This window comes from Cajanus cajan, chromosome 2, assembly GCF_000230855.2.
Source record: "Cajanus cajan strain Asha chromosome 2, NIPB_CcT2T_4, whole genome shotgun sequence".
In the NCBI taxonomy this organism is placed as follows: Eukaryota; Viridiplantae; Streptophyta; class Magnoliopsida; order Fabales; family Fabaceae; genus Cajanus; species Cajanus cajan.
In genome coordinates, this window is record NC_138518.1 from 179,469 (window position 1) to 290,427 (window position 110,959).

The 110,959-nt window shown below is 33.7% G+C and overlaps 7 protein-coding genes across 15 annotated transcripts; 3 read left to right on the forward strand and 4 right to left on the reverse strand.

The window, feature by feature from the left end:
* Window positions 1-23,275: 23,275 nt before the first annotated feature.
* LOC109818537 (structural maintenance of chromosomes-like protein, putative (DUF3531)) lies at window positions 23,276-29,269 on the reverse strand. Of its 5 annotated transcripts, none has more exons than XM_029268872.2 (9): window positions 28,799-29,260; window positions 28,634-28,721; window positions 28,483-28,568; window positions 28,295-28,373; window positions 28,162-28,221; window positions 25,228-25,349; window positions 24,215-24,299; window positions 23,546-23,617; window positions 23,276-23,471 (listed from the first exon to the last, which is right to left on the reverse strand). In XM_029268872.2, the coding sequence occupies exons 1-8, from the start codon at window positions 29,059-29,061 to the stop codon at window positions 23,582-23,584; spliced, it is 819 nt and encodes a 272-aa protein (XP_029124705.2). In that variant the 5' UTR covers window positions 29,062-29,260; the 3' UTR covers window positions 23,276-23,471; window positions 23,546-23,581. The 5 variants fall into 5 exon arrangements, with proteins under 5 accessions (XP_029124705.2, XP_029124704.2, XP_029124703.2 ...); XM_029268871.2 differs by having other exon boundaries at window positions 23,276-23,468; window positions 28,799-29,258; XM_029268870.2 differs by lacking the exon at window positions 24,215-24,299 and having other exon boundaries at window positions 28,799-29,257.
* Window positions 29,270-29,819: 550 nt separating this feature from the next.
* LOC109818531 (pyruvate kinase, cytosolic isozyme) lies at window positions 29,820-34,027 on the reverse strand. 2 transcript variants are annotated; one of them, XM_020384021.3, is made up of 4 exons: window positions 33,882-34,027; window positions 33,402-33,690; window positions 31,397-31,858; window positions 29,820-31,023 (listed from the first exon to the last, which is right to left on the reverse strand). In XM_020384021.3, exons 2-4 carry the CDS (start codon window positions 33,657-33,659, stop codon window positions 30,211-30,213), a joined length of 1,533 nt encoding a protein of 510 aa, XP_020239610.1. In that variant the 5' UTR covers window positions 33,660-33,690; window positions 33,882-34,027; the 3' UTR covers window positions 29,820-30,210. The 2 variants fall into 2 exon arrangements, with proteins under 2 accessions (XP_020239610.1, XP_020239611.1); XM_020384022.3 differs by having other exon boundaries at window positions 33,790-33,949.
* An 18,872-nt stretch (window positions 34,028-52,899) lies between these two features.
* LOC109818536 (uncharacterized) lies at window positions 52,900-55,074 on the forward strand. Its single transcript, XM_020384030.3, has 4 exons — window positions 52,900-53,143; window positions 53,223-53,289; window positions 53,373-53,453; window positions 54,823-55,074. The coding sequence occupies exons 1-4, from the start codon at window positions 52,982-52,984 to the stop codon at window positions 54,885-54,887; spliced, it is 375 nt and encodes a 124-aa protein (XP_020239619.2). The 5' UTR covers window positions 52,900-52,981; the 3' UTR covers window positions 54,888-55,074.
* Window positions 55,075-56,677: 1,603 nt separating this feature from the next.
* Window positions 56,678-59,579, forward strand: LOC109818524 (actin-97). 2 transcript variants are annotated; one of them, XM_020384013.3, is made up of 5 exons: window positions 56,678-56,859; window positions 57,421-57,498; window positions 57,577-57,970; window positions 58,208-58,821; window positions 59,288-59,579. In XM_020384013.3, exons 2-5 carry the CDS (start codon window positions 57,439-57,441, stop codon window positions 59,351-59,353), a joined length of 1,134 nt encoding a protein of 377 aa, XP_020239602.1. In that variant the 5' UTR covers window positions 56,678-56,859; window positions 57,421-57,438; the 3' UTR covers window positions 59,354-59,579. The 2 variants fall into 2 exon arrangements, with proteins under 2 accessions (XP_020239602.1, XP_020239601.1); XM_020384012.3 differs by having other exon boundaries at window positions 56,679-56,859; window positions 57,424-57,498.
* Window positions 59,580-83,666: 24,087 nt separating this feature from the next.
* LOC109818545 (heavy metal-associated isoprenylated plant protein 21) lies at window positions 83,667-84,865 on the reverse strand. Its single transcript, XM_020384040.3, has 3 exons — window positions 84,728-84,865; window positions 84,212-84,287; window positions 83,667-84,127 (listed from the first exon to the last, which is right to left on the reverse strand). The coding sequence occupies exons 1-3, from the start codon at window positions 84,797-84,799 to the stop codon at window positions 83,826-83,828; spliced, it is 450 nt and encodes a 149-aa protein (XP_020239629.1). The 5' UTR covers window positions 84,800-84,865; the 3' UTR covers window positions 83,667-83,825.
* Window positions 84,866-99,327: 14,462 nt separating this feature from the next.
* PDE194 (formyltransferase) lies at window positions 99,328-105,489 on the reverse strand. Of its 3 annotated transcripts, none has more exons than XM_020384027.3 (12): window positions 105,203-105,489; window positions 105,062-105,124; window positions 104,846-104,980; window positions 104,658-104,760; window positions 104,025-104,095; window positions 103,815-103,919; window positions 103,342-103,375; window positions 103,118-103,218; window positions 102,033-102,092; window positions 101,779-101,979; window positions 99,946-100,038; window positions 99,328-99,388 (listed from the first exon to the last, which is right to left on the reverse strand). In XM_020384027.3, exons 1-11 carry the CDS (start codon window positions 105,305-105,307, stop codon window positions 99,949-99,951), a joined length of 1,068 nt encoding a protein of 355 aa, XP_020239616.1. In that variant the 5' UTR covers window positions 105,308-105,489; the 3' UTR covers window positions 99,328-99,388; window positions 99,946-99,948. The 3 variants fall into 3 exon arrangements, with proteins under 3 accessions (XP_020239616.1, XP_020239617.1, XP_020239615.1); XM_020384028.3 differs by having other exon boundaries at window positions 99,355-99,385; XM_020384026.3 differs by lacking the exon at window positions 99,328-99,388 and having other exon boundaries at window positions 99,686-100,038.
* A 127-nt stretch (window positions 105,490-105,616) lies between these two features.
* Window positions 105,617-108,052, forward strand: LOC109818532 (large ribosomal subunit protein uL22c). Its single transcript, XM_020384023.3, has 2 exons — window positions 105,617-105,903; window positions 107,514-108,052. The coding sequence occupies exons 1-2, from the start codon at window positions 105,681-105,683 to the stop codon at window positions 107,900-107,902; spliced, it is 612 nt and encodes a 203-aa protein (XP_020239612.1). The 5' UTR covers window positions 105,617-105,680; the 3' UTR covers window positions 107,903-108,052.
* The last annotated feature ends 2,907 nt before the right edge of the window (window positions 108,053-110,959 follow it).

Below are 110,959 nucleotides of genomic sequence, written 5' to 3' on the forward strand. Positions count from 1 at the left end.
AGGGCAGTTTATTAACCATTTGATAAATATACTTAACCATCAAATCATTCATATAAGAGGAATGTTAGGATACGTAATCTTAGGAGCTCTGTAAGGGTTTGAGAGTTGAAACACCTCATAGGACATTTGAGGCAAGAAGATTTGTTTCAAAGGAGCTAAAAGAATGTTATGACTGAGCTAGGAGCTCAAACAAATGATGAGACGAATGACTTTCTCGAGGAAGATACGAAGGATATAATCGACAACCAATTTAAAATATTTAACAACGTTTCAATATTCATTTTAAACTATTTTAAGATTATTTACAAAAAAATTTAAAAAGCAATTAATATATGGGTATAAATCTATTCTAAGATCCTTCCATCTTCTCTTATTAATCATCTTCATGTCAGCTGTTTAATTGTAAATGTTTTTTGTTTAAAAGAAATTTACTAAAATTTCAATCCAATTAACATGTGATTTCAGTCTTATGTAAAACTTATTATAAGCTTCGGCAAAAACAAGACAAATTATAAATATATTTGTATATTTTAATTTATTTATTCTCTTAATGGTATATTTTAAATTTTATTTGTTGCATTAATGAAAAATGAGACACTAGAAGATAAGTTTTAAATTGTAGATATTGAAATAAATAATGTTGTAGCACTTGAAAATAATTTACTCCCTAGCATAAAAGCCACAAGCGATTGTAGGCCTGTCTTTTGGGAACTGCTGCACACACAAAACACTAATTTGGAGGCAACCCCAACGCAGGACTTCTGATTCAATTCATGACTTTTCTATTCTGAGTCAATCAACTCTAAAGCCTCGCCCTTTTTATTTTGTTTGTCCATGCCTGAATGATACAAAAGAAAAAACATTTATTACTTGTGTTTTAATTTGACATGTATAAGCTGCAAATTTATTCAACATGTTACATAACCAACGAGGTTAAAGACTGTCATCTATATGGTAAAGTCCACTATTCCTCCTGCCACATAATAAAATGGCGAAGTTAAAGACATCAGATTTCACCACAAAATAACCCCTCACCATCATAATTTGCTGACATAAAGTGACTGTTAACACATGCTTATATCATTTGTAGAAAATATCTAGACACTTTCCTTAGGCGTGTTTTCCTGGCCAACATGAAATGTCAAAGTCTTAGACTCACTTCTCCTTAGCTAGTGCATAGTATATTCGCAGCAATTTCAAGCATACTCACACGAGTAGATGCTGCATTAATATTTATATTTATCTACCTTCTTTAAGCGGTAGTAATTCACACACATTTTTTATTACCTATACGGGTCCAAAATCACCTTCACCAATCTTATTGTGTATGAGCAAGGCATTAGTGGCATCACTAATTGTTTGAGGGCCAAGCAGATGACATCCAGATCATCCACATATGTTAAATTATGATGCAAATTCTAGAAAAGAAAAAGAAAATTCTAGAAACATAAGATAAGATGTATAAGAAAGAAAAAGAAAATTCTAGAAACATAAGATAAGATGTATAAGTCTCTAGAAAAAATTAAAAGAGTGTAGAGACTTGAAGAGTCTAGAAAATTCTAGATATTTCCACCATCATCTAGAGATGGAGCACCATGCATATAAATAGACAAATTAGAACTTCATTGTAACAAAAACAATTACCACCGCTACTACTACTCTCTAAATACAATAAGTTTATATTATTCCACCAACTATTCCCTTGACAACTATTATATACTAACAGTGGTACCATAGCTACGTTCAGTCATCTACTGAGCGTAGAAAAATCACCCAACTACTTCTAAAATTCCCTTATATATTTATAAACATTTTTCTTTGATCTATGGCCTCCAATACCATTAATTTTTCATCTGTCCCTTTACAAGTTTTTACTAGTGAAAATTTTGATCTTTGGAAGCTCAAACTAAAGACATATTTTATTTCACAAAACTGTGGGATATCGTTTAGTCTGGTTATACAAAACCAAATAATACTATCACTCTGTCTAAGGAGGAGCAGAAGAAGTTAGAAGATTGTGAACAAAAGGATGCCCAAGCCCTGTTTGTTATTCAACAAGTTGTGAGAGAAACTATCGCCAGACGGATCATGGATGCAAACACTACAAAAAAGGCATGGGATATTTTGGAAGAAGAATTTGAAGGCAATGAACAGGTACGCTCCGCCAAATTACACTATCTAAGAAGAGAATTTGAGACCATTAAAATGAAGGAATCCGAGACCGTTGAAGAATACTATGGAAGAATAAAAGAAATAGTTAATAAAATAAATTATATGAAAAGAAATTAAGGAGAAGAGAGTGGTAGAAAAAATTCTTATGACTCTCACGAAAAAATATGATTCCATTGTAGCTTCCATAGAAACTTCCTCGGATCCATCTTCTCTATCGGTGAATAAATCAATTGGTCTCCTCGGAGCGCACGAAACAAGATTAAATAGTTGTGTCAATACAAATTCAGTTGAAAATGCATTTCAATCAAAGCTTAAATTAGAGTTTTAAAATAAAGAAGATGGAGGAAAGAAAAATGCCAGAGAATATTCTAGAAACAAAGATTCTAGAAATTTCTCTAGAAACAAAAAGGATAAATATCCTGCGTGTGGTATTTGTAATAAGCTAGGACATGCAGAAAAAGATTGTTGGCATCGTGGGAAGCCAATATGTCATTACTACAATAAACCCAGTCATGTGGAGAAGTACTGTCGTAACAAAAATAAACATCAAGCAAATTTTTCTGAAGAGCATAATCGAGAGCAACATCTATTCTATGCTAACCAAACCTTGCATTGAAGAACATATGTGCTGCCAAAAACACTGAAAGGAATGAGGTAGTTTATTTTGAATGTAATTGAATTACTCAAGTTGTTAATGATGTTTCTTCTGTTAGGAATTTTATCATGAATCACTCAATGAGATTGGCAATTTTTAATCACTCCTCTCCTCTAAAATTGCTTGCTATAGCTGAAACACGCTTTGCATCTATTCTAATGATGTTAAAGAGATTTAAACTTTTGAAAGGTGCTTTGCAATTGATGGTTATTAGTGAAGAATGGAACTCTTATAAAGAAGATGATGTGGGTAAAGCCCAAGCTGCAAAAGAATTTATTTTGAATGATATGTGGTGGGACAAAATTACATATATTTTGAATTTCACTGAGCCTATTTATAGTATGCTTAGGGCTTGTGACACAGATAGTCCTACACTTCATTTGGTCTATGAGATGTGGGATAGTATGATAGAAAAAGTAAAGATATCTATATATAGATATGAAGGAAAAGAGCTAAATGATACATTAATTAACATTTTATGAAGTTGTTTATTCTATACTAATTGATAGGTGGGCTAAGAGTTGCACCCCTCTCCATTGCATGGCTCACTTGTTGAATCCTAGGTAAAATTAGCCTATTAAATATTTATTTATTTTTATTATTTATTTATAAATAATTTGATAGTTACTAAATTTTTTTATCTATTAACTTTTTTTATTTATTCACATGTACTACAATGATGAATGGCTTCAAGAGGCTCCAAATAAAATTTCCCCACATGAGGATGAAGAAATTTCTATGGAAAGAAATAAATGTTTAAAAAAGCTTTTCACAACAGTTGAAGAAAGAAGAAAGGTTTCTCTTGAATATGTTGATTTTTCATCAAAAGCCCGTAATTTTGTTTCTTTTGACTCAATTGAAGATAGATGGACATTAGATGCTAAATCCTGGTGGGTAATGCATGGTTCTTCTGCCTCTCTCCTTCAAAAGCTTTCTTTAAAGCTTCTTGTACAACCTAGTTCTTCAACTTGTTACGAAAGGAATTGAAGTACTTATTCCTTCTTTCACTACCTGAAAAGAAATAAGTTGAATCCTGAAAAAGCAAAAGACTTGGTTTACGTACATACTAATTTGTGACTCTTGTCTAGGAAAAGTGAATATATGCAAGGGAGTACTAGAATGTGGGACATTGGTAGAGATGCATGGGGTAGCTTTGATGGTGTTGAAAATCTTGAAGTGGCGTCATTATCTCTTGATGAACCTGAAATGGAAGTTGTCTTATTTACGGATGATGGTCAAGGAGGGGATGAAATTGATATTATTCCTATTTCTTAGCAATAAAATGATTTATAATTTTTTTAGTAATGTTTAAAAATTAAAAAGCAAGAAATGTATTCTTAATTTTGATTGTTGAACTTGCAATGTGATGGAGCGCTAACCAATAGACTCTGAAGCTTTCTAGCAATGTCGCTACAATCCGTGTTGTCCTCAAAGATGATGAGAGAAAACAAAATAACAAGCCATTTTGTGAAGGATTGAGTGCAGAAACTCACATATGCAACATATATGCTGGAGTATATCTAGGATGAATGTTCAATTCAATCCAAAAAGGTGCAAACTGATGGACAAAATTCAAGCTTAGCTTGTCACCATCCTAAGAACATTTTCTTTCGTTCTCGTATTGGCATGATGATGAAAAATATCACTCAAGATTTCATGACATTTATGAAGAAAGTGTTGGGATACAAACAAGTCCCACATCGATAAAATAAGAAAAGATATAATAACTTATAAAACACACATATTCCAACGATTAAGATTAAGAAGTTGTATGAAGAAAAGTATTCATAGAAGCCCAAACACTATAGCCCCTCACCTTTCTATAAAACAAAATACTAATGCTTTGCCGCCTCCATCACAAACTGTGAAATCTACTAGCCTTCGTCCTTTGCTCCCTACACCAACTAATTCCAATTTAAAACCTTCCAATGTTAAGCGTTTGTACCAACTGAGATTAAACTTCGAAGAGAGAAGGGGTTATGTTTTACTTGTGATGAGAAATTCTCACCTGTTCATAAATGTCCCTATAAACAGTACATATTTTTGCAGGTGGTTGAGGATGAGAATGTTATGGTTGAACCTGAGCCACCAGATTCGGGTGAACAGCTGGATATTGCAAACGCTCTAGACCACCATTTATCTTTCAATGCTTTGAAAGGATCCTTAGGTGTGGGCACAATGAGATTTAAAGAATCTTTAAATGGCATGATCATACAAATTCTACTTGATAGTCAAAGCTCTGATAATTTTCTCCAACCAAGATTGGCTCACTGCCTTAAATTGCCTATTGAACCAGTTTCTTATTTTCAAGTTTTGGTAGGCAATGGCAGCTCTTTAATTGTTGAAGGGTTAGTTAACAACTTGCAAGTTTGTATTTAGGGTCATGCACTACAATTGTCAGCCTATCTTTTGCCTATTATTGGTGCTGATTTAGTCTTGGGAGCGAAATTGGTTAGCTACTCTTGGTCCACACATCTTGGACTACAACACACTTACATTGAAATTCTACTTAGGCACAAATTTTATCACGTTACATGGTGAAAAAACAAGGATTGCCAGTCCTGCCCAGTTCAATCAGTTGCGTAGAATGTACAATACTCACGCTATTGCTAAGCTGTTCACATTACAAGCTGAACCCCCAATTTGCTCACAGGATAATTGGTTGGATTTACTTGTGAATATGGAGCCTGAAGTAGTCATTTTGTTGCACACATATAAAACAGTATTTGCTATTCCTAAAGGTCTTCCTCCCATAAGATCTCAAAATCATGCAATTCCATTGATGCATGGTATTGGTCCTGTCAAAGTGAGCCCTTATAGATATCCCTATAGTCAAAAGCAGCAAATTGAAAACATGATCCAGCACATGTTAGAGCAGGGCCTGATTACACCGAGCACCAATCCATTTTCTTCTCTAATTGTTTTGGTTAAGAAAAAAGATGGTACATGGAGATTTTGCACTGACTATCGAGCCTTGAATGCCATCACTGTTAAGGATAGTTTTCCTATACTTATAGTGGATGAGCTACTTGATGAATTACATGGAGCATGCTTTTTCTCTAAACTGGATCTCAGGTCAGGTTACCATCAAATTCTGATGAAAGAAAAGGATAAACATAAAACTGCTTTTCAGACCCACCAAGGCCATTATGAATGGTTGGTTATGCCCTTTGGATTGTCCAATGCGATTGCCACATTTCAATGTTTAATGAATGATGTTTTTAGTGGAGTCTTGAGGAAGTTTGTATTAGTTTTTTTTATATGATATCTTAGTATACAGCCTTTATTGGCAATCGCATTTACAGCATCTGGAAATTATTCTTCAATTACTGCTTAAGCATCAATTATATGCTAGACTTTCCAAGTGTTCTTTTGGAATGCATAATATTGAGTATCTGGGCCATTTCGTTTTTGGATCTGGGGTGTCCATGGATAAAGGGAAGGTCCAAGTTGTGTGGGAATGGCCTATTCCCAACAATATTAAACAACTCAGAGGATTTTTGGGGCTCACGGGGTACTATAGACTATTTATTAGAGGTTATGCTTCTATTGCAGCACATTTGACTGATATGTTAAAGAAAGACAGTTTTAATTGGAGCAATATAGCTTTAACAACATTTGAATCTCTTAAGACAACAATGACACAAGCCCTTGTCTTGGCATTGCCAAATTTCAGCAAGCCATTCACATTGGAGACGGATGCAATTGGTTTGGGCGTAGGGGTAGTTTTGAGCCAAGACAATCACCCCATTGTTTTTTTCTCGAACAAGCTGACTTCAAGTATGCAGAAGCAATCATTTTACACCATAGAATTTTGTGCAATCATAGAGGCCATTTCAAAACTCAAGCACTATTTATTAGGTCACAAGTTTGTAATTCAGACGGATCAAAAGAGTTTGAGAAGTTTGACGGGCCAAGCAATCCAAACTCCTAAACAGCAGAATTGGTTGCACAAATTGCTTGATTATGATTTTACCATTGAGTATAAGTCGGGTAGAGATAACGTTCCTGCTGATTGTTTGTCTAGATCTTCTCATATGGCTTGGTCTCAACCTCAATTCCATATAGTCACAAAATTGAAACAAGCTTTGCGGCATGATGAGAAATTGCAAAAACTCATTGAGTTATGTAGAACAAAAAAGCTTTCGGATCCTCATTACATGGTGCAGGATGAATTATTATATTGGAAAAGGAGATTGTTTATTCCTGATGATCTGAACCTCAAACAGAAAATTTTATATGAATGTCATAATTCATTACTTGGTGGTCATGCTAGATGTCGTAACCGGGATCACGACGGGATGACGCTAATATTTATTTTTCAATGGAGCTGCCACCAATATTTTATTTTAAGAGAAAAACATTTGAAAACCCTTTAAAAGATAATCTTTAAAATTAAAGTTGGGTTCGGGAGTCGATTACGTGTAGGGAAGGTATTAGCACCCTACAACGCCGGTAAAAACAGTACCTTTAATTAATTGCGCAAAATTATATAAATTTATAAACATTTATTTTATTCCTCGAAAATGTGTATACATACATATATCTTCTTTTTTTTAATATGAGAGATGTTTCTTTTGTATTTTTTTTATTAAAAAAAAATCATGAGGATTTAGGTTAGCAAATGGCTAATCAATAAACCCTCCCAATAACATGAAAGATAGAATTGTTATTCAATCAATGTTATTGATTTTTATTTGTTGATAATAAAATAGGCTTAAAGGTTAGAACAACAAATAATTATTCTATTAACTTTTATGATTTACATGATATTAAGGGGTAGAAATGCTACGCAATTAATATCATTAAAGCAACATTATGTTTATATTTTTATATTTTTATCTAAAGAAATAGATTTTGCATAAGGATTCAAGTTAGTAAATGACTAAACAATAAATCCCTCTAATAACGTTAAAAATAGAAGTGCTACTTAATTAACGTTATTGGTTGCAACATATCTTTATTTAAAAAAAAAAAACAAATTTGTTAAGGAGAGTTTAAGCTAGCTAATGACTAGTCATTAAACTCTCAGGACCTAATAATGTTAAAGATAAAAATGTTATTCAATTAACATTATTATTGGTTGCATATTAAATATTTTTATAAATAATAATATTAAAGGCAACAAATCATATTTACTATGTACAAACAATAAATAAAAATAAATAAATAAACAAAAAATAAATAAACAAATAAATAAAATAAACAAATAAATAAAAGAAAAAAAGAAGTTAAGAAAAGAACGATACCAAATGAATTGAATCTTCGAATATGATGATCAAGAAGGTGCTTTTTGGCTACCTTTTCACACTACAGAGGTGTCTCACAGATCTCAAGCAATACAGAAGAGAGGGGGAGAGAGAAAGAAAAAAAGTTTGAGCTCTGAAGAGTATTGGACGAAATTTTTTCGGGGGCCTGAAAACTGTGCCCCAGACGTCTATTTATAGGCGTCAGACCTGACTCGGAACGACCCGTTCCAAAATCGGAACGGCCCGTTCTGGATCATACCGTTACAAGCAAAATGTGACTCTGGAACGGCCCGTTCTAAACGTGCAGCGAGCAGTTCTGAAATTTGGAACGGCCCATTCCACGTAAGGAATTTTGGATCCTTTCAGTCACTTAGAACATCCCGTTCCAATATTGGAACGGCCCGTTCTAAACTAATAACTGCTCGTTCCCATCTTGGAACGGCCGTTCCAAATTAGGGTTGTTGTATTTTTTTCTAACGTGGAACGGCCCGTTCCGAATTTGGAACGGCCCGTTCCGAATTTGGAACGGCCCGTTCTGGGTTACATAACATTTTTTTTATTTAAAAAAAAACTTTTTTTTTTGAGTCCGGATAAAATTGATTATTCACAGTTGCCCCTCTTTATTTATTTCTTATTAAACAATCTAAATAAGGTAATTTAGATCATTTGTGATAAGAAATAAATAAAGATGTGAATTAATTTTATCCAGCTACTCAAGACATAGCTCCTAATGTTGATGGAATAAGTTCTTGGAAGATTCAATGCTTTTGCTTCAATAATCTGATGCTAGAATATTGTGTTGGGATCATCAAGTGCTAGTGTTAGATCAACCGAATGTTAATGTTGAATGCTTGTGCTGGAGGGGTTGAATGCTTGTGCTTGATCAACCGAAGGCCAATGCTGAAGTGGTTGAATGCTTGTGTTTGATCAACCGAATGCCAATGTTTGATAGAGTGATTGAATGCTTGTGCTGGATCGACCGAATGCTTATGCTAAAGTAGTTGAATGCTTGTGCTTGATCAACTGAATATTTGTGCTTGATGGAGTGGTCAAATGCTTGTGCTGTATCGACCGAATGCTTGTGCTGAAATGGTTGAATGCTTGTGCTTGATCAACCGAATATTAATGCTAAATGGTTGTGATGGAGTGGTCAAATGCTTGTGCTGTATCGACTGAATGTTGGTGCCAATTCAATCAAATGCTGGTGCTGGATTAATTGAATATTTATGAACTGAATGCTAATATTGGAGTGGTCGAATGCTTGTACTGGATCAACTAAATGCTGGTGCCAATTCAATCAAATGTTGGTGCTGGATTGATTGAATGTTGATGGACTGGATGCTAATGCTGGAGTGGTCGAATGCTTGTGTTGTATCGACCGATTGTTGGTGCCAATTCAATCAAATGTTGGTGCTGGATTGATTGAATGTTGATGGACTGGATGCTAATGCTGGAGTGGTCGAGTGCTTGTGTTGTATCGACCGAATGTTGGTGCCAATTCAATCAAATGCTGGTGCTGGATTGATTGAATGTTGATGGACTGGATGCTAATGCTGGAGTGGTCGAGTGCTTGTGTTGTATCGACCGATTGTTGGTGCCAATTCAATCAAATGTTGGTGCTGGGTTGATTGAATGTTGATATTGGATCGACCAAATGCTTGTGCTGGATAAGTCGATGGGTCGCGCCAGGTAAATATTGGGCTTATACAAAAGAAAAATGAAACTTGTGCCAGGTAGATACTGGGCTTATACAAAAGAAAAACATAGCTGGTACCAGGCAGATACTGGACTTTAAAAGAAAAATGTAACTGGTGCCAAGCAGATACTGGGCTTTAAAAGAAAAATATAACTGGTGTCAGGCAGATACTGGGCTTTAAAAGAAAAATGTGATTGGTGCCAGACAGATATTGGGCTTTAAAAAGAAAAATGTAATTGGTGCCAGACAGATACTGAGCTTTAAAAAGAAAAATATAATTGGTGCCAGGCAGATACTGGGCTTTAAAAAGAAAAATATAATTGGTGCCAGGCAGATACTGGGCTTAAAAAGAAAAATATAACTTGTGCCAGTTAAGTACTGAATTTATACAAAAGAAAAATGCAACTTGTGCCAGGTAGATACTGGGCTTTAAAAGAAAAATGTAATTTGGTGCCAGGCAGATACTGAGCTTTAAAAGAAAAATGTAATTGGTGCCAGACAGATACTGGGATTTAAAAGAAATTGTAACTTGTGTCAGGTAAGTACTGGACTTATACAAAAGAAAAATGCAACTTGTGCCAGGTAGATACTGGGCTTAAATAGAAAGTCAAATGTGAAGTAGGTGCTTAGTCTAAAAACTCTACGTCATAAGTTCTAGGAAGCAAGAGATGCAAATGAAATGTGATGTGATGCAAAAAGCATGTTATGAGACACATCTTTCAAGACTTAAACTTTTGTTTATTTTCGTTTTTGTTTTTGCTTTTGCTTTATTTTTCAGAAATTCCTCATCGTGACACACAGTCAAGGATCATGGATGAGTGAGGTCTTTGGATACTTTCGTCTTGAATGATAGTTGGCTACTTCCTATGGGTTACCCTTAAGCTGTTGTAAACACTTATGAGTTGAAACAAAATTATCCTGTTGGTTGCGCTTTGTAACATTTATCAAGAAATTATCAAGCATATTGTGGCTTTTAAAACTCATAAAAATAATTTGTAATGCCTTGAATTTTCCTTTTTTAGATGTAACATGCATTTTCTTTCAGTATATTATCATAAAATGCAAAAAGAATTGGCAACAAAGAGGTAGGATAATCTTATTTAAGAGAGCAAAAAATGTGTATACAAAGGAAATCATTGTATGACAAGAATGAAAAATATTTACAATGGTAGCATTGGGAGGTATTTATCATGCGAGTGACACTTTCCAGATGAACAATGCTAGTGCTGCAGTTCAAAAATCTTGATTGCTCGCCAATAAACTTTAGAGGATAATTCAATGCGTTTTGCCCCAGTTTTCAGCTCTTCCATGGCTTTTCCCAATTGATACCTCAAAAATTGGCATGATACTTATCTGCTAGATTGCTTTTTTGGGTTTTCAACCTAGCATGTCGCTCTGAATTTGCTTAGATCGCCTTTTCAGGTTTTCAATCTAACCAGCTCTTTTTTTTTGTTTTGTTTTTATTTTTTACCTAATTTTTTCCTAGATTGCTCTTTTGAGTTTTCAACCAAGCAAGTCGCTCTAACTTTTGCCTACATTGCCCTTTCGAGTTTTCAATCTAATGGGTTGCTCTAAATTTTGCCTAGATCGCCCTTTCGGGTTTTCAATCTAGCGAGCCTCCTTTTTTTTTGTTGTTGACCCTAATTTTTGCCTAGATTGCTCTTTCAAGTTTTCAATCTAGTGGGTCGCTCTAACTTTTGCCTAGATTTCCCTTTCAGGTTTTCAATCTAGCGAGCATTTTTTTTGTATAATTGGCAATGAAAATTCGCATTTAACCTTTTCTCCTCAATGAGATTTAATTTGATCCAAACTGGTTTGGACACGTTCTGCTTCTCCTAATTTGGCTTCTGTTAATACTTTCAAAGATGGAATTTCAACATCAATTGGAAGGACTGCTTCCATTCCATAAGCTAAGGAAAATGGGGTTGCCCCAATTGATGATCCTCTTGATATTCCTGTTTGCTGCTCATGTAAAACAAATGGAAGCATCTCATCCCAATCTTTGTATGTCACCACCATTTTCTGGATGATCCTCTTGATGTTCTTGTTTGCTACTTCAACTGCCCCGTTCATCTTTGGGCGATATGGGAAAGAGTTATGATGCTGAATTTTGAAGTCAACACATAAATCTGTCATCATCTTGTTGTTCAAGTTGGTTACATTGTCAGTAATGATTCTGTTTGGCACACCATAACGACAAATTAATTTCTTTTTGATAACTTTGCAACCACATTTTGAGTCACATGGGCATATGAAGCGGCTTCAACCAACCCATTTAGTGAAATAGTCAATTGTAACCAAAATGAAGCGATGTCCATTTGACGCTTTCGGCTCAATAGGGCCAATAACATCCATTCCCCACATTGAAAATGGCCAAGGTGGTGACAAAACATTAAGAAAAGCATTGATGTTATCAACATATATTTAGTATTTAAAGCAATCGTTTTCCATTTCCTCACAAGTCTGATTAACTGCACAATCAAAATTATTTGATGCAACACTAGCATTATCACTTTCAAGCACATTTTTTCGCATCCTTTAAAGTTAGGATAAGATTGAGATTAAGGAGAAAGGAAGAGGTAAGAGGTGAAAGATGAGTGAATGCATTTTTGAGATTAAGGAGAAAGGAAAGAGATGAAAGAAGAATGAATGCATTTTATTTAATAATTAAAAGGAAATACATGAGCCCTTATTCAAATAAATAAATCTTAAAGCCTTGGGCTGAGCAATAAGACTGACATTACAAGAAAATTATTTAAAATTTGAATTAAAAAAACACAGGCAGCTTGACAATCTCCCAATTATTAAGTTCCATGTTCAGTGGACAAGCGTGAACCAGACTAGCATATTTTTCCTCATGAGAGTCTTGCTTAACAACTGCCATTGAGTTTGGAAACTCAAACCCCTCACTTCAACAGATTTCTCGCAGATCACTGATAGGGACCCCATCTATTCCCCTCAACAGAATTAACTATCGACCCTCCATGACCTAGTAGAGGGTTGTTCCCAATATTAGGATTATCCTCTTTAAAGTTTAACCACCCAGCCTTAGTCAAACTTTGTACCTTAATTTTTAGTGCTCTGCAATTTTCAAGGGAATGACCAATAGCTCCTGAATGATAATCACATTTGGCATTAACGTCGTATCCCCTAGGATATGGTGGTTCTACGGGCTTCACCAGGCAAGGTACTACTAGTGAATTTTGTAGTAGGAGAGGGAACAACTCAGTATAGGACATAGGGAAAGGGTCAAACTCAAATGGTTTCCGATCTTGGGTATTTTGTGACCTCATATGGCTAGAGTTTTGGTTCCATGGCTGGGTAAATTGAGGTGGTTGTGCGGTAGGTGTTGCGGGTGAAACTTGCAGAGCTTGATGTATAGGTTGATGAGGATATGGTGAGATGGCAGTGCTATTTGGGTAGGCCATGTGAGGGGTATAAAAATAAGGAGGTTGGTTGGGAACTTGATGTTTATAAGAGGCAACATTCATGGGTGAAACCTCAGGTTGGGTAGGTTGCAACCATGTAGGTGGTTGATTCACCAATGGTTGGTGTTTATCCGGAGGGTCCATGATTGTTGGAGGTGTGTAGTTGGGTGGAAGGCCATATGGTGGCCATTGGACCTCTGGAGGAACAACTTGTTGGCCGGGTCTATTAAGATGTAGAGCCTGTGGTTGTGATGAGATTGGGGTAAAACCAGGTGGATACGCAGGAGAAGTTGATGATTCTCCTCTAGCTACTGGAGGGGTCCCTTCCACATTTTTCACTTGTATAGACGGCAACATCTCTAAAATTTGGGCCATTTGTTCCTTCAATTAATTGATATCATTTCTCATTTCTTCGTTGCGTTCCTCCATCTCATCCATGATCTTGGCCTGAGAGCGTGTTCTATAACGATGTCGAGGAAACACTTTGTTTTTTTTGCTTTATTACTTTCTGGATACAAAGTGAATTTTTATGAGTATAAAAGAAAAGGAAGAAGAAAAAATTGATTTTGTATTCAAATTGAAGAGCGACTCCCCACATCTCAACGCTAGAGGTAAAATCTCTTAGGTTATACAACGGTTGACACTTATTTTAAGGGAACATTCACTCCTCAATGGATAAGGTCATCTTACTAGCAATGCAGCAGTACGAACCACATTTTCAAACAAGGATCAATCATCTCAAGATCAAAATGTGATTAACAATCACTCAAGGGAGAATTCTCTCCTCCATAAATGATGTCTACCACAAGTTATAAGTCAAATGTGTTATTATTTTGGCAGATCTTACCAACCCTTTAGAGATCATTTTTTTAATACATTTATCCTGATACCCTTGCTTAACCCTGATACATTGCTAGTATGATTTTGAATCTCCTCCATATTGAATATTATCAATTATTTTAAGGTTTAAAAAAAATGAGATGAAGACTTAATTAAAATGTGACTTACTATGCCCCTAATATGCATTTATGCATGACTTTTTATCATTTATCTTTTATTTATTAAAAAAATTATTTTAGGCAAGAAAAGTAACCTAAAAAATGATATTGGATATAAATGTATGATGCATGAATGTATTAACATTTTTTTGTTGGTATGAATATATATAAGAAGAAGGATAGAGAGTAGTACAATGTGACCTATTACGGTAAACCTAGGGTAGGAAATTTTTAAGGTTAACACCCTACTTTGGAAAGTCATTAAGTCCACCTATTAGTGCATGGTTTTGTGGGTGGATCTAAAAACTCCTCAAGATTTATTGGTCCCCAGGTTGCCCTTATCATATAAATAAGGACCTAGCGCATGAATCAATCACAAGTAGGGAACATACCCTCTCAATATGATTAAACCAGGCTACTAGTAACAACCTGAGCAGTGACTCAACAACGGTCAAGTGAGCATCAAGCCCCTCAATAACAGTCATCAAGCCACTTTCTCTTCTTAGGTTCGCACAAGCTCGGGTATAGAGCCCAAAGTGTGTGAGGTACAAGTGTTAGTGGGTGTGTGGGGTAATAAACAGACATGCAAATAAAATAAATAAAACTCTAATTTAAATTTAAATCTAAACAAAACAAGCGTAGAAAAAAAACAAAATAAATAAATAAAACAAAATTAAAATAAAATAAAAGGGAAAAATTAATATTTATAAAGTCATAATCTTGCGCAATTAATTTAATAAGGCCTGTCTCTCAAAAGTCCCCAGTGAAGTCGCCATCTATCGTAACCGGGATCACGACGGGATGACGCTAACATTTATTTTTCAATGGAGCCGCCACCAATATTTTATTTTAAGGGAAAAACATTGGAAAACCCTTTAAAATATAATCTTTAAAATTAAAGTTGGGTTCGGGAGTCGATTACGTGTAGGGAAGGTATTAGCACCCTACAACGCCTGTAAAAACAGTACCTTTAATTAATTGCACAAAATTATATAAATTTATAAACATTTATTTTATTCCTCGAAAATGTGTATACATACATATATCTTTTTTTTTTAATATGAGAGATGTTTCTTTTGTATTTTTTTTTATTAAAAAAAATCATGAGGATTTAGGTTAGCAAATGGCTAATCAATAAACCCTCCCAATAACATGAAAGATAGAATTGTTATTCAATCAATGTTATTGATTTTTATTTGTTGATAATAAAATAGGCTTAAAGGTTAGAACAACAAATAATTATTCTATTAACTTTTATGATTTACATGATATTAAGGGGTAGAAATGCTACGCAATTAATATCATTAAAGCAACATTATGTTTATATTTTTATATTTTTATCTAAAGAAATAGATTTTACATAAGGATTCAAGTTAGTAAATGACTAAACAATAAATCTTTCCAATAACGTTAAAAATAAAAGTGCTACTTAATTAACGTTATTGGTTGCAACATATCTTTATTTAAAAAAAAACAAATTTGTTAAGGAGAGTTTAAGCTAGCTAATGACTAGTCATTAAACTCTCAGGACCTAATAATGTTAAAGATAAAAATGTTATTCAATTAACATTATTATTGGTCGCATATTAAATATTTTTATAAATAATAATATTAAAGGCAACAAATCATATTTACTATGTACAAACAATAAATAAAAATAAATAAATAAACAAAAAATAAATAAACAAATAAATAAAATAAACAAATAAATAAAAGAAAAAAAGAAGTTAAGAAAAGAACGATACCAAATGAATTGAATCTTTGAATATGATGATCAAGAAGGTGCTTTTTGGCTACTTTTTCACACTACAGAGGTGTCTCACAGATCTCAAGCAATACAGAAGAGAGGGGGAGAGAGAAAGAAAAAAATTTTGAGCTCTGAAGAGTATTGGACAAAATTTTTTCGGGGGCCTGAAAACTGTGCCCCAGACGTCTATTTATAGGCGTCAGACCTGACTCAGAACGGCCCGTTCCAAAATCGGAACGGCCCGTTCTGGATCATACCGTTACAAGCAAAATGTGACTCTGGAACGGCCCGTTCTAAACGTGCAACGAGCCGTTCTGAAATTTGGAACGGCCCATTCCACGTAAGGAATTTTGGATCCTTTCAGTCACTTAGAACGGCCCGTTCCAATATTGGAACGGCCCGTTCTAAACTAATAACTGCTCGTTCCCATCTTGGAACGGGCGTTCCAAATTAGGGTTGTTGTATTTTTTTTCTAACGTGGAACGGCCCATTCCGAATTTGGAACGACCCGTTCTGGGTTACATAACATTTTTTTTATTTAAAAAAAAAAACTTTTTTTTTGAGTCCGAATAAAATTGATTATTCACACTAGATATGCCAAAATCTTGGCTCGGATTACTGCGCAATTTCATTGGTAGGGCATCCATAAATTTTTGAAGTATTATGTTCAAGATTGCCTTGTCTGTCAACAGGCCAAAATTGCCACAACTACCCCTACAGGGTTGCTACAACCCCTGCCTATTCCAGAGCAAGTTTGGGAGGATGTTGCTATGGATTTCATTACGGGGTTGCCCTTGTCCCATGGTTATACAGTCATTATGGTGGTAGTAGATCGATTGTCCAAATATGCCTATTTTTCTGGTTTAAAGATTGATTATTCCAGCAAGAGTATAGCTGAAACATTCATGGATTCAGTGATAAAATTGCATGGGTTTCCCAAATCCATAGTTTCTGACCGAGACAAAGTTTTCACTAGTCATTTCTAGCAACAGTTGTTGAAATTGAGTGGCACTTCTTTAAACATGTCCACGACCTACCATCCACAGTTGGATGGTCAATCAAAAGCTGTCAATTAATGCCTTGAGATGTATCTGCGATGCTTCACATTTGATAATCCTAAGGACTGACATAAGTTACTACCATGGGCTGAGTTTTGGTATAACACTGCTTATCATACTAGTATTGGTATGACTCCTTTTCGGGTGGTGTATGGTCGAGACCCCCCGTAGTTATTGCGATATACTCCTAATTCTCAGGATTCAGTTGTTGTTCAGGATCAACTTGTGCTTCGTGATGCTACCTTAGCCGAGTTGAAGTGCAATTTACAAAGAGCTCAGCAGGTTATGAAGAAGAATGTAGATAGTAAAAAGGTTCCTAAGGAATTTGCTATTGATGATATGGTTTTGGTGAAGCTTTAACCTTATAGGAAACACACTATTGCTTTAAGAAAAAATCAAAAGCTAAGTTTAAGGTATTTTGGGCCTTTTCCTGTGGTGGAACAAATTAGTGCTATTTCATATAAGTTGTTTTTGCCTTCTTCGACCAAGATTCACCCAGTGTTCCATGTTTCACAGCTTAAGCTTTGCCATGGAAATCATAATCAACCTTATGTTCCCTTACCACTCACTACTAATGAACAATTTTTAGTTATTCAGTCGTGGCTATACTGAAGGATCGTGTTATTTTGAGAGGACAACAACAAATTTCACAGTTTTTGATTCAATAGGAAGGTCTGGATGATTCTCAAGCAACATGGGAAGACAATGGGAAGACAAGGATGCCATGGAAGTTGCATATCCATCTTTCAACCTTGAGGACAATGTTGTTTTTAAAGGGGAAGGAATTGTAATGAATGAAACTAGTGAGGGACCTGCATTAGTGTCTATGCAGTAAGGGGTAGGATTTGGACACGTGGCAAATGATCATCGTGAGGCTGTTAGCAGGAGAAGCACATGCGTGAAGATCAATAATTCTAGGTTACGTGGATTTCAGTATTGATGGTTGGGGTATAAGTATTCTATTAGAGGAGAGAGAAAGGCAGGCAAGAGTAATTCTAATTTCTCTTCATTTGGATTTTTTTTCGGTACGGAAACATTCTTCTGTTATTACAAAGTAATTCTGTTGCTACCTGGAATTGTTTTGTCTATTGCCTTTTGCATGATTCAGCAATAATACATCGGTGCATTGCTATCATTTACATTACATAATTGGTTCCTCATTTTGTCACGTATTTTGATCATTATAGATTTGGTTATATGAAGTTGTAAATGTACTTCATGTTGGTGTTATTTTATGGTATTTGTCTGATGGGATATTTTATGAGAGTTATTTTTTATAAGGTTATTACACAAACATACTCCACAATGATTGTGGGACTTGTTTGTATCCCAACAATTCCCTTTCATGCAGAAGAATCTGTCCAAGCGGCTCTGATACCACTATTGCGGTTATTTCATGTATTTGTCTAAGGGAATATTTTATGAGAGTTATTTTTATAAGATTATTACACAAACATATTCCACAATAATGAGATATTGTCCACTTTAGGCTTAAGCCCTCACGATTTTGCTTTTAGTCATTACCCAAAAGGCCTCTCAATCATTAGAGTATGTTTGTGTTATATAAGTTGTTATTTTTTGTCTTATTTTATCAATGTGGGACTTGTTTGTATCCCAACACTTCATTGGACTGGCTTGGAGGCATGATTTCTCTTAAGGAATTACAAATCTGGGGATGCAGCGATTTGAGGGAACTACCGAGTAGCTTTCAACGTCTCACCATCTTGGCTAGATTAAGTATTGAGGATTACCCTCAGCTGGAGAAGCGGTGCAAGAGCGAAACAGAGCGAGATTGGCATTACATAAATGCTTTCAATTCCTGGAACTTGCACGTTTGGTGATAAATTTCGTGTTTTCTTTTCTCCTTAAATTGACCATGAAAAATTGCATCCAATCTTTTGCTGTGTTAATGATTATGTTTGAAAATATTGCTTGCAAAGTGTTCATTCTTCTAGAAAGTCTTCAACAAGATTGGAGTATAGTTTACCATAGACTTTTGGCCAGATGATCCTCCGACAGGCAGATTTGACAGAATGGTTGAAGGGTGAGTCATGTCCAGGTTCTGTCTGTTCCTGGGATGTATTTCAACAAGCTCATGCAAAGCACAAGTTTTATTACTCTAGTTATATTATAAGCATCCCTCCCCTATTTGTGGATAGTAGTTCTTTAAGTAAGTCTGAAAATACCTGAGCTAAATAAATTTATGAAAATGCAGATTTCAGTTTTTCCTTTCATTATTAATGTCACCAATAAGAGTTAATCTTTTCTTCATTTTTTTGTTTGTTTCAATCCATCACCTTTTACTTTATGTAGCCATGACTGATAATAGTAATTTTTACTTTCAGCGACTGATGGATTCTATTTATGGTAATAATTAATTGGGAGCTGCTATGGTACCCATGAAAATTGAAAGGTTTTAGTACATCAAATTATATAAATAAATAAATTTTAAAAAATAAATTTAAAATAACATAAATTTTAGATTAAAAATTTGTATAAGAAGAATCAATCAAAAAGATAAATTCAAAAAATAATAATTAAAAGATCAATTTTCATAACAAATTTTGTTTATATGTGACAAAATTAAAAAATTAAAAACAAAAAATATAATAATATTATAAAAATATTAAAATAAAATTTTAAAAAAATAATACAACTAAAAAACTAATTTATACTATAAATTCAAAAAAATTATCACTAAAGAAAAACTAAAACATATTAACAAAATATTAATATTAAACTTTTTAATTATAATAGATGCTATATTAAAATATAAATATAAAAATATAAAAATAAAAAAATTTATACAGATAAATTATTAAAAATATTAAATTAAAATAAAAATAAAACAAGTAAATATAATAAAAAAAATAAAAAATAAAAAAATGATTGTTCCAGTACTCCACAATTATGGTGAGTACAATAAAATTTCTCTAATTAATTATATGTAATGAGGCTGACTAAAACAGTGTCATGTAAGTTATAACAGAATCTCTAAAAAAGCCAACTTGGTGCCTTCTACAAGTCTTTTTATATTTTGTTAAGATAGCTTCAAGAATCTAAAAGCTATGTCAGAATATTTGTTGGTTAAGGAAGTTATAGTTATAATTGGTTACCTTAATAGTGTAATATGATTAGTTTGTTGGTTAGCGGCGTTAGCCCAATAATCTCTGTAACTAGGAGCGTGTATAATTAATTTGATAATCTTTTAATCAATTAAAATGCTACCTTCTGAGATTGCATCTCTCTCAAATTACTTGGCCTTAGCCTATCATCACTGTACCTTATCTATGCAGCAAGTACCCACAAGCATATGTCAAACACAACATACAGCGCCAAGGCTCTAAAAAACAAATTGAAGGATTTTGCCTTTTTGGTTGACATATTGGGATAAGGAAGAAAACTTAAGATATCAACGAACGTGTGCTCTGAACCACGAAAGGAGCCCATGAAACTGTTCTCTGTTTCAATTTCAATACACCTTTGAAATCAACTTCCATCTTTTTTTCATGGCTTTTTTCTTTTTATCATATTCGAAAATTGAAAAAAAAAAACTGAAAATTAATGTTTTCAACGTGGACCATGATACACGGGGCTGATACCAAAAATGAAAAAGGTCAGGGGGTTAGCTGACATAAGCCTATAATTATAGGGCAAAGTGTATTTAACCTAGAAAAAATGTGCTACTAGAGCATTTAGCCATTTACACTAGACTTGAGCACGGGGCAAGTTCGGATGGATTCGGGTTGAAAATATTAAACCCAATCCAAACCGATCAAAAAAAAAAAATCCATTTTCGACCGTGAACAGTATTTCGGGTTTGTCGAGTTCGAGTTTTTGGGTCTCGGGTTAGTTAGATTGGGCAAAAAAAAAAAAAGTCCATTTACACTTGATTTTTTTTCTCCTTAATTCTCACTTCCTACCACTCAAATCCGCCCCACCAAAGGGCGGAGCTTTACATTTTCATCTCAAAAGAATTCAAAACAGCAACTAAGAACCCATATCTCTTCATCTCAAAACAATTCACAACAAACCAAAAACGACAACAATTCTACGAGTATGGCCTTGCCTTCGCACGCAACGAACTTCAGTTGGAGGACGCGACCTACTTCAACCACGAGTTTCTTCAAAGCATGGGAATCTCCATCGCCAAGCACAGGCTAGAGATCCTCAAGCTGGCGAAGAAGGAGGACTTGGCAGCGAAAACCAGCGCTAACAAGCTTTCTGGGTCATCAAGAAGTGCCTGAGGAAGTGCTTCAGCAAGCTGGTTTCAAAGGAGGATCATCAAGAAGTGAAGGAGATGCCTCCGGAGCCAAACTGGTACCAAGGGAAGTGGAGAAGGGTGAGGCACAATGGGACCATTGCACTTTCAGGGCCTTTGCACTTTCACATGACTACTCTCGCGGCGTTAGGATTTGCAGTTTGCGTGAGCGACGGTTAGGATTTCTGAGCAGAAGAGAAGGTTTCGCGTGAGCAGCGGCGCTTAGGGTTTTTAGGTTTCCTCTCGCGGTGCTACCTTTAAAAGAATAAATATCATACATTTTAAGTGTTTTGGGTCGGTCGGGTATGGATACTCACGTGTTCAAATTTTTTAACCCAAACCCGACCAACAAAACCCATTACAAACCGACTCTAACAACCCGAAAAACCGGAAAAACTGCCAAAAATCGGCCGAACTAAAAAACTCACCTGCGAAAACTTCGGATTCGGTAGGGGCGAAATTTTCTGCTCAGCCCTAATTTACACTTCAAAGTTCAAAGTTGTTTATAAAATTTGCATCCATTTTAGTATTTTTTTTTTTAGTCGATAGATTTCCATTAGGCAATACTTAAGTGATTCGATGGTTCAATGATTAAACCAAAAGGTTACTTGTTAAACCAGTTTGTATTAAAAATTAAAAAAAATATATAGTTAACATAATTGAAGATAAAAATAATATATATATAATAATGTATTTGTAAAATATAACACGTAGTGATTTTTTAACCTATTGATAATTGTGCTCTATCTTATTGTAGGGGGACAAGGTTCGAAAAATAAAGTGTTTGTTTTTAATTTGTATTATTTGTAATAAAATTATATATTTATAAAATATATAACACAATTGCTAATTAACCTAGTGGTAAGTGTGTTCAATATTAAAATGGAGGGACAAAGTTTGAGTCTCTCCTTATCGTTTTGGTCTAAGGGTAGTTGGTCCAATCCGATTTTAATAATTATTATTTGGTGCGACCGGTTGCAATGTCCCTTCTTACACCAATTATATGTAGACATTTACCTAGTGAGTTCTAATTTTTTAATATTTCATTTTAATCCTAAGGACTTAAGTTTTTACTCTCTAAACCTTTTTCAAATTTATTTTTTAGTCTCTAAACAAAATTTTGACTAGTCTTAACCCTATACTTTTCCTCCGATAACTGTTTTTGTCCTCGTCGTTAAAAACATATGTTAAGTAATGACGTAGCATATGTTGTGGATAATGTCAAATACAGAATTTTTCACTGATATAGAATTTTTTTTAAAAAAATTACTAAAAAGGCATATGTATAACTTTATTTACGCATCTAGCACCATTTACTGTACACACTCAAAATTTGATTCCCGGGAAACCGAATTCTGAGCTTCAAATTTATTTTTTTTTGTGTTCAGAATTCGATTCCCGGAAAATCAAATTCTGAGTAAGTTTAAATTTATTTTTTTTTGTAATTTGTGGCCTAGTTTATGCGAATCTGGGAAGTGGAACGGCCCGTTCCGGAAGCAGAACAGGTCGTTCTACTTTAGAGTGGTATTTTTGAAAGTGGAACGGGCCGTGCTGCTTCCGGAACGGGCCGTTCCACTTTCAAAAATATCACTCTATGTGTACAAGCAAAACGGTCTGTTCTGCTTCTGGAACGGACCGTTCCACTTCCCAGATTCGCACAAACTGGTTCACAAACCCAAAAAAAAATAATTTAAAACTACTCAAAATTCGGTTCCCAAAAAAAAAAATTGAAGCTCAGAATTCGGTTCCCCGAGAACCGAATTCCGAGTGTGTCCAGTAAATGGTGCTAGATGTGTAAATAAAATTGTACAGATGCCTTTTGGGTAATTTTTTTTAAAAAAAATTCTATAACCGTAAAAAATTCGTCAAATACCACTAGAACATGCTTTAGTTTCGTCTTAATAATAAAGTATAGTTATGTTAAAGATCGATGCCATTTACGACTCGTGCAAGATCTCTTCTAGCAGGCACATCCTACTCGTATACCAAAAGTTCGACCAAATGACAAGAATACCACACAAAAAGAAACACTATTATTATGTTTTTTAACCAAATCGAAAGTACAATGCATGGACTGATATCAAGTACAACCAGTCCCAGATTATATCTTGAAGTATTTGTAACCATACTCCGGATTTGTCATCCCCTCTTCCCAATCACCCATGCGGCGACCCCCAAAAACAACTTGTTGGATTCCAAGATACCTGCTATTCAGAAAAAGGTCAATCACAATAGCTTTTCCAAAACAATTAACAAGACAAGCGTTTTAGGCCCAACTTACTCCGAGCTCAAGACAGTTAAGCAGTTGAGAAGCACATCAATTGCAAAATAATCTGACGTACCCAAGTCCACCCTGTAAGATATGTCTCAAAATGTGTTGTACAAATAGGAACCATAATCAAATCCCATAAGTTCATATAACAGATTTTTTCCTCACATTTTTTATTTTCTTCATTCATCTTTTTTATCATGTACTTAGCTGCAATTTTCATGTATTTCAAATTTTAAATATTATAATTTTGATTTGTTTTACCTCACCAATACAGACCTATCTAATGGATTCCACCAATCATTAATCATTTTTTTAAAACACTTTTGAATCTCTACATCTATCTTCTAGTATGTAGAATTTTAAATTGAAATCCTTGCATGTATTATTCTTTCTTCATCTTAATGTTATAACTTCTTCGCCAACCTATAATTATTATTTTACCAACCCAAATCAATCTATATTTTCTACAGCTAGTTTTCAAGACTTCTCTTCCATCCACTTCATTTTCTTTTTGTCTCATTTTTTTTTCAGTTGAAAAATACTTCATCTCTTTCTTTACCATCTTTTGCTTTTCCTGTTTTACTCATCCTTTGCAAAAGTGTTGAACACCTACAACAAGATAATGCTGAAATAATGGAGAGAATAATCGAAAGGAATAGCTAGGGACCAAGTCATTACATATTCAGAAACATTTTGAATGTTTCTTCTGATCTCTCTTCTTCTAGTTCGTGTCTTGGCCTCAATCATGTAATCCAAATCAATCCTAAGAAAGTATCTTGGAGAATTAAGTCAACAGTAATTTATCTATTGCTTGTTTCACTAAAATTTGCTTTCTTATTTTGGTTCATTTCATGAGATATTCCACTTATGTTACTTTTTATTAGCTTTTGTTTGACATTACATCCATGTTAGCTTCAAAATCAGAGTTCTTATATATTTTTGTGATTTTTTCTAATGTGCTGTTTATTTAATTAATTCTGTTTACTACTTTAAGTTTTATTTACTTAAAACTGTGGAGAGCAACTAAAATTTGCTTGTTGTGATTAACCAAAATTAATAAAAGTTAAAAATATAGAAAATTTATGTAACAAATTTTGAATTTTATTTTAGCAACAAATTTAATACTTTTAATATTGAATTTTTATTGCATATGCTTATTTTAAAAAGCTTATTATAGTTTAATTTTATCTTTATAATTATATTTTTTAAACCTCATAGCATTGTGAGGTCATAAAACTATTTATTTTAGAGGAGGGTTCAAACGACACCGGTGTAACTTTTACTAAGTATTACACCTCTTAATAACTTTATATTAAATGTGAATTTTGTAAATCCAACCGTTAGATTGAAAGTTCTTTACTCTTAGATCATATATACAAAATTTTATATTAATCCAAGATAATTTGATACTTCATTCTTATAAAACAAAATTGACGTAATATATTTATTTCAAAATATACTAAAATATGAATACTTTGATTACCCTTAAATTGTTCAATTTTAACAAAATTTGATATACACATATAAAGTTATATGAATTTTCAATTTAACGGTTGGATTTATAAAATTCACATTTAATATAAAGTTATTGAGCAGTGTAACACTTAGTAAAAGTTACACTGGTGTCGTTTGAAGCCTCCTCTTTATTTTATTTTATTTTCAAATACAAAGTTGAGTTGTAGAACTAATACCAAACACGTCCCCAGTTATCCTGGAACTCAATATCACTGATATCATGGAAAGAAGACGGCATCACTTTGAAACCCTTGTCTGCATCATATAGAGGATCATACTCCATTGATGAATTTGCCAGCTATCATCAATTCAAGATACTTTAGTCCAGTGCTTGTTACAAGTTAGCGGCAAAAGTAGGAAACTAGAAATAAATGACAACGTCATGAATCAGCTAATGTGCACATATCATGGCCATAGCATCTTACAGTAAGCTAAAATTGACAATATTTCCAAGCTAATACTCTTTCAAATGTGACTCCTTTACTAGTAGCTTAAATTTATGGTAAATCACAAAATTATGTAGATGTTACTCCAAGTTTAATGAGTTCATTTGTGATTTTTTAGATTCCAACTTTCCAACAGATTCAACCAATAGTTGAAAGTGCATTATGGAATGTATTACTAATACTCCTCAATATTTACTCCTACCTATTTCCAAAACATACAAAGAAAATTATCCTAAAATTTATTATATATGAGGAACAGATATTATGTTTGTATTGACATTTGCATTCGGCAATGTATTACTAGATTTCTTACCTTTTGCAATTGCTTCTCCTAGGCCATAACCCCCATGTGAACCCATGTACCCTCCCTACATGTCCATTTAGATGTCCTCCTAGGAAAACCTTTTCTCCTAATATTGTTCCCTGGACTAAAGCTTCTAAGTCCTTCCAAAATCTTATTTTGTGCTTTCTAATCCTAGTGAGGTGCATACGCACCAATCACATAAAAAGTTTTCCCTTCCACTGCAAACATTACAGCTGGGATCCTATCTCCTAACCTTTTTACATTCACAACCTCCCTTTTCAATACTAATCTCAATCATACCCACTCCATTTCTATTTTAACAGGGCAACACAACTCAAAATCCAAGGTGTCTAATTCCTTTGCCTATTTCCATTGATTTTACTTGTAAGTTGTAAATGTGCTTAACTTTCATGTTCCAAAACAATCCTCCTCCTGTGAACTAACTTTTTTGCCCATACTCAATCACAAAAGAAGTGGGAACCCTTGCTTACTTTTTCACTACATCCGGGCAGTTATGCAGTGATTCTTTTGCTTGACATTGTACTAGAGCCATTAGCCATACAATGTGTTGCTTCCAAGCAACAACCTAACATTAACGCTCACCCGTTCATTCATGTCATAGAGATTTGACATTTGACAAAGTTTTACATTGGTTATGGTCTAACACAACCCTCACCTTTTTTATTTTGGGACCATCAGTGAGAAGATTTGCAAGAAAGCACATCATGGCACCAGAGACAACTTAAAAGTTTCGCTGGAAAAGTGGGAAATATGGTCACTGGCTAGCAGAGCTGACAGGAATTATGCATACCCAAAGAGTGGACACAATTAAAAAGATTTGTTGTAGTAAGAAACGCATTGGTACAAACAGTCACTGCCAGGGATCACCTATGGAAATTCTTCAAATTCATCGACAATAACATTTGAAAGATTCAATCAATATTACCCTAAAGTTTGAACATATGAGGCCTAAGATGCTTGGGAAATATGCCTAGAATATGAAATGAATGCATCGCATAATGGCTTGCCGACAGACTAGAAAACAGCAAAACACAGGCAATCAGATAAAAACAATTCAAATAGGGAAGCAGAGATAAATGCATTAAAATATAATAACCTCACAAAAGAACAAGCTAATTCAAGGCAAAGACAAAAAAACTAAAGCAAGAATAGAACAAGCTAGAGCAGAGAATAGTGCCAAACTGGGTTGAAAATACAGTAAAGCATGCACGAGTAGAATCAAACAGTGGTGACTTAGAACTAGCTGATGATGTGTCGGAAGATTTTTGCAAAAAATGAGAAAAAGAATTTTTTTCTGAATGTGCTCGAGTTTTACCACTCAACTGAATGATTTATTTATATTCATTTGTATTACAAAGATAATCAAAATCAATTCAATGCCAACTGCAATTCACAAGTAATTAGGTTATCTCTACTCCCTAATATGCTTTAAACCTAGCTATACAACGTATCTAGGCTACTTGGAATCAGAAACAACATTTAAATGTTCTTATTTTCTAAAAAAACACTTCTATTTCCAACAAGTTTTCGGCGACAGTCCTCCACCTCGTAGCTAATTCACACCTCACAATCGCTGGATGTGATGGTGATTGGTGATATCCCTTTTTTTGTTGGGGGGGTGGAAGTAACTAAATGTTGGTGAAAAATGAATTGTTGGAAACAAAACTGTAAGATTCAAAGGAAAAAAGGGAACAAACAGGCTTGGGCTTGGTTGACAAGGTCAAATTGGAAAATTACGGGAGAAAACTAGGCTGAGGCGTAACCCATGCTCTCACATGTGCCAATCAAGGTGCAACACCTACAGAAACTTCTGGCAGCATAAGGTGGTATGCGTAGCAAGGTAAAGGACATTGTTCTACTTATGGACTGATTGAAGGGAGGAGAATCTCCTGGTGCAGGCACACACTTAAGTGAGAGCTTGGACAGCACGTCCCCGAGCATGGCAACCATGGCCAAGGTTAGTGCATATCTTGTGGGGTTCAAATAGTGTCAAAAGAGAGATACAATGAGGAGAAGACAGTAGACAAAAACAAAACTGAGTTCTATATTTTTTAGAACATAGCACAGTGGACACAGGTCCTGGTGGATGGTTCCAGACTTCAATACTAAGTTGAAAGTATGGGAGAAGAATGTAGAATGAGAGAATAGATAGTTTCAGAATATTATAAGACCCATGTATTGATTGTATGATTTCACTATAACCAACATATCTGTAAATCTAACATGTGTCATTGACGGATTAGACACCAAAAGAAAATCGAAGAAGTAGCAATTGAAAGAGAGAGAATAACAACCATGAAATAAATAAACTAAAGGAGAAGAGAAGAACATGGCCTGACCTGCAAATTTGAAGAATTGAAAGCACCAAGGCGACCCATGACATACCATGATTGAATAACCTGCATATTTTACATGCATAAAAGAAAAATATTTTATGATATTAAAAGCTAAAAATGTAAATTAAACACTTACATTACCAATTAGATTGACATCGCGATCTGATGGTGGTCCAAACAACTCAAACCAGATATATGAATCAAGTGGATTGAAACTGCAAGAGGATGGAGGAATGAAGAGTTAATGATGGCTGATGAAGGAGTAGAAAAAGATGTTTGTTGTTGACAATGAAGTGAATCCATAGCATTTGCACTAGTGATTACTCTCTAAAGGTGACTTTGTAAGCGAGGACGGATCCTGTTTTAGACTTTTGAAAGTCTCTACCCTTCTTTCGAACCCTATCTTCGACCTGCAGGCAGGAAGGATAAGCGAAAGAGGAAATGTGATTTAGAATAGGAATAGAAATATAGGTACCCGTTTCCTCATGAGTTCAGGGTTGCCAATACTGTCTCCGAGTACGGCACGGAGTTCAGCGTCGTCTTTGCAAGCATTTTCCAGGACTCTGAAAGCATTCGGTTATTATTAGTTACTAGTTATGAAAAGAGAAGCTCGCATGCAGTTTGGATTTGGAGGTGTTACTTTGCCCAAGCAGGGTAGTTGTTAAGACGATCGTACTCCCGCTGTTGTTTCTCTTCACGAATCCTGAGCAACCTCCGACCTCTCGCGGTAGTTCCTGACCCTTTGATGTTTTCTTCTCTTCTTCCGCTGCTACTGCTGGCGTGGGAAACAGAAACAATCACAGGCCTAGGTCTTGTTTTCGCAGTTGAGGAAGACAACCAACAGCCCAAGCCCATGGATTTCGCCTCCGCCCACTGCCAACGGCAACAACATCCATACGCCATCCCTCTTTCACGCCTTCTGCTTCTGCCTATATCTATTCCATCTTATCCTTCTATTCTTTTAATTGCCATTAATAACTTTTCACTCTAATCCTAGACTATATAAGAGTTTACAATGATCGTGATTGCTTTTCTTTATATTTTAAGTAATTTTTTTATATTGTACATGATTCTATAATTTCTTTAAACGATTCTCACATCTTTTTTAGTGATACACACTACACAGTGCTATTATATGCCTATATCTTTTATATGTCATTTTTTTTTATATTATGTAATAAGAGTCAGTTATCAGTTTAAAATGTAGAAATATCAATATAATATGTTTTGAACAACTAAAGAAGGTTATTGGACTCGTACAAAAAAAAAAGGTTATTGGAAAATTTTCACAAAATCTTAAAAAATGTGAGTGTAATTTACTTTTTGAAAATAACGTCAACAGGTCTTATTGGTGAAAACTCATAAAAAACAAGTTTTAATTTCTCAGAACTCTAAAGAACCCACTTTTGAAAGTATAACAAATTAGAAAAATGTGCGTTTAGGAGGAGATATATGAAGTGGAAACGAAATGGAAGCGTAATGTGGGTTTTTTTTATTGATGGCTTACCTCCAGCTTACAAACAGAATGAATGGACAGACTCAAGTCAAAACTCATCCTCCTTCCCTCCCCGTGGGAATTCACCACCAAAATCTTTATCATGCCAGAATTTATCTAAAGATACGATGTAGATGTGAATTATTTGGATTTTCGAGACAAAACATATTGGTAAAACTCTTCATTATTCACACAAGACCCATTAATTCTAACAAGAAAAGCTTTTCATCCGAACTATCCTTGCCATCCTTGCTTTCAATACATATTTGCCCTCACAAACCAACAAAATGTTTAAGAGGATAACAAAACAAGGTTATCCGCCAAACTAAACATATTTTAAAATGCAAGAATACTGATTATTTCCATGATAATCTCATTTATAAGTACTCCGCAATATTAACAGAATACCAAAACCAACTCGATCTAAGGCTAGTTAACTAAATCCTCCATTTCACGAAATGGATAAACAGCACTTAGTTTCAGAAATAAAAGCCAAAACATAACCCTGCACCAGTTGGTGCCACGCAGGTGAATTAACACATTCAGCATATCTTGCATTATTTCACTATGCAGATCTTTATGACAGAGGCAGCTCCAATACGATGCAGGGCAACAACTGCATCACCAGGCGTACAAAGCCCCTTTTCTGTTGCGGACTTAAGAGCAGCTTCCAGAATCACCTCTGTGGATTCTGCATCAGTAGCTTTCGCAGATCCCTCGCCCAATATTGGAATCAAGCCCCTGTATATTAAGCTGTGCCTTGCTGGTGTCTCATCACTGCAGGTCCAATCAAACGAGTCTGTGGTCAAAACTGGAACCACCACTGACAAGATAGGAACCGCTGGCCTATACTTAGCAACCAACTTGGCTGTAGACCCACCACGTGTCAGCACAACAATGAGTTTTGCCTTAGCCTTGTTAGCTGTGCGGACAGCAGATGATGCAAGACTTTCCAATGGACTCATTGGCAAAGGGGTAGACCTTATCATCTCTTTGAAGATAGCACCATAGTCAAGGGATGATTCTGCTTCAATACAAATACGAGCCATGATTTTCACAGCAAGTTCAGGGTAAGCCCCAGCAGCACTTTCACCACTAAGCATGACACAATCTGTTCCATCAAGAACTGCATTAGCTACATCAGTAGCTTCAGCTCGGGTTGGCCTTGGAGACTTGATCATCGATTCAAGCATTTGGGTAGCAGTGACCACAGGCTTCCCAACAAGATTACACTTGTATATCATCATTTTCTGTGCCAGAAAAATCTTTTCAACTGGGATTTCCATTCCGAGATCACCACGTGCCACCATGAATGCATCAGTCTCACGCAGGATTTCATCAAAATTCAGGACTCCCTCCTGGTTCTCAACCTTGAAATGCCATAGAATCATTAAAATATAAATCAGGATTTCCAAATAGAAAGAGAAGAACTGGTAAAAGAAAATATTCAGCATATGGTAAGTGAATAAATAAATAAATATTCCTTCGTATATAATATAAACAAGCAAGCAACTTGTGTTAAAGAAAGGAAAGAAGAAAATCATTCAACTTGATGATGTACAGAAGATATCAAGCTAGACTGCAACACAACCACATAATATTCTCTTTCTTTTTATCCCTGTGATGGATACTATTGGATGCCATGGAGGCTAAAAGCATAAGTTAACCACTTAGTAGTCCGAGTTATAGAAGATAAACAAAGTTTATTATTGCGGAAATTGCATAAGAATGAAATAAAAATACCTTTGACATCAACTGAATATTCTTTGCATGATGCCCCAGAACCTTCCGGACATTAACAAGATCTGAGCCTTTACGAACAAATGAAAGGGCAATCATGTCAATGTTGTTAGGGACACCCCATTCAAGAATATCTTCCTTATCCTTCTCAGTAAGTGTGGGAAGATCCACCACAACACCGGGAAGATTAACATTTTTTCTCTCACCCAACATTGCAGTGTTTTCACAACGACATCTAACAGTACCAGCTTCGGGATCACAAGATAAGACAGTGAGAGTAATTGTACCATCGGAGCACAGTATGACATTGCCAGGCTTCAAGTGGACAGGCAGTTTCTTGTAACTCATTGATATCATCTCTGGATCCCCCTTAATTTCATAATCAGTAGTGATGGTGATTTCTTGTCCTTCTTTAAGTTGAATAGGTTTTCCATCTTTCAGAAAACCAGTCCGAATCTCAGGTCCCTGCACAAACACATACATCATAATGCAAATGTACACAGATACGTTAATAATTTATTGAATAAGAATTGATCACCATAAGATAAATAAAATAGTACAATGACGTGAACAAGATATCCTCCTCGACAAGACATTTATGAAATAAATAAATAAGCATCAAGCTGTCCACTAATGTTTAACCGTTGTTTATGAAGACCCCAAAACTCCAAAAACAAACCATGAAACTCCCACAATCCAGAATTAAATGTAAAACTAAAACCATATACTGGTGTCATGATAAGATAATTTAACACCAACTAAATACAAAAGACTTGTAAGAAAATCCATTCAAGTAGGCCAAAAGCACTTTGAACTTGTGTCTACAAGGCTACAAGCTAAATAGCCATATGTCCCTATATATGAAAACAACACATCAGAAATATTTAAAAAATAAATAAATAAGAATGTGGACCAATATCATGCTCGTTACTTACCACCATTCTATCACCAAAATAATTGCTCACACATTGATCACTTAAAAAAATAAACAGAGTAAGCATAGCATCTAGACATGGGAGAATCCTGTCCTCATGTATAGTAAAAGTGGCCAGTTTATGTATAATACATGTTATATGTTTCGTAATGTTAGGGAGAATTTTTGCAAACTTGATTATGAATGCTTTTGATATAACAAAAATGATTTTGGTTAAAATTGATTTGGACGTGAAGTAATTTTTGGCTGAAAACTTTTTATCTGAAATGCATATTTGTAGTGAAAGTTAGTACACAATTCTCAACCTAATACAAAAGCTATAATTTTTCGCTTTTAATCTAATGCGCCGAAAAACAATCAAACTAACCACATTTCTTAGGCAATTTAAAGCTATAAATTTGATATGAAACATCCAATTCCAAATATCTTATTTTTCTTCAGAATCACATATCTTCGTTCAAACTTGATTTTAAAAACCCAGGCATTTTTCCATCCAAGCTATAAAATTATTGAGCTCTGAGATATCCCCAAATGCAGGATAATGTACTTCGCCAATGAACAATGGATGTATCACTGGCATAGTTCTATTCCTTACTCAAAGGATATAGGACCTTGTGGGTAAAATTCTTCTGAAGCAATTTTGGGAGAGAAAATTAGGAAAGAATAATGAAATAAGTTCTTTCATAAGCTAAAACTAAGTTATGTATAAATTAATTTACAGAAGTTTTATCTTATTCATTTCTCAAAAATCATGGAGACTTTTCTTCCTATTTTATCCCTCCTAGAAGTGCTTGTGGCTCCGAACCAATAGTTAAATAGCTTTCATAGGGTTAAAACATGTTTGGATACAAATTTAGAAGTAATTTTGAAATAATCAATACTGAAAAGTAGACTTTATTTTCAGTAGAGAAGCTCTAACATGGGTTCTAAAACGTATCTATACAGGCTCTTAGTCAGTTTAGCAGATCCAGAATAGAAAAAATAAAACGAATATTTTAGTACTAGCATGCGAGAGAGTTGAGAGTTGGTTGATCTTATGGTGCAATTAAATGAAGATATATATGAAGAATTGACCTTAGTGTCGAGCATGACGGCACAGAGTATTCCAGTGTTGTGCATAGCAGTCTTGAGATTGTTGAGGGTTTCCTGATGATACTCGTGGGTGCCATGAGAGAAATTGAAACGAGCAACGTTCATCCCCGCCCTCAGAAGCTTCTCAATCATTTCCACGGATCGAGATGCAGGACCCAAAGTACACACAATCTTGGTCTTCGGAACACGCCCGTCATTCGGTAACTGCTTCAAGATCCCTTCGATGTCTATGTTCGCCATTCAAACTCAAATAGATCCTTCACACTTCTCTCTACACAAATAAATATATAAATAAGTAAGCCAAGTGCAAAGAGCAATGAATAGGTATGTATGCAACCAAAAGCCTTTGAAAGAGCAGAGGAAAAGAAACCTTGATTGGGACGACACCAACACAACTAACTCCTTTACAAGGGTTAGGTTAAGAGGGGTTACAATGTTATATATTTACCACAGGTTCCGTACCTTGGACACTGTGCGTGCTGTGCTGTGTTCGGATCTGAGGTTTTTTGCGCTTACAAACGGCACGAAACACGCGTGGAATTTTTATTTTTGGTTGAATCTAAAAGTCGCCACGAGTGTGCCTCTCACACCGGTCATTCCCACAGACTTGAAAAGGAAAAGTAGCTTACAGAATATTACATTTCCCGTCGCATAATCCTTCACCGTTTTATAAATAATCAATATTCCTAATTAGAGTACCCTTACTTTAAGATATTACTAAGAAAAAGAGGAATTCCCTACCTCTAAAAAAATTTTAAAATAAAATATAATAATGTAAATAGTTATTTAGAGCTGGTTAATAATGATTATTAAAATTATTCTTTTATAATAATTAAATATATAATTGTCTATAAATTATAGAGATAAAAAATATTACAGGAACAAGTACATTAGACATGTATTAATAATTATGATAATTTTAATAAATTTGTTTCTTTCTATCATTCAATGTTTACCCTAAATAATATAAGAATATGTAAAGGTGACTTTTGTTATTAGCAAGAAATAGTATTACCGTTTCATGCGTCCTTCCGCTTTCAAATCCGAAGCCCAACACTGTGGGCTCGGGCCCACTGACTTGGACTCTGCAGATTAGACGCCCACGTCTCCTTCAGTGTGCGCCCCACGGTTTTGAGGGTGAGTTTCGACTCTCGAGAATGGTATTCTAGAAGCAACTTCTACTTTGGTCCTAAACAATAATTACTTTAAGCAATTTCTACTACTTAGTTATTCTTTATTATATTATTTTTCTATTTTAACCATTTCCCTTCATTATTATGCTCTTAATCGGACACAGTACATAGGAGTACTTATTTTACCAACTTATTTATTTGTGGGAAATGAAAACTCTATATTAGCATGAAAAGCAAATCGCCTATATACATTCCCGATAAAGTTTGGGGAAGACTACGATAGATAGGAAACCAACAGGTATGGTAACGGGCAGCTCTTACTAAAAAAAAAAATAAATACAAATATTTATATATAACTATTATTAATTTTGGTTTATATATATAATTTTTTAATTATATTATTAAAGTTCAAGTACGGATATTAATATTTCTGTCTTTGTTTTGCTCTCGATTTTATTAATCAAAAAAAATTTGAACCCAAATTTAATAAACACGAATTTTTCTCGTCTAAAGATTGTTATATCTAGAAACAAAATAAAAGAGTAAGTAGAAGTTAAAAAATGTGAGTTATTTGATAATAAAAAATTGAAGAAAAGTGTGAGAATATTTTTATAAGATTCCCTCAAAAAACTTTTCCTTTATAACGGAGGGAAGTGTGGAAAAGTTAATAAAATAAAAATAAATAAATAAATAATAATAATAAATATAATTTTTATTTATTATATTTGAAATAAAGAGATGATTATATCATATATATATATATATATATAATAAAGTAAAAAAAAATAATAATAAAAAAACAATTTTCATTTATATTTTAAAAGAAAAATATTTATGAATATTATATTAATTCATTAAAACAATATAATTATAATAAAAATATTTATTATATTTAAATAAAATTATTTATACAAATATATTTTTATTTAAATAATAATAATAATCTATTTATTTATTTTAAACAAAATTATCTATAAAAATAATCAACTTTCACTCTATTTTCATTTTATTTTTTTCTTATCAAACAACTCTGATTTTTACTCTATTTCTCAATACTTCTTTTATATACTTTTTTTATCAAACATAGTGTAAGTGATAAAATGAGGAAGGGTTAACACGTTACATATTTTTTTTATTTCATTGGTCAAAAAAGGGCAAAGGCAGGTGGATCTGTAATGTAATAATAAAATGAGTTAAAGATTTCAACTCATCGTGTTTGACGGTGGATTGGTCTAAAACATGAGTGGATTGGTCTAAAACATATGAATTAACAAATTGACCTAATAAAAATACATTACTAATTACTAAAAGGCAAAAAAAAAATAGAAAATAGGTCATGCACAAAGTCTAAAATAAATTTATATTATAATATTAAAATTTACTTACTTCCTTTATAAGAAATAATTTAACTTCATACAAAAAAAATTATGAAACATATTAATCAAAAATTAAAAACTAATTTATCAAATATATTATCATTTATATGGGATTTTGTTCGGAGAAATGGAAGAAGGAGAGGCAATTTTTTTTATTTATAATTTTTGGTTACATGAAGTTAATGAAGAAAAAAATAAAAAAAAAAATATAAGAAATTACAATCGAAAGAATCTAACACCCATTTAACGAGACTTTTAAGTGACATAGGTACATAAGTGACTATTTAACGAGACTTTACTGAGTTCGAACTTATATTGGATAAGAAATTTACACACTAATTCTCTTCCCGTAAAGAATGTAAAAACTCCATTTTCCAACCTTTTTGTCTCATCTCCACAATAGCATATATAATAGTGTATTATCTATAAAATAGATCAAAATCCTCATTAATGAGTGACAAAGCATGTAAGGAATCTGAGATACAAATGATATTCTTATATCTTCTGTCCCAAGCCACACTTAATCCATTAAGGATAGGAAGAAGTTCAACTTTAATATTATCTCCTATTCCAATGTCAAAAAAAAAATTGATTTTTTATTTTGACTTTTAGGAGGAGAAAAAAAAATCAAACCTGAGCAAAAAAATTTCTCATCTAATTTTTGCTCTTCTTCAATACTGAGAATCTTGGAAAAGATATAAAATATTTGAAACATTTTAAATATAATATATAAAATATTCTTATTTATGTTTTGAAATTTAAAAATAAAAAATATAAAGATAAAATGATTTTTAAAATACTTATTTTCCGTATAAACCAGACAAGAAAATAATTATTTCTTCATTTTGTTCATTAAAATATTTCTTCCCTCTTCTCCTTGATCCAAGTTGAATTTCTAACTCATTCTTTCTTTACTTTCATTATTTGAATCAATTAGTCTATGATGTCTTCTATCAAATATTTTTCATATATACAAATTTAAAAATTGAATCTTAACCACATTTTTAAGAGACAAGGTTGTTAGTGAATATCGATAATATTGTTGAATTACTATATATATATATATATATATATATATATATATATATATATTTCTTTAGATGTATAATATAGAGAATAACTTAGGTTACTTTTCTTAAAAACACAAATAATCCAAACTAACACACAACGTTAGGATGGGATTTTATGAATTTCGAACGATAATCTACGGTTAATGTAAACAATGAATCAAATTAAAATTTTAATTAAAGATTACATCAATTTAAGATTTTAATTTTTATGGTAAAATTTTAACGATTCAAAATATAATATAAATTCTATCAATCTAAATCAAGATGAACATAATCAAAATATAGATTTAAATATAGATTAAATGAATTTCATAAAAGTGTGAAACACAATTGTGATCTCACAATTTTGATGAAATTCAATAACAATAAACAGTTGATTTAGATAATTTAAGTTATTTTAACTCTAGATATAAATCTAGATATAGATCCAAAATTAATCTTCAATCTCGATTTTAGATCTAATTTTAAAAAAATTGTAATTGTGAAAATGAAAATTAAATCTAGAACAAAGAGGAAGACGAAGTTAATTCACATGATAAAAATAAACTAGGAACTCAAATTTTTCATGATTTTTGAAATCTCAAATTAAATGAATGGATTAGCTATGCATCTCCATTGAGTTGTTGCAATCAATTTGTGTAAAAAAATGTGGAGAGATAATTCACAGAGAGAAAGAGAGAAAAAAAATTAGAGAAAATTATAATAAAAAAAAGTAACTCTAAAATTTGAAAAAAAAATAGTGTGAAACATGCATGACAAGTCTCACAAATACTTATTAATAGATAATTATAATGGGCCTAATTAGAATATTTATAGATTTTGACCTATGTTGAAATTCTAAGCAAGCGCACCCAAGTCTTTGTAGTATAATAAAAGGTTGTCGATTCTCGGGGACTTATGAAGTAGATATTGATTCTATTATGCTAATTGTTACTTGTTAATTCAACTTTGAATATTCTTGAATGTTAAATATTTGATATGAACAGTGATTCTAACTCAAATAACCAAAATCGAATTAAATTTAAGGAAAATCAGATATATTAAACAGCTAGGATTAAATTTCATCAATCTCCCTCCTATGTATTCCTAATGATTTTTGCAATTAATTCCATTACTCGTCAACATTGAGTTCTCTATATTCATTATGAGCCAATTCCTTGACAATAGAAATTCTAAGATATTTAACTCAATGAATGATTCCTCACTTCATCCGGTTAAACGTCTTGTATTAAGAATCAAAACCTGTCACAACTATTAATTTTGAAATCATTCCTAGCTTTCAAAACTAATAGGTGATTCGTTTCAAATCTAGATTCAGAAAACATTTTCCAACCAAATTCTAAATCTGAAACTAAAGATAAATGATCAGTTTATCTAAGCATTAAGAACAGAATCCAAATCACTTGTGCTGAATAATAGATGTCTGTGTGTATATATATATGAATCAAAAGGGAATACACAGGAGTTCGATGATTACATTCAATCCCAATCCAAGAGCTTTAGCTCTCCATAGTATAAGAGATCACAAGATGAAAATAGTAAGGAGAAAGGTAGAAGAAAGAGATTGATCATAAGAACTATGTTCCCACGAGCTTCGGGGTGTTCTATTTTGTGTATTTTCCTCTGTTATTCTCTCGCGCCACCTTCGATAATGTTTTTTCTCTCTCTTCGACCATTTTTATATGTGCTGGAATTAAAATAGAGTAAGCGGGAAAGAGAAGAAACCGCTCAGCACCTGGGAACTGTTGAGTGGTTTGAAGAGTCCATCAACATGAAGAAATCCAAAGGGTTGAGCCCTTCTAATCCGCTAAGCGCTTGAGAGGCCGAGAGTGCTCCTCCTCCAGTGACAAAACTACTCAGCCCTTTTGAGGCGCTAAGCCCTTTATGCTCTCTGACTCAAAAGCGCTCAACCCTTTGAAAGGGCTGAGTCGCTTGCTTCCAGGGACTCCTTTTTGTTCCAATCTCTAAAATCTACAAAAGAAAGGGAAATTGTGATCATAAAAATCATCACTCCATACAACCACTTCAATTACAAGCCCCTTTTTTTATATTACATTTATATTTGTCATAATTTTATCCTTTTATTAAAAAATTGTGTTAGATAAGCGTATTATCCGTACTCCACAGCCGAGTTCCGAGCTCGGTACCACAGCACGAGCTGACCTCGGACACGCGCTACGTGGCGTCAGCTCGGCACTTAAATAGATCATAACCGATCTCAGGAAATCTAGGTCTAGGCGAGATTCTCTACCTAATCAAATCACAACTAATCTCAGGCCCAAGGCCCAACGCAACCCTAACATACACTAAGGTACGTGCATTATTTATAGGAAATTCATACTCATACAAACCCTAACTTTGGCATTAGAGTCTCTTTTGCAAGTACCACCTCCATCTCGGAACACCAACGTACCAGCGAAAGAGACTCACCGATCTTACCTGGCGGATCATCTCTACAGTAGATTTCCGGTAAGAACATTTGGCACCCACCGTGGGGCCGATCAAGACAGTTCTTATCGGCCATGCTTATGGTTTGCACCAGAAGCCATAGCAGACGCGCAACAGACGACCCAGATCATCCATCTACCATGGATAGCGAAACAACATTGAGGAGGCTGATCGATCAGGTCGAACAGATGCGGCAGCAACATGATGCCAATCTGCAGAACATGCGTGCCAAGCACGAAACCGACCTAGCTGCAATGCGGACCGCTAATGAAACTGATCTAGCAGCGCTACGCACGGAAAACGAGCGGATTCGCGCCCAGCTCGCCCGGCGACACTCTAATCGTCCTCCTCGAACGAGCAACAACAATGAGGAGGAGGAGCACTCAGTCTCTCAACCTCGGACCGCAACTAGGGCACCGACCCAACGACCTGCCACGCATCGGTCTCATGCACTGACGCACAAGTTGGCCCATGAAGTCAGCAAGGCCCCTACTCATGTCCCAGGGGATCAGGCAACCTTCCCCCGCCACCCTTTTGTGGACGGCATCATGGAGACACCACTCCCTCATCGGTGGAAGCCTCTCCACCTCGATCGCTATGATGGCACGACGGAACCAGATGAGTACATCGACCTGTACACGACGTAGGTAAACCTCTACACTAACAATGACGCTATCTTGTGTAGGGTTTTTCCAACCTCGCTCAAGGGGGCCGCGCTCAACTGGTATACCCAACTGCTTGCCAAGTCCATTGATAGTTTCGGCACCCTAGTCAGAAGGTTCACAACGCAGTATGCGACGAGCCGACCTCACCATGTCACTTCAGCCACCCTGGCCAATCTCAGGCAAAACGATGACGAACCACTCTGGGCATTCATGGAGCGATTTGTCGCCACCTCGGTTAAGATCAGAAATCTGAACCCCGAGGTTGCCCTACATGCCATGCTTATGGCACTCAAGCCCGGGCCATTCGTCGACAGCCTATGTCGTGAGTCTCCCCGCGACATGGATGAGCTTCGCGCCCGCGCTGCAGGCTACATCCAGATGGAAGAACACTCCACTTTCCGTGATCAAATTCGCGGAAAAGGACCAGCGAAGACAGAGCAAGGTCACAAAGATAAGGTTAAGGTCAACAATGACAGCCAGTTCAAAAAATCGGCCGGAGCAAACAGAGGGGAGAGATATGACTTCCACACTCCCCTGAACACATCCAAAATCCGCATTCTGGAAGAGGCCAGTAACAGCAACCTGCTCACCCTGCCACCGCCAAGCCACACTCCCAACAGTGCGGACAAGTCCAAACACTGTCGGTACCACAAGAATCACGGCCACACCACTAAGGAGTGTTGTACACTCTGAGACCGCATTGAAGAACTCATCCAATCAGGCCACTTCGGCCATTATATCCAACAAAGTCACCAGGGAAGCTATGGTGGACGAGGACGAGACAGAGGTCATGGTTCGGGAGCTCGCACGGACCAATCCTCTGGCTCTCAACGCAGCCCCGGTGGAACAGTGCAAGCCGAGGTAAGCTAGGAAACAGGGCCAGCTCCCCTACGGGGAGTAATCAATACAATTGCAGGTGGTTTCGCCGGAGGGGGCGCCAGCAGCTCGGCCCGCAAAAGACACCTGCGCAATATCAACTGCATACACCCTACCACCTCAGCTTCGCACCAACACTCACCGACGATTACTTTCACCGACAACAACTATGCCGGGGTCAATCCCAACCAGGATGATCCCATGGTTATAGCCGTGGAGTTAGCCAATTGGGAGGTTCACAAGACACTGATTGACCAAGGGAGCTCGGTCGACGTCCTGTATTGGCTAACGTTCCTCAGATTAGACGTCCCCCACTCCCTCATACAACCTCACACAAAGCCCCTAGTCGGTTTTGCAGGAAAGAGAGTTCACACTCGGGGGTACGTGGACCTACTGAAAACTTTTGGAAGACCTCTGGACACAAGGAGGGTCATGGTTCGGTACCTCCTCGTGGAAGCCAATACTTCCTACAACATAATCATCGGGAGGCCGACCTTGAATAAACTCGGAGCAATAGTGTCCACCCCACACCTCACCATGAAATTCCCAGGGAATAACGGGAAGATTATCTCTGTCAAGGCGAACCAGAAGACGGCACGACAATGCTACACCGAAAGCCTGAAGATCGCCTCACCTGGTGAAAAATGCAAGAGTGACCCCCCCACCGTGGCTCACGGCACCCACGTGGAAATCACCGATCTCGATCCGAGATCAGACTCTCATGACGAGAGGCCAAGCCCCATTGACGAGCTTGACGACCTCCAAATCGGAAAACTTCTCGGACAAAACACAAAGATCAGCAGGCAGTTAAGCCCGAACTTGCGGCAACAGCTCGAAGCTGAAATTCTCCAGAATGCCGACCTCTTTACCTGGTCCAGCGTTGACATGCTGGGCATCGACGCTGACTTCATATGTCATAAGTTAGCAATACACAATGAGGCAAAACCAGTCGCCCAGAGGAAGAGGAAGGTCGGCGGCGAAAGGCGGGAGGCCATCATCACCGAAACACAGAAATTGCTTAATGTTGGCTTCATCCATGAGGTCAGGTACACCACATGGCTGGCGAACGTGGTCCTGGTAAAGAAGAGCTCGGGAAAGTGGCGCATGTGCGTCGACTACACCGACTTGAACAAAGCATGCCCCAAGGACTCATACCCCTTGCCGAGCATTGACAGGTTGGTCGACGGAGCCTCCGGACACGCCCTCCTCAGTTTCCTCGATGCCTACTCCGGGTACAACCAGATAATGATGTACCCACCTGACGAAGTGCACACGTCCTTCATCACCGACCACGGCAACTATTGCTATCGGGTGATGCCCTTCGGCCTAAAAAATGCAGGCACAACCTACTAGCGTCTGATGGATAAAGTCTTCCACCAACAGATCGAGAGGAACATGGAAGTCTACGTCGACGACATGGTAGTCAAGACCACCTCGGCGGCAGACCATGTTTTCGACCTCGCCGAAGTATTCGCCCAGGTCAGGAAGCACAACATGCGCCTCAACCCGGAGAAGTGTGTCTTCGGCGTCCAGGGAGGCAAGTTTCTCGATTTCATGATCACCAGCAGAGGAATTGAGGCCAATCCCGAGAAGTGTAATGCGATCATCCAGATGCAGAGCCCACAAACGGTGAAAGAGGTCCAGCGCCTAGCCGGACGGTTGGTCTCACTATCCCGTTTCATCCCCAGACTCGCGAAGAAGGCAGGGCCCATTTTCACCCTGCTGCGAAAGCCCAAAGACTTCCAGTGGACGGATCAGTGCGAAGAAGCTTTCCGAAGCTTCAAAACCTTCCTCACAACCCCGCCGATCCTACAGAGGCCGGATCACAAAACCGACCTCCTCCTTTACCTGGCCGTAGCAGAAGGCGCTATTAGCGCGGTGATAGTACAAGAGCACCAGAAAGTGCAGACACCAATCTACTTCATCAGTCGAGTCCTCCAAGACGCGAAGAAGCGATACCAGATGATCGAGAAGCTGGCACTAGCACTCGTCACCGCAGCTCGGCGTCTCCGACCCTACTTCCAGAGTCACCAGGTGGTAGTCAAAATCGACCACCCCATCAAGCAAATTCTGCGAAAGCCCGAGCTCGCCGGACGGATGATTGCATGGTCAGTAGAATTGTCTGAGTTCGGCATCCAGTACGAAAGTCGGGGACCCCTGAAAGCTCAATGCCTGGCCGACTTCGTAGCCGAGCTAACACCTACTACTGTCGAGGAACCTCAGGTATGGACTTTACATGTTGACGGATCCTCCAACTCTAAGGGTGGTGGTGCAGGCATCATATTGGAAGGACCAAACCGAGTCACTCTAGAGCAATCCCTCAAGTTTAGCTTCAAAGTGACCAACAACCATGCGGAATACGAGGCACTTCTTGCGGGACTAAGGCTAGCCCGCGACCTCGGAGCTCAAAAGGTGAGTTGTAACAGCGACTCAAAACTCATGGTGGAGCAACTCAGCGGGACATACCAGGTAAAGGACACTCTGCTACAGCGGTACTTTCACACTGCATCCCGCCAGATCTCGTCCTTCGACGAATTCACCATAAAGCATGTGCCGCGAGAACAAAACGCCCGAGCTGACCTCCTATCAAAGCTTGTCAGCACCAAAAGGCTTGGACAACACCGAACCATCATCCAGGAAACCTTGCACTCACCTAGCTTAGACGACAAAGTCGTCAACGTCAGTGACAATGAAGACCTGGGATGGATGACAGACATCTGGAACTACTTAAAAGAAGGAACCCTGCCCGAGGATAAGGACGAAGCTCGGAAGATAAGAATGAGATCGGCTAAGTTCATCATCATCGGAGATGAGTTATTTAAACGTGGCGTTTCCTTTCCACTGCTCAAATGCTTGACTGCGTCTCAGGCAACCTATGACATCAGGGAAATTCACCAGGGGATATGCGACATGCATTCCGGGGCGCGCTCAATGGCGACCAGGGTACTCCGAGTCGGGTACTACTGGCCCACTCTGAAGTCGGACTACCAAAGCTACATTCAAAAATGTAAAGAGTGCCAGCAGTTTGACAACACACACCGGCAACCACCCGAAGCTCTCCACCACATGATGTCGGCGTGACCCTTCTCCTAGTGGAGAATGGAAATTCTCGGACCATTCCCCCCTGCGAAAGGTCAACAGAAATTCCTCCTAGTGGCAATCGATTATTTCACCAAGTGGATTGAAGCATGCCCACTCGCCAAAATTACCACTGAGAACGTGCAAAAATTCACATGGAAGAATATCATTTGCAGGTTCGGAATCCCTCACACCCTCGTTACTGATAACGGCCGATAGTTCATCGCACAGGGATTCGAGGACTTCCTCCGAGAGCTCGGTATCAAGCATCTCCCGACATCGGTGGAACACCCCCAAACCAATGGCCAGGCCGAAGCAGCCAACAAAGTCATCCTCCGGGAACTCAAGAAACGGCTGGGAAACGCCAAGGGACAATGGCCCGACGAACTTCCCAACATCCTCTGGGCGTATCATTGCACCCCCCAATCAACCACGCAAGAAACACCCTACAGGCTAACTTATGGAGTCGATGCAATGATCCCAGTAGAAGTCGAAGAGACGTCCCACCGACGACAGGTTTTCAATAGCGAGCAGAACGCTCAAGAGTTGGCAGCTGACCTCGACTTGGTGGACGAGCTTAGAGACAAAGCTCAAATCCACGAAGAAGCATGCAAGCTCCGAGCTTCCTGAAGGTACAACACTCGGGTACGACCTCGTTCTTTCCGAATAGGTGACTTGGTGTGGCGATTGCTAGGCGAAGCCCGAAAGGACATGTCAGATGGGAAGCTTGCACCTACTTGGGGTGGCCTATTCCGAGTTACAGAAGACTTGGAAAATGGAGCGTATAGGCTGGAAGAACTCAGCGGGAAGCCCATACCGCGGACTTGGAATGCTACGCATCTCAAGTTCTACTTCAGCTGAATTTTGTATGAATGAGCTGTGCACTCTTTTCCCACCTTAGTCTTTTGTCCCAAAAAACAGAAAAATGGGTTTTGGCTGAGAGGGTTTTTAACGAGGCACAATGACATTATCAATAAAACAACTCAGTTTATTCAACTCATGTTATTTTCGCATTATTTTATGTTTTGTGCTGAATCTGAGGTCGAGTTCGAACCTCGGTATGATTAAGGTCAAATTCGAACCTTCACAAAAATTATTTAACAGAAATTTGAGGTCGAGTTCGAACCTGGATGCAACTCACTTTGCACAAACTCGAGGTCGAGAACGAACCTTAGATACGCTCGTCCGAGGTCGAGTTCGAACCTTGGCATGATCCATTTTACTCTGATTTAGGGTCGAATACGAACCTTAATATGCTTTACACAGATTCGAGGTCGAGTACGAACCCTAATACACTAATCTGAGGTCGAGTTCGAACCTCGGCATGATTAAGGTCGAATTCGAACCTTCGCAATGTGTTACTTAACAAATATACAAGGTCGGATCCGAACCTTCGTACAACTCACCCCACTTCAATTCGAGGTCGAGTCCGAACCTCAGGTCGAATTTGAACCTTCACGAAAAGATTCACTTAACGAAAAACCAAGGCCGAGGTCTAACCTCGGCATGACCAACTCGGGGCAAAGTATCACCACGCATAAAAACATACAACAGACACCAAACGTGTCTCAAAACGCGCAAAACAACAAAAATTAAGCGCAAATAGACAAAGAAAAATACGTATATACAAAGCTATATTTACCGAGTTCAATACATGAATTCAAGGAAAAGAAAAGTAAAGAGACAAAAATAAACCCAGGCTACTACATATATAGCCTACACAGAGGCATCCTCACTGGAACTATCCTCAACGTCATCCTCCTTTACCAGCCTCCCAAAGCGAACGACCTTCTCCACATGCATGCCGGAGAAGTCAAACCCCGGCGCAAGAAGCCTGGCCTGGCGAGCAGCCTTGAGGAAACCCCTCTTATGCTCCACCACGATGGAACGCTCTACCTCCTCAAGTCTTCTCTCCAGCGCCGCCTTCTCGGCCTCCAGCGTCGAAAGGTCTACTTTTTGAGCAGCAATCTCCTCCTCTTTGCTACTAATAATGACCTCGTCGCGGAGACGCTCCTCGGTTACCGACACCAGTTCACTCTTCAAAAAGGCGACCTCATCTTTCAAAGAGGGAACCTGGCCCCAAGAAGACATTACCTCGCCTCCAGACGAGGTAACAAGCCCCCGCAGCTCACTTACTTGGGAGGCATAGCTTTCGTTGGAGCGCAGGGCGATCTCCAATGACTTCTGGACCCTGGCGAGGCCCCCCCTCGCCGCCTGGAGCTCGGCTCCTTGCATCTTCGCTTCGCCAAGGGCGGTAGTCAGAACCCCGTTCTCCTCCCTCAAGACTCTATTCTCATCCTTCAGAGGCTGAACCAGGCTCTTCAGCTTCGCCATGTCTTCCTGCTGTTTCGACCACTTGTGTTTCCAGTAATCCACAATGGTTGTGCCTCTCTGCAGGAAGATCTGGGTGGCATCAAAACTCCCCATTGGCCCAGCCGACTCAATCATCACCTGATCAGCCGTGCTCAGCAACCCCTTTGGGAAAAACTTCTCCGGAGTCACCGCGGCGCTCCACAGAGAGTCGACCTCCTCCGACGCACTCAAATGCTCTAACCGCATCAGCGCGCCCTTTTGCGCATAGCGGTACGCAAGATACGGACGCTTCGGCTTCGGCACTGGAGCAGGTGCAGGGATCCCGAAGCTCAACCCCTCCCTACGGGCCTCGGCGAAAGTAGACGCAGGTACCCCCTGCTCGACCACGGAAGGATTCCCTTCTGGCGCCCCTGAGATCGGAGGATCCAAAACCACGGCGACGTTCCCCGCCTGCAAGAAACAACGATACTCTTCTAAGACAAAAAGTAAACAGAGGGGTAAAACGTCAATGCCAAAGAAAGGCCAACCGCTTACCTCGCCAACCGGGGTAGCAGGTACAATAGCCCGGATCACCTCCTCGGCAGCCGGGGTAGCCCGCCCAGCAGCAAGGACCACTTCCTTGGCAGCATCCCCTGCCTATAGAAAACAACCTCAAGTCAAAACGTAGAAAAACAACATAAAAAGTAGAAGATAGAAACAAGACTAAGAAAGGAAAAGTACTCACCACGGCGGCCTGGACAACTCGCTCAACAGCTTGGGCCAACACCTCGCCGGGATGAGCGACAGGCTCAACAGTCGATGCCACCTCTTCGGCGGCCACACAAACGGCCCCCTCCGACGGCGGACTTCCAGAAAGGTCAATCGCGCCGGCTTCAACAGCCTTAGAGGCAACCTCCCCTGTTTCACGAGGGGCAGAGGTCCCCCCGACCTCTCTCCCGCCCCTCTTTCTTTTCCGATTGACTTTTCAGGGGAGAAACCTCCTCCTCTGGAGGCTCGTAGACCTCGAGCTCGGTCACGTTGAAGCGAGGCTTCAGTTCAAGCCACAACTCCTTCCCTATAATGCCTGCAGACAGGAAATAGAGCACATCAGCAAAGAAAAATTACACAAACCTCAACAAGCTACCAAAATACGAGATACTCACCCTCCAGGCCCCTCTCCCTGTGCGCCGAGTTCGCAAGCGACAGGATCGACTTGCAATCCAACGGGCGAGGAAGTGCCGAAAGATTCCTAATGGCGGCAGCCTCCGAAGCCGTCAATTGCGAAGGGTCCACCCCATGAAACCTAGACGATTTGGGGCACCAGTAGAAAGGGAACTTTGACAGTCCACCGAAGTAGGAACCCCCATCCTCTAAAGGGTCAACGACCACGAGGGCAACCCGGAAGAACTCGGGTTTGTAGTTTTTATAAGACTGGGAGTAAAGAGTGAATAAACCCTATTCTTTACTCCCACTCAAAGAAAGAACGCCATAAGGCGGAACACCCAGCTTCAACTGGTAGAAGTGAAGGAAAATGCGAAGGGACAACTCTATCCCTAGGACCGCACACAAGACTTGAAACGCCCTCAAAAAACCCCAGCTATTGGGGTGCAGCTGGCAAGGGGCCGCGTTGATGTAGTTTAAAAAATCACACTTAAACTGAGTGAAAGGAAGACAAACGCCCAGGTCCCTGAAGAGACCCTGGTAGACATAGAAATGAGGAGGGTTGGTAGACCTCCCCATGAACACACCCTCACCGGCCGGACAGGGCTCGAGTCGAATCATCCGACAAATGGAAGGGTCGCAAATTCGGTGCGTCTCCCAAACCGCATTGACCTCCAGAAGCGACTTGAACACACTTTGCACCCCCCCCATTTCGCGCTTAACTCAGTCGTAGTCAGGAATGCCTGGCTCCAGGTCCTTGGGTGGTGGTGGGTCTTTCCTCTCAGCGGCGACTCTCCCGGTTGTAGACACCCAATTTCGTCTGGGAGGCACAAAACAACAAGATAGGACGTTAGAGGGCCCAAAAGCCCAAATTCGCTATTTTTAGTGGCCTGGAACGGGCCGTTCCAAAATCGGAACGGGCCGTTCCGAGGCTTCTAAAAGGCCTAAAATTGTAGATTGGAACGGGCCGTTCTAAACCAGAACGGGCCGTTCCAATCTATCAAAAGGGGGCTTAATTTGAACCGCGGAACGGCCGTTCTGAAATCAATACGGGTCGTTCTGGTTACCCGGAACGGGCCGTTCTAGGATTCAAATTAACACACAACAGCCATATCCAGAACGGGCCGTTCCGATTTTGGAACGGGCCGTTCTGGACCCTTTTCGAAGTCTATAAATAGACAGCTGGGGCTCATTTCTCAGGACCTCAAAAATTTCGTCCAAGACTCCTTAGAGCTCGAAATTTCTCTCTTTTTCTCTCTTTTTTTTTTTTTTTTTTTTTTTTATTTCTTGAGATTTTGTGAGGGCATTGTAGTGTGAAAGGTTGCCACAAAGCACCTAAAATCTTCCTATTTTGAAGATTCAATAAAGCTCATTCAAGAGGTATTTCAATTAATCTCTCTCTCTCTTTTTTATTTATTTATTTCTTATTTATAATTAATATTGTTATAATAAAAATAATCATGTAGACATTTTAGGGTTAATTGTATAATTTAAATTTCAAGCATGTAAATAATAATTAATAAAAGGGGATTTAATATTTCTATTATTATTATTTATAATTCTAACTTCATCATAGGGTACCGATTAAGGGCGTTGTAGGGGTGCTTAATACCTTCTATACACGTAACCGACCCCCGAACCCAATTCTGGTTATCAAGGCCATTATTGGACTTTTAAAAAATCTTTTCTTTTCTTAAAACATTGGACACGTGCTACGTGGCGTCAGCTCGGCACTTAAATAGATCGTAACCGATCTCAGGAAATCTCGGTCTAGGCGAGATTCTCTACCTAATCAAATCACAACTAATCTCAGGCCCAAGGCCCAACGCAACCCTAATATACACTAAGGTACGTGCATTATTTATAGGAAATTCATACTCATACAAACCCTAACTTTGGCATCAGAGTCTCTTTTGCAGGTACCACCCCCATCTCGGAACACCAACGTACCAGCGAAGGAGACTCACCGATCTTACCTAGCGGATCATCTCTACAGCAGATTTCCGGTAAGAACAATAAGTATCCTAGTTCAATATTTTCTTTAAGCAATTTTGACACTTATCAACCCACTAATCAACTAATTAACAATGTTACAGTAATAATATATGTTTTAAAGTAAACTAAAAGTTAAGCAAAGAGGCATAACATTGAGGCAATTTTTGGAACCTTAAACGTCCAAACTAAGTGAAACTCTCAACACATAAATTATAAAGATTTGTTCAGGAATACCAAGAATGTTTGATTTTGAGTTTGAAAGCTCAAGATATGACCTGTGCAAAACAATATGTTAAAGTTGACACAAATTACGAAAATTAACAATAATTTATAATTAAAACCAAAATTTCAACCAATTCACTAATTTAAGACATGTATAAATGTCAAATAAGCTCAATACAATGTACTAAAATATGTATTAATTATACACTATAAAATATTTTTATAGGTAATTGTGTTTTCAATATTTCAAATTTGGGATAATTACTTTTTTGGTCCTCAAAATTAAAACTTATGATTTTAGTCCTTGTATTTAAGGGAAAAAAAACATAGCTCTTGTGTATATGTTTTTTATCTCTCAAATTTAAAACATGTGTTTTTAGTTTACAAAATATAAAAAGTTGTTATTTTAGTCCCTTTAATTTTATATTTATCTTTTTAGTCCTATTAGATTAAAAAATATTGTTTTAGTTTGAATATTATATTTTGTTTAAAGATTATATTTTAGTTTGTGTTCTCATCGTAAATGTAGTGATGTCGTCAAGGTCATCACGTTTGGGATATTATCTATAAGTGATATGAAATTTTTTTAATATTATATATTATTGTAGTATGATATTTTTTCTTGAGATAATAATATTGAAAAGATGGTATTATCTTTATAAGAAAAATATAATATTTTAATTTGTGATTAATTTCCAAAGTGGAGAAGTGGACCGAATTTTAAATTTATTATAGATTGTAATTATAAACACTACCAATAATTAAAAGAAACTTTTTTTTTAAAAAGACTTGTTAATATTTGTTTTATTTTTATATAAAAGTTTGAAATTTATTTTGAATGATAATAAAACCATTATTTTGAATGAAAATATATTTTTTGAAAATTATTATATAATTATAAGAGCATCTCTAATGTAGAGTATTTGTGATGTATCTTATTTTATTTTATTTGGGATTTATCATGCTATATCATTCTTAAGTAATTTACACAATAATTTTATAAATTTTATTCCAATTATAGGATCTTATAGGCAATTCACACTTTTATATTTGTTTTATTTATATTTCACAATTTGACAATTTGACAACTTAACAAATTAATTATAATTAATATAATAAATTTTTTTTTTTATTGTAGGAGTGATTTGTATTTAAAGTAATGTTGCTTAATTTTAATAATTTATTGTGTCATGTCATTGCACTCAATGAAAGTTGCTAATAAACATTATTACTGATGAGTAGAATACACTGCAAGCACTATGCATTAGAGATATTATAATACTTTTAGTAATTTTATATAATAAAAATATTTTAAAGTTTTTTTAATATCTTATATCTCTTCGTTTATTTATTTTATCATATATTTTGAATTAATTTTAATATTTTAAAATAAATTATCAATAACTAAAATAGCTATAATAATATAAATTATTTATCATAAATTTAATACATATTTTGTATATTCAAATATTAATTTATTATAAATTTTCTTATAATATAATTTATATATTTAAATATTTATTTAAATATTACTTTAATTATATAAATAAATAACTATCTTGTTTATTATAGTTGTTAAATTGAAATACTTTTATCTTTTAAAAAATGATTTAAATGTGGAGAGACGAGGAATTGAAAGTATAAATGGATATGTGTAATTTATAAATTTGAACTAACACAAACCAATTCAGTTACTTCGGATAAGATATTTTAACATTTGGATTAGAAGTAACTAACTCAGTTAAAAATCAGCTTTGTATGGGCTAGGTAATGGATCTAGTGTTTTTTTGACATATGATCCAATTACTTGATCATCTTCATCATCATCATAATAATAATAATAATAATAATAATAATAATAATAATAATAATAATAATAATAAAGTGTTTAGATAATTACTTGCTCACAATAATACCATCTGTCACTTTTGTTGAGTAACAAATTTTGTATTGTTGAGCATTATAACAAAAGAACATAGTTTTTTATTTGGAATTTAACGTGTATAATTTTTTGCTTTATGAGTCATGTATTTTTAGTTTGATTGCATTCTAACAATAAAACATATTTATTTTAGAATTTAATTGGTATCATTATTTACTTTATAATTTTTTTGTTATAATGAGTGAAGAAAGTTATAAAGGTGTGACCATAATAATTTACCTTAATCCTATCTCTTAGTCATTAGACTAATTTTAGTGAAATAGATATCAAATAATTTATATCAGAAATATTTAATTTTTTTATAAATAAATAAATAATTGTGATAACTCTATTAATCTAACTCAATTTAACTTTTTTTCTTCTTCTATGATTGAATTGGATTGAGATCTTTTTTATATAAAAAGAATTAACCAAATTCTAAGGCTAATGATATATACACCTCTTTTTATTTATTTATTTTATAAGTACACTTCCTTTATTTTATTTTTTAATAAAAAATCCTAAAATATCTATAATTTTTTTATTCTTTAAATTTTTAATTTTACATCTCTAACTTTTAATTTACTATTTTTTCTTTTCACACACTTTCTTCCTTCTCTTTTCCAGTTTTCACATGCATCATGTTGTCTTCTTTTAATTCATTACATATTTTAATGAGTAATTTTAGTTCTTTCGATTTTTATATTACTCTCTTATTTTCTCACCTTTTTCACTTTTTGACATGCACCCAAATTATAGAACTGGTAGTCTGCAACATTGTAGGTATGAGTGACTTCCTCACTAGTTTTTATCAAACTAGACACACATTTTTTTTTCTAACACTTCATTTTCTTTTACCCATCCAAAAACCTTAACATTAAGTTTAATGTTATGAAAAAAACATTTTCACTATTCTAGAGTACTATGCGGATAGTAAAATCTGTAAGAAAATTGAAAGAAGATGGGAAAAGAATAATGTAAAATTAAAAGAATTAAAATTACTTACAAAAATAGGTGAAGGTGAAGAAAAATGAAAGAGGTGCATGTAAAAATAAGAGAAAAAGACATATAAAAAAAGTGTTAAATTAAATATTAAAAGTGTAAAATTAAAAAATTTAAAAAATTATTTTTTTTAAAAAGAATTTAATTATATTTTTTTAAAAAGGGAATGTACTTATTAAAAAAAAAGGAGGTGTAATTCTAATTGTTAAATTTTGATTGAATAGACGGAAGCCCAGCCCAATCCACCCGCTTACACAGGTGCGGGAAATGGTAAAGTAATATTTGAGTAGAAAGAAAAGCAGCGCAGGCGTTTAGGGTTTGGGATGGCGAAGTTCAATGTGGTGCAGAAGAAAAGGAGAGCTCTGATTGCAGAGAAGAAGAGACTCGTTCACGGGGACCCTTCAACCGGCAAACTCAAGATCCCGACCCAGCCCCATTCCCTTTCCGGAAAACGCAAGCGCAAGCTCTTCAAAAAGTGGCGCCGGGTAGGCTACTCTCTCTTTCTCTCTTTACACACTCTTCATCACCCTCACTATGTCGCTTACTTTCTTTTCCCTCTTTCAGGACCAAAAGGACGCCTTACAGAATGGTTTAGTCACCATGGAAGATGTTCAAATGGCTGTTGCTCAAGGTACAATCAACTTTTTTGCTACCACAAAACATGTTTGATTGCATCGAATTGCTTCTGCTGATATTATTTCATTTTGCCAACAGGGGATACCCAAGAGACCCAAAGACCTTCGCCAAAAATTCACTTGAAGAAGAGCGTCAAACTTAAACAGCTCAAACGCAAAGGTAACTTTATCATGCTTTTTATTTCTTAATAGTATTTGCCTTCTCCTTGTTGTAAAATTGTACTTCTTAGGTTAAGGCATTATATAAGTAAGAATGTAGCCGAAGATATTTGTTCCATATATGAATGCACCGATAACATGTCGAACGTGTTACAAGTATCCGCAGTTCATGTAGTTCATATTAAGCAAATCCACGTATCACATGTTAAAATGCTTTTAGTATTCATGAATTGAAGTCCATGTAACATATTGTGAATGCACTTATTTACTCTTATCCTTGGAAATAGTACCCACCAAGTCTATAGAGTGTCCACATTTACTAATAATTTAGCCTTCTCCCAAAATATTTTCTTCTCTGTTTAGCCACTCCAATTTGAAGCTCCCACTAAATTCAACAAAATGCTACCAACATTGAGAAGCAAGCCAGAAAAAAGTCCTTATATTTCCTCCCTCATTAGATGTTTATAAATTATATTAGATTTTTTGTTCTTTTGATTTCATCTTTCCTGCCCTTTCTTTTCTAGTCACAACACCATTCCGCAGCACCATTCCAATGTAGCGATAACTAGATCTAAGCTTAGGATTGGATACGGGGACTTGAGTACTCTTTGAGCCTCATTAAATAAAATTTAAAATTCAGCCAAAAATTCATTTATTACAAAATGATAAATCTTACCTTTGATCCTTGATAGTCTTGGCACTTTGATATCATTTTGTACTTGTAATGTGATTGGTACTACAAAAATTGGGCCACCATTTATGAGTTGGCAAGGCACATATACCCCATGAAAGTTTGATGTTGATGATACTACAAACATTGGAACATGTAAAACTAGTACACATGACATGAACACTACTACTTCGAAGAACCAAAACCAAATAAAAGAAGGTTAAATGAGTCATCTATCATGACGAAATGCATACCATATTTGCATCTGATGATGTTTGAAGTTGAAACTAAAAAAATATATCTAGAAGTAATGAATAGGGATGTACTAGATATGTTTTTGTACACATATCACATTTACAATACTAGTGATGAGATGGCTGTTTCATGTCACATCTGCATCTACAATTTGATTACATAGATCTGGTTGTAGCTATGTATAAAACTCTGGTGATTACACATGTGAGACTATGCTAAATGAACTATGCTGAGGTTTGTCAAATGAGAAACTTAAGAATAGAAAATATTGTGTAGTCATTCTTTGCTTTCTTAAAAAGTTTAATTTTAGATAAGAGTTTACTAATATATAACTTTTACGTTTGGGGGTAGGACCTTTTGAAAATTAACCTTCAAATTGTTTACAAAATAATGAAAATATTCTGCGCGTGAATCTTGAATTAATATTTGCTGTAACACCATGCAGGGAAGAACAAAAGAAAATCTGATGTGCCTGCTGCTGATATCTCGGCTGATGCAATGATGGAATAAATATGAAAAAGTTTTATTATTCTGCTCAATTCATTTAGCTTTCTGCTGGAGATTGGAGTTGGCAGTGTGTGTGTAGTTGGGTGTTGTCTAGTTGGTAGGGTGGAGGATAGAAGGGGCCAAAATCTGATAGTATATAATGTCATATAACCCTTGAGTGATTGATATGCTATTGCTATATTTTCTTTTATTGACATGCATCAATTAATATAAATCAGAATAGGATATGGAAAACGCGCCCTGACTGCATAACATGCTAGGCAATCGAAAATTAAGTGTATGGATCTTAAACACCGTATAAATCAGTATACGCCCTTATTAATGAGAAGTGAAAATTAGTTTGGTATTTTAACATTTTCCTTATTTGACAAAGTAGATTTTGTTTTTGTCAAATTAATCGAGTTTTCTATTCGGGCAAACCGATTCTACATTGTGGCTATAAAATTTTATCTTTCAAATCAAACTGCTGAGACATGAGTTTGCTGGGTGGGGGAAGCCCATGTTTAATCTTGATGAAATTATGCTGAAGAGACCTCCCAAAAAGTCATATTGACTGATTGCGTGCGTGCTTAGATTTACATCGGACTCTTCGAAATCATGAAATATTAACTGACATGATTCTAGGTAAGTTTTAATGTTTAATGTTATATTGAGTGATCTTTTTTTTTTAATTTAGAGTTGATTGAGTTGAAATAAAGTAGCCAGTGTTAAAGTATGGTTTTTTCTAACTGTTATACTACTAGCCTGTTTTTTAAATATAAATATTTTGAATATAAATTACTTTAATTTAAAATAATTTCTAAATAAATTAATTTCATCGATTTTGTTTTTCAAACGCTCACTCAATTTAGGAAAAGAACCTAGCTGAATATCATGATGATGGTTCAGTTTTCAACGACCACGAAAGCACAAGAATAATAATTTAGTTGCAGGGGCTCAATCAGGTCCGAAGCATACGAAAATATTACAGTTTGCTGTCTGTATACATGTTCTTCATATCACGAAAGAATGTTAGTTTTGCATAAAAATAAACGGCAGGACATCAAATACCATAATGGGCAGCCAGTTGCCCTTACGTGGCAGTATCTTATGAGAAACAACCATTAATTAATTTTACAACTGAAATCTGGAACCGCCTACACTGAATCGTGATGTACTCCTCTCTTGAAATGTTGCGTTTATTCTCATAACACATAACTTTCCGTCGCAAATGAGCAAGTTACATCCACTTTTTTATGGTTCATAAAGTCGCATGCACTTTTAGCAGTAAGAAATTGACCACTGAGCGTTTGCGGTACCTGTAGTGTCGAATAATTTTAACCTCCAATAAATCTTGGCTGGCTAGTCTTAACAACTCACTAACCATGCAAGTATAACTGTACAACTAGGTTGAAATATGTCATAATTTGTTTCTCTTTTTCAATGTTTTGCTGGCATTCTTAAATCTTGCATTACAATGTACTCTTTAGTGGTGGAGAACTATTGTGGTTGCGAAAGTGGGCCCTCAAGTATGATATTAAATGGAAAGTTGATATTAAATTGAGAGTTGAAGTCTGATATGATGTGTGTAGAATCATTGATGTATTTTCTTAAATCTTACACTCCATAATTATAGGGATAAAAGAAAAAGTAGGGAAGGAGAGTTGGGGTGTTCCTCTTGTCCGTTCTTTTTAATACATTGGAGGGTAAAGAAAGTTGTATTTAACCTTACCCATTATTTACTTCCGTAAATTCCTCTTATTTGGTTTATATGTAAAAAAGAATGAATGGGTGATATAAATTAAATGTAGTAGGAGTAGCTCCGTCAATTTCTCTTTCTCTCTCTCCAAATTTAAAATGGAGCGAGAATCCAACGGTTCCGATTCCATGTGGTGGTTGTTATATTCATTTGAATAATTTGCTTCATTTTGTGTCTGACTCTCAGAAGCGCTCTTCCATCCTTTCCTCTCCTCTCTCGCCCTCCGCATTTCTCAAGGTACGTATTGCATTGTATTCTCCGCCATCACATTCTCAATTTTTTAATTCACCCAACTCTGCCTCGCCTAGTTTATACATAATGTGTTTGGATTCGTTTAAATTCTCTGCAATGTCATTGTCATTGCGATCCAGTTCTTTAGATTTGGTGCGAATGGAGCTGGATCTGTCTATGTTAGCCTCATTCACACCTTTAATCTCTATGTTTTTTTTTGTAAGTTACTCCAAAATTACATGATAGGAGCGAGATAGATGGATACAGATTAAATTGATAAATCACAGCTGCTTGTCTCATCCCTCATTTCTATTCTTGTTCTTGGATGTAGTCCGATTTATTTTTAATTTGTTCAGTATGTGGATAATTTTTTTCGTCTAAATACTGAGTTAATTATTGGCGTTTCCATTGTAATTTTCTTTTTAAAATCGTGTTATTGCTCACCTTTAGCGAGATCTTGTCTCCCAAAAGGTAGTTGTAATTTAAGCAAGTGAAAAAAATATATCTATACTAGCCTCTTGGCTTCCCTTGCCATTTTGTTTATTGTACTGGTTGTTGTTTATCCAGCAGAACTGATATTAGAAGATGGCAGACGCTGAGGATATTCAACCCCTTGTTTGCGACAATGGAACAGGAATGGTCAAGGTAAAGAATGCATCTCATTGAGGGAATTATCTTGCATTAACTTTGCCCTTCATTGGAATTGCAATGCGTGTTTTTCAGGCAGGATTCGCTGGAGATGATGCCCCACGCGCTGTGTTTCCTAGCATTGTTGGCCGTCCTCGTCACACTGGTGTGATGGTTGGCATGGGCCAGAAAGATGCGTATGTTGGTGATGAGGCACAGTCTAAACGTGGTATTCTGACTCTCAAGTACCCCATTGAGCATGGTATTGTTAGCAATTGGGATGATATGGAGAAGATTTGGCATCATACTTTCTATAATGAGCTTCGTGTGGCTCCAGAAGAGCACCCGGTTCTGTTGACAGAGGCTCCTCTTAACCCTAAGGCTAATCGTGAGAAGATGACCCAAATCATGTTTGAGACTTTCAATGCTCCTGCCATGTATGTAGCCATTCAGGCTGTTCTTTCATTGTATGCCAGTGGTCGTACAACTGGTAAGATTTTCTTGAAATTATTTGGTTTTGATTAGGTTCATGCTGTAGTTTGATCTTATCTATTGATTTAGAGTGGCACTAGGCCTGCATGCACCTGGGTTACAATAGAATAAATCTTTGGTGTAGAAAATTGCTTTAAAACTATCGGTGGCCTCATCAACCTGGAGGTGCTCCTCATTGTCTGTCTTTTCTCCATTTCACTTTTTCCAATATGATCTATTTTCCTTGGTTTTGCAGGTATTGTGTTGGATTCTGGGGATGGTGTCAGCCACACAGTCCCAATCTATGAGGGTTATGCCCTCCCACACGCCATCCTTCGGCTTGATTTGGCTGGTCGTGACCTCACTGATTTCTTGATGAAAATTCTGACTGAACGTGGATATTCTTTCACCACGTCAGCAGAGCGTGAAATTGTGAGGGATATGAAGGAGAAGCTGGCTTACATTGCCCTTGACTATGAGCAAGAGCTAGAGACATCCAAGACTAGCTCTGCAGTGGAGAAAAGCTATGAATTGCCTGATGGGCAGGTTATCACCATTGGTGCTGAGCGTTTCAGGTGTCCTGAGGTCTTGTACCAACCATCCATGATAGGGATGGAAGCAGCAGGCATTCATGAAACCACATACAACTCCATAATGAAATGTGATGTAGACATCAGGAAAGACCTGTATGGTAACATTGTCCTTTCAGGAGGTACCACCATGTTCCCTGGCATTGCTGATAGAATGAGCAAGGAAATTTCTGCTTTGGCCCCCAGCAGCATGAAGATCAAGGTGGTTGCACCTCCTGAGAGAAAGTACAGTGTCTGGATTGGAGGTTCTATCTTGGCATCCCTGAGCACCTTCCAGCAGGTATGTTCTTTAATAAGATTCATCTCATCTATCAACTAAGTGTGCTTAAAAAGATGTGAAAATTAGATTATTTTAATAATCAATTATATGAATGATGTATTATTCTTATAATCAAATATAATAATAATAAAATTTTGTTTGGATAAACTTTCTAAAACGTGATTTTAAGAGGTATAATTTCATTTATATACAACAAAAAAATTAAATTTTATGTAATAAATCAGGTTAAAAATTTAAAAAACTATTAATAAATAATCTAAAGTTTCAAATTTTCAACTTAATAAAACCTGTTTATGTTTAAGCCGTTGTCCTAAACATATAACTTATTTTACAAAAGACCTTTTTTATGAAAAAAACAGTTGAAAGTGAAAAAACTAATCTTTCTCAAACAACATTTCTTTGAATGTTGCTGTGAGATAGATGGCTTTGTATGCTTGCTAATGGACAAACTATTGTTTGAGTGCAGATGTGGATTGCAAAGGCAGAGTACGATGAGTCTGGACCATCAATTGTGCATAGAAAGTGCTTCTAAATTGTTTGAGCAATAGGGTTATTGAAGGAAAAGACAGCTGGTTTTTTTTCCTCGGGAAGTAGTGCTGCACTTGCTTGTAACCCTTTCATTTTATTCATACTTTTGTTGTTCGTTCACGTTATTCTCTGGAGTGGTGATTTGGAGAAGGCGAGGAGTTTATTTTGTTAAAATGGTGAAAATTTTCAGTATTATTATATATTTTGATTTTGATTTTTTTGGAGATTCATTATGCGTCTGAATTAGCTGAAACTATCAAATGAACTATGCATGCGTGTGCTTGTTATGCAAAATTATGATGCCGACCTTTTACATTACATATTTTTATAGCTGTTTTGCAAGGCAATTGAGATATGGGGTTATAAACTAGATTCGTGGACAATGTGATAGGAAAATTCCGCTATACTTCCCAGTTGATTGACATTGAGCATGGAAATTCGGCAAGAATTTATCTGCATACCAATCCTGTACTCCAGTATCCCATGGACGTGAGCACAAGCTCTCTAATTAGAGATTCACTTTGGATCCCGAAATATTGAACCTGTTCATAGGAATTTCTGAAACTGGGATGTCAAATCTTTTTGGAGTGGATCCAACTAGATGGTGACTAATGATGGAACAGGGATAAGGGCAACCGAATGTTTAAACAAAATGTATAAATTCCAACATTATACATACACGACAACGGCTAGCGTGCTCCAGTATGTTAAGTGGTTTACTGTAGTCTAATTTATTTTTTTATTTTCGACCACTAGATTACATGGCTGAGTAAGATCTTATCATGCTTTTTCTGTATACTATCACCTTCCTAAAAAATATCTTAAAGTTACGTCTAACTCATTGTACCGTGCTCCTTCTGCCTCCCTCCATGAAACATGTGTCTTTCACTGAGGTTGAAGACTCTAAAATATCACTATTTGTTTCTCTTTCTCTCTCTCTCTCTCTCTCAACGAAGTCATGAACCAGTTCAGCATCCCTCTGCCACCCACTTTCCTTAACAAAGTCACAGTACCAAGTCCCTTTGTCCCTAAGATCATTCTTCCCCGTCTCAAAAATCAGCACCTTGGTGGCATGAAGAACAATAATTGGTTTCTTCCCCCTCCTCCCTCCGCTCCCCCCCTCTACCTTTCAAAAAAAAAAAAAAAAAGAAGCCTTTCACCCCACTCTACCAATTTGGAACTCTCTTTGTGCTTCTAAATCGATTTCGAACCCTAAAACAAGAAATAGCAATAACCGCACTTGCTATTCCCACCCCTTAAAAGTGTCACTCTCTACACTCACATGATGAACCATGTTATGTGCAATATTTGGTCCAGCAATGTCACCTATGTAAAAGCTGTTTAAATCGCTGAAGTTGAACAATCATGGATCACTATTTTCGGTGTCATTTGTGGATTAAGGGGTTAGTAGGTTACCCATTCGAAAGATTCCCAACTATCTTGATATGGTGCTTGAAGACAATGTTTTGATTATTGGTTGAGGACAAAGCACACTTGTGTGGGTGTGTTTTCCTTGTTTAGGGTTGGAATACTATGGTGAGAATATTCTTATGGCTTTGGCTGGTATGGCTTTGGCTGCGAGGGTTGGGAAGTCTGTTCACGTGGATATTCGATCAATTGATGCATCTCGGGGAAGGTTTGCCCCTGTGTGTGTGTAGAGATTAATTTGATCGTTTCTGTGGTGGGGCATGTATGGTTTCGAGATCATTGGTTTAAGGTAGAGTATAAGGGGCTCCATCTTATTTGTAAAAAGTGTGGAATATACAGTCATACGATGGCCAAGTGTTCAATTGATACTGTGGGGATAGTGGGTGACAACCCCCAAAGCAAGGCATTATCGGAGAAGATGGAGCATGGGTTGCATGCTCATCTTAATCAATCTGATGCTACATAGATTAATCACATGATAGGGCATGCGAAGATCGTGGAAGTTAAAGTGAAGACTGTGGAGGAAGATCTCCTTTATGAAGATTGGATATTGGTATAAAAAACTAGATAATCAAAATCGAAGATCAAGGGTGGGTCAACAGTTATTCCTTCCAAGCACGCAACTAAATTGGCAAATAATAAATTTCATGGCCTACATGTTGTTGAGCATGGTGTGGTCGTGTATAATCAATCCCCAATGATTACAAATGATTTACACAAAGGTCCCACCAACAAGGATAATGTGTTGTAAAGGAATAAACAGAAACACCCCTGATAGGAAACACGTGAGTTGGCTCATGAGTTAACGCTCCCAGTTTGTGTTCTATCATGTGGCGAAGTTCTCAAATTAGATCCCATCTTGAGTCTTGTGATGAGAGAGAATACGGAGCCCCCTAATGTGGATGTGGCCATGCAAGTGCCTACGTGCCTACATGTAGGGCAATTGGCGGAGAAGGGAGGGTTTGAACATAGGGATTTAAATTATTCACTTGACTTGTCTGCCAATTTTTGAACCCTCGAATCGATGTGTCCCTTTCGGTGAGGGTACTAGTGCCTTGTGCTCCTAGGGTGCTAGTCCCAATAGTGATGAAGATGGTGGGATAGAGATAGAGTGCTTGAAAAATGGGTGATTACGAGATTGGGGTTTCACTTTTCTATTTTCTTTTTTTGATCATCATGATTGGTTTTGAAGAATGCTTAATTCTTTCTTGTAATGTTAGAGGTTTTGCCAATAAGCGTAGTCGATGTCATATGCGGGGCCTTGTGATTTGGTTTCGTCCCACGCTTGTTTTTCAATATGAAACTCATACACACTAGTCTAGTGCACTTTCATTTTGGAATAGGGAGGCTATTCCTTGGTAGTTATGAAGGAGGCTCGTGGTTTCTCGAGAGGTATCTAGGTACTAGTAAAGAGTTCTGATTTTTCCTTTGCTTGTATTGAGATTATGCCTTAGTGTATTACTATCCACGTGAATTATGGTAGCCATGCTTGGAGTTTTTTTGGCAATCTATGCAAGCCCTAATTATGTTGTGCGAAAGCTCTTATAGAGGCATTTGAAGGAGTTGTGTTGGAAGCTAAACCTTCCTTGGTGTTTGGTCGGGGACTTTAATGATATACTTATTCCATCTGAGTAAAAGGGTGGTTTGTTCTCTAGGTTGCGAGTGGTTGCTTTCGAGGAGATGCTTTATGATTGTGCACTCATTGACTTAAAAGTACTTTGGTAGCAAATTTACTCGGTAGAAACATTATATGGGTGATAAGTTAACATCTCAACTTCTTGATAGAGGACTTTCTGATCAAGCTTGGCAACTGGCATTTCTTGATGCTATTGTTGAGCATTTCGTCCGTAAACATTCGAATCATAGCCCCTTGTTGTTGCGTTGTTTGCATCCTATTCGTGGTTGAGCGGATCGTCCTTGCCGATTTCAGGTGACTTGGTGTACCCATGAAGATTATGTATAAGTGGTTCATTGAGCCTAACAATGAGGTTAGGAAAATGTGATCTTGCCTTTGCAAAATGTATCTTAGGATTTCATTGTTTTCAATAAGGAGGTGTTTGGGAGTATCTTCAGGAGGAAACGGGAACTCGAAGCTTGTCTTCAGGGTATTTAGAAGGCTCTTGAAAACATTGACTCAGTGTGCTTATCTCATTTAAAGCATGAACTTCTATAGGTTTACAAAACTATACTTTTTTAAGAGGAGACTTTCTAGTTTTAGAAATCTAGAGAGAAATGGATTCGATTGGGGAGTCAGAACACTCATTTTTTCTATGCGCAAACAGTTATAAGAAAAAAGAGGAATAAAATTAATGAGCTTATTCTCCCCTATAGTGTTTGGTGCACCAGTGAAATTAAAATTTTCTTCAAGTGGAAGCAGTCACCTTTTTTAAATCTCTGTTATGTACGAAAGATAGGTTGGCGGCCCAACCCACTAGCAATTTTGTGACCACCTTGGATTGTGAAGCTTGGTCGGCTCTTACTTGTCTAGTCTTGAAAGAAGTCTATTGGGCCTTGTGGAGTATTAAAACCTATAAAGTCTTGGGCCTTAATTGATGGAGGCTTATGAGTCAAGGGCCTAATCACTCGGACTATGCACTAAAGTCCATGTAGATTAGGATTGGCCCACTTGGGCTTGTGTTTTTGTTTGTGGGCCTTGTATTTTGGCCAAGTAGATCAGGCTCATTTTAGGTCTTGTATTTCAGCCATGTTAAGTTTAGATTTAGGCTTGTGCATGTGCAACTTCATTTATATGTAATTTAGATTACATTTGGACCATGTGACCGGCCATGTGGGGTGGCGCACATGGCATGATTCAAATGCCTCTCAAATGCAAGCTAAATTACAATTAATGAAGTAAGCTCATGGGTGAGAGTGGTTGGACCTCAAATTTGAATTCAATTCAAATTGAAATTTGGGCGTCTAAGGTTAATCTAAACCATATACCATGATTTAGTTTAACTTGAGGTTAAGCTAGCTTTCTCCACACACTTCCTATGCCTATATACTCATTATGGCCGCATAGATTTGGCACTTTGAGCATATATGAGAGTTATATTCATCATTTCTCTCCCTAGCCGAAGTCACCCTTAAGAATCTCTTCAAGTTGCCTTGAGATTTTCTCTTTGTTGCTTTAGGAGGAAACTCTTCTTCTATCCGAGAAGATTGGAGCAGCTTGGCTGAGTTTTCTTCTCTTGTTGTTCTTGGATTCTCCTTGAAAAATCTTCAAGGATCAAGAGGAGATCAAGGAGTTCAATTTCGGAGTCACTTGAAGACTTCTTTGGACTCCATCATTGATGGGTTCCATTCTATAATATGTTTTGGGATAAGGTGGGTGAAGAGGTGTGGCATTTTGTCGCTAGTGCCTTCTATACTAGAACATTCGTTGATCAAGTGACTAAAACTCTATTAGTGTTGATTCCAAAAGGTGATAGTCACTTTTTTTAGGACTTTCGGCCAATTAGCTTATGCAATGTCTTATATAAATTAATTTCTAAGGTGCTTGTTAATTATTTGAGACCTTATTTGGATTGCTTGATAAGTCTTTAGCAAAGTAGCTTCATTTCGAGCAGAGACACCAAGGATAATGTTAACATTCTTTAGGAGGTCATTCATTTTATGGGAAGAAATTAGAGCGAGCAGGGGGATATAGTTCTTAAATTAGATTTGGAAAAAGTGTATGATAGAATTGATCGGGAATTTTGAGACAAATTTTCCAGTTGTTTGGATTTCATGAAGTTATTGTTTCTTTGATTATGCACGGGGTTATGACAATTAGTCTTTCTCTTTTATGGAATGGTAACAAAATGGATCTTTAACCCTGTTCGTGGCCTACACCAGGGCGACTCGCTTTCTCCCTATTTATTTATTCTCTATATGGAGTGCTTGGGGTTTATGATTTAAGATGTTGTGTAGGCAGGTATTTGGCAGCCAATTCACTTCACGTCTGGGGGGCCTCCATTATCTTTTTTTTTTGTTTGTTGATGATGTACTTATTTTTATAATAGTTGATGTTTCCCAAGTAATTCTTGTTGCGAAAGTCTTGTAAGACTTTTGCACCCTTTCTGGTATGAAGGTGAGCTTGGCTAAATCCCGTTTCCTTGTTTCTAAAGGGGTGACTTTCAGGACTAAGCAAAAGATCTCCCTTGTAACTAACATCCAAGCTACAAATAGTTTGGACAAACACTTGGGTTTCATAATCTTTTAGGGGAGGGTCACTCCTACTGATTTTGCTAATCTTATTGAGTGTGTCCAAGCCAAACTCACGAGTTGGAAGAGTAGTCTCCTCAACAAGGCTAGGCATGTAACATTGGCTAAGGCAGTTCTTTCCACCTTACCCTTATGCGAAATGCAAATCCACCAGTACCCTCAATATATGTGTGATTATATTGATCGCACCATTCGTTGCTTTATTTGGAGAAGGGGTAACACCACGGGTCTTCATATGGATAGTTAATTAGGAGAAAATTACAAATATGAAAAAGTGTGGGGGCCTTGGATTGCGCAAAGCCTAACATCAAAACACGTTGTTATTAGGGAAACTTGTGTAGGAGTTGTTACAACCGCCTAGCCAACTTTGGACAATTGTATTAAGGGATAAATATGTCATATGGGGGAATCTTTTTCCATGCAAAGGAAAGCGAGGTTCCGTTGTATAGAACTTGTTGGTGAAAGCTTTGGAGGCCTTGGAAGACGGTCTTATCCATGAAGCTAAGAGAAGGTCAACTGGATTTTTGGCAGGATGCTTAGGCCTTTAAAACCATGCTGGCCAACAAAGTGCCTTGGGTGGATATCCACGATATGGAGTTAAGAGTGCGAGATGTATGGAATGGCATTACATGGTTCCTAAACAGATTATATAGCCCTATTCTTGATGAGGTTTTGACTGTTATTCGATCTATCAATCCTTATCTTGTTGATGGCATGCTAGATTTGTGGATTTAGGACCAAAATGCTAAAGGTTTGTATACGATGAGGTCGCCCAATCATTGGTTAGATAATTAGAATCGCATGAGGAGTCATGATAATTGGAATTGGGTTTGGTGGATGCATCTCCTCGGGACAGTGCAAGTGTTTGTGTGGCAGTTGGATCATTGTGTCCCCGACATGTGATGTTTTGGCTCATCGTGGTTTGAATATCCCAATTGGTTGCCCATGGTGTAATGGGGCTACAGAAACTATTGAACATTATTTTTTCAGATGTCCTTTCAGTAGAGTGGTTTGATTGAGGCTTAGCATGCAAGTTGTTTTGTTGGGTGTTGTTGATGCGAACTGGCTGACTTGGTTGGATGATCAGGGAAAGCAGTTTGGGCTCCTGTTCTTCATTATTGCATGGAAAATTTGGAGTAAGCGAAATGCGTAAGTGCTTGATCATCAATGGCCGATGTTCATGATACCTACCAACAAGTTGTGCTCTTTTGGCTTGGTCGGTGAAGGCTTTTGTTGGCTCGCAAGGGTTCAATCTAGTCAGAGATCAGTGCGGTGGTTGTGTCCAGGGTAATTCAATTCGAGCAGGGTTCAATGGGCGGTGTTAGTCATATCGATTCCTTCCTATTCGAAATTTTCAGACGAATGAGGTATGTTGATGGTATGCATGAGGTAGTGGTGTTGCATGCAGAACTTTTGACTCTCTTAAATGGGCTCATGTTATGTTGGGATCAAGGTTTCAGGAAGGTGGAGTGTTGGTTTGATTCGTAGGCCTTGGTGGATTTGCTTCAGAGTGCACAAATTGCTACTCATGTGCATGCTAATGAGTTGTTGGCCATCCTTAATCCTATGGAGCAAGATTGAGAGTATTCTTTTACTCATTCTTTTTAAGAGGGTAATAGGTGTATAGATGCATTGGTTAAGCTTAGGGTCTCGAGAAATGAAGATCTTATTATTTTCTTAGAAGCTCTCATGATTTTGAATAGTTTGTTACTTGATGCCTTTATTGGTTTCCATTTTTAAGGGATTAGGTGCATTTTTCTTTCTTTTTATTTTTGCTGTCCTTTTTTTTTCACTTGTACCAAAAATGTAAACAAATATTTAAAATTAATCATTCCTTATATATTAAATATCAATCATTATGTTGAGTGAAAGTGTCTTTAGAATTTTTTTTCAACGAAAGAATTTTTAAAGATTTTTTACTTTTTATATAATTCAATTTTTACTTATCATAAATATTTATAAATTAAGTTTTAATATTAAATTATCAATAAATAAAAATAATATTTTATATAAATTATTAATTAAAAATATAATTTATATATTTAAAAATATCTATTTATATAAATTTTAAATATAATTTATATATTTAAATAAAATATTTATTTATATATACAATTTATTATAAATTTTAGTTATATATAATATTAAAAATATTTAATATGTGTATTAAATATTAGTAAAATATTAAATGTGAAAATTTTATTATATTATGCAGAAGGTACTAATTGAGTTCAGAAAATCGGATACTTTATCAGTTTTTAAAATGTTAAATAAGTCCATCATCAACCTGGTCTCATGGTTTGCATGTTTCTGTACAATTCATACGTCTCAGGTTCGAGACATGGCATGTTCCGGGCTCTTCATCAACAACAAAACAGCATAAAACATAAAAATATGTTATGTGACATGGAACCATGTAGAAAACCAATTTAAAATCATCTGGAGCTCAGCTGGAAGATATACGCATTTTTCCCAAAATGCAGAACTCATCTGAATTAAATTTCGATTGAATCGGATTATATGCCCAGTTAGTACTTAATCCTAAAAGCCCGTTAAAGCAGCCCAGAGCCAACATTTGTATTTATTTATTTATATTGATATATAAAGGGATATTTTTTATAATTATTTTTAGTTTTTACTTTCAGTTAGATTATTACACTATTTAACTGTTTTAAAAAATTCAATGTTATTTTTCACACGATTAGTAATAATTATATATATATATATTAATAATTATTTACTTCATTATTTTTCTATTTTAACTTTTTAAAAAAACTCTAATGATAAAAACCTTCTCGCTATTTTTTAATAATTAACCACTATCAACCAATCACAAAACTGTTATTTGTATAATTTTAAATTAATTATTATAAAAATCAACAACTTAAATGTGTTAATTACCTTACACCATCGGTTCATAACTTTTTTTTTTCTCTCTTTATAATAACCCTTTTAAGTATTGGTTGACATTGTCAATATAGCATAATTTTTATTGGTTTATAATATAAAATTCAAAATTCTTTACACCGAAAGTAAATAGAAATTAAATTAAATTAAAATTTAAAATTATTTTGTACAATTAGCTAATAAAAAAGAAATGACTTGAAGGACATATTTAAGTACTTGACAACTCGATAACTATATATACTTTCAAATAGTGACAGATCCAGAAAATTTGTTATTTGAGGGCAATAGAATATTTTATATTATTTTTACTAAAAAATATAATAATTTTGAAAAATATTTTTTATGGTAAAAAATTTAAAATAACTTATTTTTATAAAATACAATTGTCTTATAAATAGAGTGCTAAATTTTCTTTTTTCTCTTTCTGTCTGAAATTATATTTAAGTGTCACTTTATAATTTTTTGCAACTTATTTAAGATTAGAGGAATAAAATAATAAAAATAATAAAATTATTAATTTGTTTTCTTTTAGTGTCCTTCTAAATTTCTACGCTCATTTAAAACAAAAATATTTTATGAGTGCAATGTATTTTTTTAATAAGAGTAAATTTTTTTATTTAAATATATTTAAGTTAAAAAAAATTATATGACAATTATTTTCATTCCTCTTAATGTGGATCCTCTCCTACCAACACACAATATACATATACATGAACATATACATGATCAAAAGGTTAAAAAATAAAATAAAAATTGAAAAATACCTACCTTAGTAAATTAAATTATGACATCTTTAATGAGTAAAAAAGTAATAAATCTTTTAGCCAAAAAATATAATATATTATAATAATAAAAAATAAGGAAGATCTACTTATTCCAAGAATAAATTTTGATAAACTTATTTCACTCAATAATTCATATTCTATATTCAATCTTTCAATTAAAAGTTTTTTAATGTATAGATCAAATTTATAAAATTTAAAAAAAATTAAAAATTATTTGATACTCCATTTTATTAATTTAAATTTATAGATAATAAAAAAAATACTTTATATGTTATTTTGAATTAATTTAACGAAGTATCATATGATTTTTAATTTTTTTAAAAATTTATAAATTTGATCTATACATGAAAAGCTTTTTAATTTAACAATTAAATTTTTAAAAATTTGATATAAAACATTAGTTATTAAGTAGAGTAAATCTATCAAGACTTACTCTTGAAATAAGTAAATTTTTTCTTCATAAAAAATTAAGATAATTTTACCACAAAATAAAAAATAATTAAAGAATAAAATAAAATATAAAAAAATATTAATATATTTATTATATTAGATATAACAAGATAATTAAAATATAACTAATGATATATATTTTATAAAATTATTAATACTTTATATAAATAAAAAAATAATGAAAAAAATTTTAGTGGGGGCAAGTGCCCCACTATGATTGACTTAGATCCGTCCCTGTTTTCAAATAATTATTAATTTCTAAACCTTAATTTAGTTAAAATAATTTATCTTAAAAATAGAATAATATTTTTTAACTCTACTTTCTCTTTTACATATTTTATTAAATAAAAATGAGATAATAAAATATTTATATTATAAAAAATTAATAAGAAAAGAGATACTTCATATCTTTATTAAAAAAATAAAATAATAAATAATTATTATATTATTTTATTTCTTTTTTCCTGTAGTAAAAGATGAAAAAAATTATTTTGTGAGTAGTTACTTTTCAATTTTAAAATAAAAAGATATATAAATAAGGAACAATAATATCTATATAAAAATGAAAACTAAAATACAATTACCAAAAAAGTATCATGTTATATATGGTAAAGATGTTGAGAAGAAGATTATAGAGACCTTAAATTTTAATGAAAATTTTTTGAATTCATAAGAGTTATTATAATTATTTTTTAATTGTTATTTTAATTAAGCTATTGATTAGTTTTTTTTTATCTTTTTCTTTTTTAGCTGTTAGTTTAGACTAGTTTAGTTCGTATAGGTTAGTTTTTTTGTTTTGCCTTTTCTTGAAGTATATATATATATTACTTTGCAATTAATGAGAAGTATTTTATTTAGTATCTTTTTCTCTTTCTCCTTGGATTGCCTTTTCTTTCTTTCGATTCTTTGTTCATCTCCTTCATCACTGAAGGAATATTGATATGGTATCAAAAGACTTTTTGATCATCTTTCGCATATTTTGATTCCAACTTTTTTCTTGCGATTACCATGGTTGTTGCTGCGAAAAACCAAGATGCTTCTCCAATTCAGATTGATCAACATGATCCTCTCTTTATTCACCATGCTAATCATCTAAGTCAAAGTCTTGTGTCCACACCTTTGAACAATGACAACTTTGGTTCTTAAAGATGTGTTGTTATTATCGCACTTGAATCCAAGAACAAGATGGGTTTTGTAGTTGGTTCAATCCCGAAGCCAACTAATCCAACTAAAATTTCTTTGTGGAAAAGAAATGATAACATCATGAGATCTTGACTTCTCAATTCAATCAACAAAGACATTACTACGAGTATCATTTACTCCTCCACTACTGCGATCTTGTGGGAAGATTTAAACTCGAGATATAGGCAACAAAATGGGCCTTGGGTTTTTCAATCGAAGAAAGACATTGCTAGGAGTCTTTGGGAAGAATTGAGTGATTTTCAACCACCTCACTTTTGCACATGTGAGGGAGTGAAGCCTTTGTTTGAGTACCTTCATTCCGAGCATGTGATGTCTTTTTCAATGGGTCTCAATGAAAATTATTCTCAGATTAGTGGCCAAATCTTGCTAATGGATCCTATTCCTTCAATAAGTCAAGTTTTTTCACTTGTGGTTCAAGAAGAAAAAAGACAAGAAGTTGGCATTCCTACAGAGCAACCATCACCAATTACCTTTGTTGTTCCTTAGTCCAACTCCAAACCTCAACAATCTGGTCCAATCAAGAAGGAAAGACACCAAATGCAGTCACTGTAAAATGCTTGGCCGTACAGAAAACAAATGCTACAAGAAGCATGAATACCCTGCAGGTTACAAGAAATCCACTCCCAATGTAAATTAAGTCACTGATTCTAATGATTCCAACACAGGAGATAGCCCAATGTAGTTGACAAAGGCTCAATATGATCAACTCCTAGACCTTCTTCAAAATTAGGTAACACCTACTAGAACATCATAGCAGTACAACCCTTCAAACTCACCTAAAAATGGTAAGTTGAGTTTTTCTTTTTTCAAGAACTTGGCCTTCACTACATATCCAAATAAAGGAAATTCCTTAGTCTAGATAGTGGACTCAAGGGCTACTACACATATTACATGTTTTTGATAATTTTGTCTACTATAGCAACTTAGAAAATCAATTTGTTTACCTTCCCACTAGAAGTGCTGTTGAAGTAAAAGCCATTGGCATAGTTAAATTGAGTAACAATGTCATTCTCCAGAAAGTCTTATTTATACCAGACTTTAAAGTCAATCTTATATTTGTAAGTTCCCTAACTTAGTTTACTAGGAACAAGATTCTTTTTTATCATTCTTCTTTTGCCATATAGGATCACCCTGGTTTGAGGGTGATTGGCAAGGGTAGCATCTTGGATGGCCTCTACATTCTAAAAAATCCAAACAATAAGTCTTCTAGTTCTTTCTTGCATTCTTCAAATCATATCGTTGCCAATGTTAGTAATAACAATGATAAGAATATTGATGTAAACAAATGACACTATAGATTAGGCCATTTATTTGATGATGTACTTAGAATGATTCATGCTAACAGGAGTTGGAACTTGCCTAGTAATTTTTCATGCAAAGATTGTTATATATGTCCTTTAGCTAAGCAAAAATGTCTCTCTTTTAATAAAAATAACAACTTGTCTAATGATTTTTGGGAACCTTTTCATAATACTATTTGTGAAAATCATATTTTTTTTTTCTAACTCTTGTTCATGATCACAACAGATTTACATGGATTTTTTTTTATTAAAATCCAAAGATCAAACTTCTGTTTGTATACAAAATTTTTTCAAACTTGTTAAAACTCAGTTTGATAAATCTATAAATTTTTTTAGAAGTGATAATGCCAAGGAACTTTTACTTACTAATTTTTTAGCCAATGAAGGAATATTGTATCAGTTTTCATGTCCCTACACACCATAACAGAATTCGGTAGCTGAAAGGAAACATCAACATCTTTTAAATGTGGCAAGATCTCTAATGTTTCAGTCCAAAGTGTCAATAGAGTTTTGGAGAGATTGTAATTTTGACCGCTACATATATCATAAATAGAATCCCTACACCTGTTTTACAAAAGAGAAACCCTTATCAAATCCCTTATAACAAAGAACCTAACTACAACAACTTTAAAGTCTTTGGTTCTTTGTGTTATGCCAACACATAGAAGCATGAAAGACACAAATTCAGTCCAAGAGTAGAAGCCACTGTGTTCATTGGTTATCCACTAGGTGTAAAAGGATATAAATGGTATAGTCTTGAAACTGGGAAGATTATAGTCTCTAGGAATTGTTCTCTTCCATGAAGAAACCATCCCTTTTTTCCTTAATCACATGTCCACCAAATCTCAGTCATAATTTAAATCCTTTTATCAACACTGTTATTCCTAAGCCAGTAGTAGATCAACCTACTGAGAAGGAATTTTATGAGCAAAACTTAAATGCAAATCAAGATGCTTCTACACAACTACCTATCGATGGAACTTAAAATGTCAACACTCAAAATCCAACTTCACATACACATGATACTACAAGAATATCATCAAGACAAACCAACCTTCCATCATATCTAAACGATTACCAAGTCTTAATTCCCAACCTAAAGCCCTCGCACTCCATACAAAACTTCATTTCCTATGATAGATTTTCAACTCAGCACAGAGATTTTACTATGCAAATAAGCAGTGTCTATGAGCCAACCTACTACCATCAGGCTGTTAGATTCCTTGAATGGAGAGAAGTAATGGCAACATAATTAGAAGCTATGGATGTCAACAACACCTGGGATATAGTACCATTACCAAAAGAAAAAAGGGCTATAAGTTGTAAATGGATCTATAAGGCAAAATATAATGCTAAAGGCACTCTAACCAAAAGAAAAGCTACACTTGTTGAAAGAGGCTTTACACAAGGAGCTAACACAGACTTCCTTGACACTTTCTCAACAGCGACCACTATAACTACTATTAGAGTCCTTTTATCCCTAGTAGCCATTAAGAAATGATCTTTCATTTAGTTGGATATCCAAAATGCTTTCTTGAATGGATATTTGAGTGACAACGTTTATATGAAGATACCACAACGTTACAAAATAAATCAACAGGATCAAGTTAATCTTGTGTGCAAGCTGAATATAGGTCCCTATATGGTCTAAAGTAAGCCTCAAGATAGTGGTTTAAGAGATTCTCTATATCCTTGAAATCTCATGGCTTTATTCAATGTAGAAGTGATTACTCTCTTTTCAGGTTTTGTAACGGAAACAACATAATTTACCTGCTAGTATATGTGGATGACATAATACTAGCAGGGCCAAATATAGATTCTTTACACAAATGTCAAAACCTACTTTAGAATTTGTTCAAACTTAACATTGTAGGAGATCTCAAGTTCTTCCTTGGATTGGAAATTGCTAAGTCAAATCAAGGTATTCTCTTATGCCAGAAGTATACTATTCAACTCTTAGAAGTTAGGTTTCAATCACTACAAGAAAAAGTTAAATTTCCGACGGATAATTTCCCACGGACAAAAATTCGTCAGAAATTTCTCACGGATTTAGATCCGTCAGAAATTTCCGACGGAATTTCTGACAGAATTTCAACTGATGAAATTTCTGACGGAATTTCCGACGGATTTAAATCCGTCTGAAATTTTTTACGGATTTAAATCCGTCTGAAATTTCTGACGGAATTTCCCACGGATTTAAATCCATTTAAAATTTTTGACGGATTTAAATCTGTCTGAAATTTTCGACGGATTTAAATCCGTCTGAAATTATTAAATAAAATATAAGTCAATTATTTTTCAAATGCAAGCAATCCTGATCCCATCGATACACACAACAATGCACTATATACTATTTTCATTATTATATGGGTGTTTTCAAAATATAAATATATTGTAATGAATAAGATAAATATAAATCAGAGTGAGTGAGGTATGGCTTACCTATATATAATTATATGTTTAGGTTATTATAAATTATAAACTAATTAGCGTAAATGTGTTCTTTTTTACTTATCTTGAAAAATACCAACACATGACGTCCAAATTTAAGAATAACATATCTTTTCTTTAATTTTTAAAAATCACTCATCTCTTTGAAAATAACGTTATTAATTAAATAAGGGGGGAAAAAGTTAAATTATGTTATGCAAATCATATATATGTATCTATCATTTATTTCTAAATTACATCCAATACTGTCATTTTCATGAAAACTTTCATTGATCTTCAATTTTAAAAATAAGATTTTTTTCAATTCATTTTTAAAATTATCTTAAATTTAATATATTTTTTAAATCACAGTGCGCATGATATTTAAAATAAATTTCAAAAAAGTTGAAATAATGAAATAAGAGATCAAATCTCTTTAATTATTGATATTTGTATTAATAAATTATTTTCTCTTAATAGTATATAAATAGTATTATCTTATATAAGTAGTTGTATGTGCCACTTAAATAAATAAATAAGAAAATTAATACTCACTTAAAAATTTGAGAAGAGATATACGTATGACGTTATTGAGAAAAACTTCAAGTAGGGGTTAATAGAATTTTTTCTAGATTAAATCTTCTTTATTTAAAACTTAAAACATTAAAGTAAAATAATTACACTAAATAATTATTTTTGTTCCTAATAACTGATTGATTTAAAAATATCTCTTCAAGTTGTAGTAATTTCTTAAATTTACATTTTATTGATTTCTGAATTTTATATTTAAGTAAATCAGTAAAATACAAAGTAATTAACGAGTATAAATATGAGTATTTAAAACTTCAATGAATCTATATATAGAAATTAGAGATAAAGACAGAGAAAATGAATGGAAGAAAAATAGTTAAATATATAGTTGTTTGATTATCTATAGTAATAGATAAAGGGAAATATACGTCAACTTGTAACTGATTTTGTCTAAAAAATAATAGATAATCATACCCTTAATTCTTAAGAAATAAATAAATTTTTTAATTATTTTACTTTTAAAAAGATTTAAAGACACAAAGTGTCTGTTTCCTCTTTTAATTCTCCTAGTATATATATATAATGCTATGTGATAAACTAATTTAATATATATATGAAGAGGGATCTTTTTACTCAAAGAGTAAATTTACCTAGACTTACTCCATTTAATAACTCATGTTCAACATTAAATTTTATCGATCCAACTGTTCAATTTAAAATTCTTAATGCATAGATCAAATCTGCAAATTTTTAGAAAATTTGAAAATCATTTGATATTTCATTTCATTAATTTAAATTGACGGATAATCATAGAATCATTTTATACATTGATTCAAATTAATGAAATGAAGTATCAAATAATTTTCAAATTTTCTAACAATTTACATATTTGATCTATGCATTAAGAATTTTAAATTGAACGGTTAGATCGTTGAAATTTGATATAGAACATGAGTTATTGAACAGAATAAGTCTAGCTAGACTTACTCTTAGAGTAAAAAAATCCATTCTCTTTAATATATACACCATATATATATATATATACATATATATTAAATGATTTTATCTATAAATTTTGTTAAAAATAAAAATAATATTAAAAATTAAATATTTTTATAAATACTAGGAGGGTTGAATCACTTTGTGCTACTAATAATGATATGTAGATAGAATATTAGGAGATTGTATGTAGTTATTTAGAGAGAATATAATTTTTTGAGAAATTCTATGGTACCCACATTGTTTGAAAGGGTATCCGTACAGTTGTAATTATAATTTTATTTTATATTTTATATTTTTAGTAATTTATTTAAATAATATTTATGATATTTTATTCTTTTAATATTTAAATTATTTATTCATTTTATTTTTATTTTATATATTCTAATTTTATTTGTTATAATATAATTATATATTTAAATAGTTTAATTTTAATAATTTTTTAAGTATATTTTTGCCTTTTCACTTAAAATATTTGAATTTCTATATTTGAATTTGAATTATTTTTTAAGTATATTTTTGTCTTTTTGTCTTAAATTTTTTCTATATTGTAATTTTAATAATTTTTTATTTCTATTATTTATTAATTCTTTTCTTTTTTAATGTTTTATAACTATTAAAATTTTATAATTTTAATCTCTATAATTTTATCTCACTTTTTATTTTATAAATATAATTTGGATTATTCATTTTATAATTAAATTAATTTTTTTAAATTTTTTATGAGTTTACATTCTAAGAATGTATTGAAACCTCTCAATCTTTGATTATTAGATAGCAACAACATGAATATTCTGATTATTAGACATTATGTTATAATTCTGCTGATCGTACTAAATGAACTTATTATTAGACATTTATGTATGACATTTTATTTTGTATAAATGAACTTGTTTTGATTTACATAATTATGATTGATTTAATATCTTTAAATAGGATAATTATTTAATATAATTTTGAATTTAAAAAAAAAAAAAAATTTCACAGAATTTCCCACAGATTTCCCACGGATTTATCCGTGGATAATTTCCCACGGACTAATTCGTGGGTAATTTCCCACAGATTTGTCCGTGGGTAATTTCTCAATAACTTTATATTAAATGTGAATTTTGTAAATTCAACCATTAAATTGAAAATCTTTTACTCTTAAATCATATATACAAAATGTTATATTAATCAAAGATGATTTCTTATAAAACAAAATTAAATCTGTCGAAAAATTTATATTTTCGATGAGAAAATTTTTGTAGGAAAAGCTATATTATTGATGAAATATTTCAGACAAATTTATAATTGTCGAAAATGTAAGAACTAGTTTTAAATTTGATATGAAAATATTATGATATTATTAGATAAGATTTTAAGTTAGTATTTTATTAATGGTTGATAATTAAAAAATAAAACAAGGATAAATACATTTTTTGAATTTTATATGTTTGATTTAAGATAACTTACAAAATAACTCTTGGTAAAGTTATTCCGCTCAATAACTCATGGTGTGTTGAATTTTATTGATCCAATTAATTATTAAATTAAAAGTTATTAAATTTTACTAATAATTAATATAAAAAATTAATTAATTTTGGAATAAATTATTTGCTAATTAACAATATAATTGAAACATTAATTATTTTAAATTATTTAACTAAAATCTTATTGACAATTTACTATATGATCTTAATATTTTTGTATAACTAATATCTGGTTTTAAATTTGATATGAGAATATTATATATAATTAGATAAGATTTTAAGTTAGTATTTTATTAATAGTTAATAATTAGAAGAAAAAAAACAAGGATAAATATATTTTTTGAATTTTATATGTTTGATTTAAGGTAAATAAATATATTAAATTAATTAATAATTTATTTAAAATATTAAAATTTAATTTATAAGTATGTAATAAATAAATATTTATAATTCTATAAATTATATTATCATTATAAATTATAAAATTAAATAATTTAAATTATAATTTTAAATAGAAATAAGTAGATGTTAATTATAAAAGTAAGTACATATAAATAAATAATAATTAAATATATTATTATTATTATTATTATTATAGTACAAATATGAGATTGTATATTTGAGGATGACTTAAATGAATTAATTTGTACAAGTTATACTGACAACATACATATACATTTCGGTAGCTTACTCATCAGAACTTCACAGTTAAGCGTGCTTGATCTAGAGTAGTACAGGGATGGGTGACCTTCTGCGAAATTTCCCAGAAATTGTATAAGTAAGGATAAAACACGTTAAACAGTAAAATATCGTGAAATAGAACCCTTGAGAGGTCACATATGAGGGTTGTGGATAAATCTGTGGGTAAATATGTGGGTAATTACCCACGGATAAATCCGTGGGAAAATCTGTCGAAAAGTTACCCACAGATAAAAATCCGTCGATAATCCGTCGGAAATGCACTATCACCCACAAATTTTTGGCATTTCCTACGGATTCTGGCCGTCTGTAATAGTGAATTTTATTGTAGTGAATAATATAAAACCAATTTTTGTTCCAATGCACCCAAATCAACATTTCAACTCAACCAATGGAGGACCACTTTAAGATGCTTCTACTTATAGAAGGATGCTAGAAGACTCATGTACATAAGCATATCCAGACCTAACGTTTGTTTTGTAGTAAATAAGTTGAGCTAATTCATGAGCAAACCTAGGATACCACACCTTCAAGTTGTTCATAGGTTCTAAGATACCTAAGCAACTCCTGGGCAAGCCATATTTTTCTCTTCGAAATCCAAGTTAAATCTAAGTGCATATGTAGATGCAAATTGGGGAAGTTGTATTGAAAGCATAAGGTCCACCATAAGCTTTTACATCTTCATGGGAGATTCTCTTCTAACATGGAAATCAAAAAGGCAAGCTATTATATCTAAATCTTCAACAGAAGCTAAGTATAAGGGCAATTGCTTCAATAACTTCAAAATTATTATGGCTTAAACAACTCCTCAGATTCTTCCAAAATCAACCTCAAATGGTAATGGTGTTATGTGATAATATTTCAGCAATATATCTGTTAACTAACCTATCTCTCATAAGAGATCAAATCAAAACACATAACCTTGATGTCTATTTTGTCAGCGAGCACGTTGAATCAGGTTTCATAAGGCTCATCCATGTGAAGACACATCAACAAATAGTAGCTATATTTACAAAAGCTCTTCCAAGACATAAGTTTCAAGATCTAACAAGTAAGTTGGCTCTCAAAAACATTTTTCGTCCAACTTGAAGGAGGCTATTACAATCTACTATTGTCCATTTGTTAATTATTATTTTAATTAACTTGTTCATTATTTTTTTTATCTTTTTTTTGATTATTTTTTAGCTGTTAGTTTAGACTAGTTTAACTCGTGTAGGTTAGTTTTTCTATTTTACCTTTTCTTGAGATATATATATAGCTTTGTAATTTTTACTTTGCAATTAATGAGAAGTATTTCATTTAGTATCTTTTTCTCTTTATCCTTAAATGACCTTTTCTTTGTTTTGGTTCTTAATTTGTTCATCTCTTTCATCATTGAAGGAACATTGATAAGAGTGTTAAATATTAATATGTTTACTCTAATAATTTTATAAGGATAATCTACAAAACTACAATTCGAAGATTCCATTAGCTATGGCAATATGCAAACAATTTTGATTAATATTTTATACTGAATAAAAGAATTACTTTATACTTAATAATTTTAAAGATTCATTAAGCTTCAAGTTTTGATCCTCTCCGAGTATTAATAAATTCATTATTATATATACTCAATGAATGATATTAGAAACAAAGGAATATTTTGGATTCGATGAGCCATGTATAGCATTCAACCCCACACAATTATTTGATATCAAGTCCTCAAAATACTGAAAGATATAAAAAAATAGCTCTTATCACAATAACTTATAGAATAACATTCTGATATTGTAATTTTTTATGAACCAATGGCAATTGAATTTTTAGGATATTAAATAAGTAGTTTAATTTGTGATTTTATATATAAAAAAAACACTATTTATTAAAATACACATTAAATTAAATAAAAACTTATTCCTCACAAAAAAAATTAAAAAAAAAACTTATTTAACATTATCATTAATAAAATTTGAATGATAATAATATAAAATTTACCTATTTTATAAAGTTGTGCATCCATAAGTACAAAGTTCAGTTTCTTTGATTAATCTCCATCTCATTTTTCAATTTCAAATCATCTATATACCACACAAATTAAAATTCTTCTCGACGTGAAAATTTAAATAAATTGATAAAATTAATCAATATTTATTCATACTTAAACTTTATTAATTTTCATAAAAAATATATTTTTTATTAATTAATAAGACAATTACATTTTTTTCAAAATCAATTTTAGACGTAAGTCTGGGATCATAAATATATTAATATATGTAGGCATATTTTTTTTTATAAAAAAATTAATATTCATGTTAAAAACTTTATACTTAATTAAGTATATTGTTATATGTATTAATTGAAAAATATTATTTTAAAAAATTATATATATATATATATATATTTATTATTTTTATTAAATTATTTTTAAAATATATATTCCATATTATTTAAAATTTTAATTTAATTTATACTTAAAACTTCAATTATTCTAGTATTGAGTCACCTTATCATTTTACGTAAATTCCTGTAAATTTTTTTTTTTTATGTAAATAAATTCTAATAACCATTTTCTTACCCAATCATTTTTTTTATTAATTTACCTATTTTAACTAAAATTCTTATAATGCTAATTAATGACCTTAATCTTTTAATGGCAAGGTTTGGCTAATCTTTATGTTCTTAACGGTGATCTGTAAGTGCGCAACTATGACCAAGTTGAAACGTAAAATATGGGGCTCACGCTCACCAATGGCCTTCAGACTCTCATGCTCGACGCTAGGTTAAGTTTATTTGAAATATTTCCTAACGTCAAGAAATATTTCCTAATACTAATAATTACCCAATTAAAAAGAATGATATTTAAGAAAGAAGACAAAAAAGGTTATATATGGTTATATTTATAGAAAAAATGAAATTGTAAAAAGAAATATGATAAAAATGTAATCCGAAAATGTATAGATGAATGCACCGATTGTAAATTGGTTATAGTAATATTTGAAAAAGTATGAAAATTGAGAATATAAGTTGTGGAGAGAGAAAGAGAAATGAAATAAGGATGGAGAGTGAGGGCGGGGAGAAAAGGGAAAGCAATGGAGAGGGGAATGAGAGGAAGAAGAAAGTGTTTTCGGAGATGACAATGGCGACAGTATCGAAATTAAAACGGCACCGTTCTCACAGTGAATCGACGTTGTGCACACTTCACGACAACACATCACCTGGCTATGGATGGCTGCTCCCCGCTTGGGTAGCAGAAGAACGGCACATGGAGTCCGGAAGGGTTTATAGGGTTTGTTTGTATATACTATATACATTAATTAATTCTTCTTCAATTAATTCTCCTACGTACTAATAATACATTCTTATGCAGTACTACTACGACCCCCAAGGTAATCAATACAAAAGCCAGAGCGAGGTTTTTGCTGCATGGGAGAATGCCGGAATGATTGTCATTGACGACTGAAACTCAATTCTATACCTCAACTTCTTTCTTCCTAGCATGTCTGCTGCTGTATTGAACTTAATTTCCTCATTTTATGCTTTTAAATAAAACTTATTCATCATAAACTCAATTTTGTATTTAAATCTAAATTACTTTTTCAGATACATCTCGTAACTCAATTCAGACAACAGATAACTAATAAAGCATACATGCATGTAATGGAAAACTCTACTTTTCATAGCATAAAATGCTTCAGCTTCTTTTCCTCATTTTAAACATGCACTCCCTCTTTATTAATTATTATGCAACACATACACATATCAAATTGTCAAAACTTACATATATATATATATATATATATATATATATATATATATATATATATACATCAATTAACAATAGAATATATAGTTAACTTTTGTTAATTTTTGTTTTTTTTTTTGTGTAAAAGGTGGGGTCTTATAATATATATAATATCTCATTCAAATACTGGCCCTCTTGTTTATATTATTATTAGCAGTAAAAGCTAAATTTTAGGGATGTGTGTTGTTGGCTTCATCGTCATTCCAATTGCAATAAAGCCTGATTTTAAGGATATATGTTTTTTCAACTTATATAGCGTGGGAATTTTGTTTAGATGCAGGCGGGGCCGTGTGATTAATAATTGTTTTTTTGGTCACGGGAATTGGGTTCTTAATCTTAGATCAATTATTTTGCACACGTATATGAAAAAATAAATTTTCTTTTGATTAATTAATAACAAACAAACGAAAAGAGAACAATTTTATTGTAAACAAACAAATGAAAAAGAGAATAATTAAAATTCAATTATTGGAAGACTATAATCCATGGTAAAATATCCTCCACGGTATAGGATATGGGGCAGTTGCACACTAATATTTTACAATCTTTTACATGATATATACACACATTATATTATAATGTCCCATAGATAATATAGTGTTTTAAAAAAGAAAAGTTAAATTTTGATACAAATAAACCTGTATAGATTAGTTAAAAGTCCTTTTCTGATTTTTTTGACATAAAAAAATTATTTTTGCGTTAGTTAGATTAGTTAAAAGTCCTGTATGTTATAACCTTGTTATCGCTATTAACTATCCATATAACAAAAGAATAAAAAATGTAATTTTTTTTTTATTATTATGAAAGATAAAAGGCAAAAAATGCACTAGAACCGGGATGACATAGAATCAACCCCTAAAGCAAATAAAATAAAATTTGGAGGACTCCTCCATGAAATAATAGAGTTCAAATGTTGCACACCCCACCTTGCTAGAGAATGAGTCACACAATTAATTTTGCGATGGATACAAACAAACTCCACCTCCCAAGTTCGGGAATACTGATCCGCCAACCTCCTAATAATATCATAGTATTTATGTCTAAATAATACGATACATAGATAATACTAATATGATTTTCTAATTAAAATTAGACCATTACTTCGATAATATATTAAAATTTAGTAGAATAATTTATTATATATATTATAAGATAAAACAATTTTTTAAAGAATGATATTAACACTAAGTTATGTCGAATGTTTAAATGTATTATTAATGCGTAAGGAAAGCATGAATAATTTATGACTAAATGGAGAAGCATTACTATATCCCCACAAATTGGACACTTATTATTAATGCATGGACAAGGAATTAATGGAAAATTTAATTATGACTAAATGAATGCATCAAAACATCCCTATAAATTGGACACCTTCACGCATCAAGTATGTTTTTATGATGAATATCATCATTTTGATAGAATTTTTTTTCTTCTAATTTGATCGTTGAAATGTGTTACATGTACACTAACCAATAACCATATATGCCACCAATCTTATTTGTGACAAGAAAAAGAACTATTGTGGGAGAATTTCTGGGCTCGATTAGAGAAAATATCCAACACCTCAAACTAGTTCATAAAGGCGTCAAAAGATCATTAATTTTTCAAAAGAAAATAATAACGATTAATTATTTGTATTTTTTTTAGGTGTATACACCTAATAGGAACAAATGAAGATAAGAAAGAATTATAAATATGAAAGGTAACATGGTAGGAAAATAAAATATAAAAAAATCTCAAATATCTTTTTAATCTTTAAATATATATAATTTTTCATTTCTTTTAGTTCCTAAAAAAATTGTGTTCAACTTTTGATCTTTGTAATTTTTGTTTTGATTTTATTTTTTGTGATAATTTCTTTATTCATTGTTTTGAATGACGTGTCAAACATTTCACTTAAAATAATATACATATGTTTGATGTTTAACATGTTATCCAAATTAACCAATGAAAAAAGTTATATAGAAATTACAAAAAAAAAAAAATCTAGACCAAAAGTTAAATTAAAATTTTTGAAGGACTAAAAGCTAAAAACATATATATTTTAGAGGCAAAAATATATTAAAGCCAAATAAATATAAAGTATAGAAAAAATTAAAAATATTCACATACATGTACGTCATTTTCTAAATAAACTTTGTAAACACCGTTTTCATTCTTAACATAGGTAAGTACATTAATAATTAACCATGCATGCATATATATATATTATTGCACTTTGAGCGTTTGTTTGAAAACCATGTCGAATGATCGACAAGAGAAGAGTATATTGCATGATTAATTACATGATGGAACATGCATTTACGTTGTCGTCACTGAAAAAGGAGAGAATGTTGTCTTCTGCAGGAGCATTGGATGAAGCAGGAAAAGCTTGCACGACGTTTCTAACATAACCGGAGGGTGCTCTTCGATCATAGGCTCCGGGGGCATATGGGTAGTACACCAGATGCTGTTCAACATATGGCCAAAACTGAGCTCTCACTTTCCCCGTGCTCCTCACCCTCTTTAACACCTTGTTTGGATCCACATAACCACTTACCATCACCCTGCTCTGCTTTCGGTTCACCTCCACACACTTCACTCCTGCATGCATGCATATAATATTCTCACATGCACTTCTTTACACAATACACTTACATAACTCTTTTATTAATCTAGGGAATTAACCTTTTAATGAACTCACTGCATTTCTCACTCTTCTTTCGCAACCGTCGCAGTCCATTCTCACTTTTATCTCAACTGTCTGAAATTAAGGCCAACGCATATAATTCAATGTATATCTAGTTAATAAGCTAGAGGAATCAGACAGTAAAATCAGACTGGGAACAAGGTGCAGAAAAAAAAATACGTGAAGGAAAGAAGGAAGAACAAATCAGAGGAAATAAGGCTTGTAAGTGGGATGATAATGTAACACATTGTTACACTTTCATATTAATGACTGAAACAATCTCAAACATAAATTTTATAGGATTAGACATATATTAGTAATCTGATAAGATAAATTCTAATATTATTCTAGAAGGTGTGATCTAACTAGACAAAAATCGATTTGTAACGAGAGAATTCTTCTCTCCTTATATTTTATAATCATATCATTTATGGATCCCAACAAAGAAAATAAAGAGGAATAAAGGAAAGAAGGAAGAAGGTTTATAATTAATTGGCTCTACATCTACTTGGTACCTGCATTGGTTTGTGCTTGGTCCTAGTGCTGGTTACAGTGCAAAAGTTGGAGAGGTAATCAAGTGCACCCATCTTCTAGAAAGCTAAGGGAGAGAGTAATGACTAATGAACAATAATCGATCGAGTGAGATATTGATGAATGGTGTTTATATATATATATATATATATATATATATATATATATATATATATATATATATATATATATATATATATATATATAATTTGAGAGAACTAAGGTGCAAAAGCAGTTTCTTGACAATTATATTATAAACTGTAATTATTAATTAATGGGGACATATATGCTCGTTAAAGATAGCAAATGTAGCGCTGCATTAGTCTTGGGTCTGGCTGTGCCGTATTTTATTAATTTTTTAATTTTAATCTTTATTTTATATTGTCTTTCAGTTGTGTGCAATGATTATGGTTTACTTTTCCCACATTTCACTAACATGTTGCTCCAATAATGCCTTTTATTATATGATTATATATAACCACGCACCGTGTGATTTGAACTGTTCAATATCTTAATACTAAGTGCATGTTAAGATTTTTTTACTTTTGATATTTTTTTCAGAAACACACTAAGATTATATTTAAAAGCAAATTGAATAATTGGCCCGTAAAATTTAAAAAAGTTAAAAAAAAAAAAAGAAGTATTACATTAATTGTGGGTTAGTCTGTTGTGACGTGTTTTGCACAACTGATAGATAAGTTAGTTAAAAAAAAAAAAAGTCCAGTTAAAAGCTGAAATTCAATTAATTAATAAGTTAATTCATTAAATTAAACAGTAATTACTAAACTTTCTGTTAATTTAGCTAATAGGTGTAAAATAATATACACAGATATAAAAGAAGGATTCATTAATGGTGGACAAAACTGAAAACAAAAATGCACTAGTAAACAATTTTTTTGCTATCAATAATATTTTGATAGTACTTTCTTTGGATCTATAAAATAAATCCTAAAAGTATATCCATCATGATAAAAAAAGAATTTATACGAAAAATACCATCTAAAACAGTTTCAGAAAATTTAGGTCAATATTAATTGATGGATCTGAAATATGAACAACCTACTTAAGAATTTCAAAATTTTGTTGAGCGCAAAATCTCTCAAATATTTAAAGATTTCCAACTTTGAATGCTATGCATGGCTTTAGCGTCCTACTTTCAAGTCGAGCTAGCTAGCTGTATTCACTACTAATTGCATAACTGCGTTTAAAAGGAAATACTCAGGAGAAGATACAAAATGTTGTATAACTATTTACTTGTGTGAACGCTTACGTACACGAGTAAGACTACATTTAATAACTATACTTGGAATTTCCTCAACTAAACTATGGGATCATGTATGGATATAATTATATCTGAAGCTAGCATTAATTCGTTTGATTCATGTTTTATGTTTTATTTTCCCGCTCTGTTAATTAAGTTTGTTATACCACAAATATTAGTTATTGTGCATGGCCCGATAAGGGGATTATTCTACTCCAAAAGAGATTAGATATTGTTTTTAAGACGTATTAGAGCGGCGCTACGATCAAGTTGAAGCAAGCAATCATCAATCAATATAATATAAGATTTAGTACTTAATTTCCGCAAGCATAATATATTCATTAATGATTATCGATCCAATCCCAATCCCAAGGCATAATAATTAACCTAATTTGTTAGTGTTTGTTGCCTACCGAAAGTGTAAAGTCACTCTTCTTTTGACCTATCAGAAACAAATGGAAAAGAATAATGCGCACGATCGATACTCTAGGTTGAGTTAATGAAATGGAGTGAGTACCAATCGCAACAAAGTAGACCATATAAAATAGTAAATAAATGGATGGGGTAGGGTGGAGTGTATGGGTATTGTTGCAACTAAACAAAATTTAGAATCTAGATGAATATTTAAGGCTTGAGAATGTTTTGTATATTCTTAACTTGAATTATAATTTGATCTTTATGTCAAAACTTATAGATGAACCAAATTGTATTTTTCAAATTTATTAATGACCAGTATGTTACACAAGATGGGTGGATGTGGATGCAGGACTTTGTTTTTAAGAGATTTCTAACATGAAAGTATATAGAGATGGGAAGTGTTAATAATTATTTTCTCTTGGCATACATTACGGGACTTTTTTGTTTTTAACTTTTAATAATTCGGATTTTAATTTTGACTTGATCAATAAGTGGTTCCTATACTTATAAGCATCAAGTAGTCACTTATCAAAGATTGCTAAAATCTTGGTAACATTAATTTTTCTGTTCCATTTGAAATATTATAAATGTATTATTGTTGATGAATAAAATAATTCACTACTTTTCATTCAAATTCTTCTACATATTATAACTTCTTTGTTATTTTTTTCTACCATAAACCTACAAATTGATATCAAGAGTTATCTTCTTACAGGACTTGTAAAAGAAAATTCGAAGTTAAAACAAGTTTTTAACATGTTGCTCCTCCCATTTGATGGATAGAGCTATGAACTTTTTGGGCGATAAAATTGGAGTCTTAATTAGAGGTTTTGGATCTATGGGATGCTAGGGAAGAGGATTATCAAGTGCCTCCACTTCCTAATAATCCTACTCTTGCCAAAATTAGATATCACAAAGTGAATAAAGAAAGCAAAGGCAAAATCATGTTTATTTGTCAGTGTTTCGCAAACCATCTTTACTATAATTATGACCCTCAAAACAGCAAAGGCAATATGAGACTATTAGAAGGAAGAGTATACTAAGGGTGAGCATATTAAAGGCATGCAAGTTCTACATTTAATGTGGGAATTCGAGCTTCAAAAAATGAAAGAATCCAAGTGATTAATTAAGGGGTTACCTTGATAGATTGCTAAGCATTGCTAACAAGGTTGAATTGTTGGGCACTACATTTGCTAATTCCAGAATTTTTGAAATTTTTTTTGGTTATAATGCCTGAGAGATATGAAACATCAATAACCGCCTTAGAGAACACAAAAGATTTGTCCAAGATCACATTGACAGAAGTACTACATGCCTTTCAAGCTTATGAGCAACGCAAGCTTGTGAGGCAAGAATATGTAGTTGAAGGAGCTTTACCAACCAAACATAGTGAAGCTGGAAGTACCACAAAAAACCAAAGTAAGGGTAAGGGTAAAAGGAAAAATTACCCGCTTCATAAATATTGTTGAAAAATAGGTCACCCACCATTCAAATGTTGGAGATGAATGGATGCAAAGTGTAGCAAAATGCAATCAGCTTGGACATGAAGCTATGATTTACAAAGGACAATTTCAACAACAGGAACTCAATGCCCATGGTGTTGAGGAAGTCGAAGAAGAGTAGACTTTTGTAGCAATGTGTTCTTTAGTTATGAATAACTCTGAATGTTAGTTGATTGGTAGTGGTTGTACTAACCACATGACATACGACAAAACTCTTTTCAAGGATCTACTAAAGTCTCAAAAGTCAAAATTAAGAATGGTGGTTATATTTTTGCAAAAGGAAAAAGAGCCATTGAAATTTCAACAAGTTTAAGTACAAAAACAATCTCAAATGTTCTTTGCGTACTTGATATTGATCAAAATTTATTGAGTGTGGGCCAATTGATTGAAAAAGGATTTAAAGTATCTTTTGAAAATCAACATTGTTTTATCTTTGACACCACTAGTCAAGAGATTCTAAGGGTTAAAATGAAAGGTAAAAGTTTCTCATTTGATCCAATTAAGGAGGAGCAGGTCATGTATTTCACTCAAGTTAATCTCATAGAACTTTGGCACAAGAGGCTTAGTCATTGCCATATTTAAAGAATGTTGAACATGGAAAAGAAAGAACACCATTGATAATTTTCCAAATTGTACTCCTTGTTAGTTTGGTAAAATAAATAGAATGTCATTTCCTAAATCAACTTGGAAAGCGTTTAAAAATTGCAACTAATTCATACTAATGTAGTAAGACCTTCAAAGAACACCATTGATACAAGTTACTCTATACTTTGTGATGGACTCCTTCCACCAAGGGGATGATCAAACGTTCAATGGTGAAGAGGAGCTCCTTTCCAAGGCCAAGATGGTGACCTTAGAGGGTGGACGTTCCTTCAAGGGTGAGGCTAAGTGATGGTGGGCGTGAAAGGTGGAGTCTTGGGCGAATAGGAGAAAGGTTGGGAGAATGGTGTTTTGGGTGTTCTAGTTGGCTCTCTTCACTAAGTGGAGGTGAAGGCCATTCAAGGTATCCCTAAACTCACTCTAAGGAGGAGATAAGAGAGGTAGGCCGAATTGACCTAGTGACTAAGGAGAGGATTTGAGGCAAAAATGCTCACTCAAATTCATATATTCCAAAGTATTTACATGATGCATAGCCTAGGGTATTTATAGGAGTGTGAGGCATCTAGGGTTGCATTTGGAGAGTGCATGGACGAAATTCACAAGCCAAATGCACACCAAATGAAATGCAAATGAACCCTAGATGCAACTTGGTGGCCAAGGATGGAATCTTTGGGATTAGTTAGGCTACATCTAGGTGCATGATAAGACCATGCAACCTTTGCCCTCCACTTGGGCCTAAGCCTTTCTAACACCAAAAATAGGTCCAAGAGCCACAAAAAATATGTCTAGGTTTTGTTCCCACCCTAATCAAATACCTTAGCCCAAAAATAAAAACCTATGATCTAAAGCACCCCATAATACAAGGGTAAAATGGGAAATACAAAAGAAAATAAATCCTATGATTAAAATACCCCAAAATACAAGGGTAAAATTGGAAATACAAGTAAAATAGATCCTAGGTCTAAGATACCCCAAAATACAAGGGTAAAAATGGAAAATCAAAGACAAGGAAAAATAGGAATAAAAATAAATGCTATGCTAATAAAAACTTAGGAGCTAAGATTCAAAAGTGGCCTCACTCGCCCTATGATTTTTCAACACTAACCCATTCCTTTTGCTTCCTTCAATATATCACCTCTTGGACTTCTTGGCCTTAGTGTTATTCCATCACTTTGTTCTTTTCATAGATGATTTTTCAAGAATGTGTTGGATTTTTTTCTTGAAATTTAAGCATGAGGTAGTTGGAGTATTTAAAAGGTTCAAAAACATGGTGGAAACTCAAAGTGGCTGCAAGATTCAATCTCTAAGATCTGATAATGGGAAGGTGTATATCTCAACACAATTTAGTTTATTTTGTGAAGAAGCGGGCATTGAACAGTAACTCACAAATTTACACACTCTAGAGAAAAATAAAGTTAGTGAAAGAAGAAAAGGATCAGTAATAGAGATGGCTTGTTGTATGTTGGATGAGAAGGATTTGCCTAACCAATTTTGGGCAGAAGTAGCCAACACATCCATCTTCCTTCAAAGTCATCTTCCAACTAAGGCCTTGAAAGATAAAACTCATTTTGAGGCTTGGTATGGGTATAAACCTTCTCTAACCTTTCTTAAAGTGTTTGGTTGTGTTTGTTTTGCCCATGTTCCATGGGTAAGTATGACAAACTTGACAAGAAGACAGTTCTAAGTATTTCTGTGGCTATTGTTTAGTCTCAAAAGCCTACAAAGTGTATCATCTTTAGACTAAAAAAATGATAGTCACTAGAGATGTGCATTTCAATGAAGATTTGCAATGGGACTGGAAAAATACACAAATAACAATTAGACCTCTCAACAATATTAAAAATGATCAACTTGGGAAACAAATTACAAGGTTGTGTTAAAATGAGTTTGAAAATGAGCCTTCAATTAGAGTCATAAGGCTATTATTAAACATTTATCAAATATGTAATGTAGCAATATGCAAACTTGCTAGCTATAATGAAGCACTAAAAGACCCAAAGTGGAAAAATGCAATAGAAGAGGAGATGTTAATGATTCATAAAAGAAAAACATGGGAGCCAGATGACAAGCCTAAAGATAGAAAAATCTTTAGAACAAAACTTAATGTAGATTGCTCAATTAATAAATACAAGGGCAAGCTCAACTCATAGTCAAAGGGTTTGCATAAGTTTTTTATGTTGATTATTCTGACACTTTTGCTTTTGTATTTGAATTAGAACAATTAGATTTGTGTTAACTATTGCTTCTTAAAAAAGCTTGAAAGTATTCCAATTAGATGTCAAATTAGCCTCTTTAAATGGACTCTTACAAGAAGAAATATATATGGAGTAGTCAAAGGGATTTGTGGAGTAAAGTGAACAAGATAAATTATATCGAGTCAAAAAGGCCCTCTATGGCCTAACACAAGTCCCAAGGGTATGATACAACATGATAAATTATCATTTATTGAGAATAGGCTTTGTAAATAGATCCACTTCTTATGTAAAACATACAAAAAATAACCTTTTCATAGTTTCCCTCTATATTGATGATCTATTTGGTGACTAGAGATGATAATTATGGTTGAGGAGTTCAAACAAAAAATGCAGGCTTTGAGATGACAAATCTTAGCCTTATGAGATATTTTCTTGGAATTGAGATCAAACAAAGTAAAAATTATGTTTTTATTTGCCAAGAAAAATATGCAAATGAAATATTAAAGAAATTTCAAATGGCGGAGTGCAAAGAATTTAGCACACCAATGATTGAAAAGGAAAAGTTGAGCAAGGAAGATGGTATTGATAAATTTGATGAAGGATACTATATAAGTTTTTTTGGTGTCTAATGTATCTCATTGCAAAAAGTCACTAGTATATTTTCGTTCCAAAATGAAAGACAAATTACTAGTATCACTCAATATCCACCAACAAAAACCATTTAATATAAAATACAAATTGTCAGCAAAGAAACTTATAAACAAACCACTTATTTCTTTAATGTAATGTAAAGATTAACTTACAAACTTCCATTTTGTAACTTTAGGCCAATGAGACTTATGATCCTTAACCTTTATTTTTGGTCGACCACCACCAAGCTTTGTTTGCTTCTATCATACACATATACATGAACATATTAAAAGAACAACTAATTAATAATTTTAATATATTATTATATTACAATTCTTACAATAACTTTTTTTTTTGTTTGTCTCATGTCTTGTCCATTACTTACCTCGACACCCATTGGTTGTTTACTTTGAAATATTTTTTATAACAACTTCAATACAATTGAATAAAACCATTTATATACAAACTTAATTTACAACAAATTACCTTTACTTTATCTGCTGTAAGTGTAATACCATTATTTTTTTAGGCAAAACCACCTTCAATTGCACTTAAATCATGCTCCATGAGAAGAATGGCATGACATGTGGTTACTAGGTGACCAATTTTTTTGCAGTTAAAACATTTTTTTTACTTTTTTCTAATTTTTTTCTTAGTGAAACCCTTTTTGTCTTAACAACATTTAGATAACAAAAATCATTTCTTTCACCATTATCATATGATTGTTACTACTATTGAAACTTTTCTCTTAACTTCAAAATCTCATTTTTTATAACATTGAAATTATCACATTTTATATATCAATATTGCACACTTTGTTACAACAAGTAGCTAATGTCCCAAAACAAATCATAACTATCATATCACTATCTTTATCCCTTGACTTATAAGATGACATATAATAACTTTTAGCATCATTTAACCATCTCTTACAAATCAAACTTTTTGGAAATGACTCCACATGATCAAGTCGCATGACATATATTATGTGGGAGCATGGAATGCCAAAAGACTTATACATCGTGCAATCACACACAAATTTAGTTTCTTGTTTATCATATACAACATCATGTTCACTCGACATTGACAAAATTTGTCCACCTTAAAATAAATCATTTCTTTTACCTCACACCTCTCAATCACATTCAGAGCTCCAGTAGCAATAATCTCTTATCCAACTTATTTAAAAAATATTTCGGGTGAATAACTTTGCCACTTATCGCTCAATTATTGGAAGAAAGGTTATAAGCACAAATTCAACTTAAAAGGAATTAAAATATGAAACCAACTCATTTTACCTAAAATCCCTTAACACTACAAAAAAATCAAGTTTTAGCGACCACCAAAATCGGTCGCTATTTAGGTAAATTCAGTCGCTGTTACATTCAGCGACCGAAATAGCGACCGAAAAAATCCGTCGCTAAAACCCTGGTCGCTATTTTAAATAGCGACCGAAATTTTTTCGTCGCAATTTAGCGACCGAAAAATCCGTCGCTAGACATTAAAAATCCCTTAAAGAGTGCTCAAAACTATGCAACTCAACAAATGTACTTTTCCTCCTTATATAGGATTTGATACAATAATTAATCCTTTCACATAATGAAGTTGTCCTTATTCCTATAAAGAATTTATCACAAAGATATAAATTAGCCCACATGTGTCTTTTCTGGTATACTTGAGAAACCTAAATATTTCATTCAAGCTCGTGATTTAAAATCAACTCCTGCCAAAAAATTTCAAATTCACTAGCTGAAAATTTTTTGTACATTGCTCTTTTGAAATCCACTAAGAATTTGAAATTCTTTACATTTTCACAAGCTTTCTTTTGCAAGTACCAAACACAAAGTCTGTGTGAAGCATCTGGAAATGTTTTCTTTATTGCCTCCCTCATTGTATCATCACCATTTGTTATTATGGACTTTGGTTGCCTTTTGCATATTGCATCCAAAAATGCTTCTAACACCCACTTGTATGTATCAATAGTTTCATCTAAAACAAGAGCAGAAACAAATATCATAGTGTGTGAATGATGATTTTTCTTTGAAAATATTACTAAAGACTTATTTTACTTATTCTTCTTGTAGGTTCTATCGAAAACAACATCTCCAAAACATTGGAAATCATAATTACTTGTACCATCAACCCAAAAAATGATAGAAATAACTTGAAGAGGATTGTTGTTCTTCATAGTTCAATCTGTCCAAGACCTTTTCACTCTTGAGGAGACTCGGATTTGAGCTTGAAACACCTTGAAGAAACCTTCAATGGTGGAGAAGCACTTAGGAGGTTCGTCCACTCCAAGTAGATGAACAAGCTTGAGGAACCTTGTTCAAAGGTTCTGAAGAACCTTTGAGAGAAAACCTAGAGGAGAAAGCTCTACGGTTTAGGTGACTTTGAGAAGAGAGAATTCTGTGTAGAATTTATGATTTCATTCATAAAAAGTGAGGTAATTGGTGAAAGTTACAAATATATAGGGAGAGGTAGCTTAGGAGCAAGCTAACCTTAACCATGGTTCACTAGGAACCATGTTAAGGTCACTTAACCGTCCAAGTGAGTTATTAGAAGCTTGTGGAGCTAGCTTCTCACTTAGCTTGCTTGGGAAGCAAGCTAAGGAGAAGCTTGTGCTACAAGCTTCTCAACCTTTAAGAGAATGAAGAGAAACTCAGCCAAGAATGGTAAGCTAGGCTAGGCGACCATTTGGCTTGTTTTTCTCAAATCCAGTTTTTGAAAAATGGTGATTTAGTTTAGTTAGGTTCATCTAATGTTGATGAGACCTATCTAAATCAAATCCTTGAAAAATTAGGAGCAAAACAAGTCTAATATGTAAAATTTTGCTTAGGCCCAATTCTAGCCTAATTACTAATCACACCTTCAAGCATTGCTAAATGCCACCCCCAATCCTACTACTGAAAAATAGAAAAAGAATGTACTTCTAGGTTAGGTTAAATGGAGTCAAAGTTTCCAAGTAACCTACCTAGAAACAATATACAATGAGAAATAAAAGCAAATAAAGTGTCTCACAAATATAAAGGCAAAAATAAGCCTTTACAAAGAATCTATGTACAATTTATATACATTTAAAACTAGGCCTTCTCTTCATGATAGGGTAGTCCAAGTGGAGAGTACCTTGGGCTTAGAAAGCCCATTGGTCTTAGAAAGCCCATTGGTCTTCAAGCTATCCAACTCTTCCTGTATACGCCTGGCCATAACTCTAGTAATTGGGTCCTTAGCCCATGGTCCATCAAAAAAGGTAATTCAGTTTACTATCGTTGGAAAACATGTATCTTGAAGAAAAAAAATTCCATCATTATCTGCCTTGCCTTGAAAATAGCTTAAAGTAGTCATTACATCTTTGTCTTGAATTTTACATCACATGTGTTGTTGAATATGATTGAAAACATTTTTCTTGTTGAGCATGCAAAGAATCCACTTGTGCTTTGTTTGCACTAGACAACCCATAATATGATTATGACTTGCCTTAAATGACACGACTTTCCATTTACAACTAATTTGATTGAAACACACACACAACGTTGCTTTGCAGTCAATACTCGAGAGAGATCAATACTCTTTTTCTCGATCATCTCCCATGAAGTGTTTCTTATCCCTCAAACTTACTTTGTTACATAAATATTGATGCATTATAATATTATAATTTGTGTCAACCAATTTCATCTTTTTTAACAACAAAACCACGACATTTTGCATAGGCAAAATAGAATTATAAGCATCATGTTCACTAAAAAAACTCCATCTCCCAGATGTCATCAGTTGTTAGATCAACAAAAGTTTTGTATTTAAATCTATTAAAATCTACATTTTCTTCCTCTTTATCATATTCACTTTCACTATCTTCAAAGGTATTAGTCTCACTAAAACTAACATCTTTTTCATAAGATAGATTAATACATGGTTCATTATTAAAATTTTCCATTTGCATTGTAGGCAAAAAATCAAACACAAATATTATGAAAAACATCATCAACTTTAAAAACCATCTTGCTTATATTTCATACGAATATCATGAAAAATATAGTTTTAGAAAAATATTTAACTATTTCTATTTAGCCATCAATATACAAATTTGTTCCCATCTAACCAATAAAGAAAATAACAACAACGTAGAACATCAACACAAAACATACCATTATTGAAAAAAAAAACAACTAAAATAATTCAAAATATCAAATGAAAATGAACTACAATGTAGCTATATTCATCCAATAAAATTACATTTTATCAAAATCTCAAGTGAAGTAATCAAATCTTACAAAAATCAAATGATTCTACTAACTTTACTTCAATACTTTTATGTCACAAGATGAAATTACCAAACAAATACAAACACCAATGAACAATGTGTGCACAAGGTATTATACTACACAGTATGCACAAACAACTCTACTACAACAGTTTTCTTTGATTTGTCACCAAATCATGCCTATATAACAAACAAAAAATTATCACAACTCATATTAAGTTTAATATTTACAATGTAACAAATGTTATATCGTTGATTGCAAATTTAAATATGGGATATAATCCTTACCACCATTGATGAACTGATTCAGAGTAACATACCCAAAAAAGTCACACAAATATGAGCAAAGCATCATTTGAATAAGCATTCCATATGCAAATAGGTGGGTGCATGTACCACTTTTGATTTCAAAAATGAAATAATGTTTTCGAGGATTTTGGAGAGGGAGACGTTTTGTTGTTCCAGAAATATCTTAACTTTTTAAAAAACCATATGACATTGTCATTTTAACAAAATTGAATAAAAAATTTCTACAATAAAACACATACATAATTATAATTATGTCCTTGTGAATATATATTATAAATATTATAAATAACTAATAGTTGTGTAGGATAACTATGTTAACGTGTAAATTTACTACACGTGTCATTGTGTTATTGGGAGCTAACATGGGGGCACTAGTGCCCTCTACTTTTACTAGTCAATCAAGCAAATGTCTAAAATAATATCACTTTGATGACATAATGGAATGATTTTCGATTAGTGATCCTAACAATTACTATAAAGATGGTGTGAGCTACACTAAAAGATTTGATTTAAAAGCAAAAATGGTGATTATGCATATTTTTCTAGTAGTAGTAGTACCCTTGATAGGAGAAATGTTAGGGAAACACTCTTATACACAATCTTTTAGTAGTTATTGTCTCCCTTTTGGTATATAATACTCTTTCAAATTAATTTAACCCCTTATAAAACTAATCAATTTAGTTAGAGACATTAAATTTGTCAATAATTTAAATTGTTTTCCTATATTATTGTAAAGAAAAGATAGACACTAGAAGAGGAGTTGAATAATGTATATAAAAAACTCGCACGTTTACAAGTTTGTGAAGTAGTATCTTTGACAAACGAAGCGTTGACAAGAGTAATTAATGAACACAAGAAGTTTTTATACTGGTTCACTCTAATTACCAAGGTTATGTCTAGTTCTCAATCTAACCAGATTGAATTCAACAAAGTTACAAGTATTCTTTCATCAAGCCACTTCTGGCTTAACATAAGTGTTCTCTGACTGGCCTCTTCAAGTCACTACCCAAGTATTCTTTCTACAAATAAGTCTCTCTAGGCTCAACCCCAAGTATTCTTTTATAGATAAGCCTCTTTAGGTTCAACTCCAAGTATTTTTTTACAAATAAGTCTCTCTAGGCTCTACCCTATAATAATGGTTATAAAGGTATTACAAGGTTGTTGTCGTCGTCTCCTTTATACGTGATTACAATGAATGTTTAAGTGCAAGAGATTTTTTGAAAAATATTTTCTATGTGTGCAGTTCTTTCTTATTGTATGTGTTCTAAAATATCATCACAATCTCTTGAGTTTCAAATATTTTTATACAGTAGCTTCGAAAGAGATGATTGTTGCAGCTTCTTGAGTCTGATTCACATAATTGTTTCGTCTTACTCCTTCATTTGATCTAGAGAGAGAAAGTATCTCTTGGTGCATTAAATGCTTCAATTAATGTTTTTCACCAAAATGTACTTCTTATCTTTGATACATCAAGCTACTTATCAGAGTAGAGCAGCAAAGTGGGAACAACAGGAAGCAAAGTCAGTGTGCAGTGAGGATGCAATGTTTTTCCTATGCCTTTTCCATGAGATTCGGGATCTTTGTCCTTTGTTTTGATGCTCTACATGCCTTTATACACCTTTAATAGAATGTGAGTTCCAAGACAATGCCTTTCGATCTGTTAAGTATAAAACATTCATTTGAAAATTCAAATGTGTCAGTCACAAGAAATAATAGACATTAAGAATATGACGAATAGTTGTATGCTTCGTCTCGCAGACGTTACTTTGTCTTACATAGCCTGAAACAACGACTTTTTGAAAACGTTTTCTTGCCAAAAGACATAATATTTGGTATCATTAAAACTTACGAAAAATGAGAGATCTAATGATCATCTTTTGACTTAACAATTATATTTAGCATTTGTAAATTAATCTTATATCACTTTTCACTTAATTATTTCTCAGCTATAATATAAAAAAATTGCGTTTGTTCAGCTTATCAAATCTTAGTAATTGAAAAAAATATATTTCATTAATTCTCAACATTTATTCTTTCCTAAAAAATGTTAATTAAGGATAATTATTTTAAAAAAATAATTAATATAAAAGACAATTAAAAAATGATCTTGTAAAAATGGAGAAGCAATAAAGTAAAATATATATATATATATATATAGGAATAGTTATATTAAAATTTATTAGTTAATAACTATAAAATCAATAGAAATTCATTAAATTAATAAGACATGAGATTCAAAAAATTTCTTAATTTTTAACAAATTTCAACTAATAAGAAGGGACATATTCAAAAAAGTGTTTCTATCATTTTTCTTGCATTGAAGGACAAGCAAAACGCTTTCTAGTATGGTGAGGTCCAAAAAAGATATGTATTTGAGGTTGTCTCCCAAGTCCCAGGTTTCGTGTTCAACAATGATGCAAGGTGTTCATGTTATGCAAATCACTTTATAGGTTAAAACAAGGCATAATGTTGATTTGTCAAGTTATCTATTTACTAACATATGTAACATACTTTGTTTGTTGATGATTTAATTATTTTTGATAATGATTATGATGCTATTCAACGGTTCAAGTGATACTTAAGAGTGTATTTGGATAAAAAATTTAATGGAGTAATTCAATATTTTTTAAGAATTTAAAATATTTTGGTGTAAAATACTTTATTTGGATAAAAAATTTAAAAATCAAACATTTGTGAATTTTTTTTTTTTTTCTTTTTCTCCTACCTTCATCTTTTCTCTTTTAAAGTCAACATAAAAAAATATCAATAATTTTTGTAAGCATTAAATATTCAAAATTATTTTTAAATTATTAAATAGTATCTAATAATAATTTTTAAAAATTATTTTATAAAATTAATATTTATAAAAATTGGTTAATATTTAATTTTATAAAATCTAATCTTAAGAATTTAGTTTTATCTATGAAGTAAATTAAATTCCTTTATTCAAGTTAAAAAAATAAAAATTAAAAAAAAATAAGTTGACCTATTCATACAAAGTATTTAAAGAATGATGAAAATTCACGTCAAAATAATTCAAATTCTAATAATTTTAAATTTCTTGAATTTCTAAAAAAAATTCGTCCAAAAATTTTCACATAAAAATGTTGGATCTTGGAGTTTTTCTTAGGTGTGGAGGTCGCTAGGAACTGCCAGTATATATTTGTGCCAACAAAAATATACTTTGGACATTTTGTCTGAAGTGGGGTTGCAGGGCCGAACCAGTAGTTTTCCCAAAAACAACCAAAAGTTGGCACGACTATTCTTACAGTATCCCAAATAATCTAGACGCCAATCGATATGTTTACACGCCAGAGGTGTCTTATTACGTCCATACGTTGTCACAGTTTATACAACCTAGACAAACACATTGGAAAACTGTTTTGAGGATGGCTCAATTTTTGAAAGGTACATTGGAAAACTGTTTTGAGGATGGCTCAATTTTTGAAAGGTGCTCCCGAGACATTCTACTGCATAGTAAGTGCAAACATTAGAGGGTGAATCTGAAACTCATGTTTTATGAACAGGTAGCATAAAACAACTTACTTTAATAATCAGTCCTTATGTTCCGACTATTTCTTATATGTCCATCTTTTATACTTGCTTAATAATGCTGATATTTGATATATGGTGATTCACATACATGGTGTAAATGATAAAAATAAAAATAAAAATAAAAAACAGAAATGATTCGTGTACAACAAATTGTACATCAATTTTTTTTTTATCTATCTCTATCACACCATTTATGACATTTATAAATGATGTAAAGAAATAAACACAAAAATTAATATTGTACAAATTATTGTATGAATTGTTGGACATGGATCATTACTTAATAAATAAAAAAATACATGTTTGCGAAGCCCTTCTATAGAAAATTGCAAAGTTGATACTTGATAGTCATATATAACTCATATAAAATGAAACAAGAAATAAAAATTTGAATCAAATCAAAACAAAAAGAATGGATTGCATATACAGCCGAAAAATATTTTAAATTATGGCTTTCTATTTGATAATCTACCTCTCATAATTTCTTCAGCTTCTGCCCCCGCAGCCCATTCCAGAAAGCAGCTGCGTTTACTGCTTTTTTTCCAGGAAGCTGAACTTCCAATACCTGAGCGTGTTAAGACATCATTGAATTCAGAAAAGCATAAACTTGGAAGTATACAGTAAAGAAAAACACATGTTAATTATATCTTAGAAATCAAATACTCCCTCCATTCCATAATAAATGTCATTATAAATTCTAAATATTTTTACGATTTACACAGACCAAGAAAAGATAATAAATACCGGATGAAAGTGAATAGTAGTAATTTTACAACACTACAACAATTTTCTAAAAACTATTATGAAGTGTATGAATGAAAAAGCTAATTAATGTTACATTGAAAAGTTAAAATGACACTTATTTTATGATTTTTTTCCTTACATGACACTTATTATGGGATGGAGGGAGTAATTTTCATAAACCTACTTGACTGTATTTCAAAAATAAAAAGGAATGTTAGCGATACTCTATTACTAACTGAAATTTATTGAAAATCACGAAATTTATTGAAAATCACAAAATTAATGAATTTCACCTCTAAATAAGGGGAGAGAATCTTTAAATGAGAAGCAAGACTTGTAAAAACTTGTGGCTTTTAATAAATTTAAACCAACAATAGTGTTAAAAATAGTGTTGCCAACATTCCTCCAAAAATAATTATATAATTACCAACTCGAAAGATTTTTTTTTTTTCTCAAGTAATTATATAATTACAAACTTGAAAGATTTTGTATTTTCAAAGTACAAAATGATATTTGAATAAAGTGAGCATATACAATCTGGATCCCCAAAGATATTGCCTCTTCGTTTGTTTTCAAGATGCAAGACAGTTAGAGAATTTCAAAAAGTAGTAAAGTACTCGAACAAAAGGAGAACAAGAGGCACGGAAATTTCCCAGTAGGCAGCACCTTTAGCTTGCAGGAACATATTACACTTAGGAGGTGTTTGGTACATGGAATGTTTTCACCTTTATTAGTATTGTAACTAAACATGAAAATCTTTAATTCCTAAAAATCCTATGTGAATATTCCCAGGAACCTTTATGAGTAATCAAACATATTTGGAATCGTAATTCCCAAGATTAGTAATTTCTAGGAATCATGATTCTTGGATATAAAAAAACTTCTCCCATACCAAACGCTCCCTTACAATAATGAATTTCAAAATGCAACTATGCAAACTACTGTTATGTTTTTGGCTTTAAATTATTGTTTACCTATAATTTTTATAAAAGCAAATGAACAACTACAACAGTCAAAAATAGCTCCTTAAAAACAAAATTAATTTTGAAAGTAACATGAAAAATCCATTTGTCTCCTATTTCCATCTTTAATAGGAAGGAAACTTTTTTTAATTCTCCAAAATTGTTGTCTATATAGTTTCAAATCAAATCTGATTGATAAATTTGTTCTCAAAAAATTGTATGGAAGAAAATGAGAAAATCATGGTTTAATGAGATCACTAGAAGAGTCACTGGCCAAAATTTTGAAATTAATTGAAACCCAATAATGAATTCTATATAAGAATAAGCAAGAGCTACCTAAAACAGAAGCAAAATTGCGAGAAGATCAATTATACATTGGTTTGTATATTTCAAACTTGGTTTCTTTGTGTCTAAATCCTGCTCCTTGTTTTCTTTTCTTTTCTTTTTTTGGAAGGGGTTATAGAACTTGACTTGGTTTTCTCAATACAAAAACATGTGTTTTACCCATCATGACCTACCTAGGTGGTGTAAACATGATTTAGCTCTGCAGACTACAATGATGACAGAAACAAGAAGATTGATTTGAAAACTAAACATACCTCAAGTGCGGTGCCCCTTCCACATGGAAATACCAGCGCACCATCAACAAATGCAACATCATCTGCTTCATCAAACTGTGCACTTACATGACTGCGAACTTGCGTGGTTATAATTTTAATCTCCAAAGTTTTCTGCTGACCATTTTTCTCAATCACTAATACTCTTGCTCTAGTTCCTGGCCACCCTGAAAAGGCACGAACCTAAAATTGTTTTATGTTACAACTGTGCAGTTCAGATAAGATCACAATTTTACCTTATTGTGTAGAACAGATGCTTCTTGATCAAAGGATAGCCATGATTCATCTGGATTTATCTGCATAAAGTAGCAAAACAAAAATATGAGCAACTCTTTGTAAGGAAGATATTTTACCAACTGTATATATTGGAGTATATTCCTTTTCTTCCTTTGAATAACAGGACATTTACTGCACTGAACAGAAAGGCACATAACACAAGTTCTCTCCAATTCTATCTTTAGCATTCACAAGTAACACAATCATGAGAAGGTTCGCATATCACATTTTGGGGGAAAGAGGGGAATATTCATTTCAGCGGTTGATGGTCACCTCTGTCATCTATTTTAAGCTAAAATTAGGGCAATGTGTATTGTATGGTGTGAAGAGGAATATTGAATACCCATATCTTCAACGGTGTCTTTTTGCTAGCTCTTAAATTTATTACCGTATAAAGTGTTTAAGGGTCCTTTCTTGGACAGAGGTAAAAAACCAAGAAAAACATAATAGAACGAAAGAAAAGAATGTATTTCTTTGATAAACGTGAATTGGACAAGAAACAAATGTAAAAAAAATGTACCCAAAGGAACACTCTCCTCACACCGGAAAAAAAAAACAAGTCGACTAAAACATTTAGAATAATCCCCCCCACCTCTTCATTAAGAGGGTTATTTATAGTAGAAAAACTAACAACTACAGTCTACAGTCAGCCCTTTACCACTTGTAACTTATATTTGTAACAGACATCTAACCAACTAATTCACCCTTTTATTCTTCCTGCTATAATAGACTTGTAGGGTCTGTTTGGGAAGTTAATTCTCAAGCCTTACATTGTGTTTGTGACCTCTCATTCATGCACTTTTCATGATTATTTCAGGGAATTTATGTCACTGATTTGCAAAGAGATTGAACAGCCTTGCTGCATTTTTGACCCATCAATTTGTTGCCAGAAATACAATAGATTCGTAAAAGTATATGCTAACAATTTCAACCACTGTAACAAGTAACATTGGGTAAAGAGAAGTGGAGGATCTGATATATACTTATATCAATAGGAAATGATTTTCTATTTCACCTTCCTGGTAACAATCAAGGTTAGCATTACCTTTGGAGCCAATGTAGCCTTAGAGTGATCTTGAGATTGTGCCTTTACAATTGCTGATCCATCAAGTATAGAAGGAAGTTCCCCAATCAGAAGTTTAGATCCTGCTTCGTCAAATAAAGATAGGAACTCATTCAGTAACAAAAAATTTCTACTAAAATGTCAGAATAACTTGGTGCAACACCAAGAGAATGGTATATAGGACTACAAACATAGAAGAACCATACCTTTGTGAAATAGGAGCTCAAGTAAATCAGGTGCCTATATAGATATCTAAAGATTTGTCAGAAGCAGGGAAGAAAAGATGTAAAGTAACTGCCTTATAAGTTTCACGAAACAAGTTGACAATTATGGTTAGGGGTATTCAATAACCGATACAAACCCCCAAACTGAGTATAAATAAATAAATAAATTGTTAACCAAAAAATTAAAAAAAAATTATATGGTTCGGTTTGGTTTTTGGTTTCCATGTTGAAAACTGAACATGAACCAAAACCAAAACCAGCCGCAATTATACTAAAACCAAAACCAGCCTCAATTATACTAAATTTATATTAATTTTTCAATACATTTACTAAATATATTTTACTTAATTTACTAAACTAAATGTATTTCTAAAAATTTGAAAAGAAACAGAAAGGCTCGTAAAGCATCCTATTCGCAACTTTTGTAGCACAGAGAGACAAACAGAAAACCATACCTTTATTTGATCATCAACTTCAACTGTTTCAGTAGCAATGATAGGTCCAGCATCTAGTGCACGAACAGTGAATGCTAATGACACTCCAGTCTCTTTAACACCATCCTGGTATACAAACCAATACATACAATACAACCAAAATAAATTTAATAAATAAAAAAAAGAATTAGAATTTAGAGATTGACATGAAAAAATAGGAAAACAAAAAACCTGCAATGCTCTTTGAACAGGAGCAGCACCACGGTACAATGGCAACAGGCTAGGGTGAATATTGACTGTGCCTGAGATATTTGAAAGAGGGATTCAGAAATTTGGTTGTTAAGAGGTTAAAGTTTTAGAGTCTGTTTGGATAAATGAGAGACAAATGGAATAAGCTTTTTTGTAAGCTAAAATTAGTTTAAGCACAAGGGCCTATTCGAATAAACTTCTCTAAAAGCAGTTTTAGAAGAAAAAAAATAGAAAGGAAAATCAAAATAAATCTCTCCATAAGTTAAAAGTAAGATTTTGGAGAAACTAAAAAGAGAAAGCTTCTATACATTAGATTATGCACAAGCCAATTTTAGTTCATGGAGAAACTTATTTCTTTTATCTCTTCTAGAAGTACTTTTGGAAAAATTTACCCAACCAAGCTCTAAGCTAATTTGTATAAGTTCTCTCATGTAACTTCTCCATACACTTGTTTTTAATTTATACATAAGTTAATTTAAACTTACGGAGAAGTTTATTTCATTTTTTTCCTAAAAGAATTTTTGGATAAGTTTATGGAACGGAGACTTAGTATTGCATAATAGATGTTGGCAATGTGAAGTATGTTAGTTTGCATTGGAGGTGGCAGTGACTAACCGAATGACGGAATATCTAGAAACTTGGTAGGTAATATATTGCCATAGGCTGCCGTAATGCACAAGTGAGGGTGCAGAGCTTTTAAATTTGACAAGAAAGTATCCTGCAGTGATTTGATTGAGTGGGATGAGAAAGAAGAAAAGTAAAGTAAAGTAAGAAGAGCATAGTAGAATGGAATAGTTGGGTACATCTCCAGCACGTTCGGGAGTGAAAATGAGATCAGAAGAGAAGCCCCTGTCAAGAGCATGGGTGGCCAAGGGAGAGAGCGAGAGCTTTTTCCCCCTCGCCCTCCTAGCAGCTGGTTGAGTCACAACAGCCGCAACCTAATTAATTAATTACACTGTGAAAATGGAATCTTATTATGTAATGAAGAAAATGAAATGGGAATGAGTGAGCGAGCTGACCTCGAATGTAGAATGTGGAGAAGCAGAAGCGTTGAGAAGCGCGTCAAGGACTATGGTGGAGACCTGAAAAGTAGAGAATGAAGTAAGTAAGTAAGTAAGTAAGTAATAGAGAACGAAAAAGAGAAAGGAGGAAAAGGTTACCTGAGGTGCGCCGAGAAAGACAAGGGGCTTCTTCTTGGTGATGGATGGAGAAGAGACTGGAACCGAGGGAGTGGCGCTCTGTAAACAGCATAGGCGACGAATCATTGTGCTTGTAGCTATACTTCACAGCCCAAGGGATTACTTTTATTTTCAAAATGCATTCCTAGTTTACTTTTTTCTTAAATTAATATTATATCACTCAATTCAAAAATCATTTTAAAAACAAGATAAAGTTTTGTTTTTAATTGTAAATTAAATTTCAATATTTGATTAAAAATATTAATAATTAAAAATTACATTTTTTGTGAGAGAAGAATGAGATTAGAAGTAAATCATGGTGGTTAATGTGGTTTTGAAAAGTAAAAAAGTAAAAGAAGGGATGGGGGGACATGAATTGAAAAGAAAGCTTTGCTCTTATCTTATCCATCTCTATCTGCATTGTTGTGCCGAGAGAGAGATAGAGAGACAGAGAGAGTGAATGGCTGTTTCTTCTTTTGTAGCGAACCGGCCTCTGCTTGGTGTTCACGAGAACGTAGCATTACCATTACCAGTTGCTCCCCAATTCCAATTCAAATGCCAACCCAAACTCAAATTCCCCTCCGTCGGAATTCGATGCTCCTCCCCTTTCAACGACAAAACCCTCAAACCCCACCTCAATAACAACCCTTTCGCATGTCGCTTTCACGCCGCCCAGTTCGGAGGTACTCTCTCTCTCTTTCATTTATATGCATGCCCATGCTGCATCTCTTTTTACTTTTCTCGCTTCCTCAACCCTAATTGTTTACTTCTTAACTCTCAACAAAAATACATTTCTAGTTTTCCTATAATGTATTGTGGACTGTGTGTTATTGGACCGCTTTGAAGATAATGTCTTCCTCCTTTCAGGAGCGCCTATTTTATCGTATCAAATAAGAATCCTTCTAAAACTTTCAAATCTTTTAATTGCACCGCAGAGTAATGGACCCCAATTAGATCAATATAACCTCACTTAGGGTGCTTAGACAACTGGTGGAGGTACAAAAGAGTGTGGAGTTGAAGGAGAGGAAACATCTCCCAATTGATTCTGTTTTTTGGTTTTTAAAATACTTGTCAACTTAATTAGATTTTGAATGAGGAATTGATTGTTTAGTGTAGAATTGTTTAAAAAAAACAATTTTTGAAATTATAAAAAAAAAAAAAAAAAAAAAAAAGTGAGAACGGAATCAAACAAGCCTTTTTCTTCACATTCTCTTGTTACTCATGGCCACGGGTATTTAGGCTAACAAAATTGTCAGTACAGTTGTGAATATGGTTACATTCAGTATTGCGTTGTGAAATCTCAATTCCTTTGCCTGGCTAATGTTTTGGGTTAGTATTGGCTGAGAGTTCTAGAAGGCTTCTAACACATGCATTGCTTATCCTTATCCATCGGGCACATTAACCACCTCTATTGTCTTGTGCTTTTTGAAGCTGACTCATTGTCTTCCTTTTTATTTACTTTCCTCTTCAAACTGTTTTCCTACAATAGTTATTCACTTTCTTCCTGAAACTGTTTTCCTGCGTGTTTGATATTTATTACGGTTAGGATGTGCTTTCAAATAGAATACCATGTCAAAACTGTGTTGATACACAGAATCTACAAATATCGGCTTTGGCATGAATGTGAATCTGTGTTTATGTGATGACAACACACTTCCTACAGTAAGGCAAACATAGTGGCAATGGCTTTAGTCCTTGTGTAGGATAAGGAAAACTACTCAGATTCAATTAATTGGTTGAGGGATATAGCATTCCACTATACTATTAACACATGTACATTTCAAGTGAGTCAGTTCTTCGTATTTGTTTGTTTGTGAAATGGAAAATAGATGTAAGAGTGACTATGGGATCTTTCTGAGTCGCACTCTCACAAACACAAGCCTCCCATGGGAAACTTTTTGGCAATCACTACTTTTAGCTTTAGTGTATACAACTATACATATCTAGGTGTTACTCTATTATTTATCATGTATAGATTTTAGGGTCTATTAAGATAAATTTCTTCAAAAGTACTTATAGGAAAGAAAAATCGGAAGTCCATAAACTAATTTTAGCTAATGTATAAACTAATTTGTAGAAGTTCTATTTTGTTAACTTCTCCAAAATCTTATTTTTAACTTGTGCATAAGCTAGATTTAGCTTGTGAAGAAATTTATTTTGATTTTTCTTCCTATTTTTTCTCCTTAAAGTGTTTTGAGAGAAGTTTATCTACAAAGACATTTGATTGTCAGAGATGTGCTGCTTTGAATGAAGTGGGAAAAAATGTAACAGATATTTGAATTCAATGCTGCAGAACAGGAGAGCAACAAATCATACGTGGAAGCCTATGCTGTAGGGCGAAATATTCGTATGTCTGCTAACAAAGCTCGAAGAGTGATCGATCAGATTCGTGGACGTAAATACGATGAAACACTTATGGTATTGGAACTCATGCCTTATCGAGCCTGTGAAGCCATTCTAAAAATAGTGTTTTCTGCTGGAGCAAATGCTAGCAATAACATGGGTTTAAGCAAAAGCAGTTTAATCATCAGTAAAGCAGAGGTTAATGAAGGGAAAACGATGAAAAGAGTAAAACCTGTAGCTCGAGGCAGGGCACATCCAATTAAGAAGCGCACTTGTCATATAACCATCACGGTCAAAGGCTTACCTAGTGACTCCGCTGTGGAAGCAACGCCTGCTTAATCCTGTTTGGGACAAAATGTATGCCTCATTAATTCACTTCATTACGTTTGATTAAAGTTTCCGCATTACGACATTACGTAGTTTTATACAGTGGCTTGTAGAGGAGTAATGAACGTGATAAATGTGTACGTCTATTTTTTTTGGTTGCAATATGTGTACGTCTATGTAAGAACTGTTTCAATATTAAATTTAATTGGTGCTAAAAATGAAAGGAATTAGGATTGAAATTTGAAGAAAAATTGTAACGTTAGTAATACTTAACGAAAATAAGCAGAAGAAAAATTTATTTACAGCATTTAGCACCTAAGCAAACAATTCATTTTAGTTCCTTCTTTTGGTATCGTATTACTTATTATGCCAAAATGAGTATATATATATATATATAAACTGATAGCAACACTAGGAGAAGTGAAGGATGTGCTTCTCCTTGGAATTGCCTAGGCCGGATCTTCTTCAAAGGAGACTTGAAATCCAAATGAAAGAACACTTGAAGGATGAGAAATGCACGAAAGAACTAGGCCTAAGCCTTGAGGGAAGCATCCAAGCACAAAGGATCAAGTGATTGTTCACTTCAAAGAGAAGGAACAATGGTGAACTCCTAAAACTAGAGAGAATTCACGGTGACTTTGAGGGAGAAACTTGGCTCAATGGCTCTCAAATTTTTGAATATTCAAAGTGAGTACAAAATGTGTTAGGAGGGAACATATAGGTCACCGAAAATGAGGAGACACTTGGCGCCACATGAGAGGTCACATGTTGGCGCCAAGATTTGAATTCAAATTCAAATTTGAATTCAAACCTTGTGTCACATGTGCATAACCAGTCATGTGGAGCTAAATGCAAATTAGATTGAATTTAGTATGTATTTAGGGTTGCATTTCGGTGTCACACTTGTGCAGCCAAGGTGGTGCCAAAAGTGTGACCTAAATGCAACTTAAATCCATCCTAAATTTAACCTAATTTGTCCTAATTCAAATGAACTACTAATCCTCCTTAAACTCTAATCTAATGACCAAAATACAATGGTCTAAGGAATACAATGAAAAGGAAATAATACAAGAAGAAGAATGAGCCTAATATTGGGTATCAAAAGCCCAAAGCCTAAGAAGCCCAAATATAAGCCCAAGAGCATTAAACCTAGTCTATGGTCAAAATACAAGACCAAAATCAAAGTAAATTCCTATACTAATAAGATACAACAAATCATGGTGTTTATTCAAGTAAGGACCATATGAAAAGCACCCTAGGCCCACCAAGCCCATTGGGTCCACTAATCTCTGAAGCAGTCAAATCCTCAAGTAGTCTCCTAGCCATAGCTCTAGTGGTTGGGCCTTTAGTCCATGCTCTTCCATCATAAACATACATTGAAAAGTTAAGATCTATTGACATTAAGAGAGTGTTTGATACATGGTAACAAATTTTAATGCCTGAGAATCATAATTTTTAAGAATTATGAAAATTTGTTTTATTGATCATAAATATTTTTGAAAATATTTTTAAATATTATTTGTGAATCAATAATTTGTATTGCATTAAATAGTACATTCCCAATGTCAAATTCCTGGAAAAGTTAAATTTTTTTGTGTATCAAATGTTAATCTAAAAACTTATATCAAATCTTATATTTTCAATGACATTTTGTATATGTAAATTTAATTAATCCAACTGTTGAATTATGTGATATTATACTGAAGATTATGAACATCAAATTTCACTTAATTTTAATATTATTTAGTGAATCATCACATTGTTTTATATTAATGTACTATATGATATTTAAAATATGAAAATATTAATTTTTTTAATAAAAACTAACAATTTAAATCAAGTGAAATTTGATATACATAATCTTGAGTATAATATTATATAATTCAACTGTTGGATCAATTAAATTTATGTTATACAAAAAGTTGTTGAAGGTCTAAGTTTTGGTTTAAGTGTTTTGTATCAACAAATCCTAATATATATAGAGAGAATAGATCTACTTATTCTAAGAGTAAGTCTACTTAGAGTTACTTCACTCAATAACTCAAATTTTACCTTAAATTTCAATGATCCAACCATTAAATTAAATATTCTTAATACATAAATCAAGTTTACAAATTTTTAAAATATTTAAAAATTATTTGATATTTCATTTCATCAATTCAAATTGAAGAATAATCATAAAAATATTTTATATGTCGAGTGAAATAAATTTACTTAGACTTAGAGCAACTCCAATGGGAGTTGCTTGGTCCATCAAGCAACCCCAACCTTAGTTTCTTACCATTAGAGGGAAATGATGTGACAGCAAGGGTTTCTTGTAGAAGAGAGAGGGTTGCTTAGTGAAGCAACCGTTCCTTACCTTTGTAAACAGAAGGAAGCGCGGTGGTGAGGCGGTGGTTGAAAAAGGCACCATTGGAAGAAGAAGACGTTGGGGTTAAAGAAATAAAAAATAAAAATAAATAAATAAATAATAATAATAATAAAAAATAACCCCAACCCAATTTAAATAATGTTTATATATTTACTATTGCTTTATTTTATTTTTAATATCTACTTATTTATATTTTTTCTCATAATTTATTTTTTTTTATTGTAGTGCAATTGTCCTTTTTAATAAAAATTTAAATTTAGTTCATAAATAATTAGAAAAACAATTCTAAAAATTGAATTTCTTAAAGTTTCTTACCATCGGAAGAAATTTCTGTTTGAGTTCCTTAATGATGACATGCCCTTACTCCACTCAATAACTTAAATTTTATATTAACTTTCATAGATCAAGTTTACAAATCTTTTTAAAAAACATTAAAACTATTTAATACTTTATTTCGTTAATTTAAATTAATATATAAAATATTTTTATGATTATCTATTAATTTTAATTAATAAAACTGTATCAAATTATTTTTAAAAATTTTTAAAAATTTATAAATTTAATTTATACATTAAAATTTTTTAATTTAATAATTAAATCATTAAAATTTGATATAAAATATAAATTATTAAATAAAATACGTATAATAGACTTTCTCAATAAATGAATCTCTCCTCTCTCTCTTATTCTATATACAT

Coding starts and splice junctions, on each gene's coding strand:
- LOC109818532 (XM_020384023.3), top strand. CDS start 105,681: ATGGCTGTTTCTTCTTTTGTAGCGAACCGGCCTCTGCTTGGTGTTCAC. Junction 105,904..107,513: donor TCACGCCGCCCAGTTCGGAG/GTACTCTCTCTC, acceptor TCAATGCTGCAG/AACAGGAGAGCAACAAATCA.
- LOC109818545 (XM_020384040.3), bottom strand. CDS start 84,799: ATGGGTGCACTTGATTACCTCTCCAACTTTTGCACTGTAACCAGCACT. Junction 84,288..84,727: donor CCAAGCACAAACCAATGCAG/GTACCAAGTAGA, acceptor CCTTAATTTCAG/ACAGTTGAGATAAAAGTGAG. Junction 84,128..84,211: donor TGCAGTGAGTTCATTAAAAG/GTTAATTCCCTA, acceptor GCATGCATGCAG/GAGTGAAGTGTGTGGAGGTG.
- LOC109818536 (XM_020384030.3), top strand. CDS start 52,982: ATGGCGAAGTTCAATGTGGTGCAGAAGAAAAGGAGAGCTCTGATTGCA. Junction 53,290..53,372: donor TCAAATGGCTGTTGCTCAAG/GTACAATCAACT, acceptor TTTTGCCAACAG/GGGATACCCAAGAGACCCAA. Junction 53,454..54,822: donor TAAACAGCTCAAACGCAAAG/GTAACTTTATCA, acceptor AACACCATGCAG/GGAAGAACAAAAGAAAATCT.
- LOC109818537 (XM_029268870.2), bottom strand. CDS start 29,061: ATGGCGTATGGATGTTGTTGCCGTTGGCAGTGGGCGGAGGCGAAATCC. Junction 28,374..28,482: donor TACAAAGTCACCTTTAGAGA/GTAATCACTAGT, acceptor ATCCTCTTGCAG/TTTCAATCCACTTGATTCAT. Junction 23,472..23,545: donor TTAACTGTCTTGAGCTCGGA/GTAAGTTGGGCC, acceptor TTTTCTGAATAG/CAGGTATCTTGGAATCCAAC.
- LOC109818524 (XM_020384013.3), top strand. CDS start 57,439: ATGGCAGACGCTGAGGATATTCAACCCCTTGTTTGCGACAATGGAACA. Junction 57,499..57,576: donor ATGGAACAGGAATGGTCAAG/GTAAAGAATGCA, acceptor CGTGTTTTTCAG/GCAGGATTCGCTGGAGATGA. Junction 57,971..58,207: donor TGCCAGTGGTCGTACAACTG/GTAAGATTTTCT, acceptor TTGGTTTTGCAG/GTATTGTGTTGGATTCTGGG.
- PDE194 (XM_020384027.3), bottom strand. CDS start 105,307: ATGATTCGTCGCCTATGCTGTTTACAGAGCGCCACTCCCTCGGTTCCA. Junction 103,376..103,814: donor AAGTTGATGATCAAATAAAG/GTATGGTTTTCT, acceptor ATATCTATATAG/GCACCTGATTTACTTGAGCT. Junction 101,980..102,032: donor CATCTGTTCTACACAATAAG/GTAAAATTGTGA, acceptor AAACAATTTTAG/GTTCGTGCCTTTTCAGGGTG.
- LOC109818531 (XM_020384021.3), bottom strand. CDS start 33,659: ATGGCGAACATAGACATCGAAGGGATCTTGAAGCAGTTACCGAATGAC. Junction 31,859..33,401: donor CCGTCATGCTCGACACTAAG/GTCAATTCTTCA, acceptor GTGTTTGTGCAG/GGACCTGAGATTCGGACTGG. Junction 31,024..31,396: donor ATATTCAGTTGATGTCAAAG/GTATTTTTATTT, acceptor TGGCATTTCAAG/GTTGAGAACCAGGAGGGAGT.